We start from the raw sequence: 144,179 nt of genomic DNA on the forward strand, positions 1-144,179 counted from the left end.
CTTCTCTCTTTAGCCCCGGAGATCCAGTGAATAGCAGCTTTGAAAGTTTTTAAAGCACATTCAAAGCCTTGTCCCTTGCATACAGAGATTTCACTGGATTCTAAGAATCTTATAATGACATTGATTACCGTAGATGATGGTATCCAAATTGTTTGCCATTTTATGTTGAGCAACATTATTCTTGAATTGTTGCACTATTTGCCCGCGCAGTCTTTCACAGAGGGGTGGACCCTTTACTCTCTGGATGCTCTTTTTATACTTAATCATGTGATTGACCTGATGCCAATTGACCTCATTAGCTGTGAGATGTTCCACCAGCTACTGTACTTCTCTTTCAACATCTGAAGGATAAAGCCGGCTTAGCCATTTTAGCACCACATGACACAGCATTTAAAATAGCACCTCCGTCTCCTTTGACTGCCTCCCAACTCTGACTCCCTGATGCAGAAGAGGCAGCTTCTTTAATGCCAGACGTCGTGCCATAGAAATAAATATCAAAACTACTTCCAGGCCAAATTAACGAGAGCGTTCCCCTGCAGCTCACCCTGGCAATACCCAAGTACACCAACAGAGGTGCCCATCAGGACTACAGCTCCCAATATGTTCTGCAGGTATACAAATGAGATTTCCACCAGAGGGACACTGGCACCCGTGTATAAGGTGCATATATGGCCCTGGGAAGCAGTCTCCCTCTTTCCTTCCATTATGGATTCCCAGCCAGGAATGATACCAACAACCAACCCTTTCGGGATGTGTGTCCATCCACATCCTTCTATTATGGAATCCCGTCTAGGAAAGGAATTGCTGTCCATGCCAGTACCTCCATTATGGCATTCACACATTACATAACTTTTCTCATCTTTTGTTGTCCTTGTCCCAACACTGTGCTGTCATTAAATTGAAAATAAGCATATATTTTCCAAAAAACAATACAATTCTTTAGTTTCAACATTTGATATGTTGTCTTTGTTCTATTTTGAAGTAAATATGGCTTTAAATGATTTGCAAATCATCACATTTTGTTTATATTTACATTTTACACAGCTTCCCAACTTTCTTGGAAATGGGGTTATAGAAACATAAGACAATGTCACCTAAAAATTCATTTGTCCCACTTCAAAAATCTGAAACTAAAGGCAGTGTGGGTGAGACATTTGCACCAGGGCCTAAGGGGTAGGAGGCCCACTGTGACTGCATGGCTGTTGTTTTGCAAGGCTTTATTTAATATTAAATGCTTAACAACTTGGAAATAAAAGGTTAATGTTGTTATCTTCCTCACAACTCAATAAAGTGTAACTATGACTATTGACCACATATGCTAAGATGTTGCTTATATGCTTGACGTAGCTCATTGAGAGTGGCCACTTTTTAATTGGATTTCACTTCATTTAAATAAGAAACGTAGCTCATTCATTTTTTGCACAAGGGCCTATCAAATTCTAATCACACCACTGGTTCAAAATGACCTGAAGCCATTTCTGCTGATCTATGAACAAACAATTAAAGGTAATTAGTGAATACGTATACTATAATTAGCAACATAGAATGTAAAATACTGCCTGAAAGCCCTTCCATTATTATTACCTATTTGAATTCAACTTTCTCTGTCCCTGTTTAAACAAATTTTAGACTTTCAGTTTTGCTCCCCTGTCTTTAGAGTTTTCGTCACAGCATTCTCAGCAGCCATCTTTTATTCTGTGAATGGCAAAATACAGCAGATCCAGAAGATGATACGATGTAGTCAAAAACGGGCCAAAAAAACACAATCAGGAATTTACTAAAGCCAAAATAGCAAACAATTGTGATCTCTAATTTTCAAAAATGTATTATGTCCTTTGGATTATTTTGATGGCAATATAAACTGCTCAAAAAAATTAAAGGAACACTTTGAAAACACATCAGATCTCAATGGGAAAAAGAAATCCTCCTGGATATCTATACTGATATAGACTGGGTAATGTGTTAGGAATGAAAGGATGCCACATTGTTTGATGGAAATGAAAATGATCAACCTACAGAGCCCTGAATTCAAAGACGCCCCAAAAATCAGAGTGAAAAAATGATGTGGCAGGCTAGTCCATTTTGCCAAAATTTAATTGCAGCAACTCAAAATTGTACGCAGCACTTTGTATGGCCCCTGTGTTCTTGTATACATGCCTGACAACATCGGTGCATGCTTCTAATGAGATGACAGATGGTGTTGTGGGGGATCTCCTCCCAGATCTGGACCAGGGCATCACTGAGCTCCTGGACAGTCTGAGGTGCAACCTGGTGGCATTGGATGGACCAAAACATAATGTCTCAGAGGTGTTCTATTGGATTTAGGTCAGGAAAGTGTGGTGGCCAGTCAATGGTATCAATTCCTTCATCCTCCAGGAACTGCCTGCATACTCTCACCACATGAGGCCAGGAATTGTCGTGTATGGCGTTATTTCAGTGCCACTATTCTGAGCGCACGTAAAAAAAGATTGCAAGTGCAAGTGTTGCATTTTGAAGAGAAATTTATTTTGAGCGTACAAAAGCTGAATTTGAGTGAACAAAATTCATTGCTGCGTGCAAAAAATGTATTTCAGTGTTTGCATTTATCCATATACACACACACAATAGCACCCCCTCTCGCTCAGTTTTTTCATTTGCGCTTGCTCGCAATGTGTTGCTTGCGCTCACAACATTCTCTGCTGCAAGCGCTCAACTCTCTGTACACCGTTATAAGTGTGCCACAAAACCAACCAATCACAGACTTGGTTTCAAAAATTCTGATTGGCTCTTACGGTCTCCAATCAGCTCGCTAGCTGGCATGGTTGTATAATGCAACTACATTATACTACACCAACGATAGTCTTAACAAATAATATATTTTAAAATAAAATAATTAAAGATATTATCCGCAAATTGGGGTTTAATTGAGTTTAGCTGGATTTAGCTACATTTCGGACTGTTTCCGGAATGCAGCAGCTAGCGAGCTGATTGGAGACCGTAAGAGCCAATCAGAATTTTTGAAACCAAGTCTGTGATTGGTTGGTTTTGTGGCACACTTATAACGGTGTACAGAGAGTTGAGCGCTTGCAGCAGAGAATGTTGTGAGCGCAAGCAACACATTGCGAGCAAGCGCAAATGAAAAAACTGAGCGAGAGGGGGTGCTATTGTGTGTGTGTATATGGATAAATGCAAACACTGAAATACATTTTTTGCACGCAGCAATGAATTTTGTTCACTCAAATTCAGCTTTTGTACGCTCAAAATAAATTTCTTCTCAAAATGCAACACTTGCACTTGCAATCTTTTTTTACGTGCGCTCAGAATAGTGGCACTGAAATAACGCCATAGTCGTGCACCAGGAGCCACTGTACCAGCATAGGGTCTGACAATGGGTCCAAGGATTTCATCCTGATACCTAATGGCAGCCAAGGTGCCTTTGTCAAGCCTGTAGCGGTCTGTGTGACCCTCCATGGATATGCCTCCCCAGACAATCATTAACCCACCACCAAACTGCTCATGCTGAATGATGTTACAGGCAGCATAATGTTCTCCTTGGCTTCTCCAGACCCTTTCACTTCTGTCACGTGCTCAGGGTGAACCTGCTCTCATCTGTAAAAAGCACAGGGCACCAGTGGTGCATCTGCCAATTCTGGTATTCTATGGCGAATGCCAATCGAGCTGCATGCTGCTGGGCAGTGAGCTCAGGGCCCATTAGAGGACATGGGGCCCTTGGGTAACCCTCATGAAGTCTTTCTGGTTGTTTGGTCAGAGACATTCACACCAGTGGCCTGCTGGAGGTCATTTTGTAGGGCTCTGGAAGTGCTCATCCTGTTCCTCCTTGCCCAAAGGAGCAGATACTGGTCCTGCTGATGGGTTATGGACCTTCTATGGCCCTCTCCAGCTCTCCTAGAGTAACTGCTTGTCTCCTAGAATCTCCTCCATGCCCTTGAGACTGTGCAGGGAGACACAGCAAACCTTCTGGCAATGACACGTATTGATGTGCCATCCTGGAGAAGTTGGACTACCTGTGCAACCTCTGTAGGGTCCAGGTATCGCCTCATGCTACCAGTAGTGACACTGACTGTAGCCAAATGCAAAACTAGTGAAGAAACAGTCAGAAAAGATGAGGAGGGAAAAATTTCAGTGGCCTCCACCTGTTAAACCATTCCTGTTTTGGGGTCATCTCATTGTTGCCCCTCTAGTGCATCTGTTGTTAATTTCATTAACACCACAGCAGCTGAAACTGATTAACAACCCCCTCTGCTACTTAACTGACCAGATTAATATCCCATAAGTTTCATTGACTTTATGCTATACTCTGATTAAAAAGTGTTCCTTTAATTCTTTTGAGCAGTATATATATGGCATCATTGACTTTCATTTGCACAAATTTCTAATATTTGGTAAGAAATTACATATCTTATATATAATTATATAGCTTAGTGTTATGAATGGATGGCACGGTGGCGCAGTGGTAGCGCTGCTGCCTCGCAGTTAGGAGACCCGGGTTTGCTTCCCGGTCCTCCTGCGTGGAGTTTGCATGTTCTCCCCGTGTCTGCGTGGGTTTCCTCCCACAGTCCAAAGACATGCAGGTTAGGTGGATTGGCGATTCTAAATTGGTCTGTTTGTGTGTGTCCTGTGGTGGGTTGGCACCCTGCCTTGTGCCCTGGGATTGGCTCCAGGTGACCCTGTGTTTGGATTCAGCGGGTTGGAAAATGGATGGATTATTATGAATTCTAGCTTTATTTATTATTTATATAGTTTAATTATATAGCTTATTTTTGAGGCATGTACTGTATTATGGTTTGTTGCAACACCATTTTGTTTTAGTCTTTTGTATTTGACATTTCGTGGGGAATGTTCCCAGAATACACTGCAATGTCATTGCTTGGAACACTGTCAGAACAACAGTTTCAAGGTCGATAAACCTTTGTTTTGCCATGATGAAGAAAATTCATCTTTTGTTCTTCTGACTTACTGAATCTCTGCTGTTGATTTTGTTCTCATGTTGGTTTTGATGCACGGTCATGCTGATTCCCAATTTTGACCTTTTGCTCATCCTCTGACTATGATTCAGCCATTTTATCTTTAATTGTATCTTGCAACTCAGTGTCCAAACAAAGTCACAGCCATAATATTGAAATACTATACATCGTAGCCAGAAAATCTTAACAACAAAAGCACATTCTCATTTTGACTTGTACCTACAATTTTAGATGACCAGGAATTGCACAATACTAACTTTTATACCATAAGCTCAATGGAAGAAGACCCAGGAGGACTGCATATTGTGCATTGGCAAGCCACAAAGTTTCTAGATGAATGCCTTTTGGACAGATGAGACAACACTGGAGTTTCCTTGCAAGTCACATCAGTTCTATTTCCAAAGACAAAAAAATGAAGCTTGCAAAGAAGACAACACCAGACCTGCTGTGAAACATGGAGGAGGCTTGGTTATGTTTTGGGGCTGCTTTGGGGTGCATTGAGTCTGTGCAGGGAACAATGAAATCTCAAGACAATCAAGACATTCTGAAGTGAAACGTCCTGCCAGTGTCAGAAAGCTCTGCCTCAGTGACAGGATCTTCATGGATCCTCCAATCTGTGTTGTGTTTGTAGGTGTTCCCCTTCGAAATCTTAAAAACGTACATCCTGGGTTAAGAGGACATTGTAAGTGGTCTTGTGTTGAGTGTGTGTGCGTGTGTGTCTGTTTGTGATGGACTGGCCACCCCTTTGTAGACTGATCCCCACCTTGTGCCCGATGCTGCTATAGGATAGCTGATTCAGTTGGTTCAATTATGGAGGGAAGACACATTTTTATGACTACAAAATCCTAGTTCATTTTGTTGATGCATACTCTTCCCATAAACAATGAGAGAAATGAACTTGATCTGTATTGACTTTGATGGTTTTATGGTTTTTAAATTTTAATTTGTGAAAATTAGCATTCTGTAGTGTTAGAGAAATATGTGGCGAAGTTTCTATGTTTGGAAAATGTGTGTTTTATCCTGGGAGTGCCGGACTGTTGGCACGTGAAGTTTGCATGTTCTACCTGTATCAGCTTCAGTTTTCCTTCTTATTAAACCTTGTGCAAACTCCTCTGAAGATTAATATTTAATTGTATTTCATTTTAAAAACTGTTGTTGAATTAAGGTTCCAGTCAAAAGAGAGAACACAGAGGTATTCTGCATGAAATCGTAAGATTGCATTTTTTAATTTAAAAATCGGGAATGCTCTCCCCTATAGACGTTCTCGTATACTCAGATATGGGGATGGATGCACTGTACAAGAAAGGTTTTGCTTCTTGAACACTGTTGGGTGTTTCTTATAGATTTTTGGGTGCTGATCACGAATATCACATCAAAATTTTACCCATCACGTACCATTTCAGTTTTGTCATGATTTTTTCTTATATTTGTATCCAAACATTTTCGCTCCCGTAAGTGACTTATCAACAACGGTTTGTGTAGCCTGGGCACGTCCAGGCAGTGAATCAGGCCAGGTTGGAAGCTGTTCTGTGGAAGTTGACATCCTGGGCAGGTGTGAACGAGCTTGAGCTGTCTCAGCATGCTATAAAGGTTGATGCATACACCGATCCTGCTCATTTGGTTTATATAGATAGTCAGTGTGTATGTATACTAACAGTATAGTAAAGTATAGTATCTGTAGCAATATAACAGTAAGTAAGCTTGATGCTATAGACGTTTTGGTGTCGGTCGATATGTCTTGTCAATGTTGTAACAGCCGCGATACATTCTGCTATATCTGTGGCAAATATACACTTGCGCCTCAGAGACGTTGGATGACTGCTCTTGTGAAGAAAGCTTATCATCTGTATTTCGGCTGCAAAATTGGTGATCAAGACAAGGAATGGGCGTCTCATATTTGCTGTGCGATATGTGCTGTCAGTCTGAGAGCCTGGCTCAGAGGAACTCCAAAGACGATGCTGTTTGCTGTTCCGATGATATGGCGAGAACACAAAGACCGCATGTGACGGACTGTTACTTCTGTTTGACTAATGTGTCTGGTTTCTCTGTCAAAAACAAGAAGTCAATTGAATATCCTAATCTGCCTTCAGCAATGAGACCCGTCCCACATGACGATAGTCTTCCAATTCTGAAACCACCAGAGGATTGGACCTTAGACGAACCAGATGAAGAAACTGCAATGCAGGGTACTGACAGTGATATTGACCCGGATTTTGAACCGTGCTCATCAGGTGATCCAAATCTGACAACACAGTCCAAATTGAATGATTTGGTCAGAGATTTGGGTCTGTCAAAAGCAAAAGCCGAGCTGCTGGGTTCGAGACTGCAGGAATTGTGTTTGCTGTCACCAGGTATGAAAATTTCTGTGTTTCTAGGCTGACATCATGATATAACCAAATTTTTTGCACAAGTCGACAGTCTCTGTTTCTCTTGTGACATTGAAGGATTGTTCTCGGCCTTGGGTTGTGATCACAAACCGGAAGAGAGGTGTCTCTTCATTGATTCATCAATGTTAAGCCTGAAAGCTGTTCTGCTACACAATGGCAACATTTATCCTTTAGTACCTGTTGGTTATGCAGCACACATGAAAGAAACGTATGAGAATATGGGACTGTTGCTGAAGCACGTTCCAGTATAGCAGGTACAACTGGAATATCTGTGGAGATCTTAAAGTCGTTGCTCTGTTACTAGGACTGCAGCTCGGCTATACAAAGTACTGTTGTTTCATCTGTGAATGGGACAGCCGTGCCAAAGAGTCGCACTATTCTCCACAGAACTGGGCACTCCGTAAAAAGTTAGTTCCAGGACAGAAAAATGTGGCACATGAATTGCTTGTCAACCTGGCAAAGATATTTTTGCCTCCTCTTCACATAAAACTGAGACTCATGAAGAATTTCGTGAAAGCAATGAACAAGGAAGGCGAAGGTTTTCGTTATTTAAGACAGATGTTCCCAATAATAACTGACGCCAAGATCAAGACAATGAAGTGCAACATGTCACTCAAGATTCATTTCTTCCACTCACACTTGAACTTCTTCCCTGCAAATCTCGGTGTTGTCATTTGACGAACACAGTGAAAGGTTTAACCAGGACATTGCTACAATGGAGAAACGATACCAGGGCAACTGGAATCCGTCAATGCTTGCTGACTACTGTTGGACACTGCAACTTGATGTACCAGACATTGAACACAAAAGAAAATCAGGAGCAAAACACTTTTAATTTTGTTGAATTTAATAGCTTATGCGAAACATAAACGTGACTAAATACGTTATTGTCAGTAAACTTATAAATGTCTATTTCTGAGAGTTCCTATGTGATGCAAAACCAAAACTATATTTGTGCATGCCCAGTAGGTACCTGTCACAATCAGCAAAAACTTTTCAGGAAGAAAGACTTTTCAAAAAAATTGTTGTGCAGTTATATTTGAGTATATTTTATATTTTATACATTAACAAACCATCAAAAACAAATCAAATCAAATTAATAATATATTGAACAATTATTATAAAAGTAAGTTGTAGACTCTGCAGCTACATGAATAAAAGGTAAAGTACCACTTCTGGCTAGTGGAAATAGCCCAAAAGTTGATAGAAATCTACGTTTTGTACCTAATATTTGTATGAAAAACTTGGTTGACCTTAGTGATAACTCAAGTTATCGTCTTTACACACACACATACACACAGACGCAGATATAATGCCATGTATTTTCGGATTCAGGGAGGTCTAAAACGTCGAGATTCATCAAAATCTCGAAATTTAATTTTTGGACGATTCTAATATTTTCCCTATACTTCATATACGAGAAAGTCAGGGATTTCTAAAATGTCAAGATTCATCAAAATCACGACATCGAATTATTAGACGATTACAATACTTTTCCTAAACTTCGCACACGAGAAAGTAAAAAGCGTTTGTTATTTTGAAGCATTCAAAAAATGTTCTTTGGTGACATCTACTGGTCAAGAAAAGCAACGTCACTTAGGGTACAGAGGCTCTGATAAAGATTGAGCACTTCATGTTTTTTTGAGATTGAAGGCAGCACATGAGACATTTTGTGATTGGAGAATCTAAGGAACTGCGTGCGCATTTTCTATCTTGCAAAATCATTTTTGTACACGTTTTGAAGATGAGTTAAATACTTTAAACCAATGTAGAAAAACGGTGGCACAGGGTAATAGTTGTGGAAGTACACCAAGTCTGGCTAATTATCAGATAACTGGAAATTTAAAAGATAAAGTGTTTTGCATCATACATCAAGCGTTATGATGTAAAACACCACACACTTGGAAACGTCGCCTTCACCACTGCGCATCCTCGTAGAATAGAATAATATACTACGGTGAATCCGACGGTACACTTAACATTACTGTGGCTAAAGTACTGGTGCGAAACTGAGCTAAAGTTAGCTTAACGTTCGATATTCGTTTCACATTCGGACTTTGAGGCTTCATATCTCCGAAACGAAAATAACAATGTCATTAAAACCAACTATGGAAAAAATCACATTTTCCTATAATTTGTTTAAAAGCATTCCCATTTTTCCTGAAATGTCCCTATTAAAAAAAAAATCAAAACTAGCTCTCAAAAGCAACAAAATTCCAAAATCGGTCTGAAAGTTATGGAAAACACACATAAAATAGGCTCAGTGTTGGTTGGGAGCCGGCACTGATACAGCGCTTTGCCGCGTCCATCATACGACGAACCACCTCAGGATCCCAAATTAGGGCTCAATGTATAGTACTGTATACTGCTTGTAAATGTTGTGTGTGTGAGAGAGAGAGGTTAGGAGCACACGCTGATACAGCGCATTGCCGCACCCACAACATGACAAACGAACTCAGGAGCACAGATTAGGACCAGCCTTTATAATTTTTGTGAACATTATTGATTGTTTTTAAATATGTAATTTTTTTTAAACAACGCATAAATTTACGTAAATTTAACGTCAACTGTGTAAAAGCTAAAACAGACCTCAATCCAAAATTTATTTTTTTGAAGGTCAACGCCTGATGTGCCTTTTACAACTCATATTTCGCCTTTTTATTCAATCGAAGATCCTAAAAAAGACATGTAATAATGTTATGTTATCATGGGGGTTTCTTTAATTACATCATGAATGTTAAACGAATATTGAACGTAAAGCTAATTTTACTTTGGTCGTAACGAGCACCGAGATGGAAAGTCAGAGACACGCCCTAAATGGGCGTGGAGCCCCCTGGCTAGCTCGTGTGTTGAACAAAAAAAAAAAAACAATTCCAGGTCGCACTCCTAGCAGAATTGTCTTCCCACCGTTAAAGTCACGGGGGGTACCTCTGATCACATCAACAAAGGTGACAGTTTCTTAAACTAGACAGACTTTTCCACTCTTTCAGTGTCCCATAACGTCGCCCAGCATCATGTGCCGATTCCCTCTCCGTGTTCCCGTTATTATCTGCGAGGCTCTACTTATATAATACTCCGGGATTCTCCACCTGCCTCTTCGACTTTCACCGGGCATGCAAGTTGCAAAGAGAATGTCCCAGCCAGGGGTTTCTGGGATGCTGAGCTCAGCGCGCCTGTGAAAATGTTCTTGTCAATCACCCATCCAGCTCCGCCTATCTGTAGCGTGATATGCTGTCTGTTACAGTAGGTATAAATAAACGCAATATCGTTCTCACAACAAGGATTGCATTTAACAGTTTTTACAGCACACTAGCCAAGGTTCCTGACGAAGACAGGTAATAGATTGATTAAAAATTATTTGCTGTCACTTGGTAATTCCTGAGGGAAACAAAATGACACACCGGAAAGCAGCAGTGACGTTTTTGTTGTTAGTGTCAGTGTGAGAGGCAGTGTCGCCACTAAGTTATTTTATGCCCTCTACTAAGTTTATTAGTGTGCCAACTGACAGTTCAGTAGCTTTCCACCCCTTGTGATTTGTGCGTGGCGCCGGCCCTGGTTAGAGGGTTGGGTACATAACAAAGCCCAAGTGCAGGGATCTCCTTTGATACTGTAATTCACAGTGACAGAATAGGTATATACCACCCCACAACATGGGAGGGGGCTGAGGATTTTAGAACAGTAAAGAACACAATACAAATGCGAATAGCAGGGCAACGGGTGCAAGATGAATGCAAAACATGATAAAAATTCGTTTTTGGTGAAAAATGGCCCAAAGTACCCAGTTGTATTTTTAAAAAGAAGCCCATTTCGTGCCACAGACGATGAACAAAAATAGTCCAACTGGGCAAGAAAATCGTGGACCTGGAAACCCTGTGTAGTTGACTCTCTCATCGTGCTCAGTTACTCCTCCACGTACATCTTACACTCTTTCTTTGCGTCATCAAAGCTTAACTTACCAATCAGATAGAGGGATGGGACACGCAGACCTTAGTGTTTTGTTATATAGACTAGGGGGCTTTACCTCCTGCTTGCTTTGCTCGCCAACTCCCCCACCCAGCCTGCACTACGCGCCAGCCACTTTGTGTCTCTGCCACTCACCAAACAACAAATCTTTTAATCCTCGCAGATACGCCTCTTCTTTGGGAAGAACCACAATTCTTCCCTGATGGCAACACGAATTTGACAATCTACAAGTGTCTGACTTAAAGTTTAAATCCAAACAATGTATTTGATCTCATTTCACTGTTTCGTTATTTCACTGAGTAATAATTTCTGTTTGCGCTAATGCAATCTTTACTATCATTTTTTTTTCGAATTTTAGTACTTTCATTATCTCTAACCTCCTCTGCATGTGTATCATGCCAACATTTTTGAACTTCTTTACGACCTTCTATACTTTGTCATCTACTCTTTCTCTTTTATTTCCGGACCTGGTCAAGGTTAAATCTCTTGGCACAAAGTGTCATCTCACGGGACGTGAAAGTATCTGTCTGAAAAGTCAGGTCAGGTCAAATATTATGCTGGGTATTTGTGCACCGCTGCATTTTCTATAATTATCAACTGGAAGACTAAAGGTGCCAGAGTGGTTCTTCAGAGCAATGCCATAGGGGAACCGTTTTTAGTTTGTAAAAGACCTGTCACATGAAGGTTCCAGAAAGATCCATTTATTTATTTAGATTTTTAACAGGCTCCAACAGCGAATAACCATGAACAGATGGTAACAGATTTGTGAAATACCAGTGTCTTGTAATTTTAAAAGAACTCTTGCTACATACGGTATGTCTAATAATACAGGCTAATTACAGGTTTTCTTAATTTGTCAGTGTCCTGTAGCCTACCATACATTAAAGATTCCAGGGTTTTTCTACATTTTAGGAAGTTTTTTTCAAGCCCAAAGAACCAACTTCAAATGCAAAGAAACCAACCCAGAATTAAATGTTTTTTTTTATCAAGCAATGGCTCTATGAGAAAAAACACAAAACTTGGTAAAGAACCATTTAGATAGATAGATAGATAGATAGATAGATAGATAGATACTATATGATAAAGTGAAAGGCACTATATAAGACAGTTAGATAGATAGAAAGGCACTATATAAGATAGATAGAAATATAGATAGATAGGCACTATATAAGAAAGACAGACATATAAATAGATAGATAGATAGATAGATAGATAGATAGATAGATAGATAGATAGATAGATAGATAGATAGATAGATAGATAGATACTTACTTGTCCCCACGGGAACTTTGGCATATATAGTGCCATTAAAGAATCATTTCCCACAGACCCCTGGGTGTCACACACATATATTTACAACCTATGAACATCACACAGGTAAATAAACAAGCCGGGTTGGAGTGTGCCATCATTACCAGTCCTTTTGACCCTGATACACACATTGGACCGGTCAAAACTCAACTAAAACTTAACAAAGGCATCTGCATGTTTTACAAAAGTTTGAAAATTGAGGTGGCCCAACGCTTTTTAACCCTTTACAGTGCCCTTTAGTCGTCATAGTAAATCTAATCTATACTAATCAAAGTCATCAGTCACTCACTCACTCACTCACTCAACTTCATTATATATCCAACTTCCCGTGTGGGTGGAAGGCTGAAATTTGGCAGGTTCATTCCTTACAGCTTCCTTACAAAAGTTGGGCAGGTTTTATATCCTACGCGTAATGGTCATAACTGGAAGCTGTTTTTGACGTGTGACATCATCACGCCCACGTAATCACGCAGTACATAGAAAACCAGGAAGACCTCAAAAGCGCTGAAGAAAACATGCATTATATAATTGAGAAGGCAGCGAAACAATAAGAAGCGGCGAAAGTGACATATACAACCATATTCATGAGTTCTGCTACTTGAAACAAAGCACGATGTAAACCTACACTTTAAATTAAGTTCATAGACAGGCTGCGCTGGCGTTTGTAATTTAGTGCCTGCCCATATGCAATCCAATAGCAAACTCCACTAAATATTCACGGGTGAAGGACCTTATGGAGAGGAAGATGAGATGGTCAGGGTGGTGTTTGACACAAACTCAGCGAAACTGCGAGAGAAAGTTTTAAGTGCCAGGACTAAGGTAACATTAAATACAGCCATGGACATAGCACGAGATGGCACCAGCACAGTGCATGTCGTGAACTGACGCAGTGCACAGATAAAAGCTGAACAAAACCGAATTACACAATTGAAAAGGCAGCAAAAATATGAAGCGTCTGATACATACAAGCATATTCATAAATCCAGCTACTGCGGAAACAAAGCACATGGAAAAAGTCAATGTCCCGCTAAAGGAAGACAGTGTAAAAAACCCGTGCATGCAAGTCTCAGATAAAGAAGAAGACGAGCTGTTTATTGATGCAGTAAGAAACGAATCGATGAATGAAACCTGTCATCTTTACAACGATTGACAAACACGGAATGTAACTTGAACACAACACATCCTACAGAAATTTATGATAATCAAATCCTTGATGACAGCAACACTCAGTAACACTCACAAAACAAATACTGTATATTGACAGTTGAATATGAAGCAGCGAATTCAATGAGTAAAGCCATACTCAGTGTATTCATTAGATGAGTAATAAGGAACTGCGAACAAGTAGCCAGCTTCAGCCGCGTGGAGATGGAGAAATCATTTTATATACTGTAATTGTTAACCTTTGGCTTTGATTTTGTTGTTAATCAAGCAGCCTTTAAAACCGATTCACGGAGCAGAAGATACAGAAAGCAGAATAATTAAATAAGAATCTGACACTTCAGCGGCACTTAGAGTTTCACGGCGCTTTGGTGACTTTGAAGAACAAAAAGTCCGTCTACATGCGGCTCGACCTTGTGCATGTTTGGTAGATCGTCATGTTCATATTTGAATTTGTATAATTTTGACAGGATATATTTTTATGGAGAGCAAAATCTTTTGGGATATTTAAAATCTAAGTTTATTTTTATATAAAATCACTGTTTACTTTATTTCTAACTTGTATAATTTAGACAGGATATATTTTTATGGAGAGCAAAATATTATAAGTTGTTTAAGGTTTGAGTTGATTTATTCAGTACTGAACTTGAACAAATCGATAGTTCATAATATCCACGCAGACTTGCATAAGAGCGGAGTTATCCGTTTTAACAAGCAGCGTATTAGACAACAACACTCATCACTCACAACAGTAAACTGGTCATTATATATGGGAGCGTGCCAACTTTACCGGTCCTTTTGACCCAGGTACCCACATTGGGCCAGGAAAAGTTCAAGTGAAGCATGCCAAAGTTTCCGCAGTTGCGAACAAGTAGCCAGTATTTTGTTGCGCAGTTCACGGAGACAGCACTTAGATCTGAGGATCGTCACCTCTTAGTACTGTACTAGGTAAACTGGTCTTGATCCGCAGTTAGTACGCTACTATCTTGTGTAGACCGCAACTAACCCCGCGATTCTGCACATTCTTAAGTTTGCTGTTTACCATCTCATCAGTTTAAAGTAAAACCAGCGTTTTTGGACACCTGAACGACGAACCCCGGTGTTTTGTAGGTAGCTAGGCTGCCTGTATAAATTAAGTTGTTTTTTTGTATATTTTAAGATACAAGCGTCATACTAGATTCTTAAATAGTACGACACTTTACTATGTAAAATATTTTCCTAATCGGCCACTGGATACTGTCACCTTCCCATGTTACCAATATATTCAGGCACTATTTTGGGCACACCCACCTTGGGAAGACCTCGCGTGTCGCGAAATTTGAATTTCCAAAACAATTCACCATTGGTTCAGGGTTGTCATGTTTGTTTTTTGCTGCACCGGGACGTGAGATTTTAGTACTATTTTTAATTTTTTTTTTATGTTGTAAGTTTTACATCGCCGGGGAAAATGGACGGCGAGGAAAAGGCTGGTGGATGTGTTTCAGACGGTAAAGACGTGCCTGACAGAATTAAGACTCCTTCTGTCGAGGACTTCGTTATCGTGAAACCCATCAGCCGCGGGGCGTTTGGAAAAGTCTTTCTAGCACGCAAGAAAAGTAACTCCAAGTTATATGCGATAAAGGTAAGAGGGTTTAGCTGGCAGCCATTAAGGTTTTTATGTGTTTATTCTGAAAACATTGTATATTTAAATAACAAGTTAATTCTGTAGACACTTGGGTAAATGATTAAACCTCCAATGCATGCGATCAGATGTTTGCGACCTCATAATGTCATCGCGTTAAGCATGATATTTGTTTTATACCCGTGTGTGAGATATGTACTACGTTTGGATAGATTTGTTCACAATATGAAAATTATTTTTCTCGTTATGACAAATGTAATACAGATGAAGGTCGATTTTTAACAAAAGCTGACATCTCTACACAAAGCTGTTAATTAGATCAGGGAAACTTTCATAATCCTAAAGGTAAATTTAGATGCATACAGCAACAAATTAAAAAGGAGATATAATACAAACAATCAATAGATACAAAGATAAATGAGTACATAAATAATAAATCTAAGCCTAATCCGCGGTGTTCAAAAGAAATGTCATGCGGTAGAATTACATATAGACAAGAATAGTTCTGTCATATATTTGCAATATTAAAGTGTGTGTTTCGATTTAAATGTTTGAAGTCTGTAAATATTCTCAATTGTAATAGACATTTTTCATTTTTTACCCTCAGATAAAGTTCAATACAGGGCTAGCTCCCAAGTAAGGGATCAAAAAATAACATCAAACATTTAATCATAGACCCCAAAATTGTATAAAACGACATCTCGCATGTTTATGTTGTGAAAATTGTCATTTTTAATTTAAAGGGAATGGCTCTGAGGAAGAGAAAACATTATTATTTAACTCACAGATATCAAGGACTATGTTTTGAGTTGATCATGCCGCAGAGAGCTATATGATTTATTCCTCATTTATGCAGAAAAGGAGTGTGCACAGCATTAAGGGACTAACTTTTATCATTTATAGGAAAGGCTGACCTCTGATACTGTCAGAGGACCCAGTGAAGAATGTAAGATCTTAATGGACTATAAGAATATTTAAATTGATTCTTAAGTGTGTATAATTAGAAGGGTGTATTCCTTGGGAATGCAAATGGCTGTTTGTTTCATGTTTTAGGACATTCCAGTATGTCATAAATTAAGATTTAACCTTAAGCTATATATAACCTCAGAATGAACTGCTAGGGGTTTTTTCCTTTCCGGGTTTACTTTAGATATTCTGCTAAAACCCAAACCAGTCGACTGAGTTGGGAAGCGGCAGTCTCACACTCTCTCTACTCACCAAGAATTAAGAATAAAGAAATTATTTTTACTTTAATTGGGTTTAAGTTCTTCCGTTGTTTTTCGACTTCAGCGCTCACAGCTCTTAGATGGCTAGGTTTTCAAAATACACTTGAGTTTCTGGTGGCCAGCTGAAAAACAGTGTACCATCTTTTCCCCTATTTTTGGCACTTACATTTTGAGACGGACACCTTTTGATTGTCAATTTCTTTACACTTCAAACTAATTTCTAGTTCTAATATGGGCTAATGTTTCATTTTACTCTGTTTAATGAAAGGGGGGCTGACTTTTATTATTGAATTGACAAGAACCTTGCGCATGAGCCAGATGAGCATACTAAATTCATACAGGAATGAACTCTTGTAAAACATTTTCAAAATTACTTTGCTCCGTGTGATTTCAGTTATTTGATTAACCAAACCATTCAATAATTCAAAATAAGTTATTTATATAAAGCTCATCATACATGTTCTCTGTATTCATTTCCCCACAACCACCTTCAGTTACCCTGTACCTAATCAGAGAAACAAAAAATCATTGAAGATATAGTTGAAAAGAAAGAGACCCACTAGAATGGACCAGCTGAACATCATGGTTTAAATGGGGAGTGCGGTATGAGAGGTGGTGTTGCATATTTTACTTAGTCAATACACTGTAATTAGTACCCATGTAAATCTGTCTTATAGAGGAGGATGGTAATATTTAAAGATCCTTATTTGGCTATCAAATTGAGTTTTTTTATATTCATGATTTTTTTTTTTTCCTAATAGGTTGTGAAGAAGGCTGAAATGATTAATAAAAATATGGTAGACCAGGTTCAAGCCGAAAGAGATGCACTGGCACTTGTTAAAAGTCCTTTTGTTGTGCATTTGTATTATTCCCTGCAGACTGCCAGCAATGTTTATCTGGTAAGTTAAATCTATGTTCAAGGTCTTTTTTTCTGTGTGGATTAAGACTGTCAGATCGAAGATTGTTATTTTTTATTTATTTTGAAAAAGTATTTTTTTCAAAGACAAAAGCTGACATCTGATTGTGAAAGAACAGTTGCATGCTATACCTGCACTAATTGTGGCATCGTGGTATTTTACAGATCTGCATTTGTGCTTGACTCCCACAATCAGCGGTTCGTAATTTTGAATGGTTAGCTTACTATCTTCATTAGTAAAACTTGTGGAAAGACCCTTTTCCAACATAGTTTGGGATAGATTTTCTTTGTTTTTTTTCTTTTTGGTGTTTTGCACTTTGATCAACAATTATACTCGGAGCAGTTTTTCAAAAATACTTTTTGAGCATGTGAGAAGCATCATTCTACATTTGATCCTATTCTGATTCTCTCATAAACTTGACATCCATAACTGATGTTTAATGTTAAGGAGTTCTCATTAAAGCAAATGGAAGATAACTGTCATAATTCTGATTTTCCTTTTATTACATATCTCTGCTTTAAAGAGCCTTATCATTGTCAGCCAGCACATTGTGTCCCACAATTAGTCTACATCAAAGGTGGTTTTGGACAAGATTATTATAGTTAAGTAAAACTAAAATCAAAACTGAAACTATTATTAAAAAAAACATTTTCGTAAACTGAAATAAAATAATTAACAAAACCGAAATGAAAAATAAAACTATTAAAGTAGCTGGAAAGACTAACTGAAATTAAATAATAATTTACTAAAATAGTTTTAGTTTTCGTTTTTGAATGAATATTCTTGCCATTAGTCTTTAACCCTTGTAAGTTTTAACTCTAAAACAGAAAGTCATCCACCACGTGCCGCCCTCACATATTCATCCAGTGAATGGTGGCTGGTGACGGAGGGTGGCTGTTCATACAGCATTTGCGATGACAGGCGAGCTGAATGCGGGTGTGTAAAGCGTGTGAAATAAAAAGCGATTTACGTGCCGCATTTCTATACACTTGTTGTATATCAAGATATAATTCAAACGGCTGAAATTAGAATGTGCTGGTCAACAAAACGTTCACCATATGGACAGAAAAATCACGAGTGAGTAACATTTCAGTTTATATCTCGGATGACTGCTTTTTCTTGACAGCAATTCACCTGCCACTTCGCACAGGAGAAATCATTTTTACTTTGTTATATACGAAGTATAGAGAAAGTATAGTAATCATGAAAAAATTCAACCTCGATATTTTGATGAATCTTGACGTTATAGACCTCCTTGAGTCCAAAAATGTCGTTCTTTGGAATTGTGTGTGTAAACACGATAACTCAAAAACGCAACTAGATAAATGAATTAAATTCGGCATTTGGTTGTTACACCACAGTTGTAGATTTCTATTAACTTTTGGGGCAAATCCTACACCCTGAAGTGGTCCTTTACCTGAACACATACTCGTTTTTTTTTTTTTTTTTTTTATTCATGCAGCTGCAGAGTCCGATTTATTTAACTTTACTTTTATAATAATTGTTCAATATATTTTTAATTTGATTTGTTGTTGATGGTTCCTTAATGTACATAATATAAAAATATAATCATTGTCTTGTGGTTTACTCCTCAAATATCCATTCCCATATCTGAGTATAAAAAAAAAAAAAAGTCTAGGGCAGACCACTCCTGGTTTTTGAAAATAAAACGGCATTGATCAAGAGACTGACTAGGTCATCATGCAAGATCAGCATATTGTTGCTGACCAATCACTTTTGCTTTAAAAACATTGTTTAACAATGAAGCAATACAAACAAAGGTAGGTAGGCGAAGTGAGTCTGCCAAGTGATGAAAAACTAAACGTACTAATGAGTTTTTGAATGTATTCTATATTTATTAATTTATCTTTTTTTAGTTCATATTCACAACTCAAAATACCTGATATTGTGAAAGTAATCCATTAGCAGAATTATATTTTTAAATTTTTGTCTCCCTTTTTTTCAATGTTCTCTCTCTCTCTCTCTCAAAATAGTTGAAATATCATATTCTTTTTGTTTATAACATCAGCCATATCTTAAGGCCCACTTATGTATACACAGTTAGGCTCACTCAGACTGGAACTGTTTGGAATTGATAGTTTGCCTAATCAGTGTGTGTTTGTGAATATGTAACATAATGTCATTTTATGATAATGTAAACCACATTAAAATTGTTTTACATTTACAATTTGCCCATTTCCTTTTTCAGGTAATGGAATATCTTATTGGTGGAGACTTGAAATCCCTACTACATATATATGGTTATTTTGATGAGGTTATGGCTGTCAAGTATGTCTCTGAAGTAGCATTAGCATTAGATTATCTTCATAGGCATAGTATAATTCACAGGTAAGAGACTCTCTTTCATACTTTTGTGCTTTTAAATTTTTCTTTATTTTTTATATGCAGTATATATACCATAGTTGATGTTAAATTACATGTAAACAAAAAGAAAACAACACTAATTAGGTTTATCTGATCTCTAGTATGTATAGGAAAAACAATATATGTATAGAAAAATAAAAATTTGGTAGAGAAAAGCTACATTTTAGATGAAAGTCCTATCAACTGTAAGGTAATTGGACACAATAGCTTAGGCAAATGTTGACTATACTAGGTGAATATGACAAAAGCCTGACACTGGGACCAGCACTGTCAACCATGAATAGTATGATGTTCTACTCCACGATCAGGAAAGTCATCAATGAAACCAGTTGCCTCAACTGAACAATAAGAAGACAACAGATGTAACTCAGTAATAGCCAATCTAAAAGTTTACTAGAATTACTAAATTGCATTATGAACAGCTTCAGCAGCATCTCTGAAAATATTATGTTAAGACGAGACCATGTGTCCTTGGATTTGATTTACCTGCAGAGACCTCTTTTCAGTATTGCAAATTATTGAATAAAACATTCCAGATTTTCATTATAACAGGTCTTTAGATTAAAAAAAACAACTTTCTTTGGGGGAGAGTAGCTAGAGTTCAGTAGAAAGCTGTGTAGTCAGTCAGTCAGCTTCTCCTGGAATTACTAGGAGCTAAAATATTCAGAGCCATGTTGCCCAAATAAAGTGTGGCACACCAGTCAGTTTTTGCAGAAGTCACTAATCTTGATCCTGCACATGATGGAATAATATCTGAATAGGAAGCATTTTTTAAAATGGTATTGGGTGTTTCGCATCTTCAGTCATGTATGTAGTAATTCATAATTTTATGTTCGTTCTTCTGAGTTCATTTTATCTAATACTAGGTTTGAGGTAAAATTCTGGGCACTTTTGTGACAACCTTAACCTCTTCCTCCTTAGTTTCTGATACCACCAACTCCGAATTGTCTTTTTGTAATTAGACTAATATATTGGCTATGTTGATTGAAAGCACACAACATAAAAGATATGACACTTAGTCACTTTAGGCTACTTTTTAGCATGCAAACCTGTCACAGTTTGGGTTTAAAGACTGTAGAAATGTTGCGGCATACAAACACTGAGTAACATTAAAGACTAAACTTAGAAAATTAAAATAGAAGCTGTATTTTTATCAAAAGTCTAAAATGAAAAAGAAATAGTTTAATTGAATCGGTATATGTGAAATTGGAAATTTTAGTACATTATGTTACAATTTACATTTGGTCAAAGCTGGAGTTGGAACATTTGTACCGACATTGACTCTAGTAGCCCCGGAATTGCTTCCGACTTTACAGACTTGGTGAAAACTATGTAGTAATACATAAAAGTGGCAGACAAACTGTTTTTCACAGTGCTCTAATACATAAAGTTCTAATATGATTACTGCAAAAACACAGAGGCAAAATATTTCCTGACACTTACGGTTGTAAGTCTAATTAAATTAACCCTCATTTTTTTGTAACTCTATGTTCATATATTTAGAACTTAATTTTGGGCAGGACTACAGGATATGATGACTTTATTTGCTTGGGTCATTTGTGTATTTTAACTGCCATTGACATGCCTAGGATGAACTCTTAGATAGCAGTCTAAGTGAAAATTAAAATGTATCATATACAGTTGACTCAAAAATAATTGTTACTCTTGCTTTATATGAACAAAGTCATATTACAAAGTAGTACAGTCATATTTAAAAATGATCTTCACTAAAGAGGGTAGTCAAGTGTAGTACTAAGCACATCAAGGGTGTGAAAAATGTGTTCCTAGTGGAATGGTTGAAGTATTTTCCAATTTCTTTATTAGAAAAGAATAGTTCTATCTAGAGGAAAAATTAGAATGAGTAATTTTAAAAACTTTAGGCAATTGCATTTGAGTAGTGTGACTGTGTGGCACAGTGATTAGCAGTGCTGCCTTTATATCTCCAGAAAGCCACTGTTCTTGCCTAGCATGGTCAGGGATTGCATTGAATTTTCATGTTTTACTTTGGTCTGCAAGGTCCACCAGAAACTCCATTTCCTCCCAGATTATAGATGCCAATTTTAAATTAACTGGTAATGCTAAATTAACCCTGAACTGTCACAGTGTCCATAGCTGGGTTCATTTTTGGAATTTAGTATCCTGCAACAATTATGGACAATTAGTGAGTGTGATGAAATAAAGGCATAGTGTTTTCTTTGTTTTTGCCATAAAGATATACTCGTTTATCAAGGGAGCTAGTAGTTGTTTGTGGTTTGTTTTTGGATCTACAGTAGAACATACACAGTTGCTGAGAAATTATTCAGAATACAGTATGCAGAATATTGTACTATTAAAGGTAATCATATTATTTGCAGACAACATATAGATGTGTGTACGGAGTGTAACAACTACTGTCATGTTATATCTTGGGTTATTTTCTTGAATCTGCTTAAAAATTTTCCCTTTTTTGGTACCGTTCTGTTGCAAACTAGTTTCTCTCTGGGGTAATAAAGTCTACCTGACGTAACTTAGTATTGCCAATTGCACATTTTATTTCAAGTATGTTTGCCTTATTTGAGCAGCTACTCTATTAAAAAGTGAAACTGTGTACCATTTTATGTACAGCTCCAAACTGTGAGCTCTCATGTTTTAGTCTCTAACTTGAATCAGAGTGCATAATGGGTTTTGTAGACAATTTGGTGTTTTTGCAGAAAACTTTTTAAGAACATCTGCACAAATAGTTCCCTTCTAACTAGTAGAAATAAATAGAATCAATAATTCAAGAATAAAAGATGTACTTGATTTTTAGTAAGAAGTCAGTGACTTTATTTATACCACTTTAGCATAGAGTATCCTTAAATTGATGCAGTTGTTTTCTTTTTGCATTATGTCAGTTTTACATTAAAGTTAGTAGAATTAAGCACTTTTATTACGGGAAACTTGCTATGTAAATAAAATGTATTATTTTGTTTCTTGTTTTTTATATTCCCATAGAGACCTGAAGCCTGATAACATGCTTGTTTCAAACCAAGGTCACATTAAACTAACAGATTTTGGGTTATCCAAAGTTAATCTTAATCGAGGTGAGTAGCTGAATAATAAATAATTCATGAGAAACTGTAGCATTTTAGAGTTTAGTAGTCATGTTTGAAATTAAAATAGTGCTGCATATTGCATGCAAAAGTTCCCATGACTCCGTTTTCACATATTTGATAGTTCTTAAAGTTCACATCTGCTTTTGAAATGGTACATGTTGATATGGTGCTACCACACACTACAGTTTAAGAATATCAATTTCCTTGTTTGCATTTTCCTTCCCTTGCATACACAAGCAGTGAATAGGAAACTGCTTTTTATTGCTTTTGTGTTTTTCAGTGCAATTGTACGTCCCCAGTGAACGGCTCATACTTTTCAGCCTATACAGAGTCAAATGGCAATAAAGAACCCACTGCACTGCCAAGTCAAAGCTCATCTCTGTGCTGCATCGGAGTGGGAATAGAGCACAGGATTTAGCCCTCTAAGCTAATAAGACTATGAATAAAATATAATACACATTTGTGCTAGAAGAGAATGGAAATATCCATTTATAAAAATTAAATGTGAAAATAATTAAATCTGGCCCTGTTGGGGTATGCAGTGTTCTTCAAATACATTCACATTCTTGGCAGCACATCTGTCCTCCGTGGACCAAATTTATAAATAAAAAGAAAACAAGAAGTGCCAGTATAACTAATATTTATGTTGTGTTTACTTTTGTCAAGTACACTAGAGTGGAAGTGAATGGGGTGGTAGGATGATTTCTTCCTACACAAATAAAATGGTTGAAAGTGTTTTTAATAAGCACTAGATTTTGTTATTCCCAAATACGTGAAATATTTTTCTTAAAAGTGAAGATGCACAGCCACAGACAGAATAATCTATGAGCTGTAAAATAGACTGGACCGAAATAACTAGAAAGAGCAAAAATGCTTGAAACACAAATTGTAGACCTTTTCATTTTATTCAGTTTTTGGGTCTTTTTCTATTGTTTTCTGTTTTTTTTTTTTTTACACTTTTTCTCATGAAGAAGTTTTGTTGAAAATCAATAGTTACTCATTTTAATTCTTATCAGTTGTACTGTTCATCACCTGTTCATGCCACAGATACACATTGTGCTATAGGTGGTGTAGTCCTTTTCAGGGGTGTTTGAAATTTCAAACCCTTTACAGTACGGTTTTTATATTTCACAACAGACAGAAAAAGTAGTTATTGCCATTTCATACTGCAAGTTATGCTATACTACACAGATTAACATCTAAATTTGCAGTTATATTTCTTGCTCCAGTCCTAACCATTCCAGAGGAGCTCATTTCCTCCCCATTTCTTTGAAGTCATAGTTTAGCTTTGTGCCAGATACTTGTAATAAAAAAATTGATTTTAATTGGTTGTAATAATTAAATTGTAATTCATTTCTACCAAAGAGAACTTAACTGTACCAATGATCAGATGCTAGTTTAGTCCTTTTTATATACTGCTCAAAAAAATGAAAGGAACCCTTTTTAATCCAAGTATAGCATCAAGTCAATGACACTTGTGGGCTATTGATCTGGTCAGTTAAGTAGCAGAGGGGCTTGTTAATCAGTTTCAGCTGCAAAACAGGAATGGTTTAACAGCTGGAGGCCAGTGACATTTTCCCTTCTCATCTTTTCTGACTGTTTTTTCACTAGTTTTGCATTTGGCTACATTCAGTGTCACTACTGGTAGCATGAGGCCATACCTGGACCCTACAGAGGTGGCACAGGTAGTCCAGCTTCTCCAGGATGGCAGGCACATCAATACGTGTCATTGCCAGAAGGTTTACCCTATCTCCCAGCACAGTCTCAAGGACATGGAGGAGATTCCAGGAGACAGGCAGTTACTCTAAGAGAGCTGGACAGGGCCGTTGAAGGTCCCTAACCCATCAGCAGGACTGACCAGTATCTGCTCCTTTGGGCGAGGAGGAACAGGATGAGCACTGCCTGAACCCTACAAAATGACCTCCAGCTGGCAGGCCAGTGGTGTGAATGTCTCTGACCAAACAATCAGAAACTGACTTCATGATGGTGGCCTGAGGGCCCAACATTCTCTAGTGGTCCTGTGCTCACTGCCCGGCACCTTGGAGCTCAATTGGCATTTTCCATAGAATACCAGATTTGGCAGGTCCACCATTGACACCCTGTGCTTTTAACAGATGAGAGAAGGTTCACCCTGATTACATGTGACAGACATGAAAGGGTCTGGTGGTGGGTCAGTGATGGTCTGGGGAGGTGTATCCATAGAGGGACGCACAGACCTCTACAGGCTAGACAATGGCACCTTGACTGCCTTTAGGTATCGGGATGAAATCCTTGGACTCATTGTCAGATCCTGTGCTGGTGCAGTGGGTCCTGGGTTCCTCCTGGTGCACGACAATGCCCGGCCTCATGTGGCGAGAGTATGCTGGCAGTTCCTGAAAGATGAAGGAATTCATACCATTGACTCACGCCCACTCGTCTGACCTCAATCCAATAGAACACCTCTGGGACATTATGTTTCCATCCGACGCCGCCAGGTTGCACCTCAGACTGTCCAGGAGCTCAGTGATGCCCTGGTCCAGATCTTGGAGGAGATCCTCCTGGACACCATCCGTTGTCTCATTAGGAGCATGCCGCACCCCCAACATGCATACAAGCATGCAAACTACTGAGTACGATTTTGAGTTGCTGCAGTGAAATTTCGGCAAAATGGACGAGCCTGCCTACCGCATCATTTTTTCAATTTGGTTTTTCGGAGTGTCTTTGAATTCAGCCCTCTGTAGGTTGATCATTTTCATCAAATGACGTGTCATCCTTTCATTCCTATCACATTATCCAGTCCATATCAGTAGAGATAGCCAGCAGGATTTTTTTTTTCCCATTGAGATCTGATGTATTTTCAAAGTGTTCCTTTAATTTGTTTGAGCAGTTTATTGTGTCTTTCAAATGATTAATTTTTTACCCTGTCAGTTTTTCATGTAAGCTAAACGGAATTAAGTTATAGGTTTTTATGTTTACCATTAAAATGAATGTAATTTAAATTATTTTATGTAGCCTTGTGTAATGAACAAATTCTAATTATACATTTATTTTTTTAATACAGAAATAAGTATTAGTGATATTCTAACAACACCATCTCTGGTGAAGCCAAAGCAAGACTATTTTCGAACACCTGGGCAAGTGTTATCTCTAATAAGCTCTTTGGGACTTGTAAGTAAATTACTTGAAATAAACTGTGCTTTTACTATAAATTACTCTAAACTATAAAAGACTCTAAAAATATACAAAAAATATCCAAATCTTATTATATGATATCATCTACTGTTAAATTCTGCTCCGTACTTCTAAAAATTTTTATTTTTATGCTGTATTGAGGATTTGTTCTGTGTATTGTATTGTATTGAACCCCTTCTTTTGAAACCCACTGCACGCCCTGCCTACCTGGAAAGGGGTCTCTCTTTGAACTGCCTTTCCCAAGGTTTCTTCTATTTTTCCCTACAAGGGAGTTTTTCCGAGTTTTTCCTTGTCTTCTTAGAGAGTCAAGGCTGGGGGGCTGTCAAGAGGCAGGGCCTGTTAAAGCCCATTGTGGCACTTCCTGTGTGATTTTGGGCTATACAAAAATAAACTGTATTGTATTGTAATCAGAAAACAATGCTATCTTCATGACTGAATTTTCTTTGAAAACAACCTCTAAGTCAGGTGTTTCTCTGCTTCATGGGTGCTGGTTAGGAATTGATTTTTAAATTTCTTAATCTCTGTAATGGCCCAGCTATTGTATTAACATTTGTAACTGGAATGCTTTGAAAGATCACAAGGTTGTCTAATTGCTCCATTAAGTGGTTTGTGAAGGGAAGTGGAGTGTTCTCTTTAACATTACTTCTGCATGCGGCATATGTAATTTGATGATGATTTTTTTTTTTTATTTTATTAAAAAATTTATTAGACTACCCAATTACAGACAAGAATCTTCCAGGATTATGGTGCAGATATCTGCAATGATATATTGTTTCAGCAGTAAATTAAGCGTAATAGAAATTGATTTTGGTTTTTATTTGCATGTACTTTAATTAATGTTAGTGCTTAATGTCATTTGGAATTTCATTATCCATTAACCTTCTTTGCAAATATGTTTTAGACTCCAGTTTACTAAAAGACTATAAAGTCCATGTTTATATTCCAGTTAACATACTTTAATGCACTTCAAGTACAGAATGCACTGCATGGTCTGTCCCTGATGTGATTATGTCCTATGTACTGTTGTGATTATGTCCTATTAACATAATTATTATTATGTAATTATAATTCATATTTATAATTTAATATAAAATATTTTATATTATATTATTTATATTAATCATACATTTATATCATATTTGATATTATTAATTATGTATCATATTACCATGATCTACTCTATATGATCATATTTATTATATTTAATATTCAATATTTAATTTTTGTATATTTAATAGTTATAATTTTATTAATTTTTTTAAATTATGTAATTCTAATTATTGGAATTATTATTGTAATTGTCATATTATTATGTCCTATGTGATGATGTTCTATGAAATGTTCTTTTTACTGTGTTTTTAAGCAGACCACAGCAGAGCGTAAATTATCCTGTAAGTCATCATTTGGAAGTCCCATGTCTTGTTCACCTGTGCTGAAGCCTAAAAGAGAATTTCTGAGTTCTCCAGCTTATAGCGCTAACAAACACCTTATATCACGTGAGTTAATTTTTTTTTAATTGTACAGTAAAATTCAAATTAAATATCTGAATAATCACCTAAACATTAAAACATCTAAACTAACATAAATAATCATCCATTTATATCTTTCTCTGTCTTCCCACTCCATCCAGCTTTTTATGTAAATTTTCACCATTCACATCTGCATTTGTTAACGACCTGCTAAGTAAGATGAGTCTGACTACATGTGCACTGGACCCCACCCCCCCAAACACACTTCTTCAGTCTTTCCTTCATGCTATAATCCTGACTTTTATGACAATAATAAATGCATCTCTTGACACTGGCTTTGTGTCAGCCACTTTTAAAGTCATGTCTGTAACCCCAGTGTTTATATATTATTAAAAAACAAAATTTTGGTCTTGATGCGGACAGTCTTAACAATTTTTATCCTATTTCTCATTTAGCTTTTCCTGTCAAAAGTTCTTAAGTGTGTTGTAGTCTTCCAACTCACCAATTACTTAACATATAATAATTAATAATTTTGTAGAACCCTTTCAGTCTGGTTCAGGGTGCAACACAGCTGTGATACTGCTGTGCTTCATGTAACCAATGATTTGCTTATGGCAGCAGATTCCAGACAAACCAGCATATGAATTTGATTAGACCACAGTGCAGTATTTGACACTGTCAGACATGACATTCTACTCTCCAGAATGGAGAACATGCTGGGTATCTCTGGCACTGTCCTCCAGTGATTTAAGTTCATCTGATTGATAGGCAAGAGTTTGTTAATCTTGGCAACAGCAAATGCAGCTCAGCACTAGTCACACAAGGAGTTCCTACAGGCTCTGTCCTCCGCCCTCTGCTCTTCTATATCTACATTTGTAGGTATGGATTGGTTGATCATTTTTATGTAGATGATACTCAACTCTATAAGGGCTTTCTAAGCTCATAACTTACCTCAGTGAAATTAAAACCTAGATGGAGCAGAACTCTTTAAAATTAAGATTTCTTTGCTATTCTTGATGACTTCATCAATAAATTGTATGAATCCTTGCCAAACCGCATGGATGCTGTCCTTCAAGCTCATGGAAGTAATACAAGATATTAAATTTGGATCTCACAGCACCACTACTTAATTTGCTGACATATTTTTGGATTTGCAGTAAAGTTGTTCATTTTCTGTATAGGCGACAAAACTTTTGTCTTGCTCAAATTTGAACTTTCTGTCTTGATTAAATGAGAAATCTTTTTTCAGTGAAACTAATTTATTTCAGTGCATTAAACATCATTTGGGAGGGCTTTAGCTTTTCATATGAGCGATTTCTAACACCAGTTGATTAATTAAAAGTCAGGTTAATAGCAGAAGTTTCTCAGCTCATAACTTACCTCAGTGAAGTTAAAACCTAGATGGAGCAGAACTCTTTAAAATTAAATTGCAACAAAACTAAACTGCTGCAAATTGGCACTAAAGCACTACTTAAGAAAATTAGCTCCTTTTCAGTCACTCTTGGTGGTGATCTCATCAGACCCTGCCTCCACTGCAAAGAATCTTGGTGTCATTTTTTGACTCCTCCCTTTCTAATTCCACCTGCATAAACAACATTAAGAAGCTTTCTTACTTTCACCTCCATAACTTATCCTGTGTTTGCTCGTTCCTCTCAGTTTCTAATGCTGAGAAACCTGTCCATGCTTTTATCACATCCCGCATCAATTATTGGATCTCCCTACTGGCAGGTGCTGCTTCTGATCTTCTATCTCAGCTCAAGTTGATTCAAAACTCAGCGGCAAGAGTCCTTACACGAACCAGCAACAGCAAGCACATCTCCGCCATCCTGCTTCGCCTCCATTAGCTCCCTGTGTCTTACAGGATTGAATATAAAATTCTGTTATTAACCTTCAAAGCTTTAAATAGCCTTGTACCAGACTACATCAGTGACCTTCTCCATTACTCTGCTTGTTTTCATCAACTAAGGTCCTCTGATGCTGGTACTCTTGTTGTGCCCCACACTAGCTTTCACTCTGTGGATGCCAAGGTCTTTAGCTGTATAGCGCCCAGACTCTGGAACAACCTCCCTGAATTAAATATATCAGCTGACTCAATTCATTCTTTTTTTTTTTTTTTTTTTTTAAACAATTTAAAACTCATCTGTTTAGGAAGAAATTTAACTTAACCTGACATTCTGATACTGATAGTTTACCTCTCTGTCCAGATGTTCAGAATAATTTGTGTGTGTGTGTGTGTGTGTTATATCACGAATGATGCTGTTTATTAGGCTGTTCTTATTGATTTTACTGTTTTACTCTGGTTTATTGTCCTTTATTCTTTAATGCTTTTTATATCCTTTATCTCTGTTTTAGTATTTCGTTCAGAAAACATTTGTATCCAATGCTACATATACCCGGCTGTTTCTTTCTTTCTTTCTTTCTGAAGCACCTTGAGCATGGGAAAGGTGCTATTTAAACAAAATGTGTTGTTGTTATAATTATTTGCTTTTCTTTCAGTTTAATATAAAATACCGTTGTCAAGTAATGGATGAGCCAAAAAGCAGTACTGATAGTGCAGTTTTCAAGAAAACTGACAATCAAAGCAAGAGAGAGTGCAGTTTTTTGTCCATCTTATTGCCTTGCTATTCAACAGGTTTATGTGGTCGTTATTGTCATTTGTGCAGAGTACTGTACAATGACATTCCTTTTTGCTAGAGTTAATCAATATTTAAATAAAAAACCTTTTGACACTTATTTATTTTCTCTCAAAAGTAGCACAACATGCTGAAGCTTGCTTTATTAGCTGTATTTGGATTAATCCTGAAATAACTAGCAGTATGTTTGATGATCCACTCACAAAATGTACACAAAAATATCACACAGTGTTACTCTCTCTAACTCACGTTTCTGTTTCACTTGTCTGTCACAGAAACATGTGATATAGTTTGGAGATACTGTAAGGTTTATCCTTGACTCGTTTTTTTCTTGGCACCAAACTTCTTTCTCCTGAAATTTCCACCAAATGGAAACACCACCGTGACAGTGTACCTGTTCAAGGTGCGTTGCCCATTATAATGGCCTCCAGGCACATTCTAGTGCTTCCGCGGCCACTGTATTTGCCAGATCAGTCACCTAGCAATTTTTTTTTCACTTTGTTAAACATTTACCTAAAAGGACACAGAGTAATTGGAAACATCCAAAGAGATGTAACCAGTGTAATAACAGACCTCACAGAACAAATTTTTCAACAGTGCTTCTGGGTTGTAAGGAATAAAGGTAGCGTATTGTTTCTGAAGTGAGCTATTTTAAAGAAAACAGAATCAGCATGTAATTTTTGCAATAAAGTTTTGTTTAATGTCACACATTAATTTCACAACAGATCTCATCTGTGAAAAATTATTCCTAAAGCAAAGGAACCTTTCTTCAATCCAGATCAGATAATACCCGTAAGTTTGGGTTATAAGCATTGTGTTTTTAAAAAAAGTCATGAGAGAGTCATTGTTAAATATGACCTGCTGCTAATCAAGAGATCTTCAGGCTAATCACACCTTATGTCAGTCATGTTGATATAGATGCTGTGACAGCTGGAAATTAAATCCTTATATATAATTTGATACTATCCGTATGTATGGTGTTCACGTCAATACCAATACGCCATATGTGTGGTGTTTGCGTCAGTATCTCGAATCAATACAAGTTAGAACCATGCAATGGGACTCTGCCTCTGTTGTTAGAACATTACGTGGCAAACACGGACGCAGTGTTGCCTGATTGGCTAAGAATGTTCGAATGCTACAGTGACGCCGCTGGACGGCCGAGTAAGTCGGTGTTGGTTCGAGCAGATAACAGTAAGTTCGGTTGGTTTTTGGAATGTTGGTTTGGTGGGGCATACTTTCCAGGACTAACATCGTCAACTGACTTAAACCCTTTAACAGCTCCGGAACCGTAAGTAATTTAGAACGTATCGCCATTTGCTTGGTCCGTCGAAATCTATCTTTGGGCAGTTCGGCTTTGGCATCAGTCCTTCTGACATCTATTGTTATTACTCTGACTCTGATTAGAGTCATAAAATACGGTTTGTTTTGAAAAGTTGTTTGCCGCAAAAACTCAAATGAGGTGCACCGAAGAGCTGAGTTCACGTCTCGTAGCCCCTGTTTAAACAGGAAGCTCTTCATTCATTACATTGGCCGAAAACGTCTATTTTAAGCACAAATCAGTGCCACGATAACAAAATCATTTCAAGGACTTAAAAAACCAAATAATTCTTTGCAGAGAAAGTATGGATTTCACAAATGTAGAATTTGTAGCCCGATTCGATTGGGCTCCCAGTCACTAGTCTGTAGATCATTACATGGTGTGTTTTGCACTGAGGTGCTCAGATCCTTTACAAAAAAGTGTAAACGTACTTGAAACCAGCATCTTCTCCTTCTCAGTGTATTCTGTAATACCTTGTGGTAACCACGTGCCTTGTTGAAGATAATTTCTACAAAATCAAGCCAAATCAACTTTAATAAAACTTGACTGGACATGGGACTGACATTGTGAAGATATACTGTTTTTGTAGTGAAAGTTTCAGAATGATCTAGCACTGTCTAATTATTGTCGTGTTTATGGTTGAGACACTCTAGTGACCTGATAATTTGCATTTCTGGCCATACTTATCTCCATTGCTGGTTTTATTTTATTTAAGTGCGTGCATTTCATATCTACCCCTGTATAGTTTATTTGAGTTTTTAATTTTTAGAAATGCACACAGTTTAATGTGCAGATCTGACATAGCCTGGAGGATATGTTTTGGGTCTTTGTCTTGCTGTAGGATGAATCCTTGACCTACTAGACTCAGACCAGAAAGGACTGCTTGGTGCTGCAAAATGCTGTAGTAACCCTTGTGATTCAGAATGCTAGAAACTTTGTGCAAGTCGCCAACTCTGCCTCCAGCTAAAGAACCCCAGACCATCACACTTCCTCTGTCATGGTTGACAGTTGGTGTCACACTCTGAGGAACCCTCCTGTCACCAACTCAACGGCATACAAACACCCAGCGTGATGAACCAAAGATTTCAAATTTTGATTCATCGGTCCATAAGACTTTCTTCCAGTCTGCAGTAGTCCACAGCCAGTATTTCAAGGCCGTATTTTGTCCTTTAAGAAATGGCTTTCTAACTGCCACTTGCCCTGTAAAACCTGCAACACAAAGTCTCCTCTTCCAGAAACTGAGACTTGCTTTTCTCAACCACTGTGCTTGAAGATGTTGTGTTGCAAGGTGCAGATCATGCAAGCTGGTGGCCTTCAGAAAGTTGTCTTCTGATTTAGTTGTGACTTTGGCTCTGCTAGATCTCTTCCAGTTTCCAGTTGCCTTTGGATTGAGCAGGACACTACTGTATTGACGCTTTGATCTTCTCTAAATGAAATGTTCTGTCTCATTTAATTTAATTGACATTTTCGTGCCATTATCACTGGAATTTACAATTTTGTACAGTGTAATATTGTCCAAGTAGTACTTCAGAGGGTGTAGTAACACAGTCTTTTCCAACTGTGCTTTAAGACAGACAGAGGGTTTTTAAGTAACCAACACAAGTTGGGACACCCGTGCAAATCGTTTGCTTCAACTTGCAAAGCTTAATTAACTTTAATGGCTGCAGAACATCTGTAGGTTGTAACCTATTAGCTGTTCCCTGAAGAAGGCCCATTTGTAAAATTCTGAAAGTTCCTTTTTTTTTTTTTTCTTCAGGCTTTGCTACCCTAAACTTTAAAGTTAAACCCCAGGCAGTCTACAGTTTACCTTTTCACCATTTTAGGTCATTCATTGCGTTTTAGCTAATTCAATTTGAAGAAAAATTGGAAAAACCGAGGGGTTCTAAAACCTTTGACCGGTAGTGTATTTGTATTCACTTACAGTATAATTTATAAGGCTAATTGCAAATAGATGAAAATATGCAATCGGAGGAAGCACTAACATATTACCTTGAACATTGGGTGCATACAGTATGTTCCGCATTGGCAGAACAATTAAAACCAAATATTTTCTTATTACTTTTATTTATGTAGATTTACTGTATTTTAAACAATTTCATACTTATGGTTAAATTCATTTGCACTATCATTTTGAGTAGCTATTCCTGATTAGTGCTTTTCTTAGAAGGCACAGTACATAGTTTAGATTTAAAGCTGACAAAAAATTGAGACGCTGAAATAAAGCAGTTTAGTAGTGAAGAGGGAGCTTTGTGAAAGTCAGGAAGGACTACTCAAGCATTCGGTTCACCGACAAAAGCGCGATAGACATGAGCACCGACAAACTCGCTAACTGGTTTTCGACAAAATCGCGAGGGAGGCCAAGAGAGTGGGACGCGTACGTGCGCATTATGTACACATTATTTGCTAGGTTATAACTGTTATAATTGCTGATGGCATGCCGCGAACAAATAACTCAGTCGAGGGTTGGCATAACGCATCGTATACAAAGCGGAATTACCAGCAGTCAGGCAGCCAGCAAGTCTAAATGCGCTCAACTATCAAGACGTCTTGCTTCAATTCTTCCTACTTATGCAGGGCGTGATCTTAAGGACTATCTGCATGCCGTGTCTCATAACATTGACTTCTAAAATAAACATTATTATATATGCTTTAAACTAGTAATTCATATTTAATGAAACTTGCGCGATTTTGACGCCACACTTTAATGGCCGCTATTTTGTCGGCGCTCATATGTCTATCGCGCAAATGTCGGGTCACTAAGCGTTCTCTACATGAAAGCTGCTTCTTAAAGTGAAATTTATACATCCAATTATTTCATTGTCAGTTTCTGGAAATACATTTTAAATTCTGTGCATCTTCAAAACATGTGTGGCTGTTAATTTTTTTTTTCTTTTCTTAAAGAAGAGAGATGATTTGCCAAAACTGACAGCTGCATTGGATTTTAAAGTGGTTCACTCGGTGTTAAAGCCACTCAGGGCTTCTAAAAGTTATTTGTTTCTGGTTGCTTTCTAAATGTACTAAAGGCAAACTTTTTTTTTTTTTTTTTTACTCTCTTTCTTTTTCATACATTAGGACTTCCGAGCTGTGCAGCTAGTCCATGTGTTCCTGTTAAGTGTCTCACTCCACGTTTCATTAATAGTAAATCAAGAAAGCATTTTGGTACCTCTAGTACCAGTAGCCAATCTTGTCTGTTTCCATCAACGGAGGAGTCAGATAGCTGCAGCAGTCCACAATGGATTCTGGATCGCCAGGTTAGTATTATTATTATAAACAATGTCATAGGAATGTAGCAGGTCTTTTAGCTTTTATTGACAAGAGTCTCATGTCTACTTGTGCCAAAGTTAAATGCAATTCATATGCAAATGGAACATTTGACTTTAGCATTAAAACTGAAGGCACAACATTTGTGTCAGTTTAAAATGCAATACAAAAGTGACTGCATTTTAATTCATGTCCGTAGATCTCGTATCATAACTAAAAGCAAAGCAAACATATTGCATTTCACTTAGCAGCAGCTCTGTATGTACTGCATTTCAATTCAAGACCACACTTTAATCGTGCCAAAAACTAAATGCAATCAAATGACTGATCAGCATCAAAAAGAGGGGCAAGGGGTGCCAATAGTTAGCGAAGGAGGGGCGTTCCGATTGCGAGCATGTCGTACTTGGAGAAAAGGCGAACAAGGAGTTGATTAGGCTGTCTTTGTGAATGGGTGGAAGCTGGAGATATAATTGAAGATTTCATTTTTTGGTGTGTTGAAAGAAGGGAAAATCTATATTGTTCATCTTTATCACAGAGGATATGTATAAAAGCTGTGAAGAAATCAAGCTCGTTGATGCTAAGAAATATTCAGTACTAGCAGAATACCCGCGCCTCGCAGCGGAGAAGTAGTGTGTTAAAGAAGTAGTGAAAAGGAAACATTTTAATAATAACGTAACATGATTGACATTGTCATGAGTGTTGCTGTCATATATATGCCTGCCTGAATAAGTCACCCTCGCTTCGCTCTTACTTTTTACCGTTCATTTAATCATGGCTAGTGGCGGAAAAATTATAAAATGGAAGGAGGATTACACTGAGTATGGCTTTACCAAAACAATTATTGATGGCGAATCGATTATTCATAAAGCTTGAATTGGTGATCTGTTTTTCTGTGTTAACCTCCTATTTTTTCATACTTCTTCTCAAACCAAGGGGGTGCGAGGGTAAAATGAATAGGGATGCGCTGATCAATGTAATCGGTGTACCAGGGATTCATTCATTGACAAAAGTTCCCCTTTGCTTGTAATGCAAAGTGTGATTAAATGTATTATTTTTAACGCGTTATGGAGCACATGCATCGAAGCTTCTCAGGTGTGCTTGTGCTAAGAAAAGGAAAGATTTTAAACATAACGTAACACGATTGTCAATGTAACCTTTTGTAAGTAGTGCCTGGAGGATTCAGTGTGGAGAAACTCTAGAGACAGCGTGTGTATTAACTTGTGGATTTTTCTGTGAGTATTTGGTGGCAGCGTGACGAAGTTGCTTCGAAAGATGGCGTTAGCCGCGGAGCTCAGCTCAGAGCGAAATGAGGTAAATGAGAGGGGAGATGATGACGTGACTCCCCCACCCACCTTAACTGTCAATCCCCCACAAACACAGTCTCTCGGAATTTGCATAAGCACACCCCTTCACCTGCAATTTTAACTTGGTTACAAAGTGATAAAACTCTGTTTTATCCTGCGTCCTCTCATTAAATTTGTATCCCGCATTACCCGTGGGCATGACAAACGCCAGCGGCAGCCTGTCTATGAACTTAAAGTTTAGGTTTACACCGTGCTTTCTTTCCGAAGTAGCAGCACTCCATGAATATGGTAGTATATGTCACTCGCTCGCTTCTTATTGTTTCGCTGCCTTCTCAATTTTATAATGCATGTTTTCTTCAGTGCTTTTTGGAGGTCTTCCTGGTTTTCTATGCACTGCGTTGACAGTCAGTTCACGTGATTACGTGGGAGGTGTGATGATGTCACACGAAACTCTGCCCCCACGGCTTTCAAGCTCAACTCCATTACAGTAAATGGAGAAAAATGCCTTCCAGTTATGACCATTACGTGTAGAATTTCGAAGAATTTCGAAATGAAACCTGCCCAACTTTTTTAAGTAAGCTGTAAGGAATGAGCCTGCCAAATTTCAGCCTTCTACCCACACGGGAACTTGGAGAATTAGTGATCAGTCAGTCAGTGAGGGCTTTGCCTTTTATTAGTATAGATTTAGATAAAATCACTAACAACCCACAACTCAAATTTAACATGTGTAAACAGTAAACCACTTTAGACAACTTAACATAAAAATAAACTTTCTCAATGAGATCTAAAACACACTTTTCGCTGTTTCAGTTAAGTACTCAACAGTCCATATTGACTAAACTTATGCTCACAGTTGGGAGTACAGAAACGTTTAATAGTGGAACACCTCTTAGCCCAACCGTTGATGTCTCTTGCCTCACTTTTGTATAACTGCTGCACATTTTAAACATTTCATTATCGTTCAGGTCAGTTTTGACCCACTATTGACTTGAATTGATTTTCTACTGTGTTTAAGGTCCTTTGTTCGTAATCCAAAAAAAAAAATCCTGAACATTTATCTGTTGTAAAATTTAGAATCATTAATGAAACAAGATAGTCGCTCAATATAAAATAAGTTTGGGGTGAAAAATTTAATGTCTGGGTCATTCAAATGGGGATGTCAGAATTTGGTCAAAATAGACTGTTAAGGTACAGCATTAGATCAGCATAATGGTGACATTGTAAGGGTTAATAATAACTCAAGCGTTCAAGTTTACTAAAATTCATCTGAATTCACGTGTGATTAACATTTTTATTTTTTGACACTGCTAATTGTAAACTTAAACTAAAAATACTTTCTTTTTACTATATAACTGTACAATTTGTATGCTTGCAGGAAACTGAAATAAAGGAGAATCTGCCGGACTCGTTGGCTACCAGTGAAACTATCAAACCAGAGTCTAAGGCAATGCCTGCTTTCAAGATACTGGGGACTAAACTTAGTGCTACAAAACATGAAAGATTTACTGTTCTATCATCAGTTGAAAATCTTCCAAGTCTAAGTAAATATGAGCAACAAGATGGTGATCTTTGCTTTCTAGCCTCGGCACAAAATAATACAACTGATAATGAAAACTGTGCCAAAACGAAAGTATTAGTTCATGAAGGTTCCCGTATTAAAATGTCCCATGCATTCAATATGAATATCAAATCATCTCCCCGAGCTTCAAAATGTATCCTTCCAATGGAAAGTCCACCCTTACAAGCAGGTGATGATGATCTGACAGGTTCTTTAAAACGAACCTTTGAACAGGTTGATAGCAGCCCAGAACAGGATGTTTTTCCTGTAAAGAAGAGCAGTTCTGTTTATACTCGAGCATTTGCAATAGAAGAAGCTAGGCTCCCCACTAACACAGGTCTGTCTATGCATATGGAGGAGCTCTCACTGCAGGCGCTCCAAGTCAGAGCAACTGCAGTAAACGAATCAAACCAAAAACTGTTGAGACAATTAAGTCCTGTTCCCGTGGCTAAAAACCTCTTTGATGAGCTTGATGACCATTTTGAGAAGGGTCCTACCAATGAGATAATGAATTCAAGTTTTCAGTTGACAGAAGAGCAGGATCCAAAGCTGTTCAGAAGTTTAAGTTTAGGTTCTGATTGTTCATTCATTGATAATTCACTTCTTGAAAATCATTCAGTGAAAGAAACTGAAGAACTGGACCAAAGCATAAAAGATGAATCCTATGATCTGTCTTTTGTGGAGTCTGATGAAGCAGTGGAATCATCCTTAAATACGTCCAAAGTCGCTGGCCAGGGTGCTAAATCTCTTGAAACCATCAGGAAAGAAATGCCCAAGTCCATCCAAGAACACTTTTTTGATTTGCAGCCTTGTCTGCCAATGCAACCTCCTGCTGTTTTAAAGCATAAGAATGTGGTGGCCTTCCGAAGTTACTGTAGCTCAATAACTCGGTCCAATGCCTCCGCAGCTTCACGAATAAGCATGGGTTCCGTTGAACCAATGGAAACTTCAGCTGCTTCTCTTGGTGGAATCCCTATGGCTGTTACACCTGCACAAAAAGATAAATTTTATAGAAGACCTGCAATGTATGAGGTAAGATCCGCAACTTTGGTTACCATGTAAATGTTTATATCAAAAGGGATGCTACTTTGATTTATTTATTCAGCAAAAGCCTGAACCTTTAATAGCAGGCAGTGGAAGCTTTTAGAGGGAATGTTTGGCATTCTGGTGGCTTCAAAAAGGTACAGGTAACGTTTCAGATGTATCTATATGCCTTTTCATGTAGGATTACTTGGTTGTTGGCACAGTGAAATTAGCCTGCTGGGGCTTTGGTTTAACCTTGATCACATAATCCCAAAATAGTGAAACAAATGGACGTTGTAAATTTTAACTCGGTGAAATATAACATTAATATAACGATTATTTCTTTTACAGAAGAAGTTTAGTCAAAACTAAGATCCATACAGGGCCTAGTTGGCATGATGACTTGCACTAGCGGGCTTGCAGAAGGTGAAATAGTAAATGAATAAACTTACCGTTTTGATTTACTGTAATCCTCACAGTGACTAGAAATGTTGATTCAATGCCGTACCTTCTCAGTTTTTTAACATGATTCTGATATCTCCATTTAGATATCCTGGAGTTCACCCAAACCTATTTTCTATTGATTGGGCATCTTAACCTGTAGTACTAATGCTCGTAACTTTAACAACAGATGTTTTTATGCGTTGCAAACAGAGAAGCACCTTAAATGCAGCAGAAAATCTATTGAAGTCAATAATGGGTCAAAATTGACCTGAAGGACATGGCAGTCTTCAAAACATATAGCAGTTGTACAAAAGTGTCACATTTGGAAAGTTAGGACACTTTATTACAAGCCCACACATTTCTGAGCCGAAAATAGGACTACCCTAAATGCAGCAGAAAATTTGTCACAGTCAGCAGTGAATCAACATTGACCTGAAAGACATGGCAAGGTAAACATTTTGTAGAAGGTGCTGTACAAGTTAGAAATTGTTTAATTGAAAAGTTATTTTAGGGAAATGTAGGAAAAGAAGATTAACTTCAGGGAGCTTTTATTGAGTTCGTACACAAAAACGGGACAAGGTAACATGTGACAACTCAATGTTAAGCAGAAGCAGAAATCAGTCGCATAGAAATCTGATTGATTAGAGATAACTGCAAGGTAAACAGTCCAGTTTTATTTAAGAATATATGACCACAAATGCATGGTTAGAGTAAAGAATTTTTACAATCTATTAAATTTGAAAAATTCGAAATCTTGCATTGTTTATAAGGGTTTACTATCTCATAAAAAGACAATTTTACTACTTTTCCTTTTACCAAGCTGACCAGCTTTGGCTGTTCCAGACTTAGAAACTCTTTCCGTTCATTCATCTGACGAGTCACAAGTGGTGTTCAATGCCACAGTATATTTGGACAGTTGGGATGTTCAAAATAAGCAGCTGAAGCACTTTGTAGTATGTGCTTGTTGTTGACATAATATTGTTTGGTCGGCTCAGATGACTCGTCTTCCCTTGTATAATAATAATAATTCTTTGCATTTGCTTTGCTTTTCTCACTACTCAAAGCGCTCAGCAATTGCAGGTTAAGGGCCTTGCTTAAGGGTCCAGCAGAGCAGAGTCCCTATTGGCATTTACGGGATTCGAACCGGTAACCTTCCGATTGCCAGTGCAGATCCCTAGCCTCCGAGCCACGACTCCGCCTTGTATGAAGCAGTCCTCCGAGACAATAAAATGAAGTGTAGGTAAGGACAGTTCAGCTGCCTTAGTTTGTTGGCCATGTTCTAGAGTTATCAAATTAGTGAAAACATAAGGTTTGATTATTCAAATTAACTAATAATAATAATTAATTTTATTTATAAGGCACTTTACATTTGTAGCAACCCTCAAAGTGCTACATAAAAAAAAAATTAAACAAAGACCCAACAAGATAAAACAATAATTAGTGGCATTCATGTTAATATGCTTTCCTAAATAGAAAAGTCTTTAGCTATTTTATAAAACAGCCCCCAATCTGCTGTGTTCTCAGGTTCTCTGGTAGGACATTCCAGAGCCGTGGAGCAGCGACTGCAAAGCCTCGATCACCCATTGAATGAAGTTTGGTCATAGGGGGGGCGAAGGCGATAGGTGTTTGCAAGACGGAGGTTTCTTGTAGTGCATTGTAATATAAGAAGTTCTTTAAGATATTGTGGAGCATTTCCATGGATACACTGATGAGTGAGCAGACAAGAGATTGTATTCAATACGGAGATGAATAGGGAGCCAATGAAGTGACGAAGGACTGGTGAAATATGTTCATATTTCCGCAACCTCATCAGGATCCTTGCAGCACTATTTTAGATTTGTTGGAGCTTTTGAAGGCTCTTGCTGGGGATCCCGATGAGGAGTGCATTACAATAGTCCAGCCTGGAAGAGACAGAGGCATGAACCAGCTTTTCAGCATCACAGAGGGAAAGACAGGGACGGAGTTTGGCTGTGTTTCGAAGATGGGAGTGCAGTGTTACAGAGATGATGGACATGTGTATCAAATGACAGATGGGAGTCTAATTTGACACCCAAATTAGCAATAGTAAATTAAAAATAAGCATATGAATATATTCAGACTTGGGTTAATGATTCTGGGGGTTACATATACATGTGATACCCTCTGCAAAAAATAAATACATAAATCCTAGAGCTACGAGGGCAACTATTATTTAAATATGAGAGCCATCAAAAGGCTTAGCCTCTGCCCTTGTTTTCAATCTAGTACTGCCGACCAAGTCTTAAACCCCTCAGCCTGTTTGGCACACAAGCACTACTCCTCACTCCTGTCACCCAGCTCTTCCTATGGAGGTGCCTTGTTATGCACTAGTATTACTTGACCTACACTTAGTTTTTGTGAAAATGCTGACCTCAGTGTTTTGTTTCGTGTTTTTTTTTTTTGTCTGTGTTGAGCTACCACGTCTAAAGTCCTGCTTTTGTTTCAGACTCCAAAACAGACGTCCTCTCAGACTCCTTTCAGAACACCAAAAAGCGTGCGCAGAGGAACAGCACCTGCAGTGGGAGAGCGCATCTTGGGAACTCCTGACTACTTGGCTCCAGAGCTGCTTCTGGGAATGCAACACAGTAAGACACTTTTTTAACTTGTGCAGTCATAGTTTATTAAGATTTTAATGTACAAAGAGTTGCACCCATCCTTTGTGCCACCTGCTAAAATTCTTCCTTCTTGCCATTTCAGTTACAAATGGTCTTTAATGACAAAATTCTTAAGCCCTCATTTATTGTGCAAATTTAATTGTTTGTATTTATACCTGACGCCATGTTTACAGCTATCATGGGTCTTATGATACCCCAGGTCTGCTTCTTACTTTTCATCTCAGTATCCAAAACTGTTGAAATGATGTTTTTATGAATGTTTATTTGCTAAAAAGCTTACATGGTTACTCACAAGGAGGGAACACTGGCACATACCTGGTGCCACTCCTCTCTGTGAATAATACCTTTTGTGGGAAAGGCACTATATAAAGGCAGAAAAGTGTTGTGCGTTTTAAGTGCTGCGTTTGTACACAGTGAGGACACCCATGCTGTGGGTTCTGGAAATCGATAGATGGATAAACTAAAACACAAAATTGCATATATACATATACATAAATACCATGCAGTATGTAAAAAAATGTAAATAAAAAAAACACCAAAAGAAAAACAAAGTTCGTCATATGTTTGTGCACGTAAAGTTTCATACTTAACAATAAATGATAATAAAAAAAAATGTGTCATAAAAAAATTCAGAAAAATACGGCACAGTAAGTGCAAAATTTAACAATACTGTTATCAAAAAATACCAGTTTGGAAGCTTATTCCAACACTTCTTACAATAAGATTCAAATGTGGCACATAATATGTTAGAAAAAAATGTCCGAATATACCGTTTCACTCTTTTAAAGTAATAAAATAATCACTGCCCATTTTTACTATTGTCAAATAAATAACCATGCATGTTTCCTACATTCAAGTGAAAGGCGAAAATTGTTCTTTCAGAATATTTACATCTGTTCAAGGAATTATATCGCGTAAGTAAAATTACAACAAATTTAGTTACAATGTTTGTAGCAGAAAATGCAATTTTAAAAATGTAACTACATTGTTTAGAGCAGGGGTTTACCAACTGCAGTCCTGGAGGACCACCGTGGCTACAGGTTGTCATTCTAACCCTTTTCTGAATGAGTGACCTGTTTTTTTGCTGCTAATTAACTTCTTTTGAAATAATTTTAATTGATTTGTTCTTGAAAATTCAGACTCCGTTTCCTCCCACAATCCAAAGACATGCAGGTTAGGTGGATTGGCGATTCTGAATTGGCCCTAGTGTGTGCTTGGTGTGTGGGTGTGTTTGTGTGTGTCCTGCGGTGGGTTGGCGCCCTGCCCAGGATTGGTTCCTGCCTTGTGCCCTGTGTTGGCTGGGATTGGCTCCAGCAGACCCCCGTGACCCTGTATTTGGATTCAGCGGGTTAGAAAATGGATGGATGGATGGATTGATTCAGACTCCTTAATTGTTTCTTTTTCCTTAATTAGCAGCCAAACAATAATGAGATAAAAAATGAGCTAAAACAGAACCAACAAACTGTGTCCATCATACAATATCTGACAATAATGAAAGATGAAGGTCTTGGGAATGTCAATCTGCATCATGTCCCCAGAACATTTTAATAATGCTCTTAGAAAGAGAAAATCAACAATGTCGGAAATGTCTGCTAATGCACCACGAGAGCAGCAACAAGCCATGGAATTTAAAAAACAAGTTGAATGAACAACAAGACTCGGCACCTCATTAAGCAGCTGGTCGGAGTTTGAGGCCCTGACTTAGTTGATCTTCTGTTGGCTCCCTCACTTCACATTTCATTTCTGTTCGGGTGCCATTTAAGGAAAGAAATGAAGCAATTCAGGGGAACAAATCTTAAAGAAAAGAATTCAATTAAAATGAATTCACAAAAAGTTAATTAGCAGCACAAACAGGGCACTCAATTAAAAAGGGTTAGAATGAAAACCTGCAGCCATGGTGGTCCTCCAGGACTGCATTTGGTGACCCCTGGTTTAGAACCAGGGCTGTGGAGTCAGAGTCGGAGACAATTTTGGGTACCTGGAGTCGGAGTCGGCAAAACGTTAACCGACTCCGACTCCTACTAAATTTAAATGGGTATTAAAAAAGTAAGTTGAAATGTCCCAATTCACAAACAGTCATAATGAACTACTTCTCTGCTGTAAGAATAAAGCCCAATGCATGCAGTGCATAATGTTACCACAAAACAAACATGTCAAGTAACCATGAAGCATGCTTTTCATTGACTGTATGCGTCACTATATGGGATGTAATGCACAGGTAAGGTGCGGCACCGCTTTCCATTGTGTCGTGTTCCACTGTTACAGGGAACTGTGAAACTAGCCTAAAGCCCCCCATACATTTACAGATGCACTGCCGATTTTTCGGCCGTTCAACGAGTCATCACGCGTCAAAACGCCTGAAAAATCATCTGGTGTGTTCTCCGCTCCGTTGGCTCTCCTTCGCTATGCGCTAGTGAAGGGGGCCGAAGGAGCCGAGAACACAGATCTCCCTACCTGTCTCCAGCAGAAGCTCGTTCTGCTGATCAGCTGGCCGGTGAGTGACACAATGCACTAAACTTCCGGCTGTCTGACAGAGGAGACGGCCACTGCAGCAGACAGAGGCATCACATTACTTTGGATGGGGCGGTGGTCGAGATTTTCGCAAGCTGGATCTGCTCGTCCATGTGGACACCCGCAATCTGCGCCGCCAATCAATTGTGTTTGTCTTTAATCTGGCATTATAGTAGAGTGTTGGCTTCCTAGCCAGTAGTTCTGTGGTGAAATGACATGTATGTTACCTTCCTTTCCTTCAATGGATGTAGAAAATACATTAGCATAGTATATACATACAGAGGAGTCGGAAGATTTAGAAACTGAGGAGTCGGAGCATTTATCTACCGACTCCACAGCCCTGTATAGAACATCTGCTTATACTGGCATAAATTAAGAAATAGCAGAAATAAAAATTATTTAAAATGAAGGAGGATAAAAGGTCTCCAAATTAAAAAAATATATATATTTAAGAAGATTTTTGAATTTTTTTAATTTTATTGACTTTATTGTAATCGCACAACATTCCATACAAACAGATACATTTTTACAAAAATAGGATCGAAAATAAATGCAAAGGTCAACTTCTCTATTTGAGCAGCTCTGTAGAACACTGTTTATGGTGATGGTGATCAACTAAGAAGGAGTGATAAGCAAAAAGATTCACATGAAATTGATTTTTTTCACTACACACACACACACAAAAAAAATTGTTCTTTGCTTCCAGTGAAATTCATGCCATTGACACTTGAAGAAAGGCATGTGGCTCCTGTCTGGGAGAATTTCCATGCATTAATTCTGCATGCATCTGCTTGTGATTTTGTATTCAAGTAAAGATGTTTAGTGGATAAAGCTGGGAAAAGGTAGTTGGTTTTTAAGAAATGGGGAGGAATGGCGTTTGGCACCAGCGACTTTCTTGAGTTTTTCTGTGCAGGACGGTGCGTTTCAATGAGTCTTCATGTGTTAAAAAAAAATAATAATAATGAATGTCACATTTTTAAACTGTACTGCACTTCTCCACGATAATATGAACAAAGGACATAAATAGAATCGATTCTGCCAGACTTGCAACAATTGCATGCTTTACACAACTGCATAAACGAACAAAGGTAAATACGAGGTATGGACAAGACTTTATTTAACAGTATTCCTTGCTTTCCACACCATGCTGTAAAATCAGTGTCTGTCTTGTCCTCGGTGTCTGTCTCTTTAATACCAAATTTAAATTTATCTGATCTACTTTGACTGTAGCCTTCAGATTCATATTTGTTGGCTTATTTTTCCTCAGATTGCATGGTTGATTGGTGGGCTCTTGGTGTTTGTCTCTATGAATTCCTTACTGGCATTCCACCATTTAACGATGAGACTCCACAGCAGGTTTTCCAGAACATATTAAATAGAGGTATGACTTCATCTCCTGTTCTGTCACATGTAGTTTGTGTCTCGGCCTTTTAAATCTTCTTATTCTCCTTCTGCTTTCAGACATTACATGGCCAGAAGGTGAAGAAGAGCTGTCACAAAATGCCAAGAATACCATAGAAAGCCTGCTTACTACTGATGCTGCTCAGAGGGCCGGATTAAAAGGTGCATTTTTCAGCCCAGTGTTTTATTTGCCCAAGGGCACTACGTTGAACTATCCAGTTATGTTGTGTGAAATCCAGGGTTATTGAAGGAAAAATTGTATATTGAAGAATATAAAATCAGAGTGCTGTCTTTTCTTTGTACAAAGCCTAGTGTAACTGTGTCTTTTCCAGTTTCCTCAATTTAAGCCGAAACTGAGTTGGCAAGGTAGGATCCAGCATGAGTACAACGTGTAACAAAAGAAATTTCTCAGTCCTATAAAGTTTGTTTTGAAAAGTTTTAGTGAAAATTCTGAGCAAAACAGAACACACAACAATAGAGAAAAAAGTTATCACACACAAAAAAGGAAACTTGGCCTTTTCTTGTTAAACTTTAGTTATTCTCTGTACTGGAAGGTTGTGTTATTTCTCAATGCCAAACTTACATATCCATCCATCCATCATCCCACTATATCCCAACCACAGAGCCACAGGGGTCTGCTGGAGCCAATCCCACCCAACACAGGGCGCAAGGCAGGAAACAAACCCCAGGCAGGGCGCCAGCCCACTGTAGGGCACACACCAGGGACAATTTAGGATCACCAGTGCACCTAACCTGCATGTCTTTAGACTGTGGGAGGAAACCCACGCAGACACGGGGAGAACATGCAAACTCCATGCAGGGAGGACCCAGGAAGCGAACCCAGGTCTCCTTACTGCGAGGCAGCAGCGCTACCCACTGTGCCACCATGCTGCCTCAGTAAGGGCCAAAAGCTTACAGCACTTGGGGTTCCTAGGCGGACTCCCTTCCAAGTACTGGCCGAGCCCGAGCATGTTTAGCTTCCGAGATCGGGTGCGTTCACACTGGTGTGGCCGTAAGCGCTTTACTTAATATATTAAGTAATACAGTATATTCAATATGATCAATATGTTCAATATGATACGGTTTGAAAACTATTTGCCCATCATGCCTTACCAACTGCAAGGCAGATCACAAACTGGGAAACTAATCTGTAGTCAGAGGAACAAGAAATAATTTGAATATTCCATTTCAGTTTAGCTTGTGGGGGATATAATAGAATCTCCCATAAACTATGCATTAATATGCAGGCAAACATTTTAATATAACTAAGAAAATACTTCTGTCAGTTTAACGTAACCTTACTAAATAACACATGGCTCTTACACACCTTGATAGGCATGACTTGGGTAAAGGAATCAGGTGCCATTAACTGCAGTGACTTGTTACTAGTGAGGAGAGCAGCTGGAAAGGATATCTTTGGGTGTCCATGCCCTGAGTTTGACACCGCTGCTCGACATCAGACTGATATACAGATCAAATTCAACTTGTTAACCCACATTTATTGTTTGTTTTATTTCAGATTTGCAGAACAACCCATTATTTAATGGCATGGACTGGGAAAATCTGCAAAACCAGCCTATGTCCTTCATACCCCAACCAGAAGATGAAACCGACACCACCTACTTTGAAGCCAGAAATAACGCACAGCACCTCACCATTTCAGGATTTAGCCTTTAGATACGAACACGTTTACATCCAGGTACCTTAAGTATTATAACACAGTAGACAAGCTGGCAGGCCAGTTTTTAAAGTGGCATTTGCAGTTGGCATCAAGGTGTAGGATTTCTAAAAGCTGCAGTCTGCAGAATATTTTCATTTATAAATTTTCATTTATAAGTTGTAATATAGTTTTAAAAATAAATACGATGTAAATAACAGTGTTTTTCACTGCCCATAATAGCATTTAAAAAGAGAGAAAAGTAAAAGATCATTAGTATTAGGAAATTTATTAAAGATTATATAGATATGGTCATCACGTGTATAATTTGTTTTACTTTTAACCTTTAACAGAAAATTGGCCAAATATTTAATATATTTGTTTTAATCTGAATAAACGTGTAGTTTCTGATAAATCTGGTTATAGTTGTATTCGTTTAGCAGGAGCAATGACTCAGCCATTCATATGATGATCAAATTACAACGCCATAGTGTTCTGTTTAAAAAGCTTTTATGTTAAGTCTGTTACGTACTAATGTATTTATGTCAAATCGTGTAAATATGTACTTATTTTTGAATGTATGAAAGAGTGATATATTTAATCATATCTTGATACTTGTGCAATACAAAATGTTTGTCATTTTACTACATAATAAAACTTCACATGTAACACAGGCGTTATGAGTTTACCAAGACAATAAGTGAATTGCAGGAGATGATTCTGCCATTTTTTTAAAAGCCTGCTTATTTCAACTATACTGCTGGGTTTTCTCCTGGCAGTATGTGACATAATCCTAGGTGGGGCATACAGTATATTATAACATTTCAGTGCCAGGGTAATGCAGGGTATCTTATTCACCTGACTCTGGGATGTTGAAACAAAACCGGTACATAGCTAAATACCCAACTAGACACGGGCAGAACAAGCCAGTGCAACACAAAGGGTCAAGTCTGCGTGTTTGACGTCTTTTGCTGTTTTGGTGCAATGCTGCGATTTCACTGACATAACCACCAACCCCCTCATTCCATCCCACAAGGAGAGCAGTTTAATGGCAAGTTGTTCTGAATTATGTGAAGTCATCATGTATTGTCGATTAGGAAAGTATTCAGTCACTGCCTTTGGAAAGGTCAGTAGCGCTCTTTAACAACATAGACTTTCAGAAATGTTTGCAAGTTTATTAAAAAATCAAAAACTGGAAGCGGTCATTGATAGAGGTGTTCAGTAGTTCCTAGAAGCCCCTTTCACAGCAACTCTAGCTATGGGTTGTCTTGGGTCTTTACCAGCTTTGCATACCTGAATTTGGGCATTTTATCATATTCCTCCTGCCAGATCCTCTCAAGAATGTTAAAGATTGTATGGGAAGCGTCTGTAAACTGCCATCTTCAGGTCTCTCCACAGATGTTCTATGGGGTTCAAGTCTGGGCCACTCAAGGACACTCCAGTGTTATCCCTGACTGTGTGCTGAAGTTCAACCATTGCACCAGTCTGAGGTGACATACACTCTGGAGCAGGTTATCTTCAAAGACCTCTCTATATTTGGTTGCATTCATCCTTACCTCAGGATGAATGCAACCACAGTTCAACTTGTCTCAGCATTGTCATGTTGCAAGGTACGCTTTTGGGTTGAGCATCAATCATCTCCCAGGTTGTCTCGCATTCTCCTCAAGCATCCCGTTACAATGAAGAATTCCTAGTGAATTCTGAGGGTAGGCTTTTCATCCCCAAACCTGAACATGTCCACCATTATGCATTGCAGTTTCTATATCAGGTTCTTCTGGTCTCATGCTGTCTTTAATTTTTACCAAACATGTCTTTTAGTTCTGTGGCTAAATAACTAACATTGCCTACGCTGGCTGGAGCCATTTGTTCCAGAAGTCCCTATCTCTGGCTAGATGTTCACGGACAAACTTTTGTCTTGCCCTGATGTTCCTTGTGGACAGCACAGGTTTCCAATTGGCCCACCTCTAATTTGTGGTGCCCATTTCGACTGGTAGACTCATTGAACTTTGACATCAACAATGGAAAGACCTACCTGAAGGTCCAGTGGTGAAACTCTAGGGTTCTTAGAGACTTCTTTCAGCATCTCATGTTCTGTGCTTAGGCTGAACTTGGACAAGTTGGTAGTTATTGGACATCTTTTCCACTTGTATATGATCCTCCGGTCAGTGGAATGGTTGCTTTCCAGTGGTTTGGAGATTTTTTTAAAATCCCTTCCCAGACCACTTAGTTTTGAATGCCTTAGCAACCCGCTATTGCTTATATCGGTGGTGGATTATGGCAGGTCGCCACTTCAACAATTGTTCTCGATCCCTCTTCCACTCCTAACAATCACACTCAATTGACCAAAGGGAGATGCTCTGAAGATTGTGCTCAATTTACCAAGAATGATTCCCCCTCGGTGAGATGGGGAGAAAGAGGGTTGGAACACAAATAAGGTTGAGAAATACTGCCTTGTAGACCTCTTTCGATCTCAGCACAGGGATAACATGCATTTCAACAAGAAGCAAACCAAACTCAATGCTAACTTAATCCAGACCAGGGTGGCCAGCAAGCATGGGGAGCAAGTTAGGACAGAATGCCAGTCACTGCAGGGCGGGCAAACATACATTCATGGGCCAGTTTAACCTTGCCAATTCACCTAACCAGCATGAATTTGGATAGTGTGAGGAAACCCACAGAGACACTGGGAAATTAACCCTCGTCTGGAACTATCAGTCAGTCAGTCATCACCCAACCTGCTATATCCTAACACAGGGTCACGGGGGTTCTGCTGGAACCAATCCCAGCCAACACAGGGCACCAGCCCACCGCAGGACACCCACACACTAGGGACAATTTAGGGTCGCCAGTGCACCTAAGCTGCATGTCTTTGGACTGTGAGAGGAAACCCACGCAGACACGAGGAGAACCCGGGAAGCGAACCCAAGTCTCCTTACTGCAAGGCAGCAGTGCTACCCACTGTGTTAGTTTAAATAACAGGCCGGGGGTTCGACAAGATCCTCTCTAATGATGGGCTAATTTGTGCCCGATTCCAATTTGAAGTTGTGATAAATGTAGGGTTGCAGTGTTTCAACATGTGAAATTTGCATTTATGTTTACCAAAGTATACAATGGATGACAAAATATAAATTAGATATTAGTTACAATATCTAACTTTTATTTTATTAAAATCAAATAACATTCCATACAAATAACTCAAGTTTAACAAAAATAGGTTTGAAACAAATCAACCTTCATCCCTGAGAAAGAGACCATGGCCAGCAGAGTAAAACTTTAAGCTAGTAAAAATAATTAAATAGATAAATTAATTAATGAATAAAGATAAATGGAGTAAAAGAGGGGAGAGAACCTGCTTCCCCAATTAAAATGCTTAATCTAAAATGTTATTGACCAGGTTTTGATAAAGTTCTGCACAGATCCTCTAAGTGCTAATTAGATTTTTTTCCAGTTTCAAAGAGTATAAAACATCAGTTACCCACTGACTTAACAGGGGAGAGCTAGGATTCTTCCAGTTGAGCAAGACAATCGGGTAGTAAAGGCAATCACAGTTGTGTGTCCTTCTCCACTGTGAGCCCACCACACACAGCTGTTAGTGGATTAGGAGGGTTTGGGACTCCAAGGCCGTCTGATTTTGGTCCAGAATGATGTTAGAGGTCCTGTTTAGCTCAGTGGTACCCAAACTCGGCCCTGAGGACCCCCTGGAGCTGCAGGTTTTTATTTACCAACTCCTATTTTTAATTGAATTCCTAGCCTAATTATGGGAGCTCTTATTTCCCAGTTTCTGTTTTGGGGTCAGTATAGAAGTTAAAAGTAAAATAAAGTAACTCAATAGATTTTAATGAAAATTAAGCAGCTATATGTGGACAATGTAATTGTTTTTTGCATTTTAATTTTGTTCATCCTGATTTCCATTCCGTCTTTCCAGTATCGACTAATGAGTGGGTCTGAGTTGCAGCATTTCATCATGTAGTGTTCTCCTGAGTTTTTTTATTGTCACTATTAGGATCCAATGAAAGGCACACACTACAAAGAATGAGGGGAAAAATAATAGGAAAACAACAAAAGAGTTAAGCATTTAAAGCCATAGCAAAAAATAGAAATGTTTCTAAAAATCACGCCGCTGTGCTTTCCTGAATGCAAAATAAGAGGAGGAAAAAAAAAAAAAAGACCAGCTCACTAAAGATCAGTTGTTATCGATTATTATCACAGATCATGAATCTGGTTGGAGAAAAAAAAACCTGCAGCCACAGGGGGTCCCAGGACTGAGTTTGGGAAGCGCTGCTGTCAATGAAGATCAACTCTTGACTTGTCCACATATATTTAAAATAAGACATTTCATAGGGTGTACTTACTTTTTCACATGACTGTACCCTGAGCAGATCTTCCTGTCACTTACACTGTTAATAACTGTACACCTACTGCAATTTGTATTTTTTATTTTTAGGTACCGGTAAGTATTGTCAACACTTTTTTTTTTCCTTTGAAAATTTTATTCATGCCTTTCTTTTCCAGTACATTATTTTTTTCTTTATTCATGCTTACAAATGTCTGAAATCAGACTTTAGGTGAATAAAAATAGATGTTCTTTTTATTAGCAATCAGCTTAGTAAAATTGCATCTATAAGATTTGAACATTTAGATATGACTGCACACTTTACAATCAAAGAATAAATGAATATAGAGTTCTATACTCAACCATGTAAATGCAATTAAAATATTGCATATTTTATATTATTGTATCTAGAATCTCTACTGTACAACTATTAACAAATTTACATTACAATTTAAATGAAAATTAATTTACAGCAATTATCCATTTTAAATGGTGAACTAAAAGTAAAAGCAAACAGTTCTGCAAAACTCCCAAGTGAGAAAAAGACAGAAGATTGCTTGAGTAACTGAAACTGAATAGATAAAAAATTAAAAGAACAGAATTGCAATAATGGGATGGATTTGTACCATAAAGCTGTACATCATTCAGTCTTTTGGCTGGAATATTCTAATGTACAAGTTTATAAATGAATGACACCAAATGCTACTTTATCAGAGGAAGTACTAGGGTGTTGTACCGTGTAAGCCATTAATAATGTAGTGAGAGGTCAAGTGAATTGATCCCTTTTATTGGCTAACTAAAAAGATTACAATATGCCAGCTTTCGAGGCAACTCAGGCCCCTTCTTCAGGCGAGATGTAATGAGTGCCCATGAGTGTTCATTTGCCCTGCAATGACTGGCATCCTGTCCAGGATTTGTCCCTGACTTGCTCCCAATGCTTGCTGGGATACAACACTTGGCCACAGAGGTCTGGATTATGCGCATTAGAAAATGACAGGCCATTCAATTTGGTTTGCTCTTTGTTGTTGTTGAAGTGCCTGTTATGCCTGTGCTGAAATCGAAGCTCTACAAGGCATCTTACATCTCGCCTGAAGAAGGGGTCCAAGTTGCCTTGTATATTGTAATCTTTTTAGTAAGCTAATAAAAGGTGTCATTTTACTTGACTTCTCGCTTTATCAGAGGAAGAAAGTGAACAGCCCCACGCATTGTGGGAAGTATACACTGGGCACACAAATTGCATCGTTTAAAACGGTGGCTTCACTTTAGTTTATTCTGCATTATGTGCTAATCAACACTACAAACAGACGAGAGAGCCGTCACTAAACAATGATAATAATGTACTTTTATGATGTTCAGTGTCTGAAGTAACTTTTGCTGGTTTTGTGTTGCTACACATTTTGTTGTAGCTAAAGAGATTTGGAGAAAACAAACAGATGAAGAATTGGCAGAGACGTCACCTGCAATATCATTTTCTGTTTTGTTGTCCGACCACGCGGGAGCTACGTGGCCGATTCCAGAACTGCAGGGTAGGAGTTACTGACACAGGCTGACAGAAGGTGTTCAACTTTTTCACTTCAAGGAAATGGTGATCAGGCGGAGACAGGCTAGAAGTGTTCAGAATTATGAAATGAATTAGTACAAAATACAGTGGTGTCTTGGTTTGCGAGTATAATTCATCCTGGGAACGTGCTTGTAATCTAAAGCAGTCGTATATCAAAGCGAATTTCCCCATAAGAAATAATGGAAACTGATGATTCGTTCTACATCCCAAAAATATTAATTATGATTAATACAAAATATAAAGTAAAAATACATGAAACAAATTAACCTGCACTTCACCTTTGAAATGAATCATGAGGGAGGAGGAGGAAGGTTATCGTGTAGGACAACTTTCGCTCTAACTAATGGATTCCCTGCTATGTGTGGGCTCACTGGAATGTTGTTCTTTGCGACTTCAACAAGGAGCCCATCCAACGACAGTTGCTTTTGCCTGAACACTCACTACATTTGGACAAAAAATTAAACAAAACGCTTTACGCACTGTAAGGTTTCTAAACAGTTTTGGGTTCCCCCCCAACAGGACGACATGTGGAAGAGCGTCCCGAAGCAACCGCAAGGCTCCCAGCACTGTAGCAGTATGCCGCAAAAGCGAATCCAAAAAGACTGCGGTCACTCCATAATCGCCTGCCGTCGATGGGTGATGCGAGGAACAATAGTAAATGCCAGGGCACAGAATTACTTGGCCCCGACCCTGGTACAATAAATAACCGTGCTGTTCATGTTTCACGTTGAATAAAGCTGGTGTTGCTAACGTACTGAGACTCTGCCTGGTGTTTTGGGGTGCAAGACAGGGACTCGCACGTCACAGCGCACACACACGTGGTCACAATGCTGTAGTAAACAGTATGCGCTCGTACGGATGTTGACTATATGAGTGAGGCACGCTGACTGAGACCGAGCATGGGAGACGATTACCCACAATCCCACAGCAAGAGAGAGAACCACCATCAGCTCAGTTGTGATCACGTGACGCTCGGCAGACGAAGCGTATCCGTACTACTCGTATTGCAAGACCTCCCTCGTTTATCAAGTTAAAATGTATTAAAAATTTTAGCTCGTCTTGCAAAACCCTCGCAGACCAAGTTACTCGCAATCCAAGGTTTTACTGTTAAGTCAAAATCAGCAAGAACACGGAGTCAACGATGAAAACTGCACACTATTACAGGAAATTTAAACTGTATCTAGGGGGTCAAATACTTTTTCAATCCACTGTGTATCTACAATATATTGGTTCTCACACTCCTAGATTTAACAAATCATTTTATTCCACAATATTCACATAGATTTCTTCATTCACTGGCACTAGCAAAATGTAAAATAATGGCCTCACTCTGATTAGCCCAACATGATCTTCCACTCAACCCCATAATAAGGCTCTGCGCTGGCATCCCAAAAGTTGCCGGTTCGAATCCCCATCACTCCCAAAAGAGACCCTACTCTGCTGGGCCCTTGAGCAAGGCCCTTAACCTTCAATTGCTCCAGGGGTGCTGTACAATGGCTGACCCTGTGCTCTGACCCCAAGGGGTATGCGAAAAACCAAGGGATTAATAAAGTAGAATAAAATTAAAAATACACCTCAAACAGGGACCTCTCTGTAGTTCCGTATTTTATTTTCCTGACAACGTGTATAAAGAAAGAGTCCAAATGTTCAGAAAGGATATCAGGCTCACCTAAGCAGCAGGCAAGTGACCTCCATTACCCATCATATTGTTTTATGGGAGATGCAAAACAAATGGGCATGTGTTAAAGTTGCAGCTCTAACCAATTTTACAAGACGTACCAACCGAGAAAATTTGGCTAGCAGAAATGATGTAAAGAAACTAATTTTAAACTGTAAAGTAATGATGTTAACATATATCAAAACAGTACTGAGCTAAAGTTTGATATCCATTTAGAAATGACGACACGATGGCAGCCATTGCAGTTTGTGTAGATCTGCCTTCTTCAACTGTTTGTGTCAAACTACTGCTACAGATTAAGCAACACCGAGGCTTTCTTCATCTGCATGACAAAAAAAAAAAACAAAATGTCCAATATATATTGTAAACGTGGTACCTTCTGCACAGGGATAACTGCAGTTCATGTCTTTATACCCGCTGTGGACTGAAAAACGTGCGACTTGCTGTTCAGTTGTAACACACTTGTGCTTTGTGGTTAAACATCATTAAGCCCATTTTATTTAATAATGACTGTTCACTTTTTTCCTCGGAAATAAATATGTCTAAGCCCTTAAAGAAATAATAAAAGCAGTTCAACATATTCTAATTGAAACCGTTTACAGTTATTATAGTCTTGCACATAGAAACAGGCCTTTGCTTTTAACAAACCTTAATTTAAGATCGAGCTTTTAAGCATTCATTCAGCCAAAAGTACACAGAAGCATAGCTGAATAAAAAAATTCTTCAACATTGAAACTAGATAAATAGTACAAAGCCAAATATTAATTAGATGCTCTATTCATCACCGATGAGTTGACTGCATAGTTCACAGGGATCAGTGCTAATCTGAAGTGAAACCCTTGCAGTGCTCCATGTAATTACAAATCACATTGATCTTTTCTGAACTTCACTTCATGAGGGATCTGCCCGGTTCAAACAGCCCATCACAGTAGTGCAAAAGTTAAATGTTTTACATGCATTTAGGTAATGCTGCAGTGCCGAAAGGTACAAGGTCCATGTGCCTTCTTTAGCTAGGGGCTACAGTGGCATGACTTCTGACGAGAGTCACTGGAGTGGTCTAGAATGGAAGAAAAAAAATCAAAAGTCAAACAAGAGATCCTGCTATTAAAGAAAATTCTGTGAGGTATATTAAGTACAATATAAATGTGTGGTTTTATATGCACTGTAGTGCACCAGGAATACAAATAAATACACCCACTAAAGAACACTGCTTTAGAAAAGTGAGAATGAACAGAAATTAGATGGCGGGCAAAGCTACTTTTGGAGAAAATGAATTAGATTAGGTAAACTTTAACATTCCTGAAGGGAAATTTCAGTCACATTTACCTGACCTTGTCATGTGGCATGTCAGATGTGCTGAATGAAGTGGCTGATCTCATCACTGTACCATGTCAAATGTCTCTATTATAAAAAAAATCTTGGGACGAGACTTTTTTTTTTTTTTACCAGCGACAAGACGTGATCTTTTGAAGAGAGACACTTTCACGTCCCACGAGACAGTCAAGTCTCGCCCTACTTACAACCATTTTCAAACAAGACCACTGTCATCTAACCTCTCAATCATTGTAATGCTTTTTGCAAACACAATTCCTGTGCTGTCAGCTCTTAAAAAATTTTATACATTCTAGATGACATGTCAACGACTAAGCGAAGAAGAAAGAGCAACACGTCGAAAAGACACCCCAAACCGTTGGAGAGAAAAGAATGGAAAAAGTCAAAGTAGAACATAGTAAAGAATTCAAAAACATTGGCGCAATACACATGCAGAGCAGGTTAGAGATAATGGAAGTGGGAAAATTCGCAAGTCTCAAAAAACTGATAGTAAAGATTGTATTAGCGCAAACAAACGAAAATTATTATTCAGTGAAATAACGGAACAGCAAAAGGAGATTGAATAGTGTTTGAGGATGTCTGGGGGAGAAGAGAGACAAGGCAGTGAGACAAAAGGACAGCTGCTGTACAGGCTTTGAAATGTTCAAAGTGACGCACAAGATGCAGATCACGCAGCACGGCAGCAGCAGCAAGCCAGCAACTGATCAAGGAAAGAGGAGGTTAAAAACAACAAAAACTGTATTTGTTTCCCATTGTATCACTGTTTAAGAGAGGGTTTCGGAGGAGCCACCATGTCTCCTTGGGGGTTTCTTCAGTCCCCCCCCTCTTCACAACAGCACGTAGCGCATGCAGGTAGGTTTTCGAGTAAAGGGCACAGCCCCATGGTTACCTGAATGAAAATCGCTGCCTGTGTCAGATTTACCAACTAAGGGCTGATTTTTTGGACAGTGCTGCATATTTTTGGCAAATCCCAGTAAAACATCCTATAATATCCATCCATCCATTATCCAACCCGCAATGTCCTAAACATAGGGTCATGGGGGTCTGCTGGAGCCAATCCCAGCCAACACAGGGCGCAAGGCAGGAAACAAACCCAGGACAGGCCGCCAGCCCACCGCAGCATTCTATAATATTTGGTATAAATTACGTTTTAGTTTATGTTTAGTTAGTGTTATTAAAAATAACATGTCATCATGTTAATTTTGCAAATATAACAATGGATCTGAATATTTGTGCTGTCTCAGATCTCTTAATGACTGTGAAGTATCTGAAACATCTAAAATGTATTCTCAGTTTCTCACAAAGTTACCACATACTTTTTTTATTTTTATTTTTAAAGAATGATCTCAAAGCTGTTTAACACTAGAATTACCAAAGCCTACAATATAAGTTGTAAACCCGGCCCACCTTAAATCCGTTCGCACCTCTCCGTCAGCGTCTTTTGTTCAGTAAATGTGTCGATCAGCACAAGCAGCAAGCAGCCTGCTATCCCACCCCACCTACCACCGCAGAAAGGGCAAAAAGCTGTCCCAGCCCAAGCCTTTATTATCTGGGAGTGAGGTACCAGGAGCTGTATATGGTAAATAATATATCGTTATTTGGAACACATGCATTTCATGCGTGTTCTGTGTCTCCAAAGATCTGCCTAAGTCTAGGATGACAGGAAATGCAAGAAATGTTGAACCACATACCTAAAAGACAAACTTTTTTCATGTTTTAGTACTAACGACAAAATCTTGACATGAAGTGTATAATGTGTGAAGACGTTAAGTCCAAAGATCAAATAAGCACTTTCACAAAAGGTACAAATAGAACAAAGCAAGTGCACTTTCATTCATGACTATAACCGAAGAAATCGGGTTACTGTACTTCGTTGTCACGACTTCTTTGGTAGTACAGTGGTGAGAACTGCTGACTCATAAACAACAGGTTGCAGGGGTTCGAGCCTAGCCGCGTACCAAAATAAATGTTTTGAGTAGTGAGCAGCTCTTATTGTTACTATTATATAATAAAAACATACATTTGACTTAAGTCAATAACAGCCAGTGTAAATGTATGGTACTTTTTTTTTATTTTTTATTCAGTTTTATTCTCTCAGTCGCATTCTCGCTGCCCCTAATCTAATATTGCTCTTTTAAAAATAAAGACATGCTATAACAGAGCTGAACTCAGATGAGGATGAGCGTTCTACATTGGAGAAAGAGAACAGAAGCCCTCCCTACAAGAACCATCCACTCACACATAAGAACAACGCAGCTGCATCGGGCGAAAAGGCAAAAGATGGCACTGTTTGGATGCAGGAAGAGGTCAGGCATCATCCTGCCACTCAGTCTGCCCCACACCTGTCCTTCAAAGAAAAAAGCACGGGTTACAGAGCTTACCAAGGTATTATGCAAAGTCCTGTTTTTGGTTATGTTTTTTGATGGTCTTTATATAAAACATTTATATATTACTTATATAAAAGCCAGATCAAATGTTATTTACCTTGATGTATTTACTTATCTTCCTACAGTGTAAAGTCACAAGTAAACTGCAGAGCTTCCTGTGTTTGATCGACATGCTGACACAGTACATGTGAAGTGACTTCAGCTGCAGGTGGAAGCTCCATGGAACTGTTGTTACGATTCTGCCTTTGTCCAGAAACGGTTTCATAAGCATGACCTTAGTCTTGGAAAGTCTTTCCCCTGTGGGGTGACTGGGATCTTTTCCTGAATAAGATCAAACACAAGTTGCGTAGGGTGCGACAGGAGCAGGTTGCTTGTGCTTATCGACACATTTACAACTTAAAAGACGCTGATGGAGAGGTGTGAACGGATTTAAGGTGGGCTGGGTTTACAAGTTTTTGCGTAGGCTTTGGTAATTCTAGTGTTTTAAGAGCTGTAATAACAGGATATATAAACTTTTGCTATTTGTGAGCGCAGTTTGCTTTTCATTTAAATTAACCTAGTTCAATAAAAAATAACTGATCCAACTAGGAAAATATTTTCAGAACCTTTTGGTTTTTTGCTTAATGAAATTACCTCCGCCGTCTTCGAGCATACTGCCGGATCAACCACTGAGCAACAAAAGGCCAAATTATAGCAAATGCCAGCATTCCAGGAGACAGGCTAAAAGGCCACCAGGAAGGTTTCTGAAAGAAGAAATCAAAAGACAAAACACAAGCAGTTGTAGGTCAAATTTTTATCAATTATGAATAGCAGTAAAAAGAACAAAACAATTACTGGCAATGTAGAAACAGCAGCAAGTCTTTACAACCACGTATGTGGACACTAGATATGGACAGAAAGAACTGGGTGCAATACTGTGTAGTGGGGCCATGTAAGGAGTTGTATTTCTGTGTAAGTATGTCCAGTTGAATGATTGTTAAATGTGAACAATAACACTGGTTGCACCGATTTCGGTTAGTAAATTGGGGTCGGTGCCTTTAAACAGGTTTGCACTGAAGCGTAGGGGCTTGTGGGATTTGTAGTTTGTGGTTTGTATGCACTGTACCAATAAAACCGGAAGAGAAGGACGTGGCGGGACTTTCAGACTGTGCCATTTTCCATTCAACATCATCCGCAGCAGCTCCTGAACCTTTCAGTTACTGGACATTCGTTGTGGAGAAGGATGGTGCTCGGCCAGCGGATTTATTGATGGCAGTGGGTTCTTTTTCCTCCCAATCCAGTCCATCAATGCTCTTGTAGAAGCCCCCTAGTAATTCAAAAAGTCAATCACATGTGACTTGCATTTCTGGTTTATGAGGTGCATTGACTTTTCCCCCAAATATCTATTTAACAATAGTTTAGCAAAAAAGTGCACGTGTTTTGCACACGTCGAGCATATGATTGGATAACTGACATAGGGTTTATGCAACACAAGTAATGAAAGAATTCCTCCCTTCCCCTGATGTTTTTCACATTGTTTGCCATTGAATTATATTTTTGTATTATAGCATAAACTCCATTCTGCATGAAAACAGAGTGTAACATATGTAAATGTAAATGTTTTAGAATATGTAAAACAAATGTAAACTATATGGAGTAAGAAATGTATAAAAATACAGATTTCGGGTGGAGTATTCCTTTAAATTGCTACTCTGACTTCTGCTTAACTTTAGAGAAAATGTTCAAATCATCTTACTGACATATAATTAATTGAAGAACCCTCACTTTACTCCTCTTAATAAAACATACAGATATCAAGTGATGCAACTCTTAAAATTTCCAGAACAAACAAAACTACTCTTCGAGACAGAGCTCCAGGGTTTAGAATGACACACCCCACCATTCTTGCAATTGGTTTCATATAAAAAATGTTTACTAGCGTTGTTGCCGAGGTTGTCTACATTGCTGTTAAAAACGGTTCTACACTATTTTTTTTTAATTATGCCTGTACAGTAATCCCTCGCTATATCGCGCTTCGACTTTCGCGGTTTCACTCTATGGATTTTAAATGTAAGCACGTCTAAATATATATCACAGATTTTTCGCTGGTTCGGATTTCGGACAATGGGTCTTTAATTTATGCTACACGCTTCCTCAGTTTGTTTGCCCAGTTGATTTCATACAAGGGACGCTATTGGCGGATGGCTTAGAAGCTACCCAATCAGAACATGTATTACATATTAAATAAAACTCCTCAGTGATATACGATATGCATCCCGCACGGAGCTTGATTGTTTGCTTGTCTCTGCGTCTCTCTCACCCTCTCTGACATTCTCTGCGCCTGACAGAGGGGCTGTGAGCAGAGGTGCTGTTTGCTTAAAAGATACTGACGCTCCTCTAAAAAATGCTGCTTTATTGCGGTGCTCGGCATATTTAAAAGCACACGTATTGATTTTTGATTGTTGCTTTAATCTCGCTCTCTCTCTCCGACGTTCTCTGCGCCTGACGGAGGAGATGTGAGCAGAGGGGCTGTTTGCACAGAGGCTGTTTGCTTAAAAGATCCTGACGCTCCTCTAAAAATGCCACGGCAAACTTAAACGCACAAGTATAGATTTTTTGATTGTTTGCTTTTCTTTGCGAGCCTCTCTCTCTCTCTCCCTCTGAAATTTTCTGCTCCTGAAGAGAAGATCTATTTGCATTCTTTTAATTGTGAGAAAGAACTGTCATCTCTGTCTTGTCATGGAGGACAGTTTAAACTTTTGACTAAAGGGTGTTATTTCATGTCTAGAGGGCTCTAATAATGTTAACAGTGTGGGAGAGTTTATAAGGGCTTAAAATATATAAAAATAACCACACAAACATATGATTTCTACTTCGCGGATTTTCGTCTATCGCGGGGGGTTCTGGAACGCAACCCCCGCGATCGAGGAGGGATTACTGTACTATTTTTCATACCCAGTGGTTGTGACAAGTGTCCTGACACTGCAGTGGATACATCATCCAGAATTAAAGCTTTGTTGAATTTCACCAGTAATTGACATTCCTCGGCACTATGGCACATTTTTAGCTTACCCAAACAATTACTGAATAAGCAGCTGATTAAAGGCACATAGAAAATCAGAAACAAAGTTGAGGCAAAGAGATCTTTTTAAATTATTAAATAAAAATATTATCTATAAGCTAACCAAACCTACTTATTAGCAGTTAACCTAAAATTGCTTCTTAGAAATTATATTTCTGCACATGCAATGACTTTCATCGTACCATATATACTCACGTGCAAGTCGGGTCTTGAAACCTGAAAAATCGGTCATACAATCAGACCACGACTTACAGTGCATCTGGAAATTATTCACACTCTCACTTTTTCCACATTTTGTTATGTTACAGCCTCATTCCAAAATGGATTAAATTCATTTTTATTCTCAGAATTCTACACACAACACCCCATAATGACAACGTGAAAAAAGTTTACTTGATTGTTGCAAGTTTATTAAAAATAAAAAAACTGAGAAATCCCATGTCCATAAGTATTCACAGCCTTTGCTCAATACTTTGTCGATGCACCTTTGGCAGCAATTCCAGCCTCAAGTCTTTTTGAATATGATGCCACAAGCTTGGCACACGTATCCTTGGCCAGTTTCACCCATTCCTCTTTGCAGCACCTCTCAAGCTCCATCAGGTTGGATGGGAAGCGTCGGTGCACAGCCATTTTAAGATCTCTCCAGAGATGTGCAATCGGATTCAAGTCTGGGCTCTGGCTGGGCCACTCAAGGACATTCATAGAGTTGTCCTGAAGTCACTCCTTTGATAGTCACTCCTTTGCTGAAAGATGGACCATCGCCCCAGTCTGAGGTCAAGAGCACTCTGGAGCAGGTTTTCATCCAGGATGTCTCTGTACATTGCTGCAGTCATCTTTCCCTTTATCCTGACTAGTCTCCCAGTTCCATCCCCACAGCATGATGCTGCCACCACTATGCTTCACTGTAGGGATGGTACTGGCCTGGTGATGAGCGGTGCCTGGTTTCTTTCAAACATGACGCCTGGCATTCACACCAAAGAGTTCAATCTTTGTCTCATCAGAGAATTTTCTTTCTCATGGTCTGAGAGTCCTTCAGGTGCCTTTTGGCAAACTCCAGGTGGGCTGCCATGTGCCTTTTACTAAGGAGTGGCTTCTGTCTGGCCACTCTACCATACAGGCCTGATTGGTGGATTGCTGCAGAGATGGTTGACCTTCTGGAAGGTTCTCCTTCTAACTTTTATTAAGCAGTTATTAAATGCCTTTACTATGTCTTTCTGTTTATATTGATTATTAAATCTTTTTTTTTTTAATTCTCTACACAGTTTGACTCACAAGAATGATTTGTGTTGTTTATTTTCACTGAGAGGTTGCCTTTTTACAATAATCAAACATATTTTTGGACTAACCTCTAATTTTTACTTCGTACATTTCTCTAGGTTTGTTTTCTTGCACCTGCAAGCAAGTTTAAAATCTTACCTTATGCTCATGAGGTTGCAGGTGGTAATTCGAAGAAAGTGCCTGTGATCTGGCCTAAAAATAAAATATAAAAGAAAATATATTTGGTTAATATAACACAGAAAACTGTAAGGATCTCTTAATGAATCTATAGTAGTAGTACGTAAAATATGAGACACCAGAAGATGAGCCTGTCTTCTGTTTGTCAGGTCCAAAACCCCCATGATCCTTATTCCTCATTGCAGTATTATATGCAATGTACTTCTGGCTGAGCACTCATTGGTCTCAGCTCTTATGGACACACAGCCTGTCCCCAAACCCCAATGACTTAAGACAAAATCAAACTGTTTGGATTTTGTCAGGGCAAGTGGTGGGCCAGTGAGGCACTTGGTATATCAGACTACATGACACTACACGACTGACAAAGTCTACAACTGAAAAATCACTGGAAAGTTGTGTAATGTGACATAGTCTTTAGATTTTAACATATACTATATGCTGATTAAGAAATTGTAGTCACACCTATCTAATCTGTTACACTCTCAAATGCAAGGTAATGTTACATGCATTCAACATTATAAACTGTAGGCGTTGTTTTTATGTTAAGAAACTGTTTTTTAGGCACTTACTTGAGAGGCTGATAGCGCTTCCAGGGTGTTCAGCCTCAGTAACACGCTATGCATGTCTTCTTGCAGTCTGATGAGGGTTACAGCAATTTGTTCATTAAGGACGCCACCCTTCATTATGTTTTCTGTTCCCCTGCGCTCGCCATCACCACCACTTCCTTGTTGGAAGCCCCAGGCCTCTTCATCTGAAGCTTGCATTTTAGAACCTGTTTAAATTAAAATAATACCAACAGTGATTTAAAAAAGCAAAGACATTAGTTGTGATCAAAATTTTTTCCAAACTGCTCTCATTAGACAAATAAGGACTTATACTTTAACAGACCTTTCTTTACAATTTAGACCACATGCACACATTACATTTTACAGCTGAGTTATAGTGGAGTAGGACATAATAGCTTAGATTGTCTGTAAAACGTTGAGACTAACTGAAGACATTTTCACAGTCAAAAAGGAAAATGAGCCAAAAAACCTAACCCCTAAAATGGAGCATACCTAAAATTATTGTTACAATTTTTCTATCACCGTGGTTGATGTTTCTTACACAGATGTTAGCTCCTACTAGGTCAGTGGTTTTCAACAGCGAGCCCTAGTAAACTTCCTGGGAGCCCACCTGATGACTGAAAATCCTTAAATCACTAAAGATACAACAAGGGTGTCAAACCTATCTTTTTTAAAAATGGACTGGTTCATTATTATGTGAAACATGTTGCATATGGCATGCAATCATGCAGTTTTCTCTAAGACCCCTTTTAAAGTGTTTCATATTGCTGTATAGCAGGGGTCTCCAACCTTTATTCCCCCGAGAGCTACTTTTACAAAATGAAAATGGCCGAGAGCTACTCATGTTTTCTAACGTTTATTCTCATGGCTTATTTCAACCCAGGGGCAGAGTGGTGGCTCTGAGGCTAAGGATCTGTGCTGGTATCCCAAAGGTTGCCAGTTCGAATCCCCATCACTGCCAAAAGAGACCCAGCTCTGCTGGGCCCTTGAGCAAAGCACTTAACCTTCAATTGCTCCAGGGTTGCTGTACAATGGCTGACTCTGCGCTCTGACCCCAAGGAGAATGCGAAAACTAACACATTCCTAATACGAGAAATTGTATAAGGCGAAATAAAGAACAAAGAACCCAAACAAATGAATAAGCTTGTTTTGCCTGAACATTTACAAAATGTTGGTGTCCACAACTCACATTTTTCATTAAAACATCACAAAAAATATTGAATTCACCTGCAAGTGCATTTTGTCTGTTTGTATTCATGTTCTGGTGTATCTCACACTATTGAATTAAAACACGAATGCTGTCAAAACAAAACAATGCAATTCCAAATACACAGATGTGACGTATTCATTTGTCATTTTGTCACATGTCACTGTGTCACTTTATTTTCACATGTCCAGTTGCAGGTGTGATGCGTTGTTTAGTTAGTCAGATGACTGGCACTGAGGTGTTTGGTGGAGCGGAGCCACTGAGGTTCACTCTTATGGAGTCATTTCAATGTTCGTCTGTCAGTCTTGCTCGGAACTTTGACTTCATGACATTCACGTCAGACCCACAGAGGTATGGAGACCCAAACAAAGCAGTCATTTTCAGAGCAGCTTGGTGAAGATTCTTATAGTTATCTCGCTCTACTAAGCTCCAGAAATACTGGGAATTTTCATCGCACTTACTGCAACACTGATCACTTTACACTGTGCCAATGAACTGTAAAAACTGTTAAAAAAAAAAAACTACTGTAACAATCTATTATTATATGTTCAAGGTGCAACTGACACCATTGATGAAATTCAGTAAATCACTGAGCTAACTGTGCTTGAATTGGCTGCACGCAAACACACAGAGGCCAACGCTGATGACTGCAGGCCCATCTAGTGCAGCAGCTGAATCCCTGAGACACTGGTGCTGCAGTTCTGCTTGGGCCGGCAGTGATCGTGAGCTGGCTGCTCAACAAATATTCGACACTGACTGATCAGCTCCGGTGTGCTGGCAAATTGCTCTGTGAAGCAAATATAGCCGGTTGCGGGGTTCAAAGAATGTATGTTGCCGAATATACTCGCCCCCTGCATGCTGGCAAACTGCACTGAGGCACGACTATAGCCGGTTGCAGCACTCAATGAACATACATCGCCGAATATACTCGGCTCCAGCGTGCTGGCAAATTGCACTGAGAAACAACTTTAGCCGTTTGTGGAGGTCAATGAATGTAATGTCGCCGAATGTATGTTGCCGCATATACTCGACTTCGGCATGCTTCCAAATTGCACTAGAAACTGACTCTAGCCAGTTGCGTCGTTCAACGAATGTACTTTTACGAATATACAGTGGGTACGGAAAGTATTCAGACCCCCTTCAATTTTTCACTCTTTGTTATATTGCAGCCATTTGCTAAAATCATTTAAATTAATTTTTTTCCTCATTAATGTACACACAGCAGCCCATATTGACAGACAAAAAAAAAAGAATTTTTGAAATTGTTGCAGATTTATTTAAAAAGAAAAACTGAAATATCACATGGTCCTAAGTATTCAGACCCTTTGCTCAGTATTTAGGAGAAGCACCCTTTTGAGCTAATACAGCCATGAGTCTTCTTGGGAAAGATGCAACAAGTTTTTCACACCTGGATTTGGGGATCCTCTGCCATTCCTCCTTGCAGATCCTCTCCAGTTCTGTCAGGTTGGATGGTAGACGTTGGTGGACAGCCATTTTTAGGTCTCTCCAGAGATACTCAATTGGGTTTAAGTCAGGGCTCTGGCTGGGCCATTCAAGAACAGTTACAGAGTTGTTGTGAAGCCACTCCTTCGTTATTTTAGCTGTGTGCTTAGGGTCATTGTCTCATCAGACCAGAAAATCTTATTTCTCACCATCTCAGAGTCCTTCAGGTGTATTTTAACAAACTCCAAGATAGAACTTTTTGGCCTTAATTCTAAGCGGTATGTGTGGAGACAACCAGGCACTGCTCATCACTTGTCCAATACAGTCCCCACAGTGAAGCATGGCGGTGGCAGCATCATGCTGTGGGGGTGTTTTTCAGCTGCAGGGACAGGACGACTGGTTGCAATCGAGTGAAAGATGAATGCGGCCAAGTAGAGGGATATCCTGAAAAAAAACCTTCTCCAGAGTGCTAAGGACCTCAGACTGGGCCGAAGGTTTACCTTCCAACAAGACAGTGAATGACCCTAAGCACACAGCTAAAATAACAAAGGAGTGGCTTCACAACAACTCTGTGACTGTTCTTGAATGGCCCAGCCAGAGCAATGACTTAAACCCAATTGAGCATCTCTGGAGAGACCTAAAAATGGCTGTCCATCAACGTTTACTATCCAACCTGACAGAACTGGAGAGGATCTGCAAGGAGGAATGGCAGAGGATCCCCAAATCCAGGTGTGAAAAACTTGTTGCATCTTTCCCAAGAAGACTCATGGCTGTATTAGCTCAAAAGGGTGCTTCTACTAAATACTGAGCAAAGGGTCTGAATACTTAGGACCATGTGATATTTCCGTTTCTCTTTTTTAGTAAATCTGCAACAATTTCAAACATTCTTTTTGTCTGTCAATATGGGGTGCTGTGATTAATTAATTTAAATGATTTTAGCAAATGGCTGCAATATAACAAACAGTGAAAAATTGAAGGGGGTCTGAATACTTTCCGTACCCACCGTACTTGGCTCCGGCGTGCTGGCAAATTGCATTGGGAACTGACTATAGCCGGTTCCGGCGGTTTAAGGGTTAAAATACTGTGTTTTTTGTTTTACTGCACGGAACGCGTAGTCACCACAGGCCCCCTCAGTAGCAAATATATTTCATATGCCAAATATCATTACAGAACAGAAAAATAAAGTTGTGAAGTGTAATGTGTATTTTTGAGTGCTCTTGGTACTCCTATGAGTTTCACTGACGGTGTCATCAATTGTGATTACTCACCCCTTCCTCCACGTCTGAGAGCTGAATAATCATGTTTGCCTTGCATCATTCGTTCTCGGTGTCCTCCATTTCCTCCCGACTTTCCATCTTCGCCACCACATTTTACTCCCTCAGCTCCACCTTGTATGACACTCAAGGAAAATTCAGGCTCACAAAAGGAATGTTTACACGTGTCGATTTTTGACAAGATTTTGGTTGGATTTCCTTCAGTTGGCCTGAATGAGTGATTTATGAATACTTCAGAACACTATACAGGGAAAATAATACAGACACAAATAAATCAGGTTTTGTCAAGAATGTGGTGCTGGTATAAAACAAAAACCATAAGACCACTCATTCAACTCTAATCCCAAGTCACTGTGTGATCCTTAGCAAGTTACTTAACCTGCTTATTTTGTAACTTATTTTCTAGCACTCTACCATAAACGGCTGATTGATGAAGTGCTGTGGAGAAGATTATCCTCCTGGCAGGTTCTCCCATCCCAGCAACGGCTTCTGAAACTCATGCTAGAGAGACCATAGAGTTCTTGGTCACCTCCCTGTTCAAGGCCCTTCTTGCCAGGTTACTCAGTTTGGCTAAACAGCCAATTCTAAGAAGAGTCCTTGCCAGGATTATTGAGGCCACTGATCTCCTGGGAACACTCAAAGCTTTAGGAATGTTTTTCTGTTTCTTGCCTCACCACAGTTTTGATCGTGGAGGTACAGAGGCATGCAGCATGAACCGCGGGTCCGAATGTACACTGGTGTATGCCTTTCTAAACGATGTCCAATCAATTCAGTTTCCCATAGGTGGACTCCAATCGACTTCTAAACATATCTCAAGCAGAATAAAAGCAAATAGGATGAACCTGACAGCAACTTGGGAGTGCCTCATCAAGGGGTATAAATGCTTATACAAATGAGAGACTTGAATTTTACATTTTTAATAAATTTGCAAACTTTTCTGAAAATGTTTTCACGTTGTCCTTTGGAGTTACGGAGTGGAGATTAATGGACAAAAATCCAAAAATGATCCATTTAAAATTATATCTACAACATCATAAAATGTGCAGAAAGTGAAGGGGTCTAAATAATGTCTGAATCTACTGCAGGGGTCCTCAATCACGGTCCTGGAGGCCCACAGTGGCTGCAGATTTTTGCTCCAACCCAATTGCTCAATAAGAAGCACTTACTGCTCAAGTAACACTTCTGCTTCACTTTAGTTGTCTCACTCGTTAAGATTTTGAACCCTTATTGCTTATTTTAGTCTTAATCAGCTATAGTCTTGGTGTTGAATTGCTCCTAATTAGCAATAACATGCAAATGACAAAAGAGACCAGCACTTCTCCATTTAGCTTGTTACCATTTACACCTCTGTGTGTATTTATCATGCGCTACTGGGTTTAATTAAATACTTGGAATTACTCCTCCATTTTAGCCTTCAGATCATTTGGATGACATCCTAAGAAAGGGGAAGAAAATCTTGGATATGAGAATGAACTGACATAGCAGAGTTAAAGCACGAACAAGCTATGAAATTAAATTATTGGCAAGAATGGCTTTCTTATTAAGCATCTGGGTTAGATTTAAAACCTGCAGTCACAGTGGCCCTCCAGGACTGTCATTGAGGACCCCTGAACTACTGAATAGTCTTTACACAAATATACTTACAGTGGTGTGAAAAACTATTTGCCCCCTTCCTGATTTCTTATTCTTTTGCATGTTTGTCACACAAAATGTTTCTGATCATCAAACACATTTAACCATTAGTCAAATATAACACAAGTAAACACAAAATGCAGTTTTTAAATGATGGTTTTATTATTTAGGGAAAAAAATCCAAACCTACATGGCCCTGTGTGAAAAAGTAATTGCCCCCCTGAACCTAATAACTGGTTGGGCCACCCTTAGCAGCAATAACTGCAATCAAGCGTTTGCGATAACTTGCAATGAGTCTTTACAGCTCTGGAGGAATTTTGGCCCACTCATCTTTGCAGAATTGTTGTAATTCAGCTTTATTTGAGGGTTTTCTAGCATGAACCGCCTTTTTAAGGTCATGCCATAGCATCTCAATTGGATTCAGGTCAGGACTTTGACTAGGCCACTCCAAAGTCTTCATTTTGTTTTTCTTCAGCCATTCAGAGGTGGATTTACACTACCACCACCATATTTTACTGTTGGTATGATGCTCTTTTTCTGAAATGCTGTGTTCCTTTTACGCCAGATGTAACGGGACATTTGCCTTCCAGAAAGTTCAACTTTTGTTGTATGTATGTTTCTTAGCAAAATTGAGACGAGCCCTAATGTTCTTTTACTTAACAGTGGTTTGCGTCTTGGAAATCTGCCATGCAGGCCGTTTTGCCAGTCTCTTTCTTATGGTGGAGTCGTGAACACTGACCTTAATTGAGGCAAGTGAGGCCTGCAGTTCTTTAGACGTTGTCCTGGGGTCTTTTGTGACCTCTTGGATGAGTCGTCTCTGCGCTCTTGGAGTAATTTTGGTCGGCCGGCCACTCCTGGGAAGGTTCACCACTGTTCCATGTTTTTGCCATTTGTGGATAATGGCTCTCACTGTGGTTCGCTGGAGTCCCAAAGCTTTAGAAATGGCTTTATAACCTTTACCAGACTGATAGATCTCAATTACTTCTGTTCTCATTTGTTCCTGAATTTCTTTGGATCTTGGCATGATGTCTAGCTTTTGAGGTGCTTTTGGTCTACTTCTCTGTGTCAGGCAGCTCCTATTTAAGTGATTTCTTGATTGAAACAGGTGTGGCAGTAATCAGGCCTGGGGGTGGCTACGGAAATTGAACTCAGGTGTGATACACCACAGTTAGGTTATGTTTTAACAAGGGGGCAATTACTTTTTCACACAGGGCCATGTAGGTTTGGATTTTTTTTCTCCCTAAATAATAAAAACCATCATTTAAAAACTGCATTTTGTGTTTACTTGTGTTATATTTGACTAATGGTTAAATGTGTTTGATGATCAGAAACATTTTGTGTGACAAACATGCAAAAGAATATAAAATCAGGAAGGGGGCAAATAGTTTTTCACACCACTGTATACAGGGTGGCATGTGAAAAAGCAAACCTGTGTTCTGTCACTATCCTTAAGAGATGTATTAGTAGTAAAGAATTACAAATTTTAGATTACACTTGGAAAGAGAATTATTAAATGGTATTACAGTGCATTGTAAAAGATGCAAAGTCTGGGTGCTATAATACGTTTATGAAAACAGACCTCAGCCAATCTTTTGTGATAACTGCAAAATCAATTTCTAGGTATAACAGTTTTTAGGGTCAATAAGGAGTCATCCTTATTAGTCACAATTACCAGGATACATCTGTCTAAGGACAATATGTACTAAAGGGTTGCTTGTTTTCTGTGTACTACTCGCAGAACGTTTAATAATTATTAACCTTTTCACCAACTGCTAAACTTTGTGTTTCACAGAAGCATTTTTAATGGGATATTATTTCATGAATCCTCTGCACATCAACTGTACAAACACACACCTCCACAACTGAAATTAGCTGTTTCAGTGAACATGACATGTCTTCTTTCCAGCAAGCTTAAAGCTGAAGTAACTAAATAAACAAAACAAAATGCTAGGGGAAGTTATGCGAGTTTTACCAGACTATATTTGCTGCAGCTAAAACCAGAGCAGGGCTCCGTTTTCATGAACCACCCTGTATAAATGTACATCTCAGAATTTATATAACACCATGAGAAAACGTTCCACAACACCGAGGCAGAGTGGTGGTGGCTCTGAGGCTAAGGGTCTGTGCTGGTATCTGGAAGGTCGCCTGCTGAAATCAAATAAAGGTCACTGCAAAGAGATCATACCTCAAGGCGAATCCTCACCTCATCTTGGCCAAATTGCTCCATGGAATCACAGTATACTTCACTATCAGAGTCACTTGTTAAGTGGTGCAGGTTACCCACATCTTCAATGGGTTCTATAATATGAAAGAGGAAACTGTACTTGAAAATAGCGACATCCTATTATAAAACATTGTATAAAAGCTTCCACAGAAATACTATTTTCAGAATGTATGTTACGTTACATTGCAGTTTAATCTCCTATTCCTAAGAATACTATTCAAACCTCCATTACAGTGTTGAAGACCTTCTTAATCTTCAACCAAGTTAAATATTAAATACAATTTTCTCAAGAATGTAGGGAGTGTGGCCTAATGGTCAAGTCACTGGATTTTAAACAACAAAGTTGAAAATTCATTCCCAGGACCTCCCCTTACTCTGCTATCACTAAGCAACTCACTTTTAGGCACCTCTCTGTGAATCATGAAGTAAATGTGGCATGTCAATCAAGTTCTCAGGAAATCAGCAAAAACATTCAGCAGTTCTGGAGATATTTTTAGAAGGTGGAAAGGGATAGTTTGAGGAAATTCTCAACCCTATCTGCCTTGTTTAGAAGTTGGTTTTCAATGATCATACACAAGATATTATGGTTCAGTAAAGGCTCAGTGAATAACCAGTTTGGTTCTGTGGGTGGCCTTAAACGGCTGGTCTCGAGCACACATTGAAGCAGTTTCAAGATGAGTGTGCCTTGGTCAAAATGAAAAGTCGCAATCCAGAGATCAAGCTCTCTTTCTACCAAAGCAGTGACTTGCTTTACTACGGAAGCGTATTACTGCCACGACATAATAAAAAAAATATGCTCACTATCACGTTATAACGTGAAAATATTACATTATAACGTGAAAACATCACGTTAAAACGAGAAATCGTATCATGTGATAACGTGAAAATATAAGATTATAACGTGAAAACATCACGTTAAACCGACAAATAGTATCACGCTAAAAGCGTGATACTATTTCACGTAATTACGTGATAAAGTTTCATGTTATAACGTGAAACTTTTTTGGTTATCCAGTGAGGAGTGCACATCTGCAAAAGAAACGGCTCATTTACACGACTTGATCAAATTCTACTTTATGCTTGGGGTCAGACATGGAGAGATTCTGCTCCTGCTGACTAAGGTGGATGGTTTTGTAATAAGTATGCGTACACTGAGAAGAATTTTAAAAGACATGGGGCTTTACAGAAGAAAGAATCAGTCCGACATTTTGGAGGTAGCATCATTTCTCATTGACCAGCTGGAAGGGCACGGAAGGCTCCATGGATAAAAGCTACACCATCTCAGCTGCATTCAAGCTGGGCATGTTGTGACCCAAACCACGGTGAGGCATTTAATAAAGTTTCTAGACCCCCGTGGTGTTGAGCAAAGACGGAGGAATCGACTGACGCGACGCGTGTACATTAATCCTGGACCTAATTTTATGTGGCATGTTGACTCTTATGACAAACTAAAGCCGTTTGGAATATATATAAATGGAGCGATTGATGGTTTTTCAAGGCTCATGATATGGCTTCATGCTTATTCAACAAACAGCGATTTTACGTTTTAACGTGATACTATTTGTCGCTTTAACGTGATGTTTTCACGCTATAATCTTATATTTTCACGTTATCACATGATACGATTTCTCGTTTTAACGTGATGTTTTCACGTTATAATGTAATATTTTCATGTTATAACGTGATAGTGAGCATATTTTTTTTATTATGTCGTGGCAGTAATACGCTTCCGTACTTTACAGATAAGGCCCCCAGTAATTTGCTCATGAGTGATAAAAGATACCAATATATTGATGCCATAAGAACAGTGGTGAAGATAGAGGAGAGAGCCACTACAACTAAGCTCTCGATTTTCTGATCTAGGGGGTAGCAACTAAAAGAAAGGCTGCAGTTAGAAGAATAAATGAAACTTGAAATACTGTGGCCTCTTACCGGTTATGTGACCATTCATTTCCAGTAATTCTGGAAATTCCAGTGCCTGGTTCTTTTGGTTAAGTATCTCTTCTGATTTTTCACTATTCAGCATTGACTTTTTTATATGCTCACTGTTGTCAGTGAAGGGAACATCCTTTTCAGAATTGCCATTAGCAAGGAGGATTTTCACCTGCTTTGTCTCATCTTCTGTCATGGGCTGCATCTGTATTTCATAGTTTTCATCATCTAGATGGGTATAGGGAAATAAAACACAGAAATGGTATTTGATCAGCAGAATGACATTAAGGAAACAAGCCTAGCATAAAATGCACAAGACAAACTTTTGCTATAGCACAAAGTACAGCAAATACAGCACACGCAATGTTGACGGATACATTTTATACTAGCTGTACCCCATGGCTGCGCACACATAGTAATGAAACAGGACGAACTTTAAAAATCAAGACGTTGGCACTACATCTGATCGTTTTCAGCTCTGATGGGAGAGCATTCCCTGCATGGGGAGAAAAGCACATGGCCGTGATATCTCTGGCAATCAGCAGCTACCCTGTAAATCTCGCTCTCAAAAACATCAAACGTTGCTCCTTACAAATCTGTAGATGATAATGTCTGTGAACAAACAGGTATCACTAGCTAAGCGGGGGCAAGGTGCACTCCAACACGTGGCGAGACGTAGACTAACTCGAACAGAGGCTTGTGAGTCATTGAGGAAGGCCCCGCCCCCTTGCTCTCAGCCCGCAACCACTCTCCTGGATTTGCATAAATACATTGGTACCGCAAGGGAACTCTGGTACTTAACGCAATGAGAAAAGTTACAAAATCAACCGGAAAGTTCAAACAAATTATAGAAAACAACCAGATTTAAATCTGTTAAAGTAATTCTCTTGTGAAATGCGTACAGACATACAAACTGAACGTGCTTCGACCACAAAATTTTTAAAACCGTTTCTTAGCGAGCACCTAGGGGCCAAGGGTAACATACACTCCAAATTTCAAGTCCCAAGTCCTCATGGTTCAGGAGATTCCATGATGAGTGAGTCAGTGGTGTTTGGCTTTTATATATATACTAGCAAAATACCCGCGCTTCGCAGTGGCAAAGTACTGACTTAACATTTTTATTAAGAAGAAAATTAAACCTTTTAAAACTGAGGGAAAATATACCAATAATTATTTGTTAAGGATCTCTTTGTATACCACATTGTGAGTTCAGCCCTCCGGTTGTAATATGACCAAGCTGTGCGCTGAGCTTACTCTTGAGCATTTAACGTACAGTTGGCCATGTGAACAGTAATCTTGTTTCAAATCTCACAGCTTGGATTGCTGCTGTCATAATCGGTTTGAGTTTCATGGTTTGTTTCAATTACGACAGTATTTGTAGGACTTGTGTTGAAGAGACATTCGGCATCTGTCAAGCGTTGTAAGCACACAACCAGTTTCATTGATAAAATCACATCTAGCTTTTGAGAGTTTAAACATTCATAAACATCAAAGTGTCCACTACTGAAATCGTCACCTGTCAATCTAAGATGTTTAAGAGGCATTGGCGGTTGTCCAAAGGTGTAAAATATTTGGCCATTGCGGTACACTTGAAAGCGACAACCGAACAATTCAGCGGCAGCCATCAACTCACATGCAGAACCATAGGTGAAGGGCTTAAGCATTTCACTCTTCTAGTGCTCCTGTGTAGTATAATTATCTCCTGTACCGTCATCAGTCCACACCTTGAACCTGTCCGTCATTCAATACATACTGTAAGACACAATGTTCCTCCAGATATCAAGAGTGAGCCTGATATGGCCGTGCAATATGTAACAAAGAGAATGGAAAAGGCAGGTGCCATCTCCGGGCATGGAAACCACTCAGTAAGTGACAGTTCTTTGATCGATGGTCATCACCTTGATAGACATGCTAATGCGGGTACGGTTGGAATGATAAAGGGAAACGGGTACCTGAACAATGTAAAGTAAGTCTAAAATACCTACACAATAACGCGTTATGACCGTTATGCATAGAATTTCGAAATGAAACCTGCTTAACTTTTGTAAGTAAGCCGTAAGGAATGAGCCTTCCAAATTTCAGCCTTCTACCTACACGGGAAGTTGGAGAATTAGGGACGTTGGAAAGTTCAATATGGTGGCCGACAGTGGCATCATACCATCGAAATAAGTATGTACATCGGTTTCAGTTAGCGCAGGGAAGCCGCCTACCAAATTTCGTGAAGATGGGGCCTTAAATAAGACAGTTCAACATGGCGGACGCAGTTCATCGCTATGTAGAATTTCAAAATAAAACGTGCTTAACTTTTGTAAGTAAGCTGTAAGGAATAAGTCTGCCAAATTTCAGCCTTCTACCTACACGGGATGTTAGAGAGAGAGAGTGTGAGTGTGAGTGTGAGTGAGTGAGTGCTTTGCCTTTTATTAGTATAGACAGATTACTCCAAAGTGCTGTAAGAGATCAGTAACTACAAAAAATATCTAGTTGTGTTTAATCCTCCTGTATGTGGCATAGTCGTGGCAAAGAAGCAATTATTTGTTTGCATGGTCTCAACATATCTCACTGTGAAAAATATGCAATAATGCAGAAAACTGGTTAAGGTGGATACATTTTCATGGCTCTATACACCTGAAGGGTATACCCGATATAGCATCCATGAAGTAAATGTCTTGTCTGATGTACTGTACTTACTGTAATTCCATTGTTTACTTATAATGGAATACCAAAAACACACATCATTCAGTCCCACAGTTCCTTTAATAATTTCTTGGGATTAATTTAAACATACATGTCAATATATTTGATTATGTTCATTATAAGTGGAATGGATGCAGAGCAACAGGCTCAATCATATAGGAGGGAGCAGACTTGGCCAATTAATTGCATTAAACTATCAAGCCGATTTACTAGGCCTGAAAGGGGCAGGTTGCCTTGTACTCCACTTTGTAGTATCAGCAAGTTGATGACAGTTTTACATGACAGGAAAGAACTACAGTATATGATGTGACTGACAAAGCTGAAGAGCTTTCAAATTCAGACACCAAAATATCTGAAACAAAATTAAATTGAAACCTGATATGGGGCCAATTATAGACACATTTACATGCTTTTAAATTTATTTTGATTATTTTTATGCAGTATAAACCAGGAGCCATTTTAATTAATTATGAGAGCACTGATCTCTAAACCTCAGCATTCAAAGTGTATTAAACAAGTATGCTCACTCTTAGAATGGTGACAAAGGTTCATTCTTCTACCAAAAAAAATATACACATTACATCAATGAAGCAAATGTTTTGTCACTGACAGCATACTTAGAGAGGGCTTCATATTGCCATAACCTTTAAATGCATTATCACACATTCTATCAGAGGAAGGTGTGCTCCCATTCATATAAATTACTTCTTCTTCTTCTTTTGGCTGATTCAGTTAGGGTTGCCACAGCGGATCATCTTGTTCCATCTCTTTCTGTCCTCGTCATCTTGCTCTGTCACACCCATCACCTGCATGTCCTCTCTCACCACATCCATAAACCTCCTCTTATGCCTTCCTCTTTTCCTCTTCCCTGGCAGCTCTATCCTTAGAATCCTGCTCCCAGTATACCCAGCATCTCTCCTCTGCACATGTCCAAACCAACGCAATCTCGCCTCTCTGACTTTGTCTCCCAACCGTCCAAGTTGAGCTGACCCTCTAATGTACTCATTTCTAATCCTGTCCATCCTCATCACAATAACTAGCCTTTTTTCACAGCAAAAAATGAAGTATTCCCTAATTTGAATCTGTAAATTTAAACCACTGATTTTTAATATATCTGCTGTGATTTAGGTTTGTCATTTTCTGGCTGTTTAAAAAAACATAAAGAGGAAAAAAACACCTCTATCAGTGCCTCTACATCCCACACAAATGTTACACACGGCACAGCACAAGTAGCAGGTTTAAATGAGCACAATAATCCTATTGTAATTAACTAATGTAAACTGGTGCAGATTAGAAGTGAAAGAAAAAAAAGGAAAAAAATCACAAATTAAGAACCAGAGGGGAAACGGATAAAAGGGTGCTCTTTTAATACCTTTAGACTATTACACACCAGTATGCCAGGCCTCAAACTTTCATAATCTATTATAATACTGCAGATGACATTTAGTAATATCTTTAAATCTTCTTACGAGTGGCACGGTAGCGCAGTGGTAGCGCTGCTGCCTGGCAGTTAGGAGACCTGGGTTCGCTTCCGGGTCCTCCCTGCATGGAGTTGGCATGTTCTCCCCGTGTCTGCGTGGGTTTCAGTCCAAAGACATGCAGGTTAGGTGCATTGGCGATCCTAAATTGTCCCGTGTGTGTGCTTGCTGGTGCCCTGCTCGGGATTTGTCCCTGCCTTGCGCCCTGTGCTGGCTGGGATTGGCTCCAGCAGACCCCCATGACCCTGTGTTAGGATATAGCGGGTTGGAAAATGGATGGATGGATGGCTTAAATCTTCTTTTAAAGAAGCTATGAGGTGCAGTAAAAACTTTTAACACGGACATATCAGCACTAGTTAAAACAGAAGGGAAATTTAGCTAAGATGATGCAAGTTTAACGGAAGGATCACCAATGCCTCTCTCAAATGACACTGTATTTTCTTCTCTTTTCTCAGCAATAACTAGTTAATTGCTATAAGGTTATTTACTGTACATTTATATTTATTAATACTTTCAGATGTGAATGAATCATTTTCTGTGCATTTACCTTTCTTATCATCCTCCTCCTCATCCATGTCATCCTCTCCATCCTTGTCAGACTCTGCTCCACTGTCACTGCTCTCTTTTTTGCCATTTAATTTCATACAGTTTGGGTTTATGCTCAGTATGGTGTCAAGGCCTAAAGAATAAAATTAAACAGACTTATAGTATTAATTAATTTAGAAAGGCAGCACTTGGGCAAGAAACATGCTTAAATAAAAACCCTCTATCATGACTTCACTTAGTGTTCTAAATAAAATCTGATGGCCAATATACAACTCTTTAAAAAGGATTTGATCACATCTAATTTTTTTTTTCATTCTTCAAAATGTACTTAATCAGATATTTTCATGGGTTAGTATAAGGGCTTTATATTACCTGTTAATAGTCAGCAAACGCCATTTGAGATGTTTTAAAATGGACTGACCTCACACTGTATGTTACACAGGAAATCTCTACATCTACAACATGGCTTTTGACTGCTGACCTTTTGCCTCCTACTAAAGTCCAACATCAATTCTTTTGTTTACTTAGCTTTCAATCTTAGTTTATTTTGGCTTTGCCATTTCATCAGCTCTGTTATGCCATTTCTTCATGCAGACCAGTGTTACAGAATCTGCAAATGAAAATATGTATAAAACAAATAAAAGACTGGTGATAATATACAACTCTTTGGGGAATCCATGCTGAAGGACAGAGGCTGAGAAATATTATCTTTCAGCTTCACAACCTCTTTACTGTCAGCAAAAAGAAAAAACTATCAGTCAGTGCAACAATAAGGAGCAACTGATACTCACATCAATCAGCTAAACCACTTCAAAGAGATAGATAGATAGATAGATAGATAGATAGATAGATAGATAGATAGATAGATAGATAGATAGACAGATAGACAGATAGATAGATAGATAGATACTTTATAAATCCCAAGGGGAAATTCACATTAATAATAGTTGTGTTGGCTGTCAGAACAATAGATACAGAAAGAGGTGTTTTCACACGTAGTTTTTTGATATAAAGCAAATACTTTATGGGTGGCCCTATGTTTAGTTTTATCAATGCAGTATTATTCTAGATATTAAAATTTCTATCATTTTGGTTTATAAGCAGAAGGTAAAACGCAAGAGGTTTAAAAATGTAAAAACAAGAAAAAAAAAACACCAACCCTATCGTAAAGCAATGTTTACAACGTCCAGAGTGTAATCAGAACATAAGTTTAATATGTCACTGTCCACTACACAAATATATTTTATAAATCTACTTTTCTTTCTCCTCACATGTACAGTTGACACAGAGCCAGATTTAGCACAGGGGCTCACCATTTAGAACTGCCAGGCAAAGCATAAGACAAGACTGATAAAAGACTGCTGGGGAAACATGCAGACGGACTGATGACCATTGTATACTACTTCTGTGTGTCAAACTCAGCATGAAACTGTATCTTCTGTTGCCTTGTTTGGAATGGCATGATTCACCTAAGTGGGGGCCTGCACACGAAGAAAGAGTATAAAGTCTTGGAACATTGCCCGGCACACCTTTGGGATGGGAGATAACGTCATCCGATCCTGAAATCCTTCCAATGCAACGGCGAAAATGGCAGACTCTACACATCGGGCCCCTACTCTCAAACTGGGTTTTTGTCATTGGCTTCCTTCGTCTGTCATGCAGCGTAAGCCGTCATTAAACAAAGCTATTTCTCATATGTGATTTCTTACTGCCGTATCACTAAGGGAGGGGTATCGCTTTTAATATCATATCTATATACTGTAGATTTGGGTTATGTAACACGCCGCAATTACAAAAGAACTCATTCCAACAAAGGAGCTAACACCCCCTGCTGGTTACACACAGGCAGTAAAAACATGAAACGTTTGTAATAAGACACTGTATTAGCTCTTACCCCTCATTTAAATACCAGGTCATTAAAGCTAATACAGTATGTATACTAATATCCGAGACGCCAATATTTCAAATTATAAGTATTCAAATATAGCTAAACAAGTAATATTTACTAGCTACAATCAACTCTAGAATTATTCACACTCGTAAATGAAATGGGTAAAAACAAACACATAAAATAAACAGTATATATAATGATTTAAACATTCCTCAAAATGTTTGGAGAAATTGCTTACCATTTATCTAATACAAATCACTCCTACAAGAACGTTTCATTTTACGTTGAGCATACGGTATACTCTCAAGAATTAATAGCAAGGGGCACAATTACTGGAACCCCTAAAGAATTATTTTAAAAAAATAAATAAAAATGTACATCCTTGCTGAAAAAATGCCAGGCTGAGAACAATTAAAGTCTCTTTGCTATCTGTCAACATGGATCGATAAAGGGCTTTCAACTCAGAGAACACTAAACATCTGATCAGATCTGACCAGAGCAGTTCTTGTAGGTTTCTTTGAAAGGAGAGGGGTGCCATTAAAAGACTTTTAGTAATTAAATGCCGCTGCAGTTTTTTTGGACATTCTCTCACCTTTCCTCTCCTTTGGTTGTGCTGTGATATGAATCAATATACTGATTACTTGGAGTGGTCAATGCTTTTCTTTCACTTTCCTTCTACAAAAGATCCCTTTTTTCCATATTTTTTAATCTCCTCCAAATCCCTGACACCCAACTGCTTTTGTTGTTTATCATTGAATTTTTTCAGAATTTTCCATCATTTTAGCAGCTCTCTCTTTTAGGCAGACCTTGTTAGTTTGTAACAGTATTTCAAGTTGTTGCAGCAGCAGAGCAAATGCAAATGAACATTTGGCTGTCATGAATGGAATGGAATAATTTTATCATCAATGAAAGCCATTAGAGTCAGGGGTCGCCAGCTCCGGTCCTAGAGGACCACCATGGCTGCAGGTTTTGATTCTAACCCTTTTTTTTAATGAGTTCCCTGTTCGTGCTTCTAATTAACTTCTTGTGAATTCATTTTAATTGACTTTTTAAGATTTGTTCCCCTGAATTTCTTCATCATTCCTCTGAATTGCTTCCTTTCTTTCCTTGAATGGCACCCAAACAGAAATGAAATGTGAATTGAAGGAGCCAACAGAAGACCAACTAAATCCCGACCTCAAACTCAAAAACCAATTTCACTCCAACCAGTTGCTTAATGAGGTGCAGAGTCTTGTTAATTAAACTCGTTCTTTAATTCCGTGGCTTGTTGCTGCTCTCATTGTGCAATAGCAGACATTTCTGTAATTGTTGATTTTCTCTTTTCTGTTAAAATGTTTTGTGAATCATTTGAGATCAGCATTCCCGAGACCATCATCTTTCTTTATTTTCAGATATTGTATGATGGACACAGTTGTTTTTGGCTCACTTTCTATCTCATTTTTGTTTGGCTGCTAATTAAGGAACAGGAAACAATTAAGGGGTCTGGGTCTTCAAGAAAAAGTCAAATATAATGAATTCAAAAGAAGTTAATTAGCAGTGAAAACAGGCCATTCATTAAGAAAAGAGTGAAAATGAAAACCTGCAGCCATGGTGGTTCTCCAGGACCAGAGCTGGCGACCCCTCCATTAGAGTATTTCACCTGATCTGTAGTGCATTGCTGGATTTCCCAGGAAGGGCTTGGATTACTAGCTGTGCATTAGCAGACAAAGTCAGCATAAACTGAAATTTACTGTTATCTTTTTCAATGTCAGTTGGTCATGGCTTAATTCTTATTAATTCTTATTCTTCAATTTAATTATAAATATTGGGTTGCATTAAAAAACTAATTTCATAAAAAGTCAACCGAGAATGTATATTTCTATGTATGTGTATAGTATTTTGTATTCTGTATTTTGTGTGCTTTGTGGCAAGTTATGCATGTTATTTTGAATGGATCTGTAAATGTGTGTATCGTATGGTTTGCTAATGGATGCTATGTAAGAATAAATTCATCAGATCTGGTGTTACCAGAATAAGCTTTGGGCTCTCTGACACCTTAAATTAAATGAAGTGAGTTTTAGAATGTTATATTGTACTATGTATTTGAATATGTCTTTGACCAGCTTCATGACACATGACAATAAGCCTAAATTACCTAAAGATGAGAGAACACTTTTTACATCCAGTTTAAACCTGCAGCTAAGAGATATATTTGAAGGAGTTTTATGTGATATCTCAGTAGATAACACAGTCATTAATCAGGTTTTTAATCTATGCAATCACTCTTTGTCCTTCAAGGAGCTCTTATCAGTGCTTGTCCAAAATGATCCCCTGCCACTTTAAACCTACGAAAAGGGGCTTTAATTGCTAACACTAAACTGACTGTGTGTGTGCTGTACAGTATAATCAGACAATTTATGTATTTTCTCACTGTTGATCAAGGACATTGTTGGCTTTTGCAGTCTGAACTCATTCATACCACATTACAAATCTCCTAATTTGTACAAAATGATAACGAAAATACTGTGTGTCCATCTACAAGCTCTTTTGGTGTAAGCACTTTTGGTGTAAGCACTTTCCATCCATCCATCCATCCATGCATGCATACATCTTCCTAGCATGCTTTCCATTCCTTAACATATCTGTCCGTTTTTGTCAATGTTTGTAAATTCTTATGATGATTGAACAGCAGTACATTATTCATATCGGTGGTATTGTCAAGGAGGAGTTTGAAAACATTCTCTTAAACAAAACAAAAGGCCCACATATCCTTGAACTGAGCAATAGCCTATTGAGAAAATGACAGGTAAAGAAAAGTGGGAATTGAAGAAAATGAAAAGGGAGACATAATTGCCTTTGTTAAAAAAAAAAAAAAAAATGTTGGTTTATGTGTGATCATGTTGTTTTCTGTTCAGTTGCCAAACTAAGAAAACTACAAATTACAAGACACTTTCACTTGCCTTCCAGTGACCTGGCAACTTTTTCCAATCGACCTTTCCAAGGTAAGCATTAACAAATATAGAAAAAAATGCAGTCAGAAACTTATGAATATTATTTATGAAGGGTAATTTCCAGGTTTTTATGTGCTGTTTTGCTTACCTACAGTCAGGACTGATGTTCCACTACTCTTCTTGTCTTCTACAATTTCATAAAAAGGTCCAATTACTTGAAGTAGCTCTTCCACTTTCTCTGTCATTGGCATTGTTTCAATAATCTGTTAATGACAAATATGTCAGTACATCATTATCGTTCATCCCATAACCCAATTAAATCAAAACAATACAGCATTCCATTTTAATTTCAACCAAAAATAAATATACTGGGAGTATTTACCAGCCTAATCTATATATATAATTCACTAAGGCAAGACAACCATGAAAAGCACGCCGGAAGGGGCGTGGATTCACTAAGCCGCCGACAAGTGAGACACCTATGGCGCAAACAGGAAGGAGCCACGCCCACCAACTCCAAGACCATTGGATACGACGACAACTCGCAGGGCCACACCCAACAACTCGGACGCGACGACACAGAAAAAATGGCATCATTTATGTTCGTCTGTCGTAGAGGCCACATGCAGTGCAGGTCAGGTTAATGTCATGTACCTCCGAGCTACGTTGACTGTTCATAGAGGCATGTTTCTCGCGGAGGTGAATCGCCATATGCAGCGTGTGAAACGGTTTGTGAGGGGTATCCCATGGGATCCTTAAAACAATCCTTTACAACTGAGGTTAAAACACAATGAAGTAAGCAGTCTTTAAAATCCAATAAGCCCTGTGCCTCCATTTCATTACCGTCTCACCTGCTTCACCAATGCATGCCCTGCAACAGTCGAGATGCTCTGTCAGCAGCTGACCTTCTCTGTGCCTGACCGGTTTACACAGAGGCAGCGCAAGAGAAAGCCGCGCCAGAGACAGACAGAGACACACACACACACAGGCAACTGTTGGGCGGCTCTCCGTGAGTTTCTCTTGCGACCGGGCACATGAGCAGGCAGTGTGTATGCTTTGCGAGGGTGGACACGTGCGAGGCATGGTTTATGCTTCGAGAACGACAGGACCATCTAGGAAAAATCATGTCGCGGATGTGATTCGCTGTATGCAGTGTGTAAAACAGTTTGTTTGTCGCAGATGTGAATCGCTGTATGCGGCGTAGAACAGTTTGCGAGGGTGTCCCTGTGTCTTTCCAGAAGTGTTCAACCATCAATAAATAATTATGCAGCGTTTGTTATGCCGCTGGTTCACTATTGTGTTGTATTTTGCTCTCTCCAGAGTTCCATCTTTTCATTCACTTACTGTTGTATTCTCACACTAACCTGTTTTAGACAACCGTGTCTTTCCAGAAGTGTTTACCATTCAATAAATAATTATGCATGAGATTGAGCGTGTGTCTAGGCGTCGGTAAGCCGTTGAACCCCATTCGGCTGCAAACCATACGCTCCCACTGTTTTCGCCCCTACCCTTTGTACACACCCTCCCACACGTTGACTGTTAATAGAGGCATGTTTGTCGCGGAGGTGAATCGCCATATGCAGCATGTAAAACTTTTTGCGAGGGGTATCCCATGGGATCATTAAAACATTTCTTTACAACTGAGGTTAAAACACAATGAAATGAGCAGTCTTTAAAAAACGAGTTTTCGGTTATGACGCACGACCGCGTGCACCATAGCAAAGTGTTGTACACGCTACATACAGCAATTCGCATCCGCGACAAACATGCGTCTTCTTAGATGCTCCTGCACTTTGTACACACCCCCTCTCACCTCGCTACGCTGCACGGACGATTGTGTGTTGGGTCGTTCCGTGCATTGTTACAATGTTGCTTTTCTTGCTGATTTATTACATTACCGATTTTGCAAATGTTCAATTTTCTCCCTGTGCTTAAAAATTATTAAAAAACCGGCCTGATTATGCGGCATATGGTACGCCGCGGATTGGCTAGTAAAATATAAAGAACAAGGTGCACTTTGAAAAACATCAATCTTATGCTTGTCCAAATCAGTAATCTTCCTCTTATAGAATGTGTCCTGCCAGGGACTGTTAACGTGGTCATTAATGGGTCATATGATTGTACAAGTCTACAAAAGAAAGTTTACTTTTTTCCAACAACCAAACACTACCTTTTCTTTTAAATAAATTGTGTTTTGCCATAGAAAATTATGTAATCCTCCCCTTCAAAATAAATGGCATATAATATTAAACTGAAAACTGCACTAAAAGTAAAAATGGCAATAAATCTTTCAAGATGGTACTGTGACAGCACAGCATTACTAAGAAGTCTGATAGCTCTATTCTTGAACTCTGGTTTGTTACCTGAAACCAGACAAAAAATTGATGAATATTTTATACTATATGCATGTAATCTTTCAGGATTCTTGCTCCCTCATATAGAACCGTGTCATTTCTATCAACCTGCAAAATTACCGTGACATGTGTAAGCAAGCAAATCCCAACAAATTCCTGGAATTGCTAACCTTTTGTGGAATGGATAGGAGAGTCAAAAAGGAGGGACTGAAGCAGAAATCTGCCTGTTTAAATAGAGGGAATCTGACACTACAACAGACTTCCTAAAGATACATTAAAGCCTGATAAAATGTATAAAAAGATCTTTACTCACTCAGACATAATTGACAGGAGTATTTGGCAAATGACTGAAACTCATCAACATGACAATTTCTGGTTTTTTGGTAATGTAATTTTGAAAGTGTGTGTGTGTGTATGTATACATATACACACATCTCTCTCTCTCTCATTATTCTATATATATATATATATATATATCTCAGTACTGTGCAAAAGTTTTAGGCAGGTGTGAAAAAATGCTGTAAACAAAGAATGCTTTAAAAAATGGAAGTGTTAATCATTTATTTTCATCAATCAACAAAATGCAGTGAATGAACAAAAGAGAAATCAAAATCAAATCAGTATTTAGGGTAACCACCCTTTGCCTTCAAAACAGCATCAATTTTTCTAGGTACACTTGCACACAGTTTTTGAAGGAACTCGACTGGTAGGTTGTTCCAAATATCATGGAGAACTACCTACAGATCTTCTGTGGATGTAGGCTTCCTCACATCCTTCTGTCTCTTCATGTAATCCCAGACACACTCGATGATGTTGAGATCAGGGCTCTGTGTGGGCCATACCATCACTTCCAGGATTTCTTGTTCTTCTTTACACTGAAGATAGTTCTTAATGACTTTGGCAGTATGTTTGGGGTCGTTGTCCTGCTGCAGAATAAATTTGGGGCCAATCATACTGATGGTATTGCATGATGGATAAGTATCTGCCTGTATTTCTCAGCATTGAGAACACCATTAATCCTGACCAAATCTCCAACTCCATTTGCAGAAATGCAGCCCCAAACATTCAAGGAACCTCCACCCTGCTTCACTGTTGCCTGCAGACACTCATTATTGTACCGCTCTCCAGCCTTTCGACGAACAAACTGCCTTCTGCTACAGCCAAATATTTCAAATTTTGACTCATCAGTCCAGAGCACCTGCTGCCATTTTTCTGCACCCCAGTTCCTATGTTTCCGTGCATACTTGATTCGCTTGGCCTTGTTTCCATGTCAGATGTATGGCTTTTTGGCTGCAATTCTTCCATGAAGACCACTTCTGGCCAGACTTCTCCGGACAGTAGATGGGTGTACCTGGGTCCCACTGGTTTCTCCCAGTTCTGAGCTGATGGCACTGCTGGACATCTTCCCATTTCGAAGGGTAATAAGCTTGATGTGTCTTTCATCTGCTGCACTAAGTTTCCTTGGCCGACCACTGCATCTACGATCCTCAACGTTTTCCGTTTCTTTGTGCTTCATCAAAAGAGCTTGCCCAGTCTGCTTTGAAATCTTTGTCTGGGAGGAGATGCAGTATAACTACCTTGTGTCTTGTTGCTGTGCTCAATCTTGCCATGACATGAAATTGTCTTCCATAACCTCACCTTGGTAGCAGAGTTTGGCTGTTCCTCACCCAGTTTTAAGCCTCCTACACAGCTGTTTCTGTTTCAGTTAATGACTGTGTTTCAACCTACATGTGACACTGATGATCATTAGCACCTGTTTGGTATAATTGGTTGATCATACACTTGACTATAATCTTACAAAATCCCCGACCTAATAATACCTACAAATAAACTATAAAAATAGGCATTTTTTTTAACCACATCCATAATTTGGGGTTGGGTGCTCTAGGAACGTCCCGCACGCACGGGAGGCAGAGAGAAAGCGGTGTACCCCGTGAATTTCAAGGGTGTACTGTATTAATATTTCTAGCTAAAACTTTCCAGAAATGTGAAAATAACTTCTGATTTAGGTTGACAACCATATCTTCTAATTCAGGGCTACATAATGTACACTGGAATGATTACCCAATAGCTTCATCTCCTAGGATATTTAGGAAGAACTTTCCAAATAAACTGCAAATATGTTCATTTACACTGAGTTATATTATGTTCTGTGCCTCCTCTTGCATGATAATTGTTTAACCACTAAAAGTAATCCTCATGATAATGTAACTTATTTATCTATTGTCTGTATGATTAAGTTTTCTTGATTTGATTTAATTATGGAGTAGAAATAGTTAAATGCACTGCATGACTACAAAGGAAAATATGCAGTATACACACAGGTATCATGTACAAACAGAGCTTATAACAAAGTATGGTTACCTTTTTCATTTCTTCAACATAAGCAATCATTGCATCATCTTTAGACATATCTCCCAAAGAATTCCAAGCATCCCTGCAAATAAAAAAAAAACTTTGCATTTTAAATAATTTGCTTTCTTTCCTAAACAACTTTGTTTTGGTCTTATTTATGTATATACACATTCTATAAGCAGCCTATGTGGACTGACCACACTTTTTTGTTCACATACAGCACAGTACTCACGGGAACAGAGATTGTGGTTACAACAGTTGCTTTCTTTAAAAGAATACTTACAAATAAAACAATGGCACAATTTAAATCTTTAAAATAAAACACTGAGTTTTGTTTATTATAAATGCACACTTTGCAAGTCACCTAATAAAAGATTGATTGTTATTTTGCACCCTAATGACATTTTATTTATGTAATATATAATACGCTCTCCCGTGTCCACAGGTACAGCTTAGCATCTATTGGTCCACTCCTCAAATTTTCTGTAAAATCTACTGACACAGTGGAAGTTTTATCATCAGTTTTCATTTGATATCTCCTCCAACTCTACGTTGGCCTCCTCTGACATTTATTTATTTATTTTTTTGCAGTTTGTAATCTCACCATAACACAAAATCCATATTACAGCAAACCATTCATGCTAACCAAGAAAAAGAAACACAAAGTAGCATGTAATGTTGCAGTGCAGTAAGATGTGCAGAGTTTGTTAGGCAAATTATAAAATGTGAACAAAGGCTTCCACAACAAAGGATGTAAATGACTTTCAAGATTCCTCCCTTCCCAATAGGCCAGCTCACATTGATCCATGTACATTAGAAATGCCAGCACTAATGTGGACCTTGAGGATCTGCCAATGTCAGACCCACGTAGAATCAAAACAGCTATAATTATGAACAGTAATTTTGCACTACTCCACTCTGTAAAATCAGACATGTTAGTGCAGTCCAGATACTCTCTGCTGACAAGGGTTTCTGCCTCTAAAATACCAAACAATAAACTTAAACCAATCTTCCTAAATATTCTTCAAAAGACATGCTAAAAAGAAAAATACAAATTTATAAATGTGCCTAACACATTTGAGCTGTTAAACTGTTCCCTCTAATGGACGGTCAACATTCATTCAGATAACTTCTAGGTTGATTGTTGTAAGTCTGAAGCTTGAAAGTCTAAAGGCACCGCAAAATTTGAAAGTCTTAATGTTTTCATTTCAAAAATATTATGGTTTCTTTCCATGCTAGTTTGCTTTAATACTTGTGCTATCTGGCATTTGGCAGGACACCATTTTAAAAGAATATGAGTTAATATGCTTTATTACCCTGTGGTATAGCAGGTTTATGGCTCCGAAGAAAAGGCCAGTTTTTAAATAAATAATCGCCGCACTCACGGCTTAAAGAGAGGGCGTGGTAGAGTGGTCGGAGCGGGTTCCTGGACACTATGTGAGGCGGTGTTTCCTCGCTTATATGCACAGGTTAGGAATCGTCTGCATCCTTAATTGATGCCGGGCGCTGCTAATCGCCACACCTGAGCCATTATACATAGTAGGAGCACAAGTGTGAAGGGTGGGGGGAAAAAAAAAAAAAGCAAGAAGGAGAACGGAGGTTAAGGAAGAAGGCAGCTGGAAGGGAGGAAGCCGGTGCATTAATGAGTGGGCCAGTGAGTGACAGCCGGCCTGCTAGAAGGACAGGTAGCTTAGCAGTGAGCCCTAGCGGGGTGTTTGGCCGGCAACCCTGGGTGGTTGCTCAGCAGGAGCGACCGGAAGGAGGTTGGCAACGGGAGGCAGAGGCTCGGGAGGTGGAAGGCCCAGCGTGAGCACCCTAGTCGCTGGGGAACCCAAGTCTCAGTCTGGGGGGAACAGAATGAAGCCAGGGATCGGGAAGCCACCAGACCAGCAGGCATAGCAGGTCAGCTGCAGGTAGGGCGAATCCCTGGTGCAAAGCCTGGATGGGAGAAGCGGGGGAGCTGCCAGCAGATAAGGACACGGGGCTTTGTTTTAAAGGACTTCTTCCAGCTATTTTAACCTCACTTTTAAAAGGAATTACAGTGGTACCGTGGTATACATCCGCTTTGGAATAAGTCCAACTTGGTATATGTCCTGTTTGGAGGCAAAAAATTTTGCTTAGTATACGACCATTGTTTGGAATACAACTCGCGTGCTAGAACACCACACGCTACCCTTGTTTACCTCTCTTGAGACAAAGCCACGAGTGCCCACGAGCGTCAGTACGCCAGTTGCTAGCATTCAGTGAACAACCCGCGCTATAAGTCTCTGTGAATTTTCACGTGATTTTGTGTTTTTTCGTAAATTTGAACTGATTGTTGAAAAGTATGAAGGTGGCATGTGTATCCGGGACTTGGCTGCTGCATACCGTATACCAAGAACGATGGCATCTACGATTGTGAAAAACAAAGATGTCATTAAAAAGTAAAGTGAGGTAAAATTTTCATTTATTTCATCTAACTGCTTTTGTATTTATGTATTTTAGTATTAAGTAGTGTTTAAATTATTTTATACAACCCCATCAATGTATAATATGCCAATAACAATAGGATTTTTTTTTCCATGGGAACGGATTAATCATTTTCCCTTTATTTCTTATGGGAAAAATGTGTTTGGTATTCGTCCTGTTTGGTATAAGTCAAAGGATCTGGAACGGATTAAGGACGTATACTGAGGTACCACTGTATTTATTGGATTTTAACCTCCACTGATTCACCCATTTTAATGGATTATTTATTTAATAACATTTTGGATTGCACTGCACTATTTATTTGTACACTGTTTTGTTGGATTATTTTAATAAAAGCACTTTGCGCCTATCCCCTTGCTTCGTTTATGTCCTCACTGTCCAGCTCATCCAGTGACATTACCGACGGTGTTGGGTTCAAAAGCTCCCAAAAAAGGCAGTGGGAGCATAGAGACGAACCCGCATCATCACATATCCACAAATTTCAAGTAAATCTGGTTTAGTTTATTTTTGTAATTCATTCTTTGCTGACTGCACAAGCAGAGTGCTCCGACAAATTCAAAGGTTGATGCCAATACAAACTTTAAAAATTGCTAATTAAGTACACATAAAGATACAGATTTATTTATACAGAGAGTATGTTGAATCTAATTAACTTAAATGTGAATTCATTAACAAAATCTGTTTGCTAGTTAAATAATGAGCAATGGCCAGTTAACAACAGAGGAGAGAAAACCAAAAACTCCAGGAAGAAGCATCCCTGAAGGAAAAAAAAAAAAACTCTAGGGATTCAAGGTCAGTTATAACTTCAACCCATTTTTTAAATCCACTTATCCAGAGCAGGGAAGTGGGGAAGCTGAAGCAAGCATCTCAGTAAGTAGCGGGTGCAAGCAAGGAGCAATACATGAACAGGACACCAGCCCATCATTGGTGTTGGATCAGTACTAAAATTTTAAGTTCAATATCAATACCAGCTTTCCGACATCAACAACATTTATTTATACAGTGGCTTGCAAAAGTATTTGACCCCCTTGAACTTTTCCACATTTTGTCACATTACAGCCACAAACATGAATCAATTTTATTGGAATTCCACGTAAAAGACAAATACAAAGTGGTGTACACGTGAGAAGTGGAACGAAAATCATACATGATTCCAAACAATTTTACAAATAAATAACTGAAAAGTGGGGTGTGCGTAATTATTCAGCCCCCTGAGTCAATACTTTGTAGAACCACCTTTTGCTGCAATTACAGCTGCCAGTCTTTTAGGGTATGTCTCTACCAGCTTTGCACATCTAGAGACTGAAATCCTTGCCCATTCTTCTTTGCAAAACAGCTCCAGCTCAGTCAGATTAGATGGACAGCGTTTGTGAACAGCAGTTTTCAGATCTTGCCACAGATTCTCGATTGGATTTAGATCTGGACTTTGACTGGGCCATTCTAACACATGGATATGTTTTGTTTTAAACCATTCCATTGTTGCCCTTGCTTTATGTTTAGGGTCGTTGTCCTGCTGGAAGGTGAACCTCCGCCCCAGTCTCAAGTCTTTTGCAGACTCCAAGAGGTTTTCTTCCAAGATTGCCCTGTATTTGGCTCCATCCATCTTCCCATCAACTCTGACCAGCTTCCCTGTCCCTGCTGAAGAGAAGCACCCCAGAGCATGATGCTGCCACCACCATATTTGACAGTGGGGATGGTGTGTTCAGAGTGATGTGCACTGTTAGTTTTCGCCACACATAGCGTTTTGCATTTTGGCCAAAAGTTCCATTTTGGTCTCATCTGACCAGAGCACCTTCTTCCACATGTTTGCTGTGTCCCCCACATGGCTTGTGGCAAACTGCAAACAGGACTTCTTATGGTTTTCTGTTAACAATGGCTTTCTTCTTGCCACTCTTCCATAAAGGCCAACTTTGTGCAGTGCACGACTAATAGTTGTCCTATGGACAGATTCCCCCACCTGAGCTGTAGATCTCTGCAGCTCGTCCAGAGTCACCATGGGCCTCTTGGCTGCATTTCTGATCAGTGCTCTCCTTGTTCGGCCTGTGAGTTTAGGTGGACGGCCTTGTCTTGGTAGGTTTACAGTTGTGCCATACTCCTTCCATTTCTGAATGATCGCTTGAACAGTGCTCCGTGGGATGTTCAAGGCTTTGGAAATCTTTTTGTAGCCTAAGCCTGCTTTAAATTTCTCAATAACTTTATCCCTGACCTGTCTGGTGTGTTCTTTGGACTTCATGGTGTTGTTGCTCCCAATATTCTCTTAGACAACCTCTGAGGCCGTCACAGAGCAGCTGTATTTGTACTGACATTAGATGACACACATGTGCACTCTATTTAGTCATTAGCACTCATCAGGCAATGTCTATGGGCAACTGACTGCACTCAGATCAAAGAGGGCTGAATAATTACGCACACCCACTTTGCAGTTATTTATTTGTAAAAAATGTTTGGAATCATGTATGATTTTCGTTCCACTTCTCACGTGTACACCACTTTGTATTGGTCTTTCACATGGAATTCCAATAAAATTGATTCATGTTTGTGGCTGTAATGCGACAAAATGTGGAAAAGTTCAAGGGGGCCGAATACTTTTGCAAGCCACTGTATAGCACATTTTAATGGATAACTACAAAAAAATCCCTGTCTTACTCTAGCCTCACTAGTGCGCTGCACAATTGTGAGCCTCCCTGATGTGCTGTGCCATCAAACTGCACTCCGCACTACTTCTCTCTTGATAGCATAAAGTTTGCATTGGGATATTCCCCGTGAAGTTGCAAACCTGTTGAAGTAATAAAAATGGGTCACCTGTGAAGTTTAAAGCCTGTGTTTTTGTGGAGTCTCCAGCACATCTAACCACATTTTCCTCCTTTTACTTTATCAAGTGTACTTGGAGGATTTTGAATGGCAAACGGATGTCTACTTCTGATACAAAAAAATCCCAAAATGCTGGTACTGTACAGTTTTAAAATGTGTGTTTTTAGTACTGGTACCCCTTGCAACCCTAGAACACACACACCCAAGCCTATACACACATTAGGGGTTAATTTAGCTTCTTCAATACACCAAACTAAGTCAGACAGAGTAAAGAGTCCAATAGAGATGGTAACCAAAATCATCAGCTCTCAGAAATAAATCAGAACAGGTGTAGTGAGGATACAGGACATGGTATGATTAAATAATTTTTATAAAACAGACTCTCTTACATTTTACCATTTTAAATATTTCACTTTTGTTTACTAAAGTATATCTTTAACAGCACAATCTTCTTCTTTCAGCCACTCCCGTTAGGGGTCACCATAGCAGATCATCTTCTTCCGTATCTTCCTGTCCTCTTTATCTTGTTCTGTTACATCCATCATCTGCATGTCCTCTCTCACCACGTCCATAAACCTCCTCTTATGCCTTGCTCTTTTCCTCTTTCCTGTCAGCTCTATCCTTAGCATCCTTCTCCCAATATACCCCTCATCTCTCCTCTGCACATGTCCAAACCAACGCAATCTCGCCTCTCTGACTTTGTCTCCAAACCATCCAACCTGATCTGACCCTCTATTGTCCTCATTTCTAATCCTGTCCATCCTCATCACACCCAGTGCAAATCTTAGCATCTTTAAACTCTGCCACCTCCAGCTCTGTCTCCTGCTTTCTGGTCAGTGCCACCGTCTCCAAACCATATAACATAGCTGGTCTCACTACCGTACTGCAGACCTTCCCTTTCTCTCTTGCTGATACCCGTCTGTCACCAATCACTCCTGACACTCTTCTCCACCCATTCCACCCTGCCTGCACTCTCTTTTTCACCTCTCTTTCCACACTCCCCATTACTCTTTACTGTTGACCCCAGGTATTTGAACTCATCCACCGTTGCCAGCTCTACTCCCTGCATCCTAACCACTCCTCCGACCTCCCTCTCATTTACACACATGTAAATGCTCTAGAGAGGAGGGGAATGAAGGTCAGAATGACCAAGACAAAATAAATGTGTTTAACAGCATGATCTGATTTACTGAAATGTAATCCAAATTCATCTCAAGTCAGAAACCAAAGAAAAAAACACTTTACAAAACAGGTTAAGTTAAACAAAACAAGGTTTTACTTTTCTTTGTTACATTAATGAAAGTATTCTCCTACACGGGCGGCACGGTAGCGCTGCTCCCAAGCAGTTAGGAGACCCGGGTTCGCTTCCCGGGTCCTCCTGCGTGGATTTTGCATGTTCTCCCCGTGTCTGTGTGGGTTTCCTCCGGGCGCTCTGGTTTCCTCCCACAATCCAAAGACATGCTGGTTAGGTGGACTGGCGATTCTAAATTGGCCTTAGTGTATGCTTAGTGTGTTTGTGTGTGTCGTGCGGTGGGTTGGCATCCTGCCCAGGTTTGGTTCCTGCCTTGTGCCCTGTGTTGGCTGAGATTGGTTCCAGCAGACCCCCGTGACCCTGTGTTCGGATTCAGTAGGTTGGGAAATGGATGGATGGATGGATGGATCCTCCTACACAACTACTCTTGCAGCACTGCCTTAAGACAGAATTAAAGGTAAAATTTTGTTACAACGAATATCGTTACAACAAACATTTCATTACAACAAAGTATTTTTACAGTCCCGACAGTTTCCCCATAAGACAGAGTCTATTAAAATCTTGTTACTACGAAATACATTCAGCAAATACTTTCATTACAAGGAAGTGCCCAAAAGACCTTGAAATGCCTACATGAATCATTCACAGAACAGTTAGTTCTGTGGTCGCAGCTCAGGTGTGCACAACGATCCCCAAACATTGTAAATGTTTCTTTCTTTGAACTTTCCCTGTACTGTTTTTTTTTGTTTGTTTTTGCTGCGTTTGTTTTCTGTTTTTTTCAGTGATACATTTTGCTTATTGCTCGTCAACATTTGAAAAAACATCCATTGGAATTTAACTCATTGTCATCCACCTATAGAAATGTCAGAAATGAAAAAACTACAATAGTTCACACAAAAAACAAAAAAGCTTGAAATTTTTGCATCTGTCGATTCTGGCAAAAAGAGAAAAAAAAAAAAAGACGGCAGTGAATTCAGAACTTTGCCATCGACTCTGTCAACTTTTGTTAAAGACCGAGCAAAAATAGAAGAAAAATCTCGGGTTGCAAACCTTGAGCCGCAGCGCAAACGTATGCAAACTGCTGCATTTGAAGACGTTGAAAAGCAGTTTTTATGTTGTTCAGTTAAGCTCGTTCAAGAAACATTCCTATTAGTGTGCCACTCATTCAAGAAAAAGTAAAGACACTGTCAATCTCCTTGGGCCATGAAGATTTTACTGCCAGCTGGGGTGAGCTAATTCACTTTCGGATCATTTTGGAATTGCAGCCAAAGCAATCTGCAGATCCAATTGAAAAAGCAAATGAATGGCCTGCAGGTGAAATCAGGATAAACATTTTGAGCTTATGAGCCTGAAGACATCTATAAATGCTGAAGAGACTAGAATCTTCTACCAGTTGCTATCGCATCGCACTTTAGCACTCAAAGGTGTTCCGTGCCGAGGACAGCTCTACTTTGCTGCAATTCAACTGGCAGCCGCAAAGTCATTCCTCTCATCATTGGCAAGTCGACCAATCATCGGTGTTTTAAGTGCGTTACATTCCTTCCCTGCGAGTATAAAGCAAACCAGTGAGCTTGGATGACTCAAGACATTTTGGGAAACTGGCTGCAACAACTTGACAAGGATATTGTGACGCGCGAGTCACTGTGTTGCACCCCAAAACACGAGGCCGAGTCTCAATACTTTAGCAAAACCAGCTTTATTCAAATTGAAACAGGAACAGCACACTTATTTATTGCAGTGGTAGCTACCAGTCTCCTATACACAAATACAGCAAACAGGCAGAGTCGGGGCCAAGTAATACCGTTACCTGCATTTATAATGCTCCTTATATCACGCATCGACGACAGCCGCTAATAGCGCAATCTCGATTGGCTCGGCGCTGTAAGCCTGCGGTTGCCCAGGCAACAGACAAGCAATCTTTCACAGACTTGCAATCGCGCTTTAGGGGGTCCCAAAACAGTTCAAAAACCTCACAATATGAAGAAGAACAAAAGGAAATTTCTGCTTCTGATTGATAACTTTGCTGCCCACAGCATGCTTCCACATTTAGATAATGTTCATGTTGAATTCCTCCCACCTAATTGCTCGGCAGTGCCTCATCCATTAGATTTGGGCATCATTCGCACCCTGAAAGTGTATTATTGCAAGGAAATGCTGAGAAAGATTCTCGTCAGCATAACTTGTACACAGGTGATGAAAATTAATGTGAAAGAAGCTATTGAAATGATTGCAAACACTTGGATGCAAGTTAAAGAAAGCACTATAGTGACAAATACAGAATTTCATTAAAACAAAATATTTTTTAGGTCCCTGGCACTTCGTTGAATGGAATTTGATCTGTATAGTATTTTAAACGCACAATTCAGAAGCATAATACAGAGAGTCTACCAGTGCTGACTGACACTTAATAAAATGAAATGAAAGAAGAGAATACATCTCAGGACAGTATCTATGCCAGATGAATAACAAAATACTTTTTAACATAGGTGGAGGAAAAGGGGGATTACAGTTCAAAAATAAAGCCGACATAATAGACACAAAAAGATTAAAATGTTTGATAAAGTATGAATGTGTGAAAGGGGCTTATGTTCGAAGGATTTTACCAGTAATTTGGCAGGTTAAAGACATGAGTTAACAAAGGTGGAGATCAGTAACATAACACAGGCAACCTGACTTACCAATATCCTACATTAGGAACCTAAAATAACAAAGCTGTTAAGCTGCTAACCCATGCACACAAAACACCACAATATCCTTACTGAAGACCTGCTAACATGAAATATTCAATAAGGCTATAAGGCATTTAACTTTGAAAACTCTTCAGCCAAATGTAAACACCATAAATATCATAAAACCATAAGAACATAAAAAATTAACAAATGAGAGGACACCACTCAGTCCATCAGGTTTGTTTGTCAAGATAATAGCTAAGCTGTCCCTGTATCTCGAGATCCTTCCTAAAGGTTGTCAAGGTTTCAGCTCAACTACATGTCTCTAGAATTTTTTCCAGATTCCTGCAAGTTTTTGCGTGAAGATGTGCTTCCGGAGTTCAGTCCTTAATGCACTTCCATTTAATTTCTATTTGTTTTCTTATATATGCGATTCCCCGTTAAGTTGACAGAATTCTGCCAGATATACTTTATTAGTGCCTTTCAGATTTCTGAAAACCTGGATTAGGTTCCCATGCAGTCTCTTCTGCACAAGACTAAACAGGTTTAATTCTCCGGGTATGTCAGAGTATGACTTGTCATTAAGTCCCATGATGCACTTGGCTGCTCTCCACTGCATGGTGTCATGTGCTGCTATGTCTTTCTCATAGTATTGTGACCAGAACTGTACACAATGCTCCAGATGTGATCTCATTAGTGTATCATCTCTCTCTATTATAATAAAATAATCCTGCAACAAGATGAGACTTTTTGGAAGATTTTTTCAAGTTCGGCAAGTTGAGACCTTTGCCATGAGACTTTTTCAAGTCACACCCTCCTCTCAATCATTTGCAACAAACACAGTAATCTCACCTCTCAATCGTGTGAATGTTTTTGACAGACATATTTTCTGCTCTCTCAGCTCTTATAAATTTTAACTTTTTTTCACTCCAAGTCCCCAATTAAAGAAGACGTAATATGTCCAAATCCTATTGAAGAATTTCATCACAAAGAGTTATCAACAGAAAAAAATCACTACATGGGCAATCCTAGCAGCGAGAAACGAATTAACGGCAAAAATTTTGATCGGTTCCACAGCAAATTGGTTAAATACGTATCAATAGACTCTGCTGAAACAGTTGGTGGTGATCGTGCGGAAGATGAAAACATCAACTTACAATATCCTGAAGAATATCTACAACTGTTAACACCGTCTGGTCTTCCACCAGCCGAATTACTGTAGCAAGAAGGATGTATCCAAGAAAGGTAATGTAGTACATCTTCCATAGATAACATTACACAACAAAGGAGATCTTGATATGCCATTCGAATTAAAACGTTAACGGTTTCCCATTAGAACAGCTTTTGCAAAGTCAATTAACAAATCTCAGAACCAAATATTTGAAAAAGTAATTTTATTTAATAGAAAGAAAGAAACAAAATTCATTCACGGGTTAAGTTATACATTGTATTGTCACGATAAAAGTCCAAGCACAGAATCAAAATTCAATGCAATATTGATGAAGATTTAATTAAAAAAAATGTTTTAAATGAAGTTTTATAGTAAAAGTGCAAGTTTAAAATGTATTTGTGTGTTAATTTCAAATTCAAACAGAATGAAATTGTATTATCAACAAATAAATAACGCAACACTAAACATAATTTACTTTCAAATTATTACGTTTTACTCTTTTTTAATATGGTTAATTACAAGCAGTAATGTAAAATAGTTCTATTATGCATATCTAACAATTCTCACGAAAATAAAAATCTGTTTAAATTGTACAACCGCATCCCCATACGCAAGCGACAGAACCGCAAAGAGGATAGTGCGTAAGCAGGCCTGGAGGTTTCCCGAGCAAAGCAAGCCAGGGGGCAAAGCCCCATAGTAATCCAAGAAAAATTCCCCTTGATTTATATTCAAATGATTTTAAAATAGAACCTACCATTTGCCTTAAAAATTTCTGCAGATTGCTTAGATGATGAAAATTTGTCCATCTTGTCCACCATTGTTTCATTACTACACTTCATAAACCAAACATGTACAGTAATATATGGTCTGACTATCTGCTCTCAAGATCACTAGTGATTCAGCAAGTACCAAAGCTCACTCAAAATGATAAACTAGCTGTCAATGGATTCTTCATCATTATTTGATATTTAATCTTGTTTAATTTTTTTGCTTATCCATGGCCCTCTGGTGGATGGAAGACTAGTCATAAAAACTATTGATATGCATGGCTCTCTCATTGCTACTTTTGGCTAGAACTATTTTTTTTCTCCTAGTGTATGTAATGCATTGGGCTGAAGAAAACAAAGAATAAGAGGTGACATAATCAACCTACTGAAAGTTAAAACTGAAATAAATGAATACAGTGGATCCAGGCTTTTACTTTAAACTAAATTCTTTATCAAGAAAACCGGGACATATTTAGAAACTTGTTAAGGGCAGATTTCACACAAATGTTAGAAAGCTTTTCTTCATTTAAAAAACACAGACTTGGAATAAATGATCATGTAGTGTGATGGAGAGTAGGACTTTAAAGGACCTTCAAATCCTGACTTGATGTTATTTTAGACCAAGGATGATTAATGTCAGCCCTGAAGGGCTGCAGGATTTTGTTACCAATAACGGATCTTATTTAATTTCATGGCTCGTTAGTGTTTTAACTCTGACATGTCAATACTCACAGGTGTAAATGGAAACAAGTTAGCTGGTTCCTTTGTCATTTGCATCTTTTGCTAACAAGCTGTGAAAAACTGAATGAAGCGGTTTTAAGACTAAAATATGCAATTAAGGGTTAAAAATCTTAACAAGCGAGACAACTAAAATGAAGTACAAAATGTCACTTAAGTAACAATAAAAGTAGCAATGAATGAGCTCTCATAAAGCACTTAAGTTGGAACAAAAACCTGCAGCTACTGCGGCCCCCCAGGACCGACGTTGCTCATCCCTGATTTAAGTCTGAGTCTTAAATAAAAAAAATCAGTTAAATTAAGTTAAACTAGCCAACCCGCAGCATAGCATACACCGCATAATTATTTATTGATGTGTGAACACTTCCTGAAAGACACAGTTGTCCAAATGGGGAGGGTTTGAGGATGCAACTGTCAGTGAATGAAAAGATGGAACTCTGGAGTGAGCAAAATACAATTGTCCGTGACTGAAAACGGGTTTTGGCAGATACGGGCATATCTTTTTGAAAGTTTGGCCCTGTGCTTTATTAATTGTCATTGCAAACGCCATTCTAACAGGAAATTGCCTGTGTGTAAAAGTAAAAGGCAAATTTGAATCTGATGGGGTCAGTGAAATCCGGGGAATAAGGACAGTTTGTGAGGTAGCAGATGTGATAGTCTTACATTCCAGTACATTGCGGTGAATGCTGGTAACAGAAAGTCTAGTGCCATTACAGAGACGGATCTCCTCAACCCTGTGCAAATCCATTCAACACAAATATTTGTCTGCAGCCACACTGATGTGACTTCTCCTTCCCACTATCCTCTTACTGAAAAACATTTACAAATGCATTTCACACTGGAATTTCAATGCAACATTTGCTCAAAAACCTTCACGCTCCAGAAATATCTCAAAGCACATTTAAACACACACTCCACTAAACAAACGCATTCCACACAGGTCTTTCAATGCACTATTTGTTCAAAAACGTTCCGACTGCAGAGATATCTCAACACACATTTAAAGTCACACTCCACTGAACAAATTATGCAATGTGAACATTGCTAGCAATGCTTCAAAACAACTCGTGCTCTCAAGAAGCACTTACAAACTCATTCCAATTCCTTTCAGTGTCAACTCTCAAACCCCATGTACAGTCATCGCATTCAGTTTTACGCTGCTTTTAAGAAGATACCGCCATTCCCATCCAAGAACATAACATTGGACTACCTACCGCAGTATGTACTTCTTGCAATGCTCTTCATTGGCCACCGGAGGAGTTGGCGAGCCTGACCCTGTTGTGCGTATCCCATGGTCTTACAGTTTGCGGGCGGGGCTCTCTGTCTTGAGTGCCCTTAGTGAATGGCGGGCGGGGCACTGTCGTGTGTTCCCCATTACGCGGGAGGAGGGTTAGATTGGGCGTTCGTGGCTTTTTTGTGCCTAATCCATGGGCGGGGCTCTGTGTCTTGCCAAAAGTCAACATGGCTCAGAGGTGCATGTGGACTTTTGCACAGACGAAAGCGACTGAGGCTGTGTTTGGTGAGTTGTTGCGCGGGCACATGAGCAGGCAGTGCACATGCCTCGAGAGCAACGCTGGACGCGGGAGGATGGTTACAGTTGGCATGCGTGGCTCTGTCGTGCGTATCCCATGACGCGGTAGGAGGGTTAGAGTTGGCGGGCAGGGCTCTGTCGAGCGTATCCCATGATCTTAGAGTTGGCGGGTGGGGCTCTGTCTTGCTTGCGCTCAGTGAATTATATATATTGATAGATGGCAGCTAAAACTAGTCACTGTGGCCCTTCAGGATTGGAGTCAGGCATGCCTGTTTTAGACCAGGGGTCGCCAAGTCCATTCCTGGGGGACCACCGTGGCTGCAGGTTTTCATTCTAACCCTTTTTTTAAATGAATGCTCTGCTTGTGCTGCTAATTCATTTTAATTGAATTGCTTTTTTAAGATTTGTTCCCCTGAATTTCTTCATCGTTCCTCTTAATTGCTTCATTTCTTTCCTTAAATGGCACCCAAACAGAAATGAAATGTGAAGTGAGGGAGCCAACAGAAGATCAACAAGTCAGGACCTCAAACTCAAACCAGTTGCTTAATTAGGCACAGATTCTTGTTGTTAATTAAACACATATTATAATATTGTGGATTGTTGCTGATCTTGTGGTGCATTAGCAGACATTTCCGAAATTGCTGATGTTCTATTTCTAAGAGCCCTGTTAAAATATTTTGGGGACCTGAGCAGATCAACATTCCTGAGACCTTCACCTTTCTTTATTTTCAGATATTGTATGATGGACACAGTTTGCTGGTCGTATTTTGGCTTGTTTTGTATCTCATTATTGTTTGGCTGCTAATTAAGGAAAAATAAACAATTAAGGGGGCTGAGTCTTCAAGAACAAGTCAATGAAAATTAGCTCAAAAGAAGTTAATTAACAGCAAAAACAAGTCACTCATTAAGAAAAGGGTTAGAATGAAAACCTGCAGCCACGGTGGTCCTTCAGGATTGGAGTCAGGCATGCCTGTTTTAGACAATGCAGGCAAACAGAAACAGAAGTTCTTGGGCTGAATGTCCTGTTATTGTCACAATTCTTCTAATATAATCATCTTTAATTGATTTGCAAATATTTATTTAAATATAAGTAATGACTAGTAAAACTAGTGGATACTGATGGCATAGAATCATGGATACAACAAAACTGTATTTGTGCTATACAAGTTAATGGTGCAAAAGCTTGAAGATGAAAAGGGTATTCTGTGGTGGCCAAAGATTAGGTCCTGTGCGCTAAAACACTGAATTACAAGTTTCTACTGTTTTCTAATAGTGTGTGTTTCCTGTTTCAAAACCAAGTCAACATGGATATCAGAAATTGCAAAATCAGTATTGTTTCATCACTGACTGTGACATCTGGAGGAGACTCGTCCTGGTACACGTTGACTGGGTTTTAGAGTCATGAGAAATTGACCAGATCAAAGTGGACTATTTCTCAGAGTATCACAGACAACAACCTGCATATGCACATCACAGGAAATCACAAAGAAATTTCTGCACTCAATATTGTCCAAATCTTAACAATGAATGGCATTCTAGTTGTAAAGCAGCCGCCAAATACATCAATCATTACTACTAGTACCTTTGACAGTATCAGTAACATTTTAGGTCAAATAACGAGACTGAACACTTGCCAAATACATACCAGTTTATTTTTGCAAACACGCCATCTTGTCCTAGATCAGCAGTAGATCTTACGTACAGTACCCACAGACCACTTCTGTACTACACTATCTAAGTGAAACTAGTTTACCCAAGAACAGCAGCAATGTTTACAATTGTTATTGTTTCAGGCCTCACACAAGCTTTCCAAATATCATCTGGGACACACTGATCTGTTATCACAATACTGTTGGTGGCTTCCCAAGTTACTGCTTCATACTGTTATTTTGCTTTTCACAGCACACTGATGTAAACAGCAAAAAACCTTTCCTACCAATTTGTGAATGCAACAAGTTTACAATGTTACAAGTATAAGTACAGTTTATTAAAAATTGCTTTACCATTTATATTTGCCAGTTGGATCCCAAAACCCAGGTCTAGGAATATTACAAGGACCCATAGTTGCCTGCTTGTAGTAACTATAAAATTTGAGCATCATCTCATTGGATGGCTGAAATGAACCTAAAAGAGAAAAAGAAATCTTTATCAACAAAACTGTTTTGTGTTCAGTTGTAACAAATAATTCATGATTTACTAATTTTACAAAGAAATTACAGAGAACAAAAATTTATGACTAAATGATTCTCTTAATGATCTGCAAACTGTAATATTCTGAGATTTTCTGACTCCAGTTTAGGTCACTGGGATAACATTGAGCACAAAGCAAGAATCAGTCCAGGACGGGATACCAGTCCTGTCAAAGACCCAATCATGCAAATTCCCACACTGACACTGGGACAAGTTACAGCTTCCAGTAACTTAATCTGCATGTTTTTTGGAATGTAGGAAGAAAACTGGAGTACCTAAAAGAAAACCCATACAGACACAGAGAAAACATGCAAAGTGTACACAAGAAACGTCTCTGCTTAGGATTCAAACCCATCCTGTTGGATCTCTGATGCACCAGTATATACAGTACCACTGGGTCAATCATCTCTATAAATGTCAAATGGGGGGAAAAAAGCTGGAGTACTTAAAAGAAAACCACACAGACACAGAGAAAACATGCAGACTTTACACATACAAATGACTGGGAATCAAACCCAGGATTCCGGATCTGTGAATCAGTAAAGTTAGTTAAATTAGTAGTAAAGTTATTGTGCTATATAAAAAGTAAAACTCCCAAATAAAAAACGCAATCTATAATAGGCTTAAAAAAAACACATCTTGACACTTGACCTTTTTCAAATATTTTTATATGCATCCATGGATCTTTACAGCTTATGCTGAGCAGAGTACCAGGGAAGATACCCTAACCAGGATGAACCACCTCACCAATTTAGCAACACCGATTCGCCTAACCTGCATGTCTGCATTGGCAAATTAGAGTACAGGGACACCTACTCAGACATGGGGGACATGTAAACTCAATGCAGGGAGGACACAGAACGTGAACCACACTTGTCTTCGTTGCAAAGCGGCAGCACTACACCACCAGCTGCTTCATATATTTCAACTGATTATAAAATTGATTATATCCGATTAATCCAGCTGTTCACTGAAAGATATTAAGTATATTGGCAAACTTCAAATGTACTTAGCAGAAAAAAAAATGTATCCACAACCTGAAGCAACTGGTGAGGATACAATTTATTTTTGTATAGCCCAAAAATCACACAATAAGTGCCGCAATGGGCTTTAACAGCCCCCCAGCCTTGACTCTCTAAGAAGACAAGAAAAAACTCCCAAAAAAAACCTTTTAGGGAAAAAAAATGGAAGAAAGGCAGTTCAAAGAGAGACCCCTTTCCAGGTATGTTGGGCGAGTAGTGGGTGTCAAAAAGGGTAAATACAATACAATACACAGAACAAAACACAAGTAATCCTCAATACAATATAATAGCGCAATACAAAATATTACAAGTACAGTGATCCCTCGCTGTATCGCGCTTCGACTTTCGCGGCTTCACTCTATTGCGATTTTTTTCTCATACTCGCTTACGTCACTACGCATGCGCTTTCTGAGAATTTTTATCTAAGCCCTACGATGGCTCCTAAACGTGCTGCTTTTTCTAAGCCTTCTGAGAATAAAACTAAGCGCCGGAGGAAGATGGTTACTATCCAGAAGAAGGTGAAACTCTTGTATATGACTAAAGATGGCAATACCCTACAAAAGCCTCCTCACGCATGTGAAAAGAAAGCGCCAGCAACTGCCTATCAAGATGTTCTTCAACCGCGCACCCAGACACCCACTGCCTACTCCTGGTACTCCTTCAGTGGAAGAAGACAACAACGCACCTGCTGAAGATACTGCACCACCTCTGAAGACTCTCCTACTGAGGTCGTGCCTTCATAGGTTAGTGGTTGTGTGCAATTAAATGTACAGTACAATAATCTACTATAGAAAAGCGTTCGATTGTCCTTGAGTCCCATGAGTGCAAAGCGTAGCGGTATTCCGCTTATTACAGACTTACTACTTGCCGCGATAAACGAGGGTTCACTGTACAGAGCAAAATTCAACAGTAGATGATATCACGTAATAGGATTTGGATTTGTTCAGAGTCCTGGAGACTTCGGCCATCAAGCTGCCTCCCACTAATAATAATACATTTTATTTATATAGCGCCTTTCCCATGCTCAAGGCACTTACAGAATATAAGAAAAACGGCAGGGTATACAGTATATAGCATAGTACAAAGCAAATAAATAAATAAAGAAGATTAAGACAGTAAATTCAGAGAAAGCCTAACAGACAACAGAATTGATGGTCTAGCACATACACATACAGGTTACATGAGCATCTTGACATGGAGGTAAACTGAGAGAAGGGGAATGAAGTCAATTAGAGCTAAAAGCCTTCCTGAACAGATGAGTTTTGAGTTGTTTTTTAAAAGAATTCATGGAGTCAGCTGACCTAATTAATTTTGGTAGGTCATTCCAGAGTCTGGGCGCTATGCAGCTGAAGACCCTGTCACCCATGGAGTGTACATTAGTGTGGGATTTTAGCTGAGTCAGCACTGGGCCAGCCAATCCGATGAAATGACCCCTCTACCCGACGATTCCTGCAATCCTCCTCCAGGATGGGGATGTATATTGATAGGTAAGTCAATCGTTCCTTCTAAGCATTTTAATTCCTGTTTTATCAGACCAGAAAAACCACCACTTCTGTCTCAATTCACTTGTCAAGTTTTACAAGAACCTGTAGCCTTTCTTAGGAGCATGTCCCCAAAAAAACTCTTGCACTTGGGGCAGCTGCTACCATCTAACATGCAAAAAACAAGGCACAACTTCCTTTGACTCAAATAAGATCTCTAATTTGGAAGGCAAATTCTCATTCCCACTGTGTTAGTAAACAGTTTTAACAACAGGCCATTAAGCCCAACAAGCTAGTCTATCATAGATTGTCAAAAATACCATCAAATCAAATTCTGAAGGTCCCTAAAGTCCTGTTCTTCCCTACACTACTTGGTCATTTATTCCATGTGCTTATAGTTCTTTGCATGAAGAAAAACCTCCTAACTTGCTAAGAACTCCCCCAATGACAGCTGAGATCACAGGCTGATAAAGCCCGGAGGACCCACTCCTGTTGATAAGAACTCTGTGGCTAGGTGAATCACACAGTGTGAGCAGATTCACAAGGCAAAGAAACAGTAAGTGTCAGTGGTGGTTAATTGTGCTCAACAGCAGTGGTTCCCAAACTCGATCCTGGGGACTCCCTGTGGCTGCAGGTTTTTGTTCCTACCAACCTCAGTTTTTCATTGGACGCTTAGCCTAATTAAGTGAGTCATTATTTCCTAGTTTCTGTATTTTTGAGTCAATGTTGAAATTACAAATTAAGTTTGGTAGATTTTTATTAAAACTAGGGGGCTCTGCCCCCTGCTCGCCCACCCCCTGGGGTTTGGTTGTCCAGATATACAATTTTTAGAGATTGTTATTTTCATGAGAATTGTCATATACTCTTTCGATTCTATGTTGCATTGCTTCTCTATGATCATAAATATACATTGACCGAATTATGGTTTCTTCGAAATTAAACTTAGCTTTAATTGTTGCGGGACCTCAGGTTCTCAGTGTATGGTCCATTATTGTGTAAATCTATGTTTTCGTCATTGAAAGATGCGAACGTGAAAAGATTATTGTAGATTATGATTTTTTTACCTGTGGTGTTTGTGGATTTCGCTTTCACAAAACAAAAAATCTTTTAATTCTCACAGATATGCCTCTTCACTGGGAGGCAACAGTATTCCCTGATGACAACATGAATTAGACGATCTACAAGACTCTGACTTAAACTTTAAAGCCAAACAATATCTACATACTTCTGACATATCACCTTTATCCATATATTCGATCTCTTTTTGCTGTTCCGTTATTTCACCAAGTAATAATTTCTGTTTGTTTGTACTAATGCGATCTTTACTTTCTTTTTGATACTTTCGAATTTTACTACTTTCATAATCTGTAACTTCCTCTGCATGTGTATCCGCGAACATTTTTTTTGAGCCTTTCAAATTCCACTGCTTTCATAATCTCTAACCTGTTCAGCATGTGTATCACACCAACGTTTTTGAACGTCTTTATGAAGTCTTTTATTTCTAACCCCAATTTGACCTACGAGGTTTTCAATTCCACTTGGTCCGGGCTGATTATTTCTTTCCTCTGCACATAGCTGCTCTTTCTTCTTCGCTTAGTCATTGACATACTATCTAGAATGTATAACATTTTTAAAGAACTGGGAGCAACGTGAAGTGTGTCTGCCAAAAGCATTCCAACAACTGAGAGGTTAGATGTTCGTGATCTTGTTTTAAGTTGTAAGTAAGGCATGACGTGCAAAAGTGACCATCTCACGGGTCTTGCTTCCAAAGGTTGTTAAGTCTACTCTTGCAGGACATCAAAGTGTCTTTCCAAGAAGATCACATCTCAACCCAAGACTCTTTTATTGTAATAGAGAGATGTAATAAACAGTTATATGTCGAACATGTAGTTTTTTTTTTTTTTATAAGTTATTAACAGTATTTTCAACCTAATTTTCATTCTGCTTTTCCAGGTGTTCTGGTTATTTAGTTGATAATTTACTAATTAGTCTGATACTGAAATTGTTGCTGTTTTCATCATCCCGGGTGTCTGCGCTGCTGGTTGTTAATTGTCACTATTAGGGTTAAATGAAGGGAACAAACTACACAGGAAAATGGGAAAATAATAGGAAAACAACAAAAGAGAGTTAAGCATTTATCGCTTTAGAAAAAAATCAGAAATATTTCTAAATGTCTTATAAATGTAAAAACGTTACTGTTGTGTTTTTACTGAATGCAGAATATGAGAGAGAGAGAGAGAGGAGAGGTTAGGAGCAAGCACTGATACAGCACATTGCTGCACCGAACACACAACAAACCAACTCAGGATCCAGATTAGGACCCGAGTGCAGCCATGCACACTAGTTCAGACATAGACATTCTGCCACCAACCCCCAAGTTATTCCCTGTAGGTTGGAGGGCCTTCATGTAGGGATGGATGCAGATTAATGTCATACTTGCTCAAGGGCCCAACAGAGCAGAGACCCTTTTGGCATTTTAAGGGATTCGAATCAGCAACCTTCCTATTGCCAGTGCAGATCCCTAGCCTCAGAGCAACCACTCCACCCATTAATTAAATGAGATCAGTTGTTATTGATTATTATCACTGATTGTGAATCAGCCAGAGTGGATCCCCAGGACCGAGTTTAGGAAGCTCTGCTCTACGGTATAAGTCTAAACAAATGACCACACTATGTCTTGAAGTTTGTAGGCACATGCTGTGAAGACATTTCAAACAATTCTAATAATGTTAATGCCTTTTATCAACTGCATCTGACATCAAGCAAAAGTCATGCTGACTTATTATGAGCAGAGCCACAATCTGTTGATGTCTGAAACAGTCATCTCTAGGAAAAATTATTTCATAGACTTGAAAAAAGCAAAAGGGATAATTTCATACCACAGTTTACAATAAATGTATCATCCACTGCCTTCAGCTTTATTGTGATACAGACTTCCAGTTTTCTTTTTTTTCTTCCTTATTCAATAGTATATTTTTCTCGGTTATAAATGTCATGGTCATCAAAACCTCTCCTAAAGTATGTCATTATTTTGTTCTTGCTTAGTGTGGTCAGATTTTCAAAGTCCCAAACCAGGACACTTATGTAGCATGTACTGTATGGTTGCGTATTAACTCTCGACCACGCATAAAGGTCATCCTCATCATCATAGAGGGATCAGGGCAAATATATTCACAAATAAACAAAGGCTTCTACATCAAATCACTACACATTTTCTGAAATTGAATTTATTTTATAAACATTTGAGATGTTCCTTTGAACATATCAGTATATTTAATAAATTAAGTTTATGAACAAACACAGAAAATGCATAAACATTCACAAGTGTGCCCAGTGTATAATGTTTGTTTTTAGAGGTCCATTTAAATGTTAATACACAGTTTTATGCATTGAGTTGTATCCTTCTGTAAATTTCAGTTTATTTGTTAGATTAATTTACTGATTTGTGTGGTAGCATATTTGCCTGAAGAATAGATGCTTTATTTATTTATGTTTTGCAGAAGCTCCTTATAGAAGTCTGAACAAGTGTAGTCCAGTGCCAGTATTTATCAAGCATCTCGGAGCAGAAAAACAGTCTGTACCGGCTCAAAAATCTTAGAGCGTTGAAAATTTGGTCCTACTTTCAGGATTAGGCATTATCAATTTTCCTAATTTAGTGAACTACTCCTAACTTCATCTGGATTCATGAGAGTTGTCCTAAATCAATAGGAGGTGCGAGAAGATCGCTTTCAGACAGATATCAACATGTACATCCTAGGAAAGGCTGAATGTTTTGGAAATACTGGACAACAGCAATCCTGTAAAAACATATTTATTTGACAGAGATGAAATAATATTCTTAATAAATCTTGTATGTTACGTGATCAATCAACTATGCAGAGTACTCACGTGTCGTTGGTTAAAATGAAAGTGGTGGAAACATTACGCATTTTGGTAACTTGGTAAACACAGTTTTGCAATAGTGATGATTTGGTTATGTCACAAGCAGCAATTCCTAGAATTTTGCACCAGACTTTGAACATCCTTACCACAGGTGATGTAATAAGCAGTTTTAAACATTTCATCAAACCAATCCATGTGAGGTAATGTTAAAGTAAACAGTATTCACAAAGATCGTCACACACAAAGATTGCTGCCCCAAGTGTGGACGAGCATGCATATGTCAAGTATAAGTGTTATCGCAGTATCAACACACAGGTGGTCATGGATTCAAACTGTGCTGTAGTAGCCAGCACATTACCCTGAAGACAGGCAGGGCTGGACTGGTCATTGTCAGTGAAATGCCACACAGGTATGCGGAGCTCTGCATTCCTGAAAACCCTGGAACATTTGCGTTACACCTTGCAAGTCAGGTCAGGTTTAAGAAGGCAGGCGGAGACTCCCAGGGCACTGGATAATTAAAGTCTTACAGAAGGTAAGAGGGGACCACAAAGATATAGGGACACAGCAAGTGACTCTAGGAGATGATCAGAAACACTGGAAAAGTGAACACAACTTCAGTAACTGTGCAGGAATAGCTTTTTCTAGTTTCAGTATAACTATTACTTTGCAAGATGTTTCTTGTGGCCTTAGCAGCAGGAAGGTGATTTATCTCAAAGTATGGCTGTGGGTCATTCATTGTTAAATAAACATGGCCATTACCTCACTTAACTATCCTTATATACTGTCTCGTTCTTTCCATCTTGGTGTATTACTCTTTATGTTGCTTCAAAGTGGCAACAATTACATGCAGCTTTGTGCAATATCCTACTTTATTATGTTTCCCTGGAGCATGTCAGCAGCCATCACTTCAGAACAGGTAATCCACCTAAAGTTAAGCATGTCCTGGGCCTGGACAGGATTTGGATGGGAGATGATCTAGGAAAAGCTTGGGTTGCTGCTGGAAGTGGTGCTGGTAAGACCAGCAGGGGGTGCTTACTCCGTGGTCTGTGTGTGGATCACAATTCTCCCAGTGCAGACAAGGAGACTGTGCTGTAAAAATTGTTGCCATCTTACAAATGAGACATACAACCGAGGTCCTTAATTTCTGCTGTCATAAAAGATCCCTGAGCATCTTGCATAACAAGTAGGGTGTCCTGGTTAAACTGCTCATCACAGCCTGGTCACTCTGGCCCGTTACTCATTCCCCGTCACTAACCGGATCTCTCACTCACCCCTTCACTACCTAATGCGGTCCTTGGGGCTCACTGTGGCTGCAAGTTTTTGTTCCAATCAGATTCCTAATCAGTGACACCACCGGACAGCATTGATCTCATTTAATTAGCTGGTATTATTTTTCTTTTATTCTACACTCAGAAAAGCACAGCCGCATGATTTTTACATTTATAAGACATTTACAAATATTTCTGGTTTTGCTATAGATTTAAATGCTTAGCTCTCTTTTGTTGATTTCATTATATTTTGCTCTTTCTCTGTGCAGCTTTTCCCCTTCGTTGTATCTTATTAATGACAATTAAAAATGAGCAGAGCAGACACCCAGGAAAACAACACTGAATAATCAAAGGCTGCAACTACTTTAGCGTGAGACACACTAATTAGTAAATAATGGATTTATTAAACAATCAGAACACCTAGAAAAGTAGAATGAAAATCAAGATGAAAATATCTTGATTATAAAAAAAAAATCTTGGGAGAATAGGGAGACGAGACGTGATCTTCTCGGAAGACAATTTGACATCCCACGAGATAAGGCAGCGAGACAACATTTAAAACAAGTTCGAGGACATCTAATCTAGTAGTTGTTGGAATGCTTTTGGCAGACATGCTTCATGTGCTCCCAGCTCTTAAAACAACGGCAAGCAACAAGTAGAACACGCACCTCGCCAGCAGCAGCAAGCCAGCAGATGATCCAACCGCTTCTCCTTAGCATGAGTTCAGCCAAACCCCATCCCCCACCTCTCTTCACAACGCAAGCGGCAGAGGCATGAAGAGGCAAAAGGACAGACGCTGTACATGCTTTTAAATGATAGATGCGCAGCACAACAAGCAGAATAAACAGCTCGCCAGCAGCAGATCCAACTGCTTCTCCTTAGCATGCGTTCAGCCGCCCCACCTTCACAATGCGAGCAGCATTATACGTCCTACAAGAAAGAAAATTAACCACGCCAGGGCCCGGAAGTAAAGTACAGTATTGTTTTTACAAAAGTTTTAAAGTAAAATTATAAATAATGCATATGTAACAATTCCCATGAAAATAACAATCTCTTTAAAAAGTATATCCTAGTACTAGGGTGTTGTACTGTGTTAGCCATTATGAATGTAGAGAAAAGTCAAGCAAAATGACACCTTTTATTGGCTAACTAAAAAAAAAGATTACAATATGCAAGCTTTCGAGGCAACTCAGGCCTCTTTTTCATGCAAAATGTAATCATCTTTTAATTACATCTTGCCTGAAGAAGGAGCCAATAAAAGGTCTAACTGTATATCCGGTAAACCAAACCCAGGGTGGGCAAGCGAAGCGAGCAGGTGGCAGAGCCCTCTAGTATTGTTAAAAAGAAAAAAATACATTATTCCCATATTGCTGCTTGATACATTAATATACTGTATATATATATATATTTTTTTTTTTACCAAACTTAGTTTTCTAATTCCTATATTGCTCCCAAAACACAGAACTTGGGAAATAACACATCACTTAATTAGCCCAGGAGTCCAATTAAAAATAGAAGCTGGTTGGAACAAAAAACCAGCAGCCATAGTGTGCCCCCAGGACCGAGGTTGGGAAACACTGACGTAATGAGTGGTGAGCGTACTAGTGCAGAATGGCTGCCGTCGAATCATCCAGGTGGATACTGCATATTGGTGGTGCCTCTCCTTTCTCCATGTAAAATTCTTTGGGTGTCTTGAAAAGCAGTACATAAATACAAAGTTTTCTTCTGCTTTGAATTTTCGTATTATTGTCTCCATCATTGTAGTAAAGCGGTATTATCAGAAAAATACAAAACATCTTCATGAGTGCCAATTTGCAGCAACAGATGCTGTAAAATATTTTTTTTTCTCAAACGTGGCCCTCTAACTTTTTGCATGGAGCAGGATGCTTCATAACTATTTCTCATGTCCAACTATGCGATGAGACAAATTCTTAACTTATTCCGACTTTTAGTGTGATTCTGAGACACTTGATAAATACAGGCACGGGTTCTGACTTGTGGCGAGCAAGGCCTTCAGTGTGGGTAGCTCCATACATTTGAGCTCATTTGTCCAAGTATTGTTCATTATGGAGAAGATCCTCTCCACAAGCACACTGGTGCCTGGAAAGTGCATTGCATATTGAACGTGGAAAGAAATGTTTCTGTGAGGAATGTTCTTCTGACGGAAAGTGGTGAATATATCCAGTTCCCATAATGCAATTTCCATGTTAAAATATAGTGTGGTCTGTCATTTTTACACCAGAACATGTTTGTGCCATATAAAACACATGCTTAAAACTATGTTATATAAAATATGATTTACTGTTTATGCGATGCCACCATGGTCCAACTACGACAAAATGTCAAGTTACCAAACAGCCTCCAAATAATCCTGAATGCCAAAATGCTAACACTTGCATAAAAGCAAGGCCTTTCTTTATTAACAATCCTTGAACTTGTAATATAGTATCTTTCAACGTATTACTCAACAACGAGGCTTCTCGCATTGAAACGTGACAACTTATTCCCTGAGGCCTTTGGCATCTCACTCGCTGCAAAGCAATAGAAAGACTGCGCTTACCGTTTTTCGGTAAACTCTGGATGACTTTGACAGCAGCCTCGAACCGCTGCACATGAATCGGCTTACCGTCCGCCATGATCACAGAAAACGCCAAGTATCGACACCACTGCTCCTCGGCGTCTGGGGATTAGAAACATTCGCATTATAAATAAAAGAAACTCCCTAACTTCTCCATAATGTTAGTCGACACAAGGAGACTTCTATAGGATTGTATATTACAACTGACTTCACATGCATTCATAAACTCCAACACAGAAAGTGTGACTGCTGATGTTTACAGGATTGATTAAATATTTGCTCACAACAAACTGATAAATGCAACCTTGCAGGTAAGTCTATTATTTATTTAATTGACTAAAGATTCCAAATCGGGTGACATGCCATTTTAAATTCCTTAAAGGAAAATATAATTCTTTTAAACCCATAAAGTGAAGCAAATCTTAACAACAATTAGAGAAATTAGGAAATTTGTATCTACCTGCAATAAGCAAGACGACCGCCCGATGCGTCCTCAAAACAGGAACCACATGATTGTGCACTGCCTGATGGGAAGTGTAGTTTAGAAGCTGTATCGAACCTCTGACTTCAAACAGCGATACACCAGAAAGAACTACAATTCCCTACATAAGACCACTGAACACTGGGAGTTGTAGTCTCCTGCTAAACCAGAGCCATTTTCCATACTTGCCGGCAGCTAAGGGGATGTTACAACACCGAAATGTAACCTTAGATGGGGGCGTTACCTGTGGTGCAGAGTGCGTCCCAATGTTATTACGAGATTGGTGCATTTACATTTTGTTGGGTTTTGATGAAATCAGCTTACGAAACAGAAGCGTTTACATCATAACCTGCTGCACCTCCCAGGCTTCGTATATTCACATTTACTACAGCACTCGTCAAAACAGAAGACCGATGGAGTGGAAAATAAGTCATCGAAGCGGATGGAAGATTACGTTGGAGACCGTTCACTTCAAAAAATGCGTTAATTATAGTAATAATGTTTAGAGTAGAATCAATTAGATTAGTTTATATCTTTTTTGTCACGTATACTGATTGCTAGAGCAATTAGGGAAGCAGGCAATAAGATACTATATGATGTATAAATAAACAAGTACAATAAATAAGAGTTGCAGAAGAATGACGTAATGTACATTGTACAGAAAGAATTGTACAGACATATAAAATGTACTAAAGAGTACAAGAAAAAAAATGAGAATGAAACATACAGTAGAAATTACACATAAACTAGAAGTTCAGTACAGCACAGGGCAGGTAAGATCGGGTTACTGAGAGTTCAGTAACTTTATGGCCTGGAGGAGAAGCTGTCCCTGAAGAAGGTGGAGTGTGTGCTGAAGCTCCACTAATGCCTACCAGAAGGCAGAATTGAAAACAGGTGATGACCCGGATGGCTGTCCTCAGAGATGATGGATTCAGATCCTCCTCGGACATTGGGTGGAGTAGATGGTATGAAGCTGTGGATGGTGAGCCCCAGTGATTTTAGAAGCAGTACAAAGTGTCCTTTGGAGCAGCTTGCGATCCTAGCTTACCATACCACACCATGATGTATCCAGTCAGGATACTTTCAATGGTGCAGCAGTAGAGGTTCACCAGAATTTTGGTACCCACCGCTAAGCTCTTTGACCTCCTTAGGAAAAAGAACCTTTGCTGAACCTTCTTAAGGATGCAAGGTGGTACTTACAGACAGTGAAAGGAAGTCAATGATCTGGATAGCCAGGAACCTGAAGTTGCTGTAACTGTCTGGACATGGGAGCCATTGATCTGCAGTGGCTTGTGACTGTCATTGTTCTCCCTGATGTCAATAATGTCAGTGTCGCTAAGCCATATGGTCTTAATAGGATCTCGGTCCCCTTCACATTCCTTTGGAATAAATAGTTCAGTAAATGGCTGTTTGACTGTGGCTTTTTGCTAGACCCAGACTCTTTTGCATGGGCGAGGGTACATTAAGACACTCCAGAATTCCTGTTTCAGTCTGAACCACAATGCAGGCTCTACTCTACTGCCCTTGTAAAAAATAAGTGACATTCAAATAGGTGTTAATGCTAAAGGGACATTGGTTTTTTTTTATCTCTGTTCCTCCATCTCTCATTCACTGAACCCCATTATTCCAATTTCAGGCTCAGGAGAAGGTGAAGCCTATCCCATTAACTTCAGAGGCAAGAAAAGTGGAAAAGCCTTGTATATATATATACTGTATATAAACTGCTCAAAAAAATTAAAGGAACACTTTGAAAACACATCAGATCTCAATGGGAAAAAGAAATCCTCCTGGATATCTATACTGATATAGACTGGGTAATGTGTTAGGAATGAAAGGATGCCACATCGTTTGATGGAAATGAAAATGATCAACCTACAGAGCCCTGAATTCAAAGACGCCCCAAAAATCAGAGTGAAAAAATTATGTGGCAGGCTAGTCCATTTTGCCAAAATTTAATTGCAGCAACTCCAAATTGTACGCAGCACTTTGTATGGCCCCTGTGTTCTTGTATACATGCCTGACAACATCGGTGCATACTTCTAATGAGATGACAGATGGTGTTGTGGGGATCTCCTCCCAGATCTGGACCAGGGCATCACTGAGATCCTGGACAGTCTGAGGTGCAACCTGGTGGCATTGGATGGACCAAAACATAATGTCCCAGAGGTGTTCTATTGGATTTAGGTCAGGAAAGTGTGGTGGCCAGTCAATGGTATCAATTCCTTCATCCTCCAGGAACTGCCTGCATACTCTCACCACATGAGGCCAGGAATTGTCGTGCACCAGGAGCCACTGTACCAGCATAGGGTCTGACAATGGGTCCAAGGATTTCATCCTGATACCTAATGGCAGCCAAGGTGCCTTTGTCAAGCCTGTAGCGGTCTGTGTGACCCTCCATGGATATGCCTCCCCAGACAATCATTAACCCACCACCAAACTGCTCATGCTGAATGATGTTACAGGCAGCATAATGTTCTCCATGGCTTCTCCAGACCCTTTCACTTCTGTCACGTGCTCAGGGTGAACCTGCTCTCATCTGTAAAAAGCACAGGGCACCAGTGGTGCATCTGCCAATTCTGGTATTCTATGGCGAATGCCAATCGAGCTGCATGCTGGGCAGTGAGCTCAGGGCCCATTAGAGGACATGGGGCCCTTGGGTCACCCTCATGAAGTCTTTCTGGTTGTTTGGTCAGAGACATTCACACCAGTGGCCTGCTGGAGGTCATTTTGTAGGGCTCTGGCAGTGCTCATCCTGTTCCTCCTTGCCCAAAGGAGCAGATACTGGTCCTGCTGATGGGTTATGGACCTTCTATGGCCCTCTCCAGCTCTCCTAGAGTAACTGCTTGTCTCCTAGAATCTCCTCCATGCCCTTGAGACTGTGCAGGGAGACACAGCAAACCTTCTGGCAATGACACGTATTGATGTGCCATCCTGGAGAAGTTGGACTACCTGTGCAACCTCTGTAGGGTCCAGGTATCGCCTCATGCTACCAGTAGTGACACTGACTGTAGCCAAATGCAAAACTAGTGAAGAAACAGTCAGAAAAGATGAGGAGGGAAAAATGTCAGTGGCCTCCACCTGTTAAACCATTCCTGTTTTGGGGGTCATCTCATTGTTGCCCCTCTAGTGCATCTGTTGTTAATTTCATTAACACCACAGCAGCTGAAACTGATTAACAACCCCTCTGCTACTTAACTGACCAGATTAATATCCCATAAGTTTCATTGACTTTATGCTATACTCTGATTAAAAAGTGTTCCTTTAATTCTTTTGAGCAGTATATATATATATATATACTTACTAAAAATAGAAAAACTTTTTTTTTTCTTGCAAAGTATAGTACACAGAGCTTCCTCAGAATCTGGTAGGAATTCATTGATGTTGTTTTAAAAAAAGGCCGGCTAATTTTTTAAAATATAGTATAAATATGTACTGCAGCATAGTATAAATAGTATTCAGACTCTTTAACTTTTTATACATTTTCTTATGTGGTGGTTTTATGCTAAAATCATATCAATTCTTTTTTTTTCTCTTACAAAACAGCAATTTGGATGATCTGCAGTGGCAAACCCCTAATAGGAGCAGCTGAAAGAAGAAGATTAAACAGAATAGCAAAGCAAAAACGAGATTTTAGCCATTTTTTTAAATATAGTATAAACTAGGGGGTTCTCCCCCTGCTTGCTTCACTCACCAACCTCCAAAGCCTGCGCTGCACGCCAACCACTTCATGACTCTGCCACTCGTGTTGTGAAGAGGGGGCTGAACTCACCACAAGGAGACGTGGCCGCTCCTTCGAAACCCCCCTTAAACGGTGATGCAATGGGAAACAAATAGTTTTTTTTTACCTCCTCTTTGCTGCTGCTGTGCCCTATGATCTGCACCTCATGTGGTGCTTCGAACATTTAAAAGTCTGTACAGCAGCTGCCCTACTCTTTGTCTTTGTCCGGGTGTGGTTAAATCTCTTGACACAAAGTCTCGTCTCACGGGACATGACTTCTTGATATTTTTTAGTTAATAATTAAAAAACGGAATAAGAATCTGAAAATATAACAACATCACATTAAAGTTCGATAAATTCTGGAAAGAATGATACCAAACATATATATGTAGGTTTTAAAATAAGCCCGATTTAAAGCGTGACATAAAAAGTCACATAAAATCATTGCATAAAATTGCTACACTTTTAGGCTTAGGGTTTTATATTCAGAGAGTAGATATACAGTATAGCATAGTATAAATAGTATTCAGACCCTTTAACTTTTTATACATTTTGTTATGTCGTAGTTTAATGCTCAAATCATGTCAATACGTTTTTTTTCTCTTATTAAACAGCACGCTGTATCTCAGAATAGCAAAGCAAAAACAGGATTTTAGAAATTTTTGGATGCTGGAGGCAGAGTTTTAAAGAAAAAGCCCTCTCTGAAAATGGCAAATAAAAAGAAATGATTAAAATGGGGGTGGGGGGAATGGGTGGCACGATGGCGCAGTGGGTAGCACTGCTGCCTCACAGTTAGGAGACCCGGGTTCACCTCCTGGGTCCTTCCTGCATGGAGCCTGCATGTTCTCCCCGTGTCTGCGTGGGTTTCCTCCAGGTACTCCGGCTTCCTCCCACAGTCCAAAGACATGCAGGTTAGGTGCATTGGCAATCCTAAATTGTCCCTAGTGTGTGCTGTGGGTGTGTGGGTGTGTGCGCTCCCTGCTTGGGGGTTTGTTTCCTTCCTTGCACCCTGGTTTGGCTGGGATTGGCTCCAGCAGACCCCCGTGACCCTGTAGTTAGGATATAACGGGTTGGATAATGGGTGGATGGATTAAAATGGGCAAAAGAACTAGAAAAGCCTATTATGCTCAGCATCCCAGAGCTGTCTTTTCATTGTTACAAGTGACACTGATATTTAACGTGTACTTAAGGATGAAGCCAGCTAAGGACCTGTAAAGTGTTTGTCTCTCAAACTAAACACACTGATGTTCTTCTCCTCCTGTACAGCTGTGCATCTGCCACAGTTTCCTTTTCTGTCCTGGCTAGATCCACTTTGTCCTCTTCTCTCAAGGGAGTAATAGACGCCTTTGTATGAACTCTTCAGTTTCGTGGTAATCATACACATGGAATAGCCAGAATTCTTTCAGCAATATCAATAGACTGATATGTTTCTTAAAGAAAGCTGTTTTGATGTTGATCATTTTTGAACCCCGAACTGAACTTTAGCAATGCCAGTACCTTGAAACCCAAGTGAACAGAAAACAAACAGGTTTCAAAGGCTCTAATGCGATTACAAAGGTTTCTCTAATAACCAAGTCGCATGTAAACATGGCTAAGTGAGGATAAGTGAAAGGAGATGACCATTAGGACACTGAAGAAATGGCTGCTGAAATTGGGGTTTTGCAGTTATCTCTATATATAATCTTCATTTGGATCTTGATCTTTGTTTGTCCGCAAATGAATTATAAGAAGAAGCACTAGATGGCAGTAGAGAGACAGCTAAAACATAGGCATTGCATTAAGAATCTCCTCCAGGCTTATACTACTGAAGACTGTAGTACGCCAGTCACACCTCAAAACACAGACATTCAAACTAAACAAATTGTTGTGCTTTAAATTAACTAAAGAGATCTTCATTTAGATCTTGATCTTTGTTTGTCCGCAAATTCCACTCATGCGTAGACCACCTTCCAGTTTAGTATGTTGTTCTTACTCACGGATGTCAATAATGTGGCGGAATAACGAAAGGGGTGGTGGACAGTGTTACGCTGATTAGCTCCTGAGGCCTGGTTAGAGAATGAGATTGCCGAAGATAAAAGGTACGTGCCTACGTAACATATGAATGAATGAAGCGACAGTGGGTAAAATGAATGACAACGTAACAGCACGTTCCAGAAATTATTATTGTTACGTTGTAGCCGGCGAGTGCTGCGCATGTCTCACAGTTGTACCGTGGCTTGCTCACATGTCAGTGAAGTGATCCCTATTTATGCTTTAAAGAGCCTGGATACCTATGTGTCTCCCTTTTATAACCATTGCTCCGTGTATATTGCCTTACTCTTACTCAACCTGCGAGATTGGAGAAAGGTTGAGAAGACATCGTGAGAGGAAACGACAGCATCGTGAAAAAGAGACGGACTGTGACCGGACAGAAGGAGAAATGCTCCTACACCACCACATAATTACGATTCAGACAGTGATTCCAAGTAAGCCGTTCCTATCGAATCAGTGTCCAAGGGTTTTCTTTTGTAATTTTGTTTCCCTTATAAAAAATCAAAATGCTGTGCGACGAAGGGCCCAGTTCACGACTGTCAGCCGCGTTTAAACAGGGAGCCCTTCACAGACAACTTTAACACGCGCAACGTAGTTGGGCGCACACGGCTAGTATGTGAATAATAGATTAAAAATCAGTCATTTCAAGCAGTAATAGCCATTAGAAACACTAGTAATTAATTGACTGTATTTTGTAAAATCAATTTAAAAAAATCTTGATTAAAAAAGTGTTAAAAAATGAACATTTCTAGGCGTGTCCACACTTTTGACTGGTAAAGTGTATATATATTGGGATATAACTTTAGTTGTTCCCTGTGGTGAGTTTGTCTTTTTACAGAAGCTCTTTAAAATTCAATACAATTTATTTTTGCATAACCCAAAATCATACAAGAAGTGCTGCAATGGGCTTTAACAGACCCTGTCTTTTGACAGCCCCCCAGCCTTGACTCTCTAAGAAGACAAGAAAAACTCCTAGTAGGGAAAAAAAATGGAATATACCTCAGGAAATGCAGTTCAAATTTAGACCCCTTTCCAGGTAGGTTGGGCGTACAGTGGGTATCAAAGGGAAGGGAGTCAATACAATACAATACACAGAACAGAACACAAGTCATCCTCAACACAGTCTTTCTATTATAAAAAAAAAAAATCTTGGAAGGAGATGAGACGTGATTTTCTTGGAGAGACACTTGTACGTCCCACGAGACGAGTTTTGTGCCAAGAGATATAACCACGCGTGGTGCCAGAAATAAAAGACAAAGAGTAGATGACAAAGTAGAACATCATAAAGAATTCAAAAACATTGATAGAGCAGGTTAGAAGCAATGGAAGTACAAAAATTTTAAAGTCTCAATAAAAAGGAGAGAAAAGTTCGCATTAGCACAAGCAAATGGAAATTATTACTCGGTGAAATAACGGAACAGCGAAAAGAGATCGAATATATTGTTCAGATTTAAACTTTAAGTCGGAGACTTGTAGATCATCTAATTCGTGTTACCAGTAAGAATGACAAGATTCCACAAACGTTGGTGTGGTATGAAGTCCCGTGAGACAGAGACTTTTAACATGAGATCATGCTCTACTTACAATTAAGCCTCTCAGTCGTGTGAATGCTTTTGTCAAACACACTTCCTGCGCTCTTAGCTCTTATAAATTTTATCAGGTCAATAATTTTATGCGTTCTAGATGACACGTCAACGATGAAGCAAAGAAGAAAGAGAATGGGCAATCATTTGAGAAAGTCGTTTTTCAATAATTAGAGATAAAGAAATGATATTCACTCACGGGCAGTTATACGTTGTCACAATTGTCCAAACACAAAATCAAAATTCAAAGCGATCCTGAAGAAAAGTTAATTCCAAATGTTGTTTTTACTAAAGTTTTAAAGTAAAATTGAAAATAATGCATATGTAACAATTCCTATTAAAATGACAATCTCTTTAAATTGTATATCTGGTTAACCAAACCCAGGGTTTGGGCGAACAAAGCGAGCAGGGGCCGGAGCCCCCTAGTATAACAGTAAAATAAAAATATTATAATTACAGAGCAGAATTTAACAGTAGATGATATCACATAATATGATTTGGATTTGTTTAGAGTCCTGGAGACCTCGGCTGTAAAGAAACTTCTGACTTCGTAGTTACAGTCCCAGCGTAGCATTATGCAGGTGTATTGCTGTTGGTATAAAGGAGCCCCTGTAGCATTTCTTGACACCCTTCTGCTGAGTGATTCTGTGGTTGAAAGTCCTCAGTGTTAGTGCGTCAGAGACAGGATGTACAGCATTGTTCATAATGGCAATCAGTTTTGTCGTCATTCTCTTTTCCTCTATTACTTAGTAGTAGTCAATGGGTGGGCCTCTCTGGCAGTGTCTTAAATTAATTTGAATCCTACCTGGCAGGGAGAAAATTCTTTGTGAGTTGTGGTAATTACAACTCAAAGTCACATGATATCCAATATGGTGGTCCACAAGGCTCTATCCTGGGTCCGCTGCTCTTCTCAATCTACATGCTCCCGTTAGGTCAGATTATCTCAGGGCACAACGTGAGCTACCACAGCTATGCTGATGACACACAGCTGTACTTATCAATAGCACCTGATGACCCCGATTCTATTGATTCACTAACAGAATGTCTGACTTGTATCTCAGAATGGATGAATAGTAACTTTCTCAAGTTAAATAAAGAGAAAACTGAAATCTTAGTGATTGGCAATAATGGATACAATGAGGCTATTAGAAATAAACTGGATACATTAGGATTAAAAGTCAAGATGGAGGTAAAAGCTTAGGGGTAATTGTTGACTGTAATCTGAATTTTAAATCTCATATTAATCAGATCACTAGGACAGCATATTTTCACTTAAGAAACACAGCAAAAGTTAGACCTCTTATATCACTGAAAGATGCTGAGAAATTAAATAACGCTTTTGTTTTCAGTCGACTAGATTACTGTAATGCACTCCTCTCTGGACTACCCAAAAAAGACATAAATCGTTTGCAACGAGTGCTGAATGAAGCTGCTAGAATCCTAACTAGGAAAAGAAAATCCGAACACATCTCTCCAGTTTTGATGTCACTACACTGGTTACCTGTGTCATTCAGGATTGACTTTAAAATTCTGCTTATGGTTTATAAAGCCTTAAATAATCTCGCCCCATCTTATATATCGGAATGTCTGACACCTTATATTCCAAATTGTAACCTCAGATCCTGAAATGAGGGTCTCCTTAGAATTCCAAGAACAAAACTTAAAAGAAGTGGTGAGGCAGGCGGCCTTCTGCTGCTATGCACCTAAAATCTGGAATAGCCTGCCAATAGGAATTCGCCAGGCTGATACAGTAGAGCACTTTAAAACACTGCTGAAAACACATTATTTTAACATGGCCTTCTCATAACTTCACTGTAATTAAAATCCTGATACTCTGTATATCCAACTCATTATAATAACTATTCATGGTGGCTCTAAAATCTGTAGTAACCTCTACTCTCTCTTCTGTTTCCTTTTCTGGTGTCCTTTTGGTGGTGGCTTGTCCCACCACCATCTACTCAAAGCACCGTGATGTTCCAATAATGATGGATTAAAAGCCAGAAGTCTGTATGACTATCAACATCAAGTGACTCCGTGAGAACCCTAAATACAAAGAGGACTGTTTCATTTATGTTAGGTAGAATGTCCAGAGGGGACTGGGCGGTCTCATGGCCTCTGAACCCCTGCATTTTTTTTTTCTGTTTTTTCTGTCCACCCTGGCCATCGGACCTTACTCCTTTTCTATGTTAACTAATGTTGTCTTATTTTAATTTCTTATTTTGTCTTTTATTTTTCTTTTCTTCATTATGAAAGCACTTTGAGCTACTTTTTGTATGAAAATGTGCTATAGAAATAAATGTTGTTGTTGTTGTTACTTCAAGAGTGCGTCCCATAACTGAGAAGACAATGTTGCTGGCAGCTCGCCCTCTCGTCCCGGCAGGTCATTACATGTCTTGATAGAGCCCATAAGGAGATCCTCTGACACGCCTGCATGACAATACTTATCCAGTAAATATGTTACATTTAATCAATTCATGGCCTTTTCTTTTGTGTGCAGTTGTTATTGTATTTTGTCAAAACTTGTGGTCATGGCACATCTACTATGAAACAAGTGAAGCTTAAGCTTTAGGGTCTCTAATCCCGGAGGGACCCCAGAAGTGACTTTAGTCCACATTGCTTTAAAATTTTGGGTGTCTACTCTATGAGATGAGTTTTTTTTTAAACCCCTACTGTAGCTGCAGGAGTGTAAGGCAGGTTCAAGCACAGGTAAAACGTGTGCCGAAAGAAATCTCTCAGTCCAAAAGTTAGTTTTAAAAGATTTAGTGAAAATTCAAAGCAAAAATTCCACACAAGAATAAAGAAAAAAGGTTGCTACATACGTAAAATAAAAGGTAATAGATTAGAAAAAATGCATCTTCTCTAAACTTAGCTTTTCCTGTCAGACTTAACTTAAAGATGCTTTACTTCTTCTTCAGTACGCTCTAAACGTACAGCACTGCACATTCAACAGAGCACGTTGTCTTTCATGTTTCTTGGCACGCAAGGCACGGTTTAAAACCATGTGCCCTCAACGCCTTACACCTGGCAAGGCAGGTCACTAACTGAGTATGATGTGCAGTGCCCCCATAACAGTGGAAGCTTCAGGGCCCCAGAAATGAAGGTCTGCCATTGCTTGTGAGAGAACTGCAAGAGAAAATGTACTTTTATCACATACACATGACAAAGAGACTTGAACTTGAAAAAATCAAGTCCACTAGGGGTCAATATGTTCTGTTAGCATGAAGGAAGCTCAAGTAGATGGAGTTCAGTTATAAAGGGCAAGCAGAGGTACAGTGGATCTTTTCTAAGGACATTTGGAGGCTGCACACGATCTCTCATCATCTTGTCATCAAGTTTCCTCTCATTGGCGTCTCTACATACAAAAGGCAAAGTCCTCACTGACTCATCACTAAGTCTCCCACTTTCCATATTGGTGGGAAGCTGAAATTTCGCGTGCTCATTCCTTGCATTTTACTTACAAAAGTTGGGTACGTTTCATGTCCTATTGCAACACCCAAGGGGTGGAAACGGGTGTACCCCCTAAACTGTATACTGTATTTAGATAGGGGAAACCCCTCCTCTCTAAGTCTGCGACTTCCGATATACGTAGGAAGCCCAAATTTCCCATCCTCATCCTTTACACTGTACTTACAAACATTAAGTATGTTTCATTTTGTGCCGTGCCCCGTAACGAACATTCAAAAATAACGTCTTCTTTTTGGCGGTTCTCACCATTATGCCTTAGGGAAGTGACCTCTCCTTTTGGCCGTTTCATTCTTTATTTCTGTTAACAGATGATTTATTTCACAGCAGAGATGCACAAGCATAGGCATATATAGATAGACGCCGCATTCAATGTGTTGCCCAGCCGACACGATACGTCAGCGCGTCCGGCATATTGCGAGCGGCAAAAGTGCCATTTAAACTAATACATGTAAACGTGGAAACGGGTTTTCTGATGAAAGAACAATAACGTTTAAAACAGTATCGTTTACATACAACAGATTTTGGCGAATAGTTTAAATGCAATTATTTATATCCATTTATACACTAATAAAGGCAATTATTATCCATCCATCCATCCATTTTCTAACCCGCTGAATCCGAATACAGGGTCACGGGAGCCAATCCCAGCCAACACAGGGCACAAGGTAGGAACCAATCCTGAGCAGGGTGCCAACCCACTGCAGGACACACACCAAGCACACACTAGGGCCAATTTAGAATCGCCAATCCACCTAACCTGCATGTCTTTGGACTGTGGGAGGAACCGGTGGAAACGCACGCAGACACGGGGAGAACATGCAAACTCCTCACAGGGAGGACCTGGGAAGCGAACCCAGGTGTCCTTACTGTGAGGCAGCAGCGCTACCACTGCGCCACCGTGCCGCCCAGGCAATTATTAAATAATTATAATAATTATTATTATTATTATTTTTAAATAATTCCTCCCATATAAGTAATATTTCTCGGACTGCCTTCTTCCATCTCCGAAACATTTCTAGACTTTGTCCTGCTCTTATGCAACACAGTACTGAAGTATTAGTTAATGCCCGAGTCACCTCACGTATAGATTACTGTAATGCTATTCTATCTGGCATCCCACAAAAATGTATCTATCGCTTACAACTTCTTCAAAATTCTGCTGCCAGGATAATAACCTGCTGCTCTAAACCACTGAACATATCACACTGATTCTCTCTCAACTTCACTGGCTCCCTGTTAACTACAGAATCTGATACCCAATATCGCTCTGAACATTTAAAGCTCTCCAGTATTGAGTCGAGATATTGACGTGAACACCATACATCGTCATACATAGCTCTCCACAACCTCACTGATCTCCTCCAGACTGACACTCCTCTCGCTCACTCAGATCCTCGTCTGCAGCTCGACTTTCTGTACCGCACATCAGACTCAGTGCTATGGGAGCTCGAGCGTCTCTCTTAGGGCTCCTCAACTCGGGAATTCTCTTCCCTCTCATATTCGTCAGCTCGATTCAATAACACATTTTAAAACTGCCCTCAAAACTTATCTTTTCAAACTGGCATACCAATTGTGAATTTTGCACTGTTACTACCAGTTATCTTTTGTTTGCTAATTATTGCTTTTTGATTTTATCATTCTCTTGTTTTAATTTTACTAATGTTGTTTAATTTTATTGTAAGGTGACCTTGAGTGCTAAGAAAGGTGCCTATTAAATAAAATGTATTATTATTATTTATTGAGACAAAAACTTGACCTGGGTGGCGCAATGGGTAGCGCTGCTGCCTCACACTTAGGTGACCCGAGTTCACTTCCCAGGTCCTCCCTGCGTGGAGTTTGCATGTTCTCCCCGTGTCTGCGTGGGTTTCCTCCCACAGTCCAAAGACATGCAGGTTAGGTGGATTGGCGATTCTAAATTGGGCTTGGTGTGTTTGTGTGTGTCCTGTGGTGGGTTGGCACCCTGCCCAGGATTGGTTCCTGCCTTGTGCCCTGTGTTGGCTGGGATTGGCTCCAGCAGACCCCTGTGACCCTGTGTTCAGATTCAGCAGGTTGGAAAATGGATGGATTATTTATTGAGAAGAAAACTTGACCAGGGTGGCACAATGGGTAGCGCTGCTGCCTCGCACTTATTTGACCCGAGTTCACTTCCCAGATCCTCCCTGTGTGGAATTTTCATGTCCTCCCCGTGTCTGCGTGGGTTTCCTTCCACAGTCCAAAGACATGCAGGTTAAGTGGATTGGCGATTCTAAATTGGCCCGGGTGTGTTTGTGTGTGTCCTGTGGTGGGTTGGCACCCTGCCCGGGATTAGTTCCTGCCTTGTGCCCTGTGTTGGCTAGGATTGGTTCCAGCAGACCCCTGTGTTCAGATTCAGCGGGTTGGATAATGGATGGATGAAAACTTGACCAACGTCTGAAAGTCAAAATAGTAACACTGCAACTGGCAGTCTGGTCTTTCTTTTAACAGTGAAATGATCAACTCAATGACAAAAAGAAATAATTGTATTGTATACAAATTGGCTTAATAATTTCTGAAAACATTTCTCTCATTCTTCTCTCTCACACACACACACACAATGTGGTTACTTCAATATATACAAGATAGGATCTAAAATCCTTGAAAACAGAACTGTCTTCCATAGCTTTTTCCATGTGTTGCCACTCTGTAATTTGAGAATATTCAGTCTGGCAATGTGGTGCAGCCTTAGTTTGTGGAAGACAGACACAACTAAAGACATGAGCATGAAATGATGGTTGTCAGTTTCAAACTGTGTTTCCTCGATGTGCTCCTTGAGAAAAAAAACACATCATCTGAACCACGGGTGTCAAACTCCAGGCCTGGAGGGCCGCAGTGGCTGCAGGTTTTCATTCTAGCCCTTTTCCTAATCAGTGACCAGTTTTCACTGCTAATTAACTCCTTTTCCCTTCATTTTAATACAGTATCCCTGTTTTTAAGGATTAAGTCTTCTGAATTGATTCTTTTCTTCATTAAATGACAGCCATACAGAAATGAGACATGAAACGAGCCAACAGATGACCAGCTAAACTGGGGCTTCAAACTCCAACTAGTTCCTTAATGAGAAGCTGATTCTTGCTAATTAAACCCCTTATTTAATTCCATGGCTTACTGTTGCTCTTATTATACCACAGCAGACATTTCCAAAACTGTTGATATTCTTTTTTTTTTTTCTAAGAACTCCTAAAATGTTTGGTAACCTGAGGGATCAGCCTTACTGAGACCTTCATTTTATTTTCAGATTTTGTTTGATGGGTACAGGTGAGCTGGTCATGTCCTGCTTATTTTATGTCTCATTACTGTCCGGCTGCTAATTAAGGAAAAAACAACTATGGGGCCCGAGTCAGGCTAATTAAAGCAAAGGCTAAAGAAGTTAATTAGCATCAAAAACTGGTTACTAATTAAGAAGACGGTTAGAATGAAAACCTGCAGCCACTGCAGCCCTCCAGGACTGGAGTTCGACACCCCTGATAATCTCAGCCCGAACAAACTGATTGATCAAAGATCCACTGACAGCTTGCCCTCATGTCGACTGTCGGATAACACGCTCAGCTACTTTGACCACCTTGACTGGACCCTCAGAAGGAATCATCAAACCTCCTTTGTTTTTTAATGTGAGCGAGTGGTAGCTTTGATCATATGATGCCGGTAAAGCATCTGTTACCAAACTAGCATGGCACACATCACAGGACAGCTTTCTCCAAACCCCGTCTAAGGGCTACCAACCCACTGCTTCCTGAGGTGGAGTTCTTTGGGAAACCTTCAAAGTTTGAGAAATGTTAACAGCTAACAAAAATCTATAAAGTTAGTGACTAAATATGTTTAGCCAAAATGTTGTTTGGAGGCTCACTTGACTATATAAATGCATAGCTTTGCTAGCTTAGCCTGGCGTAGCTGCAGTTAGATTATAAAACGGGATTTTTTAATGGCCAAATATAACCAAAACAATTGTTCAGCCTTACCTGTGAAATGTGATCCCCAGGTATCTGGTTTGCAGCATACAGCAGTTTGCACATTCCCAAGCAGCACATGCGTGAGGCATCTTTATCCATTACTCCACTTCACAGCAGTGCCACTCGCAATATGGCGGCGACATTGACATACAATGCTGCTGGTCATGCAGCGTCTAGTAATTCTATGTCTATGTGCACAAGGGCCGCCCAGTCCCCCTTCCTTTTTCCGCATGGCTGCTGTCCGCGCACCTACCACGTGGTTGGCTCCCTGCCTATATACATTAAAGACATCCCGCGCTCATGTGCCTCCTCACTCGCGTCCTTACTTTCCTCAGCTGTTCGTTGTGCTCACTGCTCCCTTATTCTTTAAGCCTGTTATCGCTGGCCTTGCTTCACGTCTTCCTGCTGGTGACTCCTGCCTTTTCGTTACAATCATCAAATTCACTCTCAGTACTAAAATAAGCCTACGACAATTACATTGACAATCATGTTACGTTATTTTTAAAATGTTTCCTTTTCTTTTCAATAACTTCTTTAACACACTACTTCTCTGCTGTGAAGTGCCGGTATTTTGCTAGTATGTTAACAAATGTGAACTGTTGCTGAGTTCAGCAATTTGTACTTCTACCATCCTCTTAAGACCGGACAAGACTTTACAATATATTTCTTGCATGTTACAATTTTGTTATTATTGAATGCTATTTTAAATTTTATTTTAAGTACTTTTTTTAAATGTTTTTCTGTTAAACATCCCAAAGATGCGCTGGAATCCCATTAACGGCTGGTTTCTGCCATGCATCTAGTGTTCCAGGAATAGGTTCTGGCACCTGTAACCCTAAATTGGACAAATCAAATAAATATACTGATTGGATGAATAGCTCTGTGCAAATTTGTACTGTCTTCTGAGCTTGCAAATGGGAATTTCATTATATACAGAAAGAAAATAAAAGGAATGAAAGTTGTTTTTGAAGCTTACATTTAAATCTTTATGTGTTGGGTAACAAATACGGTCTTAACTGTAAAAAAACATTTTTATCACAGGCAGACTTAGTTGTCAATACAATGGACTGTTAACTTTTAAGCAAGCCACATGTCCAGCTACCCTGTCCATTGTAGAAGTGTGTATAAAAGTGTCAGCTACATAAATATATGTACGTGAACTGAAGACATTGGTGTGTGGTTTGCTGTGTTTTATCTCTCCTCGTGTTGTTTGTCTGGTCAAAGGTTTGTCCGCCACATCTGTCTGCTTTCTTCTATCTCTACCCCTCTGTTTCCTCTGCACCTCTTGCTTAAGTGACGCAGACTTCTTATCACAGGCAGTGGCCCTGACTTGTTGATTCTGTGAAAGAATGTAATCTTTTTTTTCTGTTAATGGTTTCTGTATTTCCAGTTTTCTGGAATGTTTAAAAACGTGATTTTTTTCTTATCCCTTCTAACTTTTTTAGTATCTACATCATTGACAAAGTTTCCCAATGGTAAAGTTCAAAGGTAGCTGGATTTGAAACCCCAAAAAACGCTGCAAGCTGCATTAGACTGTTCAGGACAGGTGACAGACTGTAAGAGGCTCTGGCAGGGTGTGAGCTGGCAGTGAAATTCTTGTAGTCTTACAAATGGAGGCAGAAAAATGGTTTTTATAGATACTGTATACACTGTCGCCAAATTCCAGTGTGTGGAAATGTGCCTCTCGATGAACTGGTGCCATGCCAGGGTTATAAAAATAGGTAGATAGATGAAAGACACTATATAAGATAGCTAGATAGATAGATAGATAGATAGATAGATAGATAGATAGATAGATAGATAGATAGATAGATAGATAGATAGATAGATAGATAGATAGATAGATAGATAGATAGATACGGTGGGATGCAAAAGTTTGGGCAACCTTGTTAAAAGTCATTATTTTCCTGTATAAATCGTTGGTTGTTACGATAAAAAATGTCAGTTAAATATATAATATAGGAGACACACACAGTGATATTTGAGAAGTGAAATGAAGTTTATTGGATTTACAGAAAGTGTGCAATAATTGTTCAAACAAAATCAGGCAGGTGCATAAATTTGGGCACCGTTGTCATTTTATTGATTCCAAAACTTTTAGAACTAATTATTGGAACTCCAATTGGCTTGGTAAGCTCAGTGACCCCTGACCTACATACACAGGTGAATCCGAGTATTTAAGGGGGTCAATTGTAAGTTTCCCTCCTCCTTTAATTTTCTCTGAAGAGTAGCAACATGGGGGTCACAAAACAACTCTCAAATGACCTGAAGACAAAGATTGTTCACCATCATGGTTTAGGGAAGGATACAGAAAGCTGTCCCAGAGATTTAAGCTGTCTGTTTCCACAGTTAGGAACATATTGAGGAAATGGAAGACCACAGGCTCAGTTCAAGTTAAGGCTCAAGTGGCAGACCAAGAAAGATTTCGGATAGACAGAAGATAGCGAATGGTGAGAACAGTCAGAGTCAACCCACAGACCAGCACCAAAGACCTACAACATCATCTTGCAGCAGATGGAGTCACTGTGCATCGTTCAACCATTCGCACTTTACACAAGGAGATGCTGTATGCGAGAGTGATGCAGAGGAAGCACAAACAGAGCCGCTTGAGGTCTGCTCAAGCACATTTGGACAAGCCAGCTTCATTTTGGAATAAGGTGCTGTGGACTGATGAAACTAAAATTGAGTTATTTGGGCATAACAAGGGCGTTATGCATGGAGGAAAAAGAACACAGCATTCCAAGAAAAACACCTGCTACCTACAGTAAAATATGGTGGTGGTTCCATCATGCTGTGGGGCTGTGTGGCCAGTGCAGGGACTGGGAATCTTGTCAAAGTTGAGGGACGCATGGATTCCATTCAGTATCAGCAGATTCTGGAGACCAATGTCCAGGAATCAGTGACAAAGCTGAAGCTGCGCCGGGGCTGGATCTTTCAACAAGACAACGACCGAAACACTGCTCAAAATCCACTAAGGCATTCATGCAGAGGAACAAGTACAACGTTCTGGAATGGCCATCTCAGTCCCCAGACCTGAATAGAATTGAAAATCTGTGGTGTGAGTTAAAGAGAGCTGTCCATGCTCGGAAGCCATCAAACCTGAATGAACTAGAGATGTTTTGTAAAGAGGAATGGTCCAAAATACCTTCAACCACAATCCAGACTCTCATTGGAACCTACAGGAAGTGTTTAGAGGCTGGAATTTCTGCAAAAGGCGGATCTACTAAATATTGATTTCATTTCTTTTTTGTGGTGCCCAAATTTATGCACCTGCCTGATTTTGTTTGAACAATTATTGCACACTTTCTGTAAATCCAATAAACTTCATTTCACTTCTCAAATATCACTGTGTGTGTCTCCTGTATGATATATTTAACTGACATTTTTTATCGTAACAACCAACGATTTATGCAGGAAAATAATGACTATTAACAAGGTTGCCCAAACTTTTGCATCCCACTGTAGATAGATTTGAAAGACACTATATGATAGATAGATAGATAGATAGATAGATAGATAGATAGATAGATAGATAGATAGATAGATAGATAGATAGATAGAAAAAAGAAAAGGCACCTTATAATAAATAGATACATAGATTAATAGAAAAAAAGAAAAGGCACTGTATAATGTATCTATCTATCTATCTATCTATCTATCTATCTATCTATCTATCTATCTATCTATCTATCTATCTATCTATCTATCTATCTATTATATAGTGCCTTTCACATCTATCTATCTATCTATCTATACATCAGCACCATCTACTGAAGTGGAGTGTGAAGAGGAGTCAGGATAGTAAACCCAATACCTACCCTGCACAACCTACACAATTAAATTATCACCAAACCATTCTAAATTAGATAGCATTATATAACCTAATAAGCTTACTTCAATATCTTTTTATGATTCTTATAGGATCCTTTATCATATCCAGCCAAAATATCCATTGTGACATGTTTATTTCCAATAGTTTGCCTTCTCTCCTTTTCACAAGCTTTACTTTCCAATAAAGCAGGTAAAACTGTCTCTAGGGACAATCTAGGATTGCCAATGCACCTAACCTGCATGTCTTTGGACAGTGGGAGGAAACCCATGCAGACACGGGGAGAACATGCAAACTCCTCACAGGGAGGACCCGGGAAGTGAAACCAGGTCTCCTAACTGAGCGGCAGCAGCAGTACCACTGTGCCACCATGCCGCCCCCATTATCCAACCTGCTATATCCTAACTACAGGGTCACGGGGGTCTGCTGGAACCAATCCCAGCCAACACAGGGCACAAGGCAGGAAACAAACCCTGGGCAGGGCGCTAGCCCACCACAGGGCACACAAACACCCACACAAACACCCACACACCAATGCACCTAACCAGCATGTCTTTGGACTGTGGGAGGAAACCGGAACACCAAGAGGAAACCCACACAGACATGGGGAGAACATGCAAACTCCATGCGGGGAGGACCCAGGAAGCGAACCCGGGTCTCCTTACTGTGAGATAGCTGATAGCTATTACACACACCTACCTTAAGACTACAGAGAGAGACAGAGAGAAGTTGGCAGCACGCACTGAAACAGTGCATTGCTGCACCCACCACATGATGAACCACATCGGGACCTCAAATTAGGACCCGAACGCAGCCATGCAAAGAGTGATATCTCTGCGCCACACTTAATACTACACAGTACAAAAATGAGTCGAAACAGACAACATGGTTACACTGAGCATCTTCTACCCACTGCAATGCCATAAGAACTGCCACCTTTTCAAAAGTATATACTGATATACAGTATATACAACTACCAATGTAGAAAGCATTTTAAGATGGAGAAGCTTTTATCTGTGGCACCTCTGCAAGAGAACCACCTCCTTCAACCTTCGCAAACATATGCAGTTTTTAATATCTGGAAAAAAATTGGGATTAACTTGCTTAGAGATCTTTATATAGACAACATCTTTGCATCCTATGAACAATTACATTCCAAATTTAACATTCCAGCTACATATTTCTTTCACTATCTTCAAATTAGGAACTTTGTTAAACAGAACCTGCTGGAAAAAATATTGCTCAATTTCAAGGACTCAGACACCATCTCTGCAATATATAAAATTATTTTACAGTCCCTCCCTTTCAAAGATCCAAGAGGACACTGGGAAAAAGATCTCTTAATCAATATATTAGAAAAGGAGTGGAAAGTAGCAGTGCAGGGACTTCACTCAAGCTCCATATGTGCAAAGCATACAATTATACAACTCACAATTATATATCGAGCACATCTGTCGCACCTAAAACTCTCCAAAATGTTCCCAGGGCATGATCCAACCTGCGAATGCTGCAATCAAGTTCCAGCCTCACTGGGTCACATGTTCTGGGCCTGCAACAAATTATCATTATTCTGGACCAAAATTTTTAGTTACCTTTCAGACAGCCTTGGTCTCACAATCCCTCCTAACCCATTAACAGCTGTGTTTGGGGTTCTTCCAGATGGGTTTAAGGTGAAGAAGGACAAACAAACTGTGATTGCATTCACTACACTATTGGAACGCAGACTCATTTTGCTAAACTGGAAGAATCCTAACTCTCCTCTTTTAAGTCGGTGGGAAACCAATGTTTTATACTATCTGAAATTGGAAAAAAATCAAATACTCAGTTAGAGGATCTGTACTGATTTTTTTCAAAACATGGCAGGATCTAATCAGTAATATTTTAGAATAAGCTCTTAAAGCACCGAGGAAGAAATTATTTCTGCACTTCTTTTTCTTCTCCATTCATCTCTTTTGGCTTATCAAACTTATCAATTTAGGTATGTCTACAAGCCTTAATTTTTACTCCGTTGGTCATGCTCTCTCTCTCAGGTGTGGGGGTCGACTTGTTCTCAATCCTAATTTTTGTAAAAATTGATTGACTTGTATGGAATGATTACAATAAAATTAATTAAAAAAAAGTATATACTGATAACTGATCTGTTACTGTTCTACTAACTGAAATTTCAAATTCTGGAATATATACTGCTATCCACATTTAAATCATGCCTAAAAACGCACTTCTTCACATTGGATTTTAATTCTTAACCTGTCTCATTTCCACTTGCTTCTTCCTATTTCTCTATTTTATTGGGTCTTCTGACCTGTTTTTAGTATCTCTGTTTTAATTCTCTCTTAATGTTTGTTTTTAATATTTTGTTTTTAGTCCTGCCTCTTTTTTAACTGTACAGCGCTTCGGTCAGTTGTAATGCTGTGCTTTTAAGCACTCAACTAATAAAATGGTATGGTATGGTATGTCTGTATGCAGGTCCATCTGTAAAAATTTGAAGCATTATGATGCTATCTATCTTATATAGTGCCTTTCATATCTATCTATCTATCTATCTATCTATCTATCTATATAGTGCCTTTCTATCTATCTATCTATCTATCTATCTATCTATCTATCTATCTATCTATCTATCTATCTATCTGTCTATCTATCTATCTATCTATCTATCTATCTATCTATCTATCTATTAAGTAAGGCACGTTTCACAACACTACAATGCCCATGATGCAACACTGAAGGGCGCACATCTTTTTCCGGGTTAGCGTTGTGTGGGCGAAAGCGAGGCCAGGAATCCCACAATACCGGGCGGAGGAGCGGCTTGTCTTGTGGGGCTGTGCTTGTTTCGCTCTCTCTCTCTCTCTCACAGACTGTGACTGAGCGTGTGTGTTAATCAAAGGGAAGGAGGAGAAGAAGAAATGTAGAGAGGGGATGTAAGATGGCAGAACTGCAAATGTTGTTAGAGGAGGAAATCCCAGCAGGAAAAAGAGCTCTGATCGAGAGCTATCAGAACCTGACGAGGGTAGCAGATTACTGTGAAAACAACTATGTCCAGGTAAGAAAACGAAAACGAAAAAGATGAAAAGGTTGAGGGAATGAAAGCGAGTGAGCCCCTTGGTTACTAGAGATGTGTTGGGGGAAATCCTTGCAGGAAATGTGAAGTCGTACGGGCTTGGCGGCGGTAAGGGGAATTATGAAGGAACACGGAGGGGTGAGCGAGACAGAGCGGCGCTCTGTGTCTTTGTGGTCCCCGCGAAGACAGCTAACTGGTTTCACTGGGAGAGGTTGCAGCCCGCCCAGCCCCCCTGTTCATTCATAGAATTTGTTGCCGTGTTGAGCGTACTACCGTTTATCTTGTACGAGGGCGTGTCTTTAGAGCGCTGGTGTGGGCCCCCCGCTCTTGTGTGCACAACCGCCTGGTTATGGGGGTGTAGGGGTAACCCCATATTTTGTAGGGAGGAGATTTGGGGAAGGCGATGTCCTTGTACGATTTGCGTCTTTAAACGTGGTATCTTTTTTTCGTCCGCTTTGGGCGGGGTACCGTTTGTTGCCTTGTTTGTTGCGTGTTTTGAGACAGCGGATGGGTGTGAGTGCTCGCTCGCTCCGACAGGGTGCTACTGGCATCGGTGGCAGGGCATCGCTGGGCTGTCACCCTCAGTGCAGCGTATGGAGGCATAGTTTAGCTCTCCTTTTGCTGTGTTCATTTCTGAATTGCCCGAATTTTTGTCCCCGCTGTCCTCCCCACCCAGTGACTGAGTGTAGATTTCTCCGCTAACGTGTTGTGCCACATTAAGCCATACCTACACATACGTGTCAGCAATCCAGCACCTCTTGTGTGCTTTTAATGTTCACCCGCCAGGTGTGTAAAATGAAGCTCGGCTTGCATCCGAAACGTGTAATTAGATGATCGTTTAAAAGCGAAGCAAAGTGTGCATGTGCCTGCATCGTAGTTCTAATCGTGCGTTTCTAATCGTTTGCTTCTCAATCTCAGTGTTCCTTCGATTCACAAGACAAGGTCAATTTTCAGTTTGAAAAATTCGTCCCTCTAGCATTTTTTCAGAAGTCACGTTTTTCAGTTATCAAGGGGCAATGGATGCCAAATCCTAAAAAAAGACCCTGGGTCCGAACTCCAGTCCATCAGTGGATTCATACGCTGCTCCTCTCAAATTTAGAGTCATTAAGACATTAAGTTGACAGCATTTTTGGACTGTGGGAGGGATCTCCTCTGTAACAATCAGTCATTTTCAAGGATTGAAACTAATTGCTGAAAAATTAAGGGGGTTGCGTTGAGTCACCCCCTCTGAAATTTAACAAGTTGAGCCTTCAGACTGGGGAGGGGAGGGGGTTGGTGGTCAGAAATCCACAGTTCAAAAAGCACTTTGATAGCCAAATTCCTGGGGACCTTGAAAGTAATTGCAGGGTGACAGCAGCAGATCCAAAAATGTACAAATATACAATGCCAGTCAAAAGTTAGGATTCACTCAGAAATTAATTTTTGGCAGAAATTAATACCCTTTTATTAATATATCATTAAACTGACTTAAAATACATCCAAGACAGTACTAGTGTTTCTAAATGGCTGTTACTACCTGAAATTATTGATGTTTAATTTATTTACATACAATTCCAAAGCCCCATTTTCAGCAGCCATTCCTTTATCGTCATAATGGTCAACTTCATTCTCTTACCATTAGTTAGTCATTTTAAATGCCCAATGGTTATTAGAGAAACGTTTTTTAATTGCATTAGCATCACTGACTCCCATTATTCTGTTCAGTTGGGGAACAAGGTACTGGTATTTCTAAAGATCCATGTGTCTATCATATAGTGCCTTTCATAGATAGATGTGTGTTTCACATCTATATATCTATCATATAGTGTGTTTCACATCTATATATCTATCATATAGTGTGTTTCACATCTATATATCTATCATATAGTGTGTTTCACATCTATATATCTATCATATAGTGCGTTTCACATCTATATATCTATCATATAGTGCCTTTCTATCTATCTATCTATCTATGAAAGACGGGTCCCTGGCTGGGGCACTAAAGGAGATTCCCTATATTGTCCCTAAAACATTAATATGTTGCCTTTTCCTTGTACTTAGGATCATTGTCCAAGTCTCCTTACTACGAGATAGCTATTACACACACCTACCTTAAGACTACAGAGAGAAGTTGGGAGCATGCACTGAAACAGCGCATTGCCTGACGAACCACATCAGGACCTCAAATTAGGACCCGAACGCAGCTATGCAAAGAGTGACACCTCAGCACCACACTTAAGACTACACAGTACAAAAAATCAGTTGAAATTGACAACACAGTTATACTGAGCATCTTCTACCTACTGCAATGCCATAAGAACTGCCACCTTCTCAAAAGTATATACTGATAACTGATCTGTTTGTGTTCTACTAACTGAAATTTCATATTCTGGAATATATACTGCTATCTCTGTATGCAGGTCCATCTGTAAAAATCTGAAGCTCGCTCGCTCTGTCTGTCTGTCTGTCTGTTCTGTCTGTCTATCTATCTAGCAACTCTATCTGTCTATCTTATTATCTAGTGACTCTATCTGTCTGTCTTATACAGTGGAGGAAATAATTATTTGACCCCTCACTGATTTTGTAAGTTTGTCCAATGACAAAGAAATGAAAAGTCTCAGAACAGTATCATTTCAATGGTAGGTTTATTTCAACAGTGGCAGATTGCACATCAAAAGGAAAATCGAAAAAATAACTTTAAATAAAAGATAGAAATTGATTTGCATTTCATTGAGGGAAATAAGTTTTTGAACCCTCTAACAAAAAAAGACTTAATACTTAGTGGAAAACCCTTGTTTGCAAGCACAGAGGTCAAACGTTTCTTGTAATTGATGACCAAGTTTGCACATTTTAGGAGGAATGTTGGTCCACTCCTCTTTGCAGATCATCTCTAAATCCCTAAGGTTTGAGGCTGTCTCTGTGCTACTCTGAGCTTGAGCTCCCTCCATAGGTTTTCTATTGGATTAAGGTCCGAGACTGACTAGGCCACTCCATGACCTTAATGTGCTTCTTCTTGAGCCACTCCTTTGTTGCCTTTGCTGTATGTTTTGGGTCATTGTCGTGCTGGAACACCCATCCACACCCATTTTCAGTTTCCTGGCAGAGGGAAGGAGATTGTCGCTCAGGATTTCACGATACATGGCTCCGTCCATTTTCCGTTAATGCGATTAAGTTGTCCTGTGCCCTTAGCAGAAAAACACCCCAAAGCAAAATGTTTCCACCCCCATGCTTGACGGTGGGGACGGTGTTTTGGGGTCATAGGCAGCATTTTTCTTCCTCCAAACACAGCGAGTTGAGTTAATGCCAAAGAGCTCTATTTTGGTCTCATCAGACCACAGCACCTTCTCCCAGTCACTCTCTGAATCATTCAGGTGTTCATTGGCAAACTTCAGACGGGCCTGCACATGTGCCTTCTTGAGCAGGGGACCTTGCGAGCCCTGCAGGATTTTAATCCATTGCGTTGTAATGTGTTTCCAATGGTTTTCTTGGTGACTGTGGTCCCTGCTAATTTGAGGTCATTAACTAACTCCTCCCGTGTAGTTCTAGGATTCTTTTTCACCTTTCTCAGAACCATTGACACCCCACGAGGTGAGATCTTGTGTGGAGCCCCAGAGCGAGGTCGATTGATGGTCATTTTGTGCTCCTTCCATTTTCGAACAATCGCACCAACAGTTGTCACCTTCTCTCCCAGCTTCTTGCTAATGGTTTTGTAGCCCATTCCAGCCTTGTGCAGGTCTACAATTTTGTCTCTGACATCCTTGGACAGCTCTTTGGTCTTTCCCATGTTGTAGAGTGTGGAGTCTGCTTGATTGATTGATTCTGTGGACAGGTGTCTTTTATACAGGTGACTAGTTAAGACAGGTGTCCTTAATGAGGGTGACTAATTGAGTAGAAGTGTCTAACCACTCTGTGGGAGCCAGAACTCTTAATGGTTGGTAGGGGTTCAAAACTTATTTCCCTCAATGAAATGCAAATCAATTTCTATCTTTTATTTAAAGTTATTTTTTCGATTTTCCTTTTGATGTGCAATCTGCCACTGTTGAAATAAACCTACCATTGAAATGATACTGTTCTGAGACTTTTCATTTCTTTGTCATTGGACAAACTTACAAAATCAGTGAGGGGTCAAATAATTATTTCCTCCACTGTATAGTGTATTTTGTATCTGTCTGTCATATTTGAGGAGTTATGTCATTACTTATTCTTTCTGACATTTACAATACTTTATACAATTCTGAGTAGATAAAGTTACCATCCAGCCTTTCATATCATTTTTTTCCACTGTTTAACTATAAATAAAAAAAATTGTTTCATTTTGCCTGTAATGATTTCCATTATTTAGCCAAAAAAAGCCAGGCTCACCATGGAAAAATTGTCTCTTTAGAGTAATACAAAACAATGTAACACAAAATATGCTAAGGAAAATATTCCTGTTTTCCTGTCACAGTATAAATTTTTCAGCTTTAATACAGTTGAGTGGTCATAAGCCAGTAAGTGTGAATGTAGTTAATTTATGAAATTTAGTTGAAATACAGTTAATGTACTGCGGTGGGCTGGCGTCCTGTTTGGGATTTGTTCCTGCCTTGTGCCCTGTGCTGGCTGGGATTGGCTCCAGCAGACCCCCGTGACCCTGTAGTTAGGATATAGCAGGTTGGATAATGACAGACTGACTTACTGACAGTTAATGTATCTGTGGCGTAGGTAGCACAGTGGTACACAATGATTAGCACCCCCACTTAACAAATCCAGCATACCAGGCTAAAATCCAGCACCTGATTTTCTGCTTGGAGTTTCCATGTTCTCCATGTGTCTCTGTGTGGTTCTTCTCGGTACTCCAGTTATCCTCCAGGTCTTTCTTTTCAGAGTTAGGTGGCTGCCTTAGCTGTTGGTCTGTCTAACCATTGATTTTCTTGAAAATTATCCTAGACTTTTCTTCCTTATGTTTTTTTGTGTGTCACTGAATTTACTTTTCAGAATTTTCAAAATCATAACCATATGAAATCAGTTAACTTTACAAAGAAGAACTGTCTCATTGATGGTGTTGGTGAGAAAATGAAAACCAGTCATTAATATTACTGGAAAAAATAAATCCTGGAACATGAGTTACCGTTTATTTATATAAAAAAGATAAAAATAAAAAGGTCACTGAGTGTGCCACCCGGCTAAGACAGTTTGAAGTAATCAACATTGCCATCAGGATTAACATTTGCGATGCACTACAGGTTATATGCCACTTGGTATGGGATTTGCAAAAAACAGTTTGCGATGCAATGCATTTATTACTAAAAATGTTTGTGTTGGTGCCATCTTTTGGAATGACAGAGATATAGCAATGGGACAGACACACGGATAGATACAGTGGCTTGTCCTTTTATTAAGGTGGATGATTCTGATGAGTTAGGCCAGGGGTGCCCAACTCCAGTCCTGGAGGGCCGCAGTGGCTGCAGGTTTAAATTCTAACCCTTTTCTTAATTACTGGCCAGTTTTTGCTGCTAATTAACTTCTTTTGAATTCATTTTATTTGACTTGCTCTTGAAGACTCGGATCCCTCAATTGTTTCTTTTTCCTTAATATTAGCAGCCAAACAATAATGAGATACAAAATGAACCAAAACAGGAGCAGCAAACTGTGACCATCATACAATATTTAAAAAAAAAAAAAAAAAATGAAAGGTGAAGGTCTCGGGAATGCTGATCTGCTCTTAGAAAAAAAATCTTGTGCTATTGCACAATGAGAGCAGCAACAAGCCATGCAATTAAACAACAACAACATTTATTTCTATAGCACATTTTCATACAAAAAGTAGCGCAAAGTGCTTTACATAATGAAGAATAGAAAAATAAAAGACACAGTAAGAAAAGAAAATAAGTCAACATTAATTAACGTAGAATAAGAGTAAGGTCCGATGGCCAGGGTGGACAGAAAAACCAAAAAAAAAAAAACCTCAGACGGCTGGAGAAAAAAATAAAATCTGTAGGGATTCCAGACCATGAGACCACCCAGTCCCCTCTGAAGAACGGGTTTAATTAAAGACAAGGCTCAGTGCTGCATTAAGCCACTGGTTGGAGTGAAATTAGTTGGTCTTCAGTTGGCTCACTCCACATTTCATTTCTGTTTGGTTGCCATTTAAGGAAAGAAATGAAGCAATTCCGAGGAACGATGAAGAAATTCAGAGAAACATTTCTTAAAAAGCAAGTCAATTAAAATTAATTCAAAAGAAGTTAATTAGCAGCAAAAAAAGATCACTAATTAAGAAAAGGGTTAGAATGAAAACCTGCAGCCACTGCAGCCCTTCAGGATTGGAGTTGGGCACCCCTGAGCAAGGCCATCTGGCTACTTTTGTTGGAGTGATAATAAAATACATTACTGGTACCAAAACAATATAGAAGCAAATAATGGGTGTCAAATCCCCTCCTGCCACTCCCTGTTGCTTCGTTCCCCCAGCTGGAAAACATACACTACGCTCTGCTCAAGAGTTTAGAGCGAACTGATATCTGTGTATTATAATGAGGAGTTGGGGGACCCTCCCGTGCACTTTCTACAGATCTGATATTCATATATGATAGAGTGAGGAAAAGGGGGTGCAAATGCTTCCCACTGAAGAAGTATATACATATATTATAAAGCAGAGGAAAGATGCTGAGTATATTGGGAAAAGGATGTTAAGGATAGAGCTGCCAGGTAAGAGGAAAAGAGGAAGGCCTAAGAGAAGGTTTATGGATGTGGTGAGAGAGGACATGCAGGTGATGAGTGTAACAGAACAAGATGCAGTGGACAGAAAGATATGAAAGAAGATGATCCGATGTGACGACCCCTAACGGGAGCAGCCGAAAGAAGAAGATAAAGCGGGTGGGGGGGCTCGGTGAGTGGGGAGTTTGAGGCGTCAGTACAAATATTTTTTTAAAAATTAAGTCTGGTACTTTAAATACTGATATATCACATGCCACTAATGGGGTGTCTTCCTCCTTGGGTTATAATAGACTAAAGTAGTCAGTTTTTAGTCTGAGCTTAAATAGGGAGAATGCATTGGTATCTCTTACATAGCAGGCAGATCATTCGACAGTTTTGGGGTCTCTTAGCCTCGGATCACGCGCATTTGTTTTACTTAACCCGAAACCTTTTGTAGAGTGCCATCTTGAAATTGTAATGTATGCTCCAATATGGAAGGAATGATTTTTATAGATAAATAGGTCTCAAACCATTTAATGCTTTATGTCATATTTTCGAAATTTGTCCTAAGCTTAACAGAGTAGTGATTTAATACTTTGAGGGCTGAATATTCTCCGTTTTCTGAAAAAAACACAAAGCAATGGTTTCACACATAAGTCAACATAAAATGTCTGTTGATATGCGCTCTGGCTTCTGTTGGCGCATGTTCAGCATCTCTTTGGCGGCATTGGCTGTGTGGGAGCACCTCGATGGTCAGCAGGAATGCACCGTAGGCCAGCTGCCTGGCAGTCTTAGCACAGCAGGCAGGGGCGGTGGCAATTGAAATGTGACGCAATATGGTTTGTACCCCTTGACATCATAAGTGTTGGTCCTACCAGGCAAACTTTTGTGTAGGCGCATCAGCCTCACAATTTTACACTAGGATGTGGGCTAATGCAATTATTACCAGAGGACCTCTGTAATTTTTTTAAGCCCCATTTGGAACGGATTAGTTTTACAGCAGGAGGTGGGTTAAAGTCCGTATGTTCCGTCAGTTCTGACCACATTAGCAACCCTTACATTTAACAGCAATATGTTCATTCGCACCTCCAAGAGGGATAATCGTGCGCCTTTCGACATGCACAGCAAGGAATACTGGCAGTTCTTTTTTTCCACTTCAGGCACTGGATAAAGTAATTATTACTGGAGGGTCCATACTATATAATTTTAGTTCAGTCCAGGTTGCTCAGATGACAGAATTTTACAGAGACATTGAGCTGAACTGAACTACTTTAACCTGGAGTTATTTTTAATGGACTTCTTATAGAAGGTAAAGGACTCCGTGATCTTTACTGGGACATGGACGAGCAGTTCATAAAACATCACTGACATGAAATGATTTGAATGGGACTAAAATTACAGAGGTCCTCCTTTAAAAATGACTTTACCTCAACTGCTAGTGTAAAACTAATCCTGTCCGAATAGGGCTCAAGTTGTACTAGTGATCTTTGCAACTCCATTTTGAATTATCGGGAAGCAACAAACAGGATGATTTGTACAGCTTGAGACTATCAATTACAGTACAGTAGTCTCTTCTGTTAGAAACTGATGCACGAGTTCCCATCTTTGTAACCTGCATACTAAGAAAGCATCATTTATTTTTTTATTTTTAAGATTGAGAGTGGGGTTGGGGGACTAAATTTTCATCCAGGTTTGGTTTTTGCCTTTTCTTTAGTGCTGATTGTAGAGACACTGATCTGACAGAAGTTCAGAAAAGTAGACAAATGAGCAGCGGTCATTTATGTTACAAATGCATGGAGATTATGTCTTAAGTTTGATTCCAAGTTCACATGAATATT

General features: G+C 39.3%; 3 protein-coding genes and 1 pseudogene across 12 annotated transcripts in view; 2 read left to right on the forward strand and 2 right to left on the reverse strand.

Moving 5' to 3' along the window:
• The first annotated feature begins 15,109 nt into the window (after positions 1 to 15,109).
• mastl (microtubule associated serine/threonine kinase-like) lies at positions 15,110 to 47,483 on the forward strand. Of its 2 annotated transcripts, none has more exons than XM_039753896.1 (12): positions 15,110 to 15,407; positions 17,395 to 17,532; positions 19,760 to 19,899; positions 22,909 to 22,997; positions 26,050 to 26,156; positions 27,544 to 27,676; positions 34,676 to 34,854; positions 37,544 to 38,758; positions 41,658 to 41,796; positions 45,605 to 45,718; positions 45,799 to 45,900; positions 47,258 to 47,483. In XM_039753896.1, the coding sequence occupies exons 1-12, from the start codon at positions 15,234 to 15,236 to the stop codon at positions 47,413 to 47,415; spliced, it is 2,688 nt and encodes an 895-aa protein (XP_039609830.1). In that variant the 5' UTR covers positions 15,110 to 15,233; the 3' UTR covers positions 47,416 to 47,483. The 2 variants fall into 2 exon arrangements, with proteins under 2 accessions (XP_039609830.1, XP_039609831.1); XM_039753897.1 differs by having other exon boundaries at positions 27,547 to 27,676.
• LOC120530416 lies at positions 46,648 to 46,756 on the reverse strand (annotated as a pseudogene).
• A 7,959-nt stretch (positions 47,484 to 55,442) lies between the features above and the next one.
• Positions 55,443 to 114,102, reverse strand: acbd5a (acyl-CoA binding domain containing 5a). 2 transcript variants are annotated; one of them, XM_039753898.1, is made up of 14 exons: positions 114,018 to 114,102; positions 113,540 to 113,659; positions 103,140 to 103,260; positions 87,738 to 87,810; positions 83,168 to 83,282; positions 83,029 to 83,061; positions 78,200 to 78,331; positions 73,481 to 73,708; positions 71,528 to 71,622; positions 67,687 to 67,933; positions 63,772 to 63,974; positions 63,164 to 63,217; positions 59,320 to 59,429; positions 55,443 to 56,024 (listed from the first exon to the last, which is right to left on the reverse strand). In XM_039753898.1, the coding sequence occupies exons 2-14, from the start codon at positions 113,613 to 113,615 to the stop codon at positions 56,012 to 56,014; spliced, it is 1,500 nt and encodes a 499-aa protein (XP_039609832.1). In that variant the 5' UTR covers positions 113,616 to 113,659; positions 114,018 to 114,102; the 3' UTR covers positions 55,443 to 56,011. The 2 variants fall into 2 exon arrangements, with proteins under 2 accessions (XP_039609832.1, XP_039609833.1); XM_039753899.1 differs by lacking the exon at positions 83,029 to 83,061.
• A 21,315-nt stretch (positions 114,103 to 135,417) lies between these two features.
• Positions 135,418 to 144,179, forward strand: part of abi1a (abl-interactor 1a) — a 206,051-nt gene continuing 197,289 nt past the window's right edge. Inside the window, exon 1 of one of the 8 annotated variants that reach the window (XM_039753907.1) lies at positions 135,418 to 135,672. In XM_039753907.1, coding sequence (XP_039609841.1) covers positions 135,556 to 135,672 — 117 coding nt within the window. In that variant the 5' untranslated portion in view covers positions 135,418 to 135,555. The remainder of the gene's footprint in view (positions 135,673 to 144,179) is intronic. The other 7 variants (XM_039753902.1, XM_039753908.1, XM_039753906.1 and 4 more) reach the window with 7 other exon arrangements.

Source organism: Polypterus senegalus, chromosome 5 (genome assembly GCF_016835505.1).
Source record: "Polypterus senegalus isolate Bchr_013 chromosome 5, ASM1683550v1, whole genome shotgun sequence".
Taxonomy (NCBI): domain Eukaryota; kingdom Metazoa; phylum Chordata; class Cladistia; order Polypteriformes; family Polypteridae; genus Polypterus; species Polypterus senegalus.

Coding starts and splice junctions, on each gene's coding strand:
- mastl (XM_039753896.1), top strand. CDS start 15,234: ATGGACGGCGAGGAAAAGGCTGGTGGATGTGTTTCAGACGGTAAAGAC. Junction 22,998..26,049: donor CAAAGTTAATCTTAATCGAG/GTGAGTAGCTGA, acceptor TTTTTAATACAG/AAATAAGTATTAGTGATATT. Junction 45,719..45,798: donor CCAGAACATATTAAATAGAG/GTATGACTTCAT, acceptor TTCTGCTTTCAG/ACATTACATGGCCAGAAGGT.
- acbd5a (XM_039753898.1), bottom strand. CDS start 113,615: ATGGCGGACGGTAAGCCGATTCATGTGCAGCGGTTCGAGGCTGCTGTC. Junction 87,811..103,139: donor CCAACTGGCAAATATAAATG/GTAAAGCAATTT, acceptor TTTTATTTGCAG/GGATGCTTGGAATTCTTTGG. Junction 78,332..83,028: donor AGTTGCCAGGTCACTGGAAG/GCAAGTGAAAGT, acceptor TTTATTCTTTAG/GCCTTGACACCATACTGAGC.